The following is a 121,896-nucleotide window of genomic DNA, read 5'->3' as shown; positions in this document are numbered from 1 at the left end:
CAGCTCAATCCTGAAACGCACTAGCCGTCCATCTGGTGAGTGGACAAACAGCCCGTCCTCCCATCAACGCAGGATACTGCACCCAGATCGGATGAGGGAGTTAGCCTCTTATCCTTCTCTCCTCATCACCCAGTCTCTTCATCTGCCCCACTCTGATGTCACGACTCTCTCCTTCTCTCTCCCACTCTCTTTCTCTCGATCTCTCTTCCCTCCCTCAGCATCACGTTCATCCCTTGAGCCCTCTGGGCAGAACAAAAGTCACTGGCCGTGCAGCCATCCCTTCCTCCACTGGGCCAAGGATGGAGTGGGGCAGGGCCCACAGGCAGAAGCCCTCTCACTTTCTGAATTGCACAGACTAAAGCCTATCCAACACACACACACACACACACACACACACACACACACACACACACACAGTCTTGTCAGAAGCTGATGCAAAGCTAATTATTTATTCTTCAAGAAACAATTTAGAGTTCTTAACTCTTCTGCAAAGTCTTTCTGTTAAAAAAGAGACATTCTACTCAGTCATTTATATGCAACAAAGCAGCATCCTGCATTTTTGGACTCTCCTTGTGGGATGGAATAAATATGTTTGGAACGGTTCTCAAACGTTGGCGTCTAGCTCCCTTGGCCTTACTGGCTGCTGGCGGTCCGTGGCTCCCCAATGTGATCCTTTGGGTGCCTTTTTTCATCCGTTGATTGAATTCTTCTGAATCTAACTGCAGAGAGGAAAAACAAGAAAGTAAAATCACTTTCACTAGAAGTCTCAACATCAAATCAATGATCTTGGCATTAAAATTATAGTTAGCTGGTGCCACCCTAATTCAACTATATTTTGGTGCTTACTGGTTTTGTTCCTGGTTCTGTGAACTCGAGAAGAGCTAATTAAGGTCTGAAGGTCTGACCCAACCCACACCCAGGAGAGCCTGAGTGAGAGGGAAGGAAGAAGGACGATCCCGTCCCCTGCCCGGATGAGCGGAAGTTCTTCCTTGCTTCCCACCTCGTCCTGGCATTCTGAAAACATGGCCCCTGGACCCAAGGAATGGAGCTACAGGGCCGTGAGAATTGACCAGTCACCCGTGGTTAAATGAAACCACAGGTATTGGTCCAGCTGATCCGAGGGTCCTACTCTACCTGTCACTGAGAAGCAAGAAATCGCATGAAATAGATAGAAGCCGAGCAGTGTGTTCATCAGTGAGTCTATTGAGAACAAATAAACTACACAGTAGAACCTCTACTTACAAGCGTCCCTACCGATGAACAGTCCAACTTACGAACAGCTCCGTTTGCAAAATTTTGCTTCTACTTGCTAACGGAGCTTCAAGATAAGAACAAAAAAATGAGGTGGGGAAAGTGTGAAATTTGAACTTTCTGTTAACCGTTGGCCAGCGGAGAGGCTGTTTCTCTGCTACCTCGCTCGTCCCAGCAGTCAGAGAGTGGATAGGGAGAGAGTCTTCAGACTGCCTGATACTGTACTATACAGACTGTTGTTTTTTTTTTTGGCTTTTTTACAATCTTGATTTTTAGATTGTTGCCTTTTTTAAAACAGAGAGACTGCCTGTTCTGGGTGAATACAAACACTGTACATTATTTACTGTGCTGTACAGGGGTTTTTGCAGCTTGGTGGAGGGCTAGGGCTAGGTGGAAGGGTTATGTTTCTGTGCCCTGATGGGTCTTGCAGTGTGGATATAAAATGTGAAAAGTAGACTGCAATATTAAATTAAAATTAAATGTGAAAATTAGACTGTATAATTTTAAAATGTAAAGTTTATGTATTTATTTTTGCATTCTGTGGCCCCTAGGGTTTGTGTACTGTAACCTCTCGGTTGATTTAAAATGTGTGAGTGTAAAAAGTGGCTTCAACGTCTTTTTTTTCTTTGGGGATCTGTTTGCTGTAATAATGGTTGCTGGTCGTTGATGCAGGCAGGCAGGCAGGCTTTAAAATGGAGATTAAAATGGAGTTTTCTGTGGACTCGAGGTTCTCCCCCCCCCATCCATTGTCTTATCTCTCTCACCCTCTATGCTCTCTTTTTGTGATGAAGAGTTCTGTGCTGGAATAATGCTTGCTGGATTCTGTGTCTTTTTTTGAAGGTGTTCTGTTTAAAAGGTGTTCTCCTGCCCTTTTTTTAAACGAAAAGGTGCTTGGTTTTCTTTAAAAGGTGCTGGTTTTTAAGGATGTTCTGTTTAGATGGAGTTCCCTCCACCCTCCCTCCTTTCCTGCCCTTTTTTTGACTAAAGTCCATCTTAGGTCAAAAGAAGAAAAATTCTCCCCCTAGTGATAGAGGACCAATTAACCGGCTTTGCATTAATTCCTGTGGGCACTAATGCATCGACGTAAGAATGGTGCCTCTAGATAAGAACGAAAAACAGCCGGAACGGATTAAATGGTTTTCAGTGCATTCCTATGGGAAATTTTGCTTTGACTTACAGAAATTTCGAGTTGTGGCCACCATTCCAATATGGATTAATTTCATGGGCCAGATAGGCGGGGCATAAATAAATAAATAAATAAATAAATAGATAGATAGATAGATAGATAGATAGATAGATAGATAGATAGATAGATAGATAGATAGATAGATAGATAGATAGATAGATAGATAGATAGATAGATAGATAGATAGATAGATAGATAGATAGATAAATAAATAAATAAATAAATAAATAAATAAATAAATAAATAAATAAATAAATGGTAACTACAAGTCACTTCTGACTTGACGGTACATAACTTTAATTAGCTAGATCTCAGACGTCATGCTGACTTTGTTCCAGGGCTACCATCACTTACTGGAGACAAATGCAAAGGTTATTGTAAAATGCGCTACAAATCATTGGAACCAAATAACATGGGAATTAGAGCCGTGGAGTCTCCTGCAAAAGGACTGTTGTATCCGAAGAAGGGGCAGAGCTCAAGGAATGCCTTTAAGGGATAGCGCTCAAGGCAGGCAGTAGGCCGGTTGGTGGGGCAAGGGAGGTCCAGCTGGGAAAGAAATGGACCTGGGAACCGCCAGAAACAGAGGAGAGGGCATCGTGACCTTGTAGTTGTGTTTTGATGCTTCTCTGCATGAACCGCTGAGTGCCTCTTGCAGTAGCAGGTCAAATGTCCACTACTCGCGTATATCTCCATCACAGTTTCTCTGATATCTGACCACTGCCCCTGACCAATTCCCAGTCCCTGAGATTTTCTGGAAAGTGGCCACACGGTCTGACACATGCATTCGTTATATCCCATTTGCGTTCCTTTAAAACACTCTACACGGGGCTGCATTCAGTTCTTCACCGTAAAAGCTTCACTGGTCACATGTTCGTTTCTGGACATAAATCCGACTGCCCTTTGTATCCTATAAAGGCCTCCATGACCTTCCGAAGGGGGACAAAGGGTCCCTCCAGCCCTTCTGCTGGCAGAGAAACGTTTATTTTTACGCATGCCTTTGGCCAATGACTGATTGTAGAGGATAGTGAGTAGGTCCTTTTTTTCCCCCCAATGGTAGGTGTTATACTCCTTTTTGGCATTTTTTTTCAATAGCTCCTTTATTTCTTTAATCCTGTGTTTGTTCTGATATAATCATTTATTTAATCATCTTTTATTGAACTTTATTGTGGGTTTGAGCTTTATCTGATTTTTAAATCGTGTTGCAAGTCTTGTTAAGTCCTCCATGGGAGAAAGGTGGGATATAAATACTGTAAATAAATAGACAAACATATTTCTTTCGCATTAACGTAAAAAGACTTACTTTATCAAGATCTTCGTCTGTTATAGTTTTTTCAGCCAGTGCCCAGTTTGCATCAGCTAAGAATCTATCGAACTTCAACATTGCAAAGGCAGTGGCCAGCAATTGTTTGAAATGTTGAAAAACATTATGCCTTGCCATGCGCTTTGGAAAACTAACATTACAGAGTCCTATAAAAACAGAAAAATAATGAATTATTCACTGTAAGAAGTGTAAGGAAACAGCAAATACCTACAAGAACTACTCTGGGCATTTTTATTTGAAGGGTTAAATATAAACAGTCTTAAACTATGGGAGTCGTGCAGTTTCACCTTCCTAGGCAAAACAGTACTTATTCAAGAAACTAAATCAAACGGAAACTTCACCTGCCTCATATACTCTCTTTCTCTTCCTGTACAGAAGAGCATCACAACGACAGACATGTTTTCCCCTTTCTAGCAGATTTACGCAACTAGTATGTTTTTAAGGGAGAAATCAGAGCTATTTGAAGAGATTTATCCTAAAAAGTCCAAGCGCAGCTTACAAAATATCAGCACTCAAGTTAAGCCCAGCTTACTCCAGCAAGCCTGTTTTTGTTCTGTATCAAACAGAAGGCCGTTTTCTGCAGGCAACACATGTGGTTTTCTCTCACACATTTTCTCCTCTAGTCCTATAGATTTCTACGCATGCAAAATGTTTGTGGACTTCACCCACTTTCACAAGTGTAATGACTACATCTAAGGAAGTGGCCAGCAAAATACTCTCTGTGAATATTCATACAAATTCTATTTGCCATGGTTGACAGAACATCTCTCACAAAGCAGAAAATCTTCAAAAGTTGTCCCAGAGTAAGTGAGACAACCCCTTCACGGATTGCTGCCTTGTCGTGGTGAAGGGGCTTGGGTAACTCAGAGAAGCTATGGGCTATGCCGTTCAGGGACACCCAAGACGGGCAGGTCACAGTGGAGAGTTCTGACTAAACGGGATCCACCTGGAGTAGGAACTGGCAAGCCACTCCAGTATCTTTGCCAAGAAAACCCCATGAACAGAAACAAAAAAGCTAAAAGACATGACGCTGGAAGATGGGACCCTCAGGTCAAAAGGCGTCCAACATGCTACTGAGGAAGAGCGGAGGACAAGTTCAAGTAGCTCCAGAGCTAATGAAGTGGTTGTGCCAAAGCTGAAAGGATGCTCAGCTGTGGACGTGCCTGGAAGTGAAAGGAAAGTCTGATGCTGCAAAGAGAAATACTGCATAGGAACCTGGAATGTAAGATCTGTGAACCTTGGGAAGCTGGAGGTGGTCAAGCAGGAGATAGCAAGAATAAACATTGACATCCTGGGTGTTAGTGAACGAAAATGGACGGGAATGGGAGAATTCAATTCAGATGATTATCATATCTACTATTGTGGGCAAGAATCCCGTAGAAGGAATGGAGTAGCCCTTATAGTCAACAAAAGAGTGGGAAAAGCTGTCTTGGGATACAATCTCAAAAATGATAGAATGATTTCAATACGAATCCAAGGCAGAACTTTCAACATCACAATAATCCAAGTTTATGCACCAATGATCAATGCTGAAAAGGCTGAAATTGACCGATTCTATGAAGGCCTACAACACCTTATAGAACTGATACCAAAGAAAGATGTCCTTCTCATTCTAGGGGATTGGAATGCTAAAGTAGGGAGTCGAGAGATAAAAGGAACAACAGGGAAGTTTGGCCTTGGAGTTCAAAACGAAGCAGGGCAAAGGCTCATAGAGTTTTGTCAAGAGAACTAGCTGTTCATCACAGACACACTTTTCCAACAACACAAGAGGTGACTCTACAGATAGAAATCACCAGAGGGGCAATACCCAAATTAGACTGATTATATTCCCTGCAGCCAAAGATGGATCAGAACCAAATCCCTTACGAATACACAGTGGAAGTGAAGAACAGATTTAAGGAACTCAATTTGGTGGACAGAGTGCCTGAAGAACTATGGATGGAAGCTCGAAACACTGTACAGAAGGCAGCAATAAAAACCACCACAAAGAAAAGGAAATGCAAGGAAGCAAAATGGCTGTCCAACGAAGCCTTAAAAATAGCAGAGAATGGAAGGGAAACAAAATGCAAAGGAGATAGGGAAAGTTACAGAAAACAGGACACAGACTTAAAAAGAATAGCATGGAGAGACAAGAGGGCGTTCTTAAATGAACAGTGCAAAGAAATAGAGGAAAAGAATAGAAAGGGAAAAACCAGAGATCTGTTCAAGAAAACTGGATATATTAAAGGAACATTTTGTGCAAAGATGGACATGATAAAGGACAAGAATGGTAGGGACCTCACAGAAGCACAAGACATGAAGAAGAGGTGGGAAGAATACACAGAAGAATTATACCTGAAAGATTTGGATGTCCTGGACAACCCAGATAGGGTGGTTGCTGACCTTGAGCCAGACATCCTGGAGAGTGAAGTCAAGTGGGCCTTAGAAAGCATGGCCAACAAAAACATGCAAAATATATAATACGAAAGGCCTGACTGGAGGAATCCCAAACTGGAATTAAGATTGCCGGAAGAAATATCAACAACCCCAGATATGCAGATGATACCACTCTGATGCTAGAAAGTGAGGAGGAATTAAAGAACCTCTTAATGAGGGTGAAAAAGGAGAGCACAAAAAATGGTCTGAAAATCTAAGATCATGGCCACTCTTCCCACCACCTCCTAGCAAATAGAAGGGGAAGATATGGAGGCAGTGACAGATTTTACTTTCTTGGGCACCATGATCACTGCAAATGGTGATAGCAGCCACGAAATTAAACAACGATGACAAACCTTGACAGCATCTTAAAAAGCAGAGACATCACATTGCCAACAAAAGTCCAAATAGTCAAAGCTATGGTTTTTCCTGTTGTGATGTATGGAAGTGAGAGCTGGACCATAAAGAAGGCTGACCGCCAAAGAATTGATGCCTTTGAATTGTGGTGCTGGAGGAGGCTCTTGAGAGTCCCCTGGACTGCAAAGAGAACAAATCTATCAATTTTGAAGGAAATCAACCCTGAGCGCTCACTGGAAGGACAGATCCTGAAGCTGAGGCTCCAATACATTTGCCATCACATGAGGTGAGAAGACTCCCTGGAAAAGATCCTGATGTTGGGAAAGTGTGAAGGCAAGAGGAGAAGGGGGATGACAGAGGATGACAGAACATTGCCACTGGCAATGGTGCGGCTAAAAAATATTGTAAATAAATGGATGGACAGGGTCATCGAAGTGACCAACATGAATTTGACCCAACTCCGGGAGGCAGTGGAAGATAGGACGGCCCGGCGTGCTCTGGTCCGTGGGGTCATGAAGAGTTGGACACGACTAAACGACTAAACAAACGAAGTGAGACAGACGGAAAACAAGACTATTTGCTATATTTTCTTATGACTACTTTATTTCGGATGAACATAATAGCTTAGGCTCAGCAGAGTCACCCAGTGGGCAAGTTACAAATGTAATTTCAGATCTAACGGTCAGGTAGGTGAATTTTAAACAGGGGAATTAATATAGTTCTGTCAGTTTTATCTGAATTATATATTAATTGTATATTAATTCAGATAGATAATTATATCTGAATTAGACATTAAAATTATGAGAGATAGTTTTTATTATTCAAGCCAAATTTTATTTTAAATCTTCAAGAATGATTTTTAAAATAATAAAACCATAAAAACCTGAGCTGTAGTTTAATACATTTGTCTAGACTTGCCCTGTAGAACGGAATGGCTCTTGATAGCACAAGAGGTCTTCCTCCTCCTCCTCTTCCTCCTCCTCCTCCCTCTGGACTCCCTTCCGCCCTGCAGACACCTGGTGCAGAGAGATCAGCCATCCAGGGGAGGAGGTTTTGAGGACACACGGAGGGAAGTGCAAGGAGGCAGGGAGATGCGCCCCTTGAAGTTCTTTTCACACAGGCCGTTCTGTCCGTGAAACAGGCCTGTGTACTCTTAGGGCGCATCTACACAATTCATCTGCATCTCTGTATGCAGTGCTGCAAATGACAGGGATTGAAAACTCGCGGGACAGCTAAACGATTCTGAAAGGCTGTTTGTGTTTTGATGGGCAGGGTTGGCCCTCAGCTGATCGGGGAACTGGAGAAGCAGCAGAACTGAATCCCCCAGCTCGGAGGAGGCCCCCGCCCGCAATCACAGCCGGGGGATTTGGGTCCCTTGCTTCTGGCGGCTTCTGGGCGCAGCACCCATCAGCTGATGGCCAGCCCTCCGGCTGCTTGGGGGAAGCTACGCAGGGAATCCTCCAGGCGGAAGGAGGCTCCCGCCATCACTGCGCACATGGCCTGACAAAACAAAGTTAGTTATGGGTGATGAGCAATCAGATGGTGGTGGTGGTGGTGGGGGAATGGACAAGAGGGAGAAGGGGGAGAAGGGAAAGAGGAAACATGGATTAAGGGTTGGGGGGACAGGCGATTGAAGAGTGGGCAAGGAGTGAGACATGCAGGAGTGCTCTCGTTTTATTTCTTTGAATTCCTGCTCTCTGGTATAGCGCTATATCAGATAGAAGGGATTTTTAAAAAAGCAGCAGCAGTGTTTACACGGGTGGAAATGATTCCAAATCTCCCCATAACAAACTGACCTCTGGCAGGGGAGCAGAATAACTGCACGTACGTTGTGTGTATGGTTAGATTTGTGTAGTGGTTATTTTTCATCAGAACCTCATACAACATGGTTTTTATTGTCAGTGGAACCGAGGCCTTAGCCACCAACTCACACACACACACACTCAGAGAGAGAGAGAGAGAGAGAGAGAGAGAGAGAGTTAAAATATAGTTTTATAGTAACATTGCTTCTAAAATAAACAGTGGGCTCGACACCCCTGTTGTGGCACCCGATGTCCCTGCCAAGGAGAAAAACTACTGATAGAGATGATGGAGAGCGCTTTGGAGTGACCCCCCCCCCCTGCTGGTGAATTCTTTCATCCCACCCGAGTTAAAGGACAGTTATATAAAACAAAATGTGGTCCTACAGAGTTTACGGTTCACATTTCTCCAATGCTAGAAAATAAAAAGACTGTTTGTCAGAAAGATTCGTTGCCAGTTTTTTTTCAGGGGGGGGAAATGGAGGATGGAGATTGCCCGAACTTGAACCCACTCACAGTAGGCACACACAAAAAATCACACACGTTTCAATGTGTGAAATAAATGTTACAACCCATTTGGAAAAGGGACAGAAACAAACTAGAGAAAATGGAGGAGCTAAGAGATGCTGACAGATTTTCAGAACCAGAATCCACCCCATTATCACACCATCTCTGCACAGCATTTTACACAGCAATGAAAAAAAAACAGGTTTATTTTCCTACTAGAGTTAGAGCCTGAATTAACTTAATTAAATTACACACATTTAGCATGAAACAATAATTTACATCATCATCATCCTTATGGCAATAATATGGGACAACCAGGACAACCCCATCTGCTCACTCAAAAGTATGTCCCAGACAATCCAGGAATGAGTAAATGGGATATCTGTCTAAGTACTGAAGGTTAGACGGTGAAACAAGCACAAAAGACGGACAGAATAAAGCATATGAATAGGTGGCCTCTGACAAATAACGTATCTGAGATAAGAAAAGGGGTTGACAAATGTATATTCTGGGCAGAACAGGCAACTTTAATTGAAAAAGCACATTTCATCATTCAAGAACTAATTTTTAACTGACCATAACTATTTAATTGTTCTGTAAACAATATCAGAGGATCAACAAATATATTATTCTTCCAAAAGAAACAATGAATATATTAAACATTTTACCTAATGCGATAACCAGCTTTTTCACAGTGGTAGAATTAATTATCAAGGTTAGCAAAGATGATGATACAGAATAGAAAAATATCTGAAATATAAAAATGCGTGCAATTAGCAGAGAACAAATAAGACATAAGACATAAGAAATTTATTTGTCGTTGCGCCCACAAGTGGGTGCAACGAAATGAGGTGCTCTTCCCCAAGGTAAAACTGGACAACACTACAAAAAAAAGTGAAAATATACACAACTTTCACCATCCAAATATAGATACCCCGTTTTCTCTCAGCAATTAAAATTCCACCAAAAACCTATGGCCCTGCATTTAAACTCAATACTGCACTTGGGTAAAGACTGTTCTTGAATCTGCTTGTCCTTGCTTTCAATACTTTTTAAAAATGCTACAATATTTTGTTAATTCCCCTCCCCGTATCAGGCCATTTTCTGATCCAATGATCCTAAGCATATTGATTCAGTCCCAGTGTGCTCACTAGCACTTACTCCCCAGTAACTTCACTTACAAAAATTATCTAGTTACCTTTGAGAGATTAAAGCTATTTTCACCAAAACAGCAAGACAATTTCTAACTCCCTTTAACTTAAAATAATAATGTCAATGGCAGCAAAGTACCTATATAAAATGAAGATGATTTCTGTGTCACAGCAGTCAAGGGACATATTTGAATTTACATTGCCCTTAAGTGTGTATCAAAAAAGTAAAGGTCAGTAAAATTGAAGGCATACATTAAAAGGCTCAACGGTGAGCACTGAAGTTCTGCAATGCCCTTTCCCATCCTCCCAGAAGCTTCCCCAGGGCAAAAGCAGTCCTAGGGAGTCTCCAAAGCTGAAACAGGCAGACAGGAAGCTTGGAATTCCTTGAAATGGATGATTTCCAGCACCCTGAGATCCAGTAGAAGCAGAACAGCACCCGCAGGACCTGGCCCGTTATTGCAAGCTGTCCAAGTTCTAAAGCAAAGTATTTTTTTTAGTGTCTCGGCTTTCAAGAGGCTCTTGTGGTGGCTGAAAACCGGTTAAACTTCTCTGAGGACTGCAATTATGTTTTGATGCATTGTGAACCGCCTAGAAAGTGTCAGCACTGATAGGGTGATATAAAAGTTGAACTAATAGATAAATATAGATCAAAACGGGAAACTGCACATATGGAATCTCCTTACGAACATTCCCAAGGGGGAAGACATTAACTTCAATATTTACTATACCAATGGATCTGAGGCCTGGGCAGCAGACAATTAATCTCACCCTTAAATACCTCTTACACCATTTCTTGTGAAAAACCAGGGCCAACGTTCCCTCTAAGCTGGGAGGCCACGCGGGGCTGCATTGGGACCGCACAGCCGAGCCAGTGTTGCTACCCATTGGCTTCCGGTTGCGGCCAAAATTCCCTGCAAGTAGGGGAGGGGGCCTCACAGGGGAACAGCAGAAAATTAGAGGGAACCTTAACCAGGACCCACAGATTATCCAGCCCCAGAGATATTTCAACCTTGCATGCTGCCTTTCATTAAGTTTGCCTGGGAGGGACCTTCCTGGTCTAGGGCCACTGTCAATCCATCGAGCAGAGACCCGCCTCTGATTTCAAAGGGAGCCTCCCCTCTCCGCTTAGCAGCCTTTTTACTCTGCTGGTACTTCGTGCACCCTTAGTGCCCTGCGAATGTAGTCTGCAGATGTCTGCTGGAAGCCGGCTGTGAGTCTGTTGAGGCCTGTTGCTCTAAACGGTCCCTTTTTTGTACCGTCGGCTGGTGATTCTTCCTCTTGTCAGTGTCTCAGGGTGAGTTACTGAGACTGAAAGAGCCACTGGTGGAGACAATAAGGGGGGGGTCTCCTCTGAGGAGACTTCTGCACCGTGACTCCCTGCACTTCTGCTGTGCACCTAGAGGTTTTTAACCAAAGCTCAATGCTCTTCCAAAACTCATCCTTCTAGGGTCTTGGTGGAAGGACACAATTTTTCTCGTGAGGCCACTGATGAGCAGTAAATGAGGTGCTTTTGCGGGAACAAGATCTAAGTGGTGAGTTAACAGAACTGGCACTCTAGAAATAAGGACAAAATAAAGTGGACCAGATGTAAGGATTACCAGTGTGGACATTTTCTCATCAAGAACACAAAGCACAATTGTATTCTGCCAATGTCTATGCAAAGGTAAATCCTCTGCGCAACACTACTCTGCCCACAAAGAACAGCCCAGTTCTCGGTGGCAGATGCCTGCAGGATCTTACCATCCGTTGGTGAGAAAAGTACAGGTCACTTGGAGCTGAACTTTTGCAAGATGTCTCCAGGAGGGTCTACTTGTTTCCCATCTCCAGTAATCACTCCCTGCAATCCCTCCATCACAAGACATATAGAATGCACCATATAGACGTACGTATATAAAGTAATTTCCAAAGTATTTAAGTTTACCGTAGTCTTAATCTCAAGGTCTTCTGCCCTTACACTTGGGGTTCGACTAAATGCCAGAACTGTGTTAAAAGTGGGAGTGCCTCTGACGCCACTCCAGACAAGGACAGCTCCCCAGCGCCAGTTAAACCCATAGCCGAAATGGCTCAAGAAAGGAGTCAGTATGCACATAACTAATCCACTGAATAAAAAAAGAGAAAGAATAATAATTAATGAGGATGTATTTATATTGCATTTGTTAAAAAAAATTAAGCAAATGACTACCAAATGTATTCGTTAGACAAGAGATCCATATTATATCAGCTTTCATATAATAAGTCATGGCATTTATCAATCCTCTTTTTTCCCCTTGGCTTGTGGTGATACGTCTGAATATAGCAGAATGACCTGGAGAAAGGCCTCTAGAGATGGATTGCTGGAAGTCTCAGATTCCACTTCCTTGTATTTCAAGAAGAAACTTATTACTTTAATTAAGTGCATTAGCTGAGAGGTTTTGCTAATTTTAATGCTCTTCCATTTTATCCAAGATCACTTCGATTGATTTTTCAATATGCTGTCTTTTACAGTGCTTTACTAATTAGGAGGTTTGTGGTGACCCAGTCCAAATGAACAAAACAAGGTCCTTGCAATAGTCCACTAACCCTTCCCATGGTCCACAAGTCAAGGAAGCCACACTTCTACTTGCAATGGGAGGAAATACCTTCTTTCTAGAAATATGATAGCTGCTGAAGAACAATTCAGTGAAATATTTGTTTTTTTTAAATCTTTTATTCTCCTAAGAAGTTTGTAAGCTACTGAATGCTCTTAGTGGAAAGATGGAGTACCTATGTATCTATTTATGTATGTAAGTAAGTAAGTAAGTAAGTAAGTAAGTAAGTAAGTAAGTAAGTAAGTAAGTAAGTAAGTAAGTAAATAAATTAATAAATTAATAAATTAATAAATTAATAAATAAATAATAACACTTTCAGTAGGTCAGTTAAAAAAACTCCCCATTATTTCAATAGCAAGAAAGAATTTGCAGCTTAAAACTGTGCTTTCCCTTTTCTGCACTAGACTATTTAAAACTATTTAAAAATCATACATTTGAGGAGGTATAGTCCATTCAAGATATTTGATTCTTTAAATTCTTTAATCCAAAAGCCCACACCAAAACATATATGACATTTTACATTTGTACAAAAAAAATAGATAAAGGAACCTGTTACTAAATCATTATTGATGTATTCTGACAGGTTTGATATAAAAATGAAAGGAATTGTTAATTCAGTTTTGTATAAAGCAGTTGTAAAGAGCAAAAATGCTGTAAGTATTTGTCAGGATCCATGCTAAGAATGAATTTAAAGGTAACGATTTATACAGCTGGGATGATACAAGATACTTGTATCAGCTGTGAAGGGAAACCAAGAGTTGGCTGAGCCAAGAATAAAGCCAGCAGCCTCAGCACACATTATGGTGGTCGTGTGTTGATGTGACGTCGTGGAGAGAACTTGGAGAAGACTCTGACTGCTGGACTGATTTACAAGGACTCTGAACTGATTAATGCCTAAACTCTGTTGATATTGCTGTGAATGACCATTGGACTGAAGAAGGACAAAGCTGTATGTATATATTCTGCAACAAAGTTGATTTAATATAATTTCTGCTATCAATACTGTATCTTTGCTTGGTGACTTCTTCAATCTGGAAATTCTACTTGTTAGTGTCACCTGGCACCTGCTACAACTCTGTCACTGGTTATGGGCCCAGGAATACGCAGCCAAGGTAAATGCTGACCTGTGAGAATCCAGAGGGAGTGAGCCAAAATGAGCAGAAGCTGCAGCAGTAAGTAAAAACAGCTTTAAAATACAGTCTGTAAAATGCCCAGTGATATGATGATGTCAGGACTGACTATAAAGAAGCTGAATGGGGAGAATTACTCCACATGGCTGCAGAAAGTCCAGCTACTTCTCCAAAAAGAGTCATTATGGGACATAGTTGAAAATCCACCAGCTGTGTTAAATGAAAGAAAAAAGCTACAGAATAGCAAAGCACTTGCAATAATCGGCTTGACTCTAGAAGACTGTCTCCTAATCCATCTTAGAGGACTAACTTCAGCGAAGCAGGTGTGGGAGGATCTAAGGGGACTCTTTGTAAGAGTCAGCATTGGGAGTCAAATACAGCTAGCAAGGAAATTATTCTGTACCAGATTACAAACTGGTGAGAGCATGTTACAACATTTAGAGCAAATGGAAAACAATGCTCATGGATTTAAGAGAAAAGAATATAGTATTTACAGAGCTACAAGAAGCTTTCATAATTCTCTCTTCATTGGACCACACATATGACCAATTTGTGTCCAATTTAGAGGTTCTATCCTCAAGCGGAACTGACTATTTTGAATGTTACTAGTAGGCTTTTGGAGGAGGAACAGAAAAGGAAAGATAATATGCAACTCCGTGACACTAAACCCTCTAATCAGCATAAATTACAAAGAAACAATCCGAGTGAACTTGGGGGGGGGGGGAGGGGAGGTCACAGCTGCAATTAGGTGATGTTTTGCCTGTGGTTCCAGACAACACTATATAAGAAATTGCAAATCTAAAAAGGAGAAAGAAAACAGCCACGACAAGACAACGAATCACATCTAACAGAGACTATTTACAACTCTAAAGACCACAATGAGGAATGGATTATTGACTCGGGTGCCACAGCTAATATGTGCAAAAATAAGAAGCTGATCTACGATTTCCAAGCTGTATTTAACCAACAGGTATTTTTGGCCGATGCTGTGAGTGCCAAAATAATGGGTAAAGGTAAAGTGAAACTACCATGTCTAATACAACCAATTAATGTGATATGTGTACCTAAGCTAAAGCATAATTTAATATCAGTCAGCTCATTAGCAAAAGAAGATTTTACAAGCACATTTTATAAGAACAAATGTGTAATTAAAGGAGAAAATAATCAAATGCTAACTTGTTACATAAGAAACAATGTATACAGGTTAAGCAATGTGAATGTAAATAATGTTTATGAAAATGTATGTCCCCATAAGGATTGTATTCACTTATGGCATTTAAGGCTAAGTCATGGTTTAGATTATTGAAGCTAGAATGTAATTTCTGAATGGGATATGTAGTAGTGAACAATGTAAAATGGATTCCATATTGGTTCTCTGTATAAATGATTTCTGCATGCTGACAGCGTGTTTTTGCAGAGGGATGTGGGAATGTTCTCTTGTAGGCCTGAGGAGGACATTCCTAGATAAGAAGACTGGTCATTTGTTATGGCGGTGTGCAGACGGATCTAGGAAAGCAACACCTGTTTCCCATGAGAAGAGAAGAGAGAAGAGAAGGAGGGTCTGTTTACCTGACTTCATGCTGTGATTGGATGAAAGCGTGAGAGACGGAGAAGGAGGGGGGTGTTCCATACAGCTATGACCTCACCTGTCCGTCACTGCTAAAGCTGTGAGTCATCTACCAATGGTGTGACGGAGGGTGGGACATAAGGGGTGGAGCTGTTATATAAATGGGAGTGAAGGTGTGTGAGAGATTTTAGATAGGGACTGATAGGGCTTGGATAGGGCTTGGATAGGGTTTAGAGAGGAGTTAGGAGATCTGTGATATATTGTGAGAGTCTGTGTATGCTAGTGCCTTTATTATAGTGATTGAATTTATTATTTAATTATAAGTGATTTACCATTCCTTTTATTTGTACCCAATAAACTTGAGTTTTTAATTTGAATCCTATTTTGGCCTGAAGCTACTTATTTGAGGGAATAGTTGGTGGCAGTGGAAAAGAAGAGTGAAGTAGAGTGACGTAACAACCCCCCTTTGTGAGGTAGAAGGAGGCCGTTACAGGGGGTTTCCAGCTAAGCTTGAAAAAGGAACTCTTACTGTGGACAAAAGCCTTTTTCCTGATTTCTCATTTTTGGAGCTTGTTGGACTACAGTTTGCTAGGTCTTGTTGCCTGCTGTGCAGTGCAGGTAACAGACTGATAGAGATGTAGGGGATTAGGTAGAAAACGGGGGGCTTTAAGCCTTTTTGCCCACCCTAATAGAGCTTTTTAGTGATTTTTCTAGGATTTTTAGTGTTTTTGTATTTAAAGAGAATTATTGCTTCACTTATACTTTGTATCATTCCTTGAAAATGATAACATGCTGGCTTATGCATTAAACTGACTTTCTTTTGTGAATTTCTATATTTTTCTTAATAAATTATTAATTATAAAAATCAATTGGTCTCTTGAACAGTGGAGCTGCCTTAGCATTACCCTAAGGGAGAATTATAGGGCCACATTTTGCTACTGAGTCCCACCCAGACTGAGCTAAGTATGTCTACTGACTATAAAGCTTATGTGTCTTTCTTTTTTGGAGTTTTCTAAGGTTGCAGAAGTATATTTTTAGGGCAGACTTGTAGGCAGAAGTGTTGGGGCAGCCTTTGGCTGAAGTTACCAGGACTCGACTCAGCCTAATTACTCTAATTACTCTTCTAATTACTCTCTGTCCGACCGGTCAAGCATCCTCTAGGGGAGCTGATCGCTGACAATGTTAAGTACAAAACATTGTGTAAAACAATAGAAAATTCAATTGGTGTACATTTAAAACTAAGTGACAAGTATATAAATTGCCAAGCTTGTCAAATAGCCAAAAGTAAATGTACTCCAACTAATAAATACAGTAATATACAAGTAGAGAATATTTTAGATCTAGTATCTATGGATTTAATTGGTCCAAAACAAGCATCCTTATGAGGAGCAAAATACATTCTATCTATATAGGACCAGAAATCTAGGTTTGGTTTCTGTTATTTAACGAAATATATGAGGTCAACCCATATAGAATTTGAAAAATGGTTGAGATTTGTTGAAATAAAAACAGGAAAGTTAAACAAATTCAGACTGACAATAGAACAGAATTTACTCATGCAAAGTTCCAGTCAATTCTGAATAAACATGGTATTATACGCAGAAAGACAGCACCATATACCCCAAGCCAAAATGCCTTTATTGAAAGGAGAGGCCAAACTCTACAAATTATGCCTGAGGCAACGATAAAAGGTAGTAAATTATCTGATAAATTTTTGGAAAAAGCTGTTCTTTGCGCAAAATTTTATTTAAATATACTTTGACATACTGGAATAAACAACATTCTCTACACAATCTGGACTGGGAGAAAGCTAAATTTAAAATTCTTGCATGTATTTGGATCACCAGCATGGGTGCATATCCCTAAAGAAAATAGAAAGAAAGGTGACAGGAAGGCTAGACTAATGTATTTATTAGGATACCAACAGAATAAGAAAGCATTTAGATTTGGTTTACCTAATAAAAACAAAGTAATAATAAGTAGCAGTGCATCTTTTAATGAGCATGCTTACTGGGATAAGATTAGTTTGCCACCTGAACCTATCATCCACATGCCAGACATACAAGAGAATAAGGAAAATGCTGAAGATGAAAATTTCCAGCCAGAAAAAGAGATTAAGAACGAGAGAGAACCTGTTGAAATCCCTTCTGTTTCAGAGGAAAGGGAAACTCATGAGGAAGAGAGGGTAATACCAAGGAGATCTGCGAGAGAACATAGACCACCAGATAGATTTGAACCCAGTGCATATTATTATTATTATTGTTGTTGGTGTTGTTGTTGCTGTTGTTGTTGCTGTTGTTGTTGTTGTTGTTAATTTGATTTATATCCCGCTCATCTGATCAGATTGACCACTCTGAGCGGCTTCCATAAAAAATATACAATAAAGCATTAAAATTATTACAAGTAAACAACACCGCATATAATAAAACAAATCGATAGAAAGAGGAAAGGAAATTAAGTGTTGACAGGAGGGAAGGCCTGAACATATAACCATGTTTTTAGCTGGTTCTTAAATGTGCCCAGCGTAGGGGCTGCATGAATCGCTGGAGGAAAGTTGTTCCAGAGATGAGGAGCCACCGCCGAGAAGGCCCGATTTCGTGTTCGCTCCTTCCGGGCCTCCCTCGGCGTCAGGCTCCCCAGCCTCACCTCCTGGCTCATGCGGGTGATCCGGGTAGATCTAGGTGGGAGCAGGCGTTCCACCAAATATCGAGGTCCTAAACCGTTTAGGGCCTTGTATGTAAGCATTAACACTTTGAAGTCGGATGGGCAGCCAGTGCAGCTTGGCCAGAATAGGAGAGATGTGTTGGGATTTCCTCACTCCTGTAAGGAGCCTGGCTGCCGCATTCTGCACCATCTGAAGTTTCCGTGTCAGCCTCAAAGGCAGCGCCACGTAGAGCGCATTACAGTGATCTAATCTTGAGATTATGAGCGCATGCACCAAGGTAGTGAGCACCCCCGTGTCGAGATAGGGTTGCAGCCGGGCAATCCACCAAAGATGGAAAAATGCGGTGCAGACTACCGATGCCACCTGGGTCTCCATGGTGAGCGTCGGGTCCAAATATATGCCCAGGCTGCGGACTCCACTCTTCGCGGCCAGGGTGGCCCCCCCCAAACATGAGAGAGTCACCCAAGCCACCTACCACGGGGGCACCCACCCTCAGAACTTCCGTCTTGTCCGGGTTCAGCCTCAGCCCATTCTCCTGCATCCATTGCAGTACGGCCCCCAGGCAGCGCTGAAGGGAAAGGACAGCATCACCTGCAATTGGTGAAAAAGAGATGTACAGCTGGGTGTCATCGGCATATTGATGACACGAAGCCCCACATCCCCTAATGACCCCGCCCAGCGGCCTCATATAGATGTTAAACAGCATTGGGGAGATAATCGACCCCTGTGGAACCCCACAGTTGAGACTCCACGGGGCTGAGATGCTCTCCCCAAGCTGTACTCTCTGGGGATGGTCCCCCAAGAAGGAACGCAGCCAGGCCAGAGCCAGGCCGCCTATTCCCAACTTGGAGAGACTCCCCAGGAGGATACCGTGGTCGACGGTATCGAAGGCCGCTGAGATGTTGAGGAGGACCAGCAGAGAGATTTTGCCCCTGTCGGCCTCCCTCAACAGGTCATCATACAGGGCGACCAATGCCGTCTCAGTACCGTGGCGCGGCCTGAAGCCCGACTGAAATGGATCCAGGGCATCTGTTTCATCCAGGTGAGCCTGGAGCTGATCTCCCCCCAGGATGGAGGGAGCCAAATTATGTGAAGAGCAGTATTGAGATTTTGGAGAAAGCCAAAATGGCTCCCGAATCTTCTGAAGGTGCCCTGCTCTAATCTCTCTGGTTCTCAGCATGTGGATCACCCAAGAAAGCTTCACTCACATTAAAAGGAGTGACTGTTTCAAGGAGATTGAAAATCTAAAAAAAAAAAAATAAGTGTGATGCTAGATATACTGGACCTACTCAAATGTGAATCCTGTTGTGTTCAGTGGGGTTTAGTCCTAAGTAAACATGCATAGGACTGGAATCTAAGAGTGTTTAGCTAAGGAGTAGTGAATAGGTGGGCAATATGAAACAAGACAAAAAGAAAAACAATTCTTACCGTATAAGAATAAGTGAAAGGTAGACCGTTACTGTATAAAAGAAAGTGTGGACATCGATAGAAGGATAGGTCTTCTGTCCAATCACAATTCCCATTATTAAAAAAACCAAAAACTGTGCCACAAAGGTCAAGAATGACAATAATCTGTTTAAGAAAAAGCACATGTTAAATCATGACACTTGGGGAAGTGTTATACAGTAATTACTTATCACATGAAACATTAACATATCTAGAGCATCTTCCACCTCTTGCCCATCTGCTGCAAAGATTTCTATTAGTAAAGGTTGTTCAATGATGCAATTGGGATTATATTTTGAACAAATTGAAGAGGTAGACCATCCCCATTTAATAAAACAAACCCAACCCTGATATTCAGAGGCACATTGCCTTCAAAACTAGAGGTAACTAGTATTTATGGTCTCTAATCTGTACTTGAGTGGATTTCATCCAGGTTCTTCTTCATTTATGTTTTTTTTTCTTTTCCTTTTCCTTTTTCTTAATATAACAATATATAACAAAAACATAAATGACAAATAAAATCATAATTCAAATATACAGTGTAACTCATCACCTTCAGGAATATAAATTAATATTATATAAATTTATATTATATAAAATTCTCATCAGGAGGTTTCATCTGAGTTTATATCATGTGCCCCACCTCTTTCCAAAAATATAATGCTTTTAGTGTTGGGGTATAACCTCTATGTTTTGTACGTACTCTCCATTTATGTTTAGCTGCACATATCCAGTTATTTCAGTCAGGGCTGGACTCAATGAACTGTGAATGTTCGTTCTTACATTCCTGCCCCACTGGTTCAGTTGTGGATTCACTATTTGGTGAACATTCTACTGTCTTTTATAGCAACTGGGCATCTCAAGTGACAATTTGGCATTTGGAGATTAGGTAGGTAGGTAGGTAGGTAGGTAGGTAGGTAGGTAGGTAGGTAGGTAGGTAGGTAGGTAGGTAGGTAGGTAGGTAGGTAGGAAGGAAGGAAGGAAGGAAGGAAGGAAGGAAGGAAGGAAGGAAGGAAGGAAGGAAGGAAGGAAGGAAGGAAGGAAGGAAGGAAGGAAGGAAGGAACAACACATAGGGCAAAATCCTGTTAGCAGAAATTCATGCTCTGTTAGCAGAACTTTGTGCCACCCTAATCTGGATTCGGAACTGGAAGCCTCCTTATCTCACTCCTTTTGTATTAAGAGGCTCCCTGGGGCTCCCTTTTGTCCTCGGGAACCGTTTGAGACCCTCAGGCTGGGGAGGGGAAGCCTTTCAGAATAAAACCAATTCTGCCAGATCCCTGCCAGCTATCGTAGTCCTGCCAGTGGCAATCGAGAAGCATGTGGTTTGTTTAAATCTGAAAGGCTTCCCTGCAGTCTGGGGCGCCCAAAGGCACTGCAGAGCTAAAGCAGTCTCAGGCACTGACCACAGATCGCCCCCTTTCACGCCGCGAGATTGGCAAATTATCTGATAACATCTTTTTCTTCTGTGCCTCTAATAAACTATTCAATTACAACTATATCAAGTTGTAAGTGTCCTTCTTACTTTTACAAAATGGAACAATAGTATTCAGTGTTTCTAGTGACCGCTTAATGCTATTTAAAGGCTTTTAGTGCTTCAGTGGGACGTGGTGGCGCTGCGGGCTAAACCGCAGAAGCCTGTGCTGCAGGGCCAGAAGACCAAGCAGTCGTAAGATCGAATCCACGTGACGGAGTGAGCTCCCGTCGCTTGTCCCAGCTCCCGCCAACCTAGCGGTTCGAAAGCATGCAAATGCGAGTAGATAAATAGGGACCACTTCGGTGAGAAGGTAACAGCGTTCTGTGTCTAAGTCGCACTGGCCATGTGACCACGGAAAGATTGTCTTCGGACAAACGCTGGCTCTATGGCTTGGAAATGGGGATGAGCACCGCCCCCTAGAGTCGAACACGACTGGAGAAAAATTGTCCAGGGGAATCTTTATCTTTACCTTTAGTGCTTCAGTACTATGCATCTTTTACTTTATAAGAGTTTGATTTATAATTGAAATTCTATAAACTGATAATCTATATCACAATGTACTGAAAATAGCTTTCAGCCTCAGCAACCACTTCAAATTCTTTGCATTTAAGTTCCTTAAATGACATGTGCAAGGGCAAGTATTTACAAAACTATTCAAAACTATTCAAGTAGAAATATAGCAAATATACTACTTACTTATCAAGGAGCACATCCATTCCTGGACTAAAGTTTACCGCATCCAGGCAAAGACCTAATGCACAAACAGCAATAACGCCAGACATCCCAAAGCATTCAGCTGGAGACAGAAGAAAGGACCAAAGATTATTATCACTACTGCAGTTCGATTCATCCTCAGACACGTCTCTTTTAAAAGTTAAGCTTTAGTCATTGCATTTGGTAGGAATTAACATGGTCGGCTTACCCAAGATGAAACTTGTGTATGCCACTGACAGACTCAAAATTGCTCTAGGGATCTCATCATCGAAAACGGTGGTGAACAAGTAAGTTATTATTTTCGAACTTAAAAATCCCAATGCCGCACTTCCAAAAATATGTAAAATCAGTTGAAAAAAAATCGCTTGAACTGTGAAAGGAAACAAAATTCAGTCATTTGCTATTTGCATTACACTATTTTAATTTTCAAAGAATTATAAGTACTGTTTTATCGTTAATTGTACTTCAAGACTCTTATGCACCAAACAACTGGCCTGTGTTAACTCATGCTTTTTTATATCTTTTATAAGATGCTTTTAAATATCTATCTATCTATCTATCTATCTATCTATCTATCTATCTATCTATCTATCTATCTATCTATCTATCTATCTATCTATCTATCTATCTATCTATCTATCTATCTATCTATCAAGCATGATTTAAGATTTAAACAAACCAAATGCTTTATATAAAGCATGAGTTAACACAGGCCAATTATATATGTATTTAAAAGCACCTTTTAATCCCTTTTAAATTATTAGGACACACAAAGACCATTGGTTGAAGGGATTAGATTAAATATAAACCTTTTCAGCTAACCTCAGAAATCTCCTACCAGAATAAATCTGCCGGCAGAACTGCCCTGCTGGCTAAGATTTGCCCAGTGAAAGAGTCAGATCCAAATCTCTTGCAGCCCAGGAACGCAGTCCCCAGGCTGTCAAAAGTTAGGCTAAGGCAAGAATGGCCCGAAAGAAAGAAGGGGGTGGACTGCCGCATCACTTCATCTGCTCTAGGGATGCTTATCTGGCCCTTGACCATCTAGTCTCGGGCTCTTAGACTTCACTCCTTCTCCACTCAATTCAGTGAAATGTTTTGTGCTGACTTTAGTAGGAACACGAAAGCACCTTTTAAGCCCAGCCCAAAGCATGACTAATCATCTATTTTTATCTGGGAGTACAATAACACTCATTGGGAGTTACCTCTGAGTAGAGAAACACAGGATTTCATCATTAATTCTGATCCAAACCAGTATCTTTCACCAAGGGCAATATGCAGAAAACTAAAATTTAAACATCGTTGTTTGTATAGAACATGCACATGTATGATAGTTTACTTCTGGCACATTGCAGTCTTCTTTTGGGACTTAAAAAAATCAAGCCTAAAACTGAGGAACTTCTCAGTGTTAGGAAAAAAAAATTCATTACATTATTTCTTCTGCCTTCTCACCTCCCTCCTTAATCTCCTTTATAACATCCCTTCTAACATTTAACAATTAGAGTCGCGACACAGCACAAATTGTATCTTTCTGCAAGAAAAAAATGACAGGAAGCAATAGACTTACATCTTTCCAGATTATTTTGGAACATTAGGTCGGAATAAAATGGAAAAATAATTGTGCTGGCAGCATCGTTTAACAAAGATTCACCTCTAATTAGGTTAATAAGTATGTTTGAAATACCTAAGAAATGAAAAAAGAAACATGTCTAATTTGATGCTTGACAAGTGGTTAGACAGTTTAAAGAAGTGTGAATTCCCACAATTTGAATCCAGCTGTATTTTTATCATGTATAACATCATAAACCAGAAAAAAAAGAATAACATCCTGATTTAAAAATTCTTAAGTCTCCTTACACCTACTCTAAAGTTCCCACTGTCTAAAAATTAGATGATACAGTTAGAAGCAAGGCTGTTTTAACATGTAAAATGCATCTTTTTAACATGGAACAAACTTGTTTCAGATGCTTTCTACCGCCTTTGCTTGGTCAGAGGAAGAGAAGCACAGCCTTTGTTTGTAAGTCCGATGGTGGAGATGTGGAGCTTTGCGAGAACTGCATGTCTGGAAGAGGAAATCTGCAATATTAGGAAATGTACTCTTTTTTGAAAATAAATATGCAGTTTGGCTTTCATTATATCCTTCAGCTGATATAAACTCTGTGGGAAAATGTAGATATACTTTCCCTGCCGCACGCAAACATTACGTCATGTAGAACTAACCCATTTTTAATTCAAAGAGCCATTCAGTTTCACAGAACTGCGAAGCTCCGTCAAATGACAGGCAATTCTTCTCCCCAGTTATTTCCGAGGCAAAGAAGGTTTGATTCATTTCCTTCTCCTTGTTTACTTCACCGTCCTTCTCTTCCTCTCTCTCTCTTGTCAGCCTTCTGGCCTCCGTGGCCTTGGTTCTCCTCTTCTACGCCAAAGGCTTAAGCACCAGCGGTTCACCTGGGAGTCACCCCTCCACAGTCTCCGGCACCCCACCAGGACAGGAAAAGAATTCAGGGATGAAAAAACTTGCAGGTTTACTCTAATAAAGACACTGTCCACCTGCGGATACTGGATTTCATTTTGCTGTGCTTCAAAGTGTCTCCTTTCCTGCTGTGGGTGTGCTAAACCGATACCTCGAGGTTTGCTCTTTAAGTGGGGGTCGGAGCCAGAGACAACTGGAGCGCGCGAGGCATTCAAAACAGCTTTATTCCACCGGTGGAGATACAGCCGGTGCAAAGACCGGGATGCACACCAATAGGCTATTTCAGATGGTTTTTATACCCTTTTTAGACAGAAAGGCGGCAGATGGCAACTAACTCTACCAGTCCACACTTTACAGGTATTCCTCTCTTCCTCAATCAGCAGGCGACACTCGAATGGTCTCCTTGCAAGGCAGATCCGTCCTTTGTGGGCTTCAAGAAACAGAGGAAGTGTTTTCACAATAAATAGTGCAAGACCCTACCCTTGGGAAATGGCATTCTGAGTAAGACCTCCGGTGATAACAACTCTGTGGCAAGCTTGGCGAGGTTAGCCGGCCTCTAGATAGGTCTGGCTAAGTGAGAGATTATGCGGCAAGCCCAATGAAACACAGAGAAATACCCTTCATTAAAGGAGCATTAAATATTAAAATGTCCCCAACCTTTCCCTTTCGGAACTGCTCTCGAAAATGCCACATTTAGCTGTAAAGGCCACAAGCGAACTTTTGTGAAAGAAAACGTTCTACTACTGAAGAGGGGCTGTGCAAGAGATTCTGAAGTAAGTAAAAAAATAATCCATCCAGTTTTAACGGGTGATGTAGCCGTGCATCTAAAATGTAATCCTCAGCTTTGTTTACAAAAGTCTGGTTATTTCTTTGCCCTTCTGTTGAATGCCTCCAGAGAAACCGACTTGTTTCAACTAAAGCTACTTGCAGAAACCAATTGCTTTGCTCTTTTGGTTGTTGTGGGTTTTTTGGGCTCTTTGGCCGTGTTCTGAAAGTTGTTCTTCCTGACGTTTCGCCAGTCTCTGTTGGACAGAGTTCCTACTCCAGTCCTCTGAAGATGCCGGCCACAGAGACTGGCGAAACGTCAGGAAGAACAACTTTCAGAACACGGCCAAAGAGCCCGAAAAACCCACAACAACCATTAGATCCTGGCCGTGAAAGCCTTCGCGAACACATTGCTATGATCTTTGTTTCTCCAGAGGAGAACCAGCATCTTGTCTTCTTCTCAGTGGGCTTTGCAACAGTCGTGTGCTATCTGCATGACTGACTCATTCAAATCCATACTGTCTATCTTGAAACTGAGTTCAGTGAGAGACCTTAATGGCTTGAAACAGGTAAACTATTTTCCATCCTATTTTACTTTCTGTAATATTTTGCCACCTCTACTTTAAAAGAGTTCTGCAGAAAATTGTGGGCTTTCACATTTGTGAACTTCCAATTGTTAACAAACAAAAAAAATTGCTTACCTATAGATTTTGTCATTAATATTATCTTTTTTTCTTTGCCACCTATCAATAGCCCATCTCCACTTGTTAATAAAACCGACCTGAAGAATTAAAATAGTTTCCCCAAAGTTCACGACACCAGTGTTTTTAAAATTGCAATTAATTCTACAATTGTAAACATTTTGTAAATTTGGAGCTCATTTTCCAGATTTTCCCATAATATTAAATTAATAGTTCAGTTGCAGGCATTTTAGGGAATTCATCCAAGATCTCAAAATCATTTAAAAGAATGATCAGCTTGTTGCAGATTGAAGAACAAATTGTGACTTTTTTTGGTCATAGAATAAATTTGCTTAATCTTCTGCTTGTGTATTCATCTCCTTTGTTCTCTTCCTCTTTTGTGATGAATGACAGGCAAGAGAAATTCTAGCCCTGATTTACAACACACTGCAGCTTCCTGGTTTTCTCCAAATATAAAAAACTGATTTCGACAGACCTCTGATCTTAACTTGTACAAGCTGTCAAAGTTTATTTTCCCAGTTTCTGGAAAAACATGGATCCATTCTTTAATGCAATATCCCAAGTACTTGACGAGGACACCCAAATACAGCCCTAAAATTAGGCATATTTTGCTCCTCTGTATTTCGAGAAGAATGCTGGTTTCAGGGCCAATTACACTACATTTCCCACAGAATAAAATCAAGGTTAGAGCTAGACCTCGACATTTGAGCTGCACTGTTCCCAGCTGTCCTTTCTGTGTTCCCGAAGGGTTTTCCCCATAAAAATTTAGAGCCAGTTCAGAAATGAGCAGAGTCACACACCCTGCGTAGGTGCGCTGACAGTCTGCTTCCCCATACGGGGAAAATATGCCTGAAAGCTAAGTAAGTATGAAATCTGATTTGATGAGTGACATTGTATTCATTTGATTGTTCTTTATAAAACCATCAGTTAGTTATTTGGAAACACCCACAACAGTTACTCCACATGGCTGGTTACAACTAGAGATGGGGGTTTTTGTATACGAATAGGAATCCCCACACACACAGGTGGACATAATGAGGAGTGAACCCAATGGGGCTGGACGGTCCACCCACTGATCCGCAGCAGGCACTGGGGGGCCTTCCAATGGCTCCGGAGATTGCGTATGGCGAGCCACTCTCCGATCCAGCAGAGAGGCTTGTCATCCTGCCTCCTGCCAGGAGTGGCGAGCTGATTGCGATCTCCGGAGCCATGGGAAGGATCCACAGCACCCGCAGCAGGATCAGAACTGTTCGTGGACCAACCGGCCCCATGGGGCTGGACCCTCGTCATGTCCACCACCAGTGCGGGGGTATTCATGTTCGTATACAAATACCTCCATTTCTAGTTAAAACCAATATTGTACAGTTGGAGCAAATAGAAAATGAAGGCTCTTAATCTCTTGTGAAATCACTCCTGGCTGGTTCTGGGGGGAAAGGAATGGACCTCCGTGGCACCTGCAGTGCTGCTCTTCATACTTGTGTCCCCAGGGATGCACATCTCTTTAGAAAAGCAATTTCTCTTACTTACCAACATTTTTTACTGAAGCCACAGAGAGCAAAGGGTCTGTTGTGCTAAGAATAATGCCAAACAGCATGCTGTCGTCCCAGGACCAGCTATGTGCATTAATTTTATATGATAACAATCCTATGCAAGTAGAATTCATTAAAAATCCGAGAACAGCAAGAATAAACACCTGTAAATACAATACATATATATACAGTATTGGAATTAAAATGTACACAGATCATTTACAGTATCTCAGAATTATTTACTACATCCATTTATATTAAATGAAGGGAGGCAGGACTGAAGTTTTAATGTCATGGGAGTATGAATGTTAAGAAACTCAAAATGACTGAAAGTTTGGGAATGTAAGAATTACAGTGGGGTCTCTACTTAAGAACTTAATCCGTATTGGAAGGTGGTTCTCAAGTGGGAAAGTTCTTATGTAGAATCTGCATTTCCCATAGGAATGCATTGAAAACCATTTAATCTGTATCTGCTCTTTTCCGTCCATAGAAACTAATGGGAAGCTGCTATTCCGCCTTCTGCCACTAGAGGGGGATATTTTTTCTTTTTTTTTCCCCTTAGGTCAGGGAACAGTGTTCAAAGCACTTCTGACGAAGCTAATTTTGAAGCAATGGACGGAAAACCAATTAATCCGTTCTGGCTGTTTTTTTTTTATGTAGAGGTGCGTTCGTACATTGAAGCATTAGTTCCCATACGAACTAATGCAAAGCTGGTTAATATGTACTCTACCACTAGGGGGAGAACTTTTTTTAACCTAAGATGACCTACGGTTAAAAAAAGAGCAGGAAAGTTGTTTTTTCCTGTTCTTATCTGGATTTTTGTACTCAAGAAGAAGCAAAATTTAGCAAATGGAGCTGTTCTTAAGTGGAATTGTTCTTAAGTAGGGATGTTCTTAAGTAGAGACCCCACTGTATGTATTTATACCAATCAACCCGTTTACACACATTAGGGAGGTTTCCCCTTCACCCTTGTCTGACTGCAATTTCACAACAGTTCATGAACACATACAAGACAACTCACTCACCTCCCATAACCCCTTGAATGGTTCTACACCTGAGTAAAGCTCAGTTTGGGACAGTGCTATAGCCCGGTTAACGTCCTGACGGCACCCAACTCTATCCCCTCAGCATATGCTCCACTAGGCACAGCTCCTGCCTATTTGCTCAGTTCCCACACATCAGAGACAAAAAGCACAACCCACAGTAGAATCAGGGGTGAAAGAAGCACCTCCATCAGAACAGGAGGGTGGGCAAGGATGGCCCTATAGCTCAGGCACGGGGGACTCCCACCAAACGTTCATCCCGGATAATCAATACATTCTTGTCAAATATACAGCCTGCTCACAGGGGTCCCGAGCAAGTCCTCCGTTCTAGTGGCTGCACTTCCTTCTTCCTGAGCTGTAGAGGATGCTCGTCATGCTCTGAGCAAGAGTGGATGCTCAGGATGTTCCCTGAAGCCATCCAACAGTCTGGCAGCAGGCATTGAAAGCATGTGGACCTTCCACAACCCTTCGGCTTCAGGTTGCACATGGACATATTTGTCCCACAAGGCTGTGAAGGACTTCAGAAGCGTTTTAGTTTGTGAAATGAGAAGCCCACCGCCCAATTTCCTGGTTTCATTTTTAAAGATATTGGCTGAAATCCTGTTGCACACTTACACAAAAGGCATGACTTTTTAAAGTGAATTCCTGCACGCTAAGAAATCTCTGTGGACATTTATCTAGTGCATGTTGAGATACACGACTTTACTTAGCTCAAAATGCTTCAAAGAGATAAAAACAGTCAAAAGCATCCAATATATTACTCAAAAATATGATGATTTAAAGAGGAAGAAAAAGGTTAAACAGAGATTAAGTTAACTAAAGATGGTTCCCAAAACAAGACGTATGGCTCCTTGGCCAATCATTTTAAAATGGTGCATCCATTCAAGTCCTGCAATGGCTATTTATTTGACAATATTGTAAACAAATCTAATCTTCCAAAATATATAAAAGAAATACTTCCCTAATCAACCTATTATGCCCAAGGATCCGCATTAATCCAGTACAAAATTCAAAGCCTTTTCACAGCAGCTACACACTGGGTCAACATTTTCACTTTCTTTTGTGGAAAACAAAAACTTTGTAATAAATAGAAAGTAAGTGACCGAAAGGAATAATGAGGAGAAGACACTGCTGAAAGAACTGTATTATTATACAAAAGGCTTCTAGGCTAAGCTCTACAGTATGTATCGTTTGTAGATAGAGATTTAGGCATATGTGTGTATATATATGTCTGTGTATGGATATGTGTATATATATTTTAAAAATGAAAAAAAAAACATTTTCACTTTCTGATAGCTTTCTCAGTAATCCTTAGTAATTTATGTTACATATCACATATAATGGAAACTTTAACTGTTTGGAACTCCCCACCTATTAATCTCAGTTTACTTCTCAGCCACTTGTTGCATATTGATTTATTCCAACAGGATTCCTCAAATTTATTTATATAATTTTAACAATAATGCAGAACCAATGGGGGAATGACTTTGGAGGAGATTTTGGAGGAGAAACAGCTGGTACTTAAGCACATCTGCAGTCTGCACCCCTTCTCCTCCTCCTCGGATTATCCCCTCCTGAAGCCCCTGTTGTTCCTCAAAAGGACTGCTCTGACGACACACATTTCTGGACAATCCGGTCCTTATCCTCGTGTGTGAGGACAGTAAACTTCTAAATAAAAACCGGACATTATACAACTTACCTGACAAAATGATTTTTTGAATACATGAAAATCCATTTGAAATGCCGCTGTAAATATTATTACTGGTGTAAACAGATGGAAAAACAATTCTGTATCAATCTCAGAAAAGGTCTTCACCATAGGTAACTGACAATATAAATGAAAAGAAGATATCATTAGCTGAGAATGATTTATTTATAAAATATAGATAAGATATTACATACTTCCCTCCTTCTGCCCCACAGAATTGAGGCCTCTATTTATTTATATTCTATACCAGAGAGAAGGTAGATTGGTGTTGCTTTTCTAGAGTAGCTTACGGTGCTTTTTGATAGAGCAACAAACACATAAACATTTGAAGCAACGAAAGCATTAAAAATACTTAAAACCTGACACTTTTGATACAGTGGAAGAACTGATCTTAACTCTATTTGGATTTGTACTGGGGAAATCACACTATCTTTCTCTTTTTTTCTCTCCTTTCTTTTTTCTTCTCTTTCCCAGAAGAGAACCGACTTTCCCAAAACCAGTTCTGAAATCCAGATCACATCCTCCTCCCAATTGGATAAGCAGCGCCCTCGGATCCGGCTGTCGCCCCGCAAACACCCAGCCGTTTCCCTTCCAAGCCCTGGTAGGCGGCCTTCCCACCGCCTTCTCTTCCCACCTCTCTCTGGAGGATGGAGACGGCTCTGCTGGGGGCCAGAGGGGCTTCCTTCCCTGGGACCCCGAAACCCTCCACAGGCAGGTTAAGGGCACAAAGGACAGGAGACGGATCGTTTCTAAGGTGTATTTTAGATCTAAAATTTCCCAGCAGAGCTCTTCACTCTCGAGATGGTGTCCTCGGTACGTAGAATGGCTCCTGAATTCTGAGACATGCTTTTTGCAAGGCGCTTGTGATTCATACTCAAGATTTGGATCTTCCGGAAAATGATCTCTCACTAGATCCCTGGCTTTGGGGAAAGATACACTAAAGTGTTCAAGGTGCCAGAAAGTGAAGGATCAATTTGATCTAAACAATGATCCAGAACCTGGGCGGGGGGGGAACATATCAAGCCACATTCCTAAGAAGCAGAGGACAAGGAGGCATAGGTCCTCTAGCAAAGAAATCCAGGAATAAATGCTAACAAAGGACAACTTCTGTTTCCTGTTGAATACATTATTAGCTGATCCACCAGCTTATATCTACAAATGTACACAAAGTAATAAGGCACCTAGCAGGCCAGGTGCAACTGTATCTGTATTTTTCAACTGGAACAACAAAGGGTCAGATTCCAACTGGCACAAGCTTTTGAGGATTGATATGCTATCACGTTATGTACGGCACGAGGGTGGGGATATTCCAGTCCGTCAGTACTTATTGTGCTACGAAATGAAAAATATTTCCTGTTGCTGGAATTTATTTTTGATGCTGCAAGAACACCCTTCGCAAACTACAAACTTCCCAAATTGCAAACTACTATTTTCTATTCATGCGTACAAGAAAATATATATTCTGCTTTCTTTGTTTTCTCCCACTTCATTAAGTGCAGACACAGTACCTGCGACGTCAAACGGGATACTGTTCCAAGTGCGACTCCAATGAAAAATGTGATAATATATGCAGGAGTATTTTTTGGTACAAAAAGTATGTTCACCAGAGCTGAAAGAAAGAAAGGACTGCTAAATAGACATGCAGTAAGTGGAAATTAAGCAACAGGACTCAAAGAGGCAGAAATGGACAACATATCCAATGCAAGTAACCCAGCTGGGCTTTCATATGCCTGGCAAGGCAGGGGTGGGGGTGGGGAAGCGACCCAATCAGTAACACATGAACCCTCGTTCGATAAACAGTATATTATCATCTTCTCATCAGAGCATCCTGATAAGCGGATCAGAAGATGAATAAAAGGACATCTCAGATCATATTGAAGCCCATGTCTTATCATTCCAGAGAATCCTGTCTTGCCTGGGTTCAGTCAATGCTAAAAAGGGATTCTCAAAAATTTCACAGTGATGTGGGCAGAATAGAGATGGGTACTTAGCGCAGTTCGGTGGATCGGGCCCACAGGTGTTGCACAGCTGCTCCAGATCCTGCCCCCCACCTCCTCCTGCAGGCACCCTCTTGGAAGCAACGCTGCAGCCTTTCCTGCTCCGCCTCCTTCTCTGGGGGGGCGCCTGGGGGAGGAGACGGGGGGGCAGAATCCAGGGTGCTGGCACCACACCGGCGGGTGAGGACCTGCCAGGTGGCACCCAACTGCTGGGACAGCGGGAAGTGCCCGTCTCTAGGGCAGAGCATTGACTCTGGCGAGAAGAGACCCTCCGCACACTCACATCTTCTTCGGCGTCAATCATTAGGGCCGGGAAAGATCGGCAGTAAAACTGCCGTTGATCAAACATTGAAAGAGACTCTCGTGGAATACCAATCAAATAAATTTTGACAAATAGTTTGAGACCAGTTCCTTGAATATGAATGTGCAGGACTACAAAGGGTCAAAGGGGTACTAATTATGTGAAAACAATGCTACAACGAGTTAAAAGGGGTTTGCCAATCTTGATTCAAATCAAGATTTAATTTTTTAAAAAATTGGAGGGGGGGTTGGACAATTTAAATCAAATATCTTTTTTTTAGATTAATCATTATTTAATTTGAAGTTTTAAAAACATTGATTTTTAAAAGACTGTTAATTTTTCTCCACGCTGTTTTGTAAGACTGACCTAGAGAAAAGGCTGTGTAGCCCTTATGATTGCCCTAATGCAAAAGCAGGGTGATACCTTTTGAGCCATTTAAAAAAAAATCAAACAAATTGGAAGCTTTCATACAGAAAATGTGGCTTCATCTGGCTGGGCACCATCCCCTTCACGAACGGCACAGATAAGCCTTTGTTTGAAGTTTGGGGTGGAACCTTCTAACCCTGCAGCAAGGAATGGCGCTCAAGGCCGCGGACACCCCACCCCACCCCGGGCTGGTGTTTGCAACCCAGGCCTGAACTCACCTCAGGCCAGGACGGAGACTTGCCCTGGATTTTTAGGACTCTGAGCAACAGTTTTTCTGTGGTACCATGAAGCGGTGATGCCCAGCCTGACGAAGGGGAATTTCCCCCATGAACGCTGGCAATTCATTTGATATTTTTAGTGGTTCAATAAAGGGATCACACTACTCTTGCATTTTTATTTTATAAACATCCTGTAGCCGTGGCCTTCTCTTTAGTGACCAGCAAGGTGGACTGGATTTAAATCAGAATTTAAGTTTTTAAAATTGGATTTTTCTTTGACAATTATACTTTAAAAATATTTCTTAAAATTTAAAGCATGACCCTGCCAACCAGCTGCTTCACTTCACAGTGTAGAAAGACACACCTGAAGCTCTTCACAAAGCCCAGACCTGGTCAAAGAGCGGCCCGAGGGCCACATACGCCCCGCGAGCCGCTCCTGTCCGGCCCCTGGACCGCTTTGAACATCAAGACCGTTTATAGCTTTTTGTCTAAAGTTATTCAGTTGCTTACCTTTAACATACTACAAAAACCTCTTTAGTATTTCTGTAGATTAACGAGTTTAAAATAAAAGCAATCATAACATCACTGTTTCATTTTATTTTTAAGTAAAGTTGGTTCGGGCCCTGAACACCGTTCAGATTTTTAATGTAGCCCCCCCCCCTAGAAATAAATTGCCCACCTTTGACTAAGCCTAATATTAGCATTTCAACTGCAAAAGAAAGTTGGAATATAAGATCTGAATATTGGCTGAACTTATTTTATTTAGTTCTCTGTTTACAAAATCATAATGAAAAGAAATTCGGTTTCATCAGATTCAGCATCAGCACTTCCAGTGCACTCCAGTAAAATGGGATGTCATTTCAAATATAGAACTGATGCTCTTATTTTATGTCCTTGAGCAATAACTATTACACTTCTGGTAGACTACCCAGCACTACCTCTAGCAGTTCTAGAAATAATAAAACCATCAAAAACTCCAAAATATGGTGCCAGGCAAATCCAGAGAAGCCCCAACATGAATTTGCCGAAGACTCTCGGATTAAGAGTTTAGAAAGGCATTTTCCAAGCACAAATGGACAAACAGCAAGACAAATAGCCGCTTTGCCAAAGAGATTCTCATTGGTTAAACAAGCACAGTAGAAAGGATTCCCTTCCCTCCCAATACTGCTGTCTGAATAAATCATCCCATCTCATATCTTATTTTTTAAAAAAAGAAAGAAATCTAGTCACAGTGTTACTTCTAGCTTGGCCTCATGCCACATATTGATGATCCTCAGACAGAAAGCAGTGAAAGGAAAGGGACCCAATTAGCCTCCACGTCCCTTTGCATACAGGAGCTTTAGGAAAATGTGTAAACAGGGCCTTTCTCTCCTCCACTGAGCAGGGGGTTGGACTGGATGGCCTTAAGAGCCCCTTTCCAACTCCTCTTTGTCTTTGGTCGCTGCTCCCGTGCTGTGCTCTCTCTTCCTCCTGTTTCAAACAGATTTCTACGCAGGGGATTCTTCTGACTTACTTCCTAGGCCTGGGCTTCGGGGACAGAGACCAGTGCTGAAAATTAAAATGGGGAACCAAGAATACACCCAATGGCTAAATTCCATTTACATAAAAAATCAAAGATGAATAAATCCTACCTCCGACCAAGAAGATGACGGACACCACCAATAGGAGGGTGAGGCAGGGTTTCAGCTGGAAGAACCACGCCTGATCCTCACCCACAATTTCAGGAGTCGTGGGAATGGGGGAACCCAGGGGAATCAAATCGATTTTCCTCACGGCCCCCACAGTTAAGGCGGCCATCAGCAGAAACATGACCTTTAAAGGCCTCATGCTGCCTCCTTGCCAGCTCCCTTTTGCTCCAAAAAAGCCAGGAGGTAGAAAGACGGCGGCCTTCGCCTTCCAACGGTCCACCTTGACGTTCCAACGGTCCGGCCGTGGTCAGGAGGATGCATCTCCACGGCAACGGACCGGGCCCCCCGCATTCCGAAGGGAAGGTTCTCGCTGGCCTGGGAGGAAGGGGAAGGAGGCAAGGAGAGCAGGACGAGTCATGGGGGGGCAGATGAGGTGAGCCCCCCCCGGGAAGCCTCTTTGGGGGGATGATCGGAGCTGCTGCCGGCGGAGAAACCGGGAGCGCCCGCTTTTGCTTTGGATTGCATGGCTCCCTTCCTTTTCCTATCAACGGCCGTGAGGGGAGCGGGTTTCGAAGGGCAGGAGGGCCTCCGGCCTGTCCCCATCCACGGCCAGCCCACGCCCTCCCCTCCCCCGCCTCTGGGACGGGGCCAAAGGGGGGGACAGGGCTTTTGGGGAGTGGAAGGGCGGCCAAGAAGAGCCGTCGGCAACGAAGCCCCCCCCCCCGAGAGGCTTTGCAGAAGAGCACCAGGGAGAGCCCGCCGTCCATTTCTCTCCCAGCTTCTCTGAGGAATGCCACGGAAGCCCCAGGGAACCGGGCAGCCTCAGGGGGGGCGATGGATGCCACCGTCCCTGCGGAGGAGAGAGGCCTGGGATGTGGACTGCCAGCTCGGACGTCTCCACTGCAAGCAGGGCCTGCGTGGGTCTCCCCCCCTGCTCCCCCCCAATGCTTTGAGAGGGTGCCTTATATTGTTGTACCCTGTGAGGTCTTCTCCCTTCTGCTACACGGCTTGAATGGGTGGACTTTTCAGCAGGTTACATAAAACAGGCGCAAACATTTAAAGCCTGGACCTACTGCTGAATGGGAAGATTCTTTTAGATTGAGAGGCTGACTGATAAAGAAATATTAAGGCGAATGAACAAAATGGATGTGTCTTATGTAACTTTCCAGCTATGCTGTCCTGATACGCAAGGCGCACCTCTTCCTCAGGAAGGTTTTGTGGATGAGGAACTCGAGATAGGAAGAAACTCTTTGTTCTGAGCAGGTGGAGTGGACCTTTCCATGCGGTGATGTTCACAGATTATTCACAAGGTGGCACTGACTGTCGTATTTTTGTGCCTTTTTTTGCATTGTTCTTGCTTCAGCTGCCTCAAAGTCTTTGGAAGGGCAAATGATTGGGAAAGTGGGCGAAGGAAAACAGGAGCGATTGTCCCCAAGATTCAGCAGACAGGCTGGAAAGGAGAGTACATGAAACAGGTCAATTTAAGGCAAGGGCCAGCATAGTCAAGGCAGTCGGGTGTATGTGTGTGTGTTCCTATCTTGTATATTGGAATGTATATTTCTCCACCTAACTGGCACAGTTGGATGCTATTATTTAGCACAGTCTACATGTTTTATAAAAGGTTCTTGACGTAAAAGAAAAATAAATTACCCAGATTCTCTCAGGGAATAATTTTGGACTTAACCCTGCAAGCTGTTTGGAGCAGGGAACCCTTTTTCTGTGCAGAATGTGTTGATGACACCATAGCTCTATAGGAAATGCCATGCGTTGTTGAACTGTTCTAATCTGGGTTCTAATAACTTCAAGAGTGACACGAATCTGAGGTTGCCAGCCTTCGGAACGGGCCTCATGGCCTGTGCTGCTCAACCCCAATTTGAGCTACAAGCCCAGGCTAGGTGACAGAAAGGGCTAAACGCTGCGACGATGTTTAACCTGCCAGGCCTTGCAGATTAATTTCTTTGTACACATGAAGGGGACATTTCCTTCTCATCCTGTTGGCGACCGTTCATTACTCAGAGCCCAGCTGCGCCCATATCTTGATGTTGGGGCGCTCACCACTTTGCTCCATGCGCTTGTAATCTTGAGATTAGACTACTGTAATGCGCTCTACATGGGGCTACCTTTGAGATTGATGCGGAAATGGCGCAGAATGCGGCGACCAGTCTTCTCAGTGGGACGCGAAAATATCAGCATATTTCCCCCACTCTGGCTGCCTTGCATTGGCTGCCCGTTCATTTGTGCATTGATTTCAAAGTGTTAAGGATGACAAATAAAGCCCTAAATGGTTTAGGACCTCGGTATCTAGCGAAACGCCTCCTCCCACTTAGATCTACCCAAACCACTTGTTCTAACCAGGAAGGGCACCTGAGGGGCCTTACGCCGAGGGAGGCCTGGAGAGAAAGAACAAGAAACCAGGCCTTCTCAGCAGTGGCCCCTCGCTTTTGGAACAGTCTGCCCTCAGAGATCTGTCTGGCTCCCTTGCTGGGTGTTTTTAAGAGCCAACTTAAGACCTGGCTTTTTAGGCAGGCTTTCCTTCCTGTCATCACTTGATTATTTATATTTTTTCCCCATACTGAACTATATTACTATTGTTTTAAATTTTATTATACTGTTTTTATTACATGTTTATTGTTAGCCGCCCAGAGTAGTCATGTGTCTAGATGGGCGGGGTATAAATTTAATAAAATAAATAAAAAATAAAATCTGTCATGTCAAGTAGGTGAGCAGTTCCCTTGTCAAGTGGACCTGAGCGCGTCAACGCAGCAGCTGAGAAGCTCGCGTCCCGGCTCAGACGCTAATCTGCTCAGGTGATGAGCAGAAGGCGAGGGGAACCTGGATCCCTGCTCATTAATGGCCTCCAAGCTGCCAATAATCCAGATAATCGCAGCTCTGGGCAAAGATCAACAAAGTCCTTGACATTCAGCTCCTCTCCTGCCAGCTTTGCTCCACCTCCTCCCCATTTCTCAGCCTTAGGGGGTGTCTATTACTCTGAGGTATGCTAATCAGCTGTAGCTGGGGAATGGGACACCTTGTACCTAAACCCCCCCTCCCAATTACTCACAGCCACTAATTGGGGGGGGGACTTCCCATTCTGCTCCAGAGTCAGGACATCCTGGAACACAAATAGCAAGTTAAATCATGCATTTGAAGAGATGGCAGAAGGTGTGTGCATTTGGGGGCTTAGGGGATGTTCATGCCCTGCTCTTAAAAGGAATTGTGACGGAAGGGATTTTTCAAGAAATTTTGAAGGACCGTAGCAGCCCACTCCACTTGGCACTTCATAGACACACGAAGGAAAGCTTCTTTCTCTTACAACAAATATTATTTTGGCTAGTGTGGCTTCCCTTGAACACCTGATTTGTATTGTTGAGCAATGGCAAGTTAAGGAAAATTAAATGTAGGGTACTTCAGTCCAGTTCAATGAATTCTGAAGTGAACCAGGACTATGTGTTAACTTTAGAGAAGGCATATAGATACTATGATCTCATTGTGAACTGCAGGATGGAGAGCCATGAATGCCGTCCGTGGATAAATTTCTGCTAATTAATCTGTCGGGGATTGTATGCCAATGACGGGCAGGCCTGGAGCCAGAAGTCCAAACTGTTTGCTTATAAAAGGTTTCCGAAATTAAGCTGAATAGCACTTTATCCACCTTGTCACGCGGAGAGTTTCTTTCTGTTTAGATGGATTGTGTTCTAGTCAAAACCCCTTATTTTGGTGGGTAGCAGCTACATGGAGCATGTGGGTCAGGGAAGGTCATGACAGCTCTATAGCAAAACAATAAAAAGATCAAAAATCCTCACGAAATTACAAATCTTGGGAGCCCTTTTCACATAGCTCTACCAGTTAAACTGGTATCAAACTGCTGTAGCTACTTTCTAGCTATGCTGCAAGGTCAAAAGGTGAGGATCCACGCCATGAATATATTCCTAAATCTATGCCAACCAGGTGTACTCTGTTCCTGGGGTTGGCAGGCGGGAACTCTTGCCCCTTCTTTTGAATGGAGAGAGAAAAGTTAAATCAGGAATTCCAGGAACGAGCTGTTTACAAACGTCAGAGTAAACCAAGCCAAACTCAGAAGTTAATTGGGAGTGCGTTTGCTGACGCCTGCCTCGTCTCTGTTCTGCAGAGAAACTGGCCGTGAAGCTGGCTGGGAGCAGGGAGAAGACGCGGCTCCGCCTGGGCAGGGGCCCGGTGACCCAAACAGCCCCACAGGGTCCCACGTCGTCCTGTGAAACCTCCAGTTCTGTCTAACTCAGGCGCTTTGACCCAAGCAACTTTCTGGAGGGAGGCCGTCCCTACATTTGCTTGGCATCCTGGCAAGTTTCAGGTGTACCTCTCTTCTGATAAAGATGATGCTGGTGGATTCGTGAGCTTCAGGACCTCCAATAGTATAGAAGTGCTTTGCTTGTTCAGAGGTCAGGCTGCAGACATCAGGTTGAGACAGAATCAATCTGAAATATTTATTTTTTTTATTTACTTTCATTGCTATTTTTACCATTTAGAACCTGAAGAATACATCACACTAGTAGGGTTCATTCGGTGGATCGAATAAAGGGAAGCTGGGATCATAACCTGACAAGCAGCAAATCAGAATAGAGGGGAAAATAGTGGACAGATTGTGGAGAGAAGGCTTTGGTGTGTTGGACGTAGATCCTCACAATGGCTGGACAGAGTCTGTCTGTCTGTCTGTCTGTCCCGAGTCGGCTTATGCGAGGTGGGAAAGGTTGGCCAGGTGTAAATGGACCACTTCCTCCCTCTGGTGCTAAAGCATCTCTGTGTGCGCGTGATCCTTTTCCTTGCTTTAGGATCTGAGTTACCTGCTGAGCTGGGCTCAGGAGAAGCCACGGCTTTTTCTGGCAGAAAGAGGGCCTTGTTCTCTCTTTTAAATAGGGAGGAATGGAGAGAAAACCTGGAAACCTTGCAAAGGCTCCTCAGCCCCATTCTTTCAGGGAATAAGTTCCTAGTCCTCAGCAAACCGAACAAAATGGCAGATTTATGATGGAACATTAGAATCTTTCTTCTGACAAGTTTGGAGGCTGTGTTTTTTGGACAGAGGTGCCAGGATTGGAACCCACAGCCTCCTGGGATGAAGACATTCCACCAAGCTGCCTCCCCCACCCTTCAAACTACCCCCCTCCCCGGGGGCTTCTGTTTGTTTCTTGTGTTCACCCCTCCCTCCCCAGCACCCCATGGCTGCACGGGGTTGTCTTCCTTGGCCTCACGGCTGATGGCCCAGTGAGGACATGGTGCGAGGGGCTTGGCGTTCGGCTAGCGCGCCTCTTCTTTCTTCCCACCCTGCCCTTTCCCGTAAAACTCTGCCAAGCCGAGTTCGGGTGCATGGAGGGATTCCGCCGACAACCGCAGCGTTTCCGTGGAATTCGGCTGCAGCCCCAATGGTCCGTCCGCGTCCTGTCTCTTTGTGCCAGGGCAGCGTGGGTCGCTCACCCCCTTTCTTCTCTCCCCCGCCTCCCTGCCCGGCTCAGTCGGCACTGGCAGAGGGGGTGGTCACGACTCGACTCTGTTTTGCAGAAGTGGGGGAAACAGAGGCAGAGGGAGAGGGAGCCGGAGGCCGAGGGCGATACGGCAGAGAAAGCTGCTTCTGGGGCCATCCGATCCCCTTTTGTGGATCCGTTCATTCTGCTTGAGCGTTCGTGCACCTTTATTACATTTTTTTTTCTTTGAAAGTGGTGTGGGAAGTGCTTTTTTCCCCAGGAGGTATAATTTTGGAAAAAGTCCTTCTGGCTTCATCTGGGAGGGAGAGAAGAAGGTTTGTTTGAACCTGCCATCTGCAGTTTTATGGAAGAATTTAAATGAAATATCAAAGAATTCTGAAGACTTGACTTCGTGCCCTGCCAGGGACGTTGGAGGCCACAAAGTGCTAATTAGTCCTTGAGTCGTCAAAGTGTCACACGATTCTTGTTTTGCTGTGACAAACTAACAGGCACTTCTCTTTGAAAATTATGTGAACATTGCATTGAGTGTGCATGTTGTCTGTTTCCCAACTCTCCAGCGGTGCTCTCTTCCTCAACTAAAATGGTTTAAATGTCCCCCCCCCCAATTTTTTCAACCTAACATCCTCTGAATATCTCTAACCACAGTTCTCATCCTCCTCAGTTCCATTGGGAATTGAAGTCCCCCAGGCTGGGTCCTTGCTTTGGTTGTGAAGTTCCTTTTCCCCACAAAAGTCATCTGGGGGGGGGTAGATCCGAAGTTCATCCCCAGACCTTCCTTGCTTGGCTGGGCCGGGAACGTCTCCTGTGCCTGACCTTGCAGGGTTGTCGTAAGCAGTCGGTCTAGAGCCATGATTCCTAAGCAGCAGGGCAGGATGCTTCAAGGAGAGAGCATGACTTCCAGGAAGATACGTATATTTGGGGTGGAGAGAGCCGCTTTCAAACTTTTCTTCCGATCTTAGAAATAATGTGTTCCTTTAAAGCCCACTGGAGACTAAAAGATTTGAGATGTTTTTATGTTCCTTTCAAACCATTACTTCCCTAAAGTTAGACGTTTCCCTCCCTGTTTGATGCAAAGGGGAATTTCCATCTTAACACACACATTTTAGCCAACATCTGATTTTATTGGGAAAATAGGAAAAACAAAACCCAGAGTATACCTCCTGATGATGGTGTTATTCTGTGCTGCCCAGTTGCCTCCAACTCATGGTGACCCCATGGATGAGCGATCTCCAAAAGGTCCCGTCCTCCAAAAGCCCTGCTCATTTCTCCAGCCCCAAAGTCGTGGCTTCCTTAGGGAGTCCGTCCATCTCCTCCTGGGGTCTTCCTCTTTTCCTGCTGCCTTCCGCCTCTCCCAGCAGGACGGTCTTTTCCCCAGAGATAATCCTGCCTTCTCAGGAGGTGCCCAAAGGAGGACAGCCTGAAGTGTTGTCATTTGTGCCTCCAGAGAGAGTTCAGGCTTGACTTGACCCGGGACCCCCTCGTTGGTCTCTCTGCCTGCCCAGGGTATCTGCAAAGCTCTCCTCCGGCCCCACCTTTCAAGTGAATTGCACCGGGTTCTCTCTCTCTCTCTCTCTCTCTCTCTCTCTTCCCACCACCCTTTGGGCGGGTGCTTTATTCCATTAACGGTTTCCACCTCTTTTGTTGACGGGTCCTCGTGATCTCACTAGCTGGAAGCAGCGCTGGCCTCCTGATAAGTCAGAGTTACATACATAGTAAAAGTAGAAGGGGAAGTAGCTGATCTTCAAATGATTGATGAAGCCTTTCAGAAAGCCACTAGTTCTTCTGTCACATCAGGTTTTACATTTTGCACTGGCTTGATGCGGCTCCTTGGGCATAATCGGTTGATTAGGGAAGTATTTCTTTTACAGTGGGGCCGTGACTTACAGGCGCCCCGACCTGCGCACAATTTGACTGACAAACAGCTCCGGCCGCGAAATTTTGCTTTGACTTACGGCCGGAGCTTTGACAAACGAACAAAAACAGGCAGTCCAATTAGCAAGACAGACAGACCTCTCACGCTGTAATTTAACAGAATATTTGGCCCAGAACCACGAGAATGCTCTTAAACATTTCCCTAAGGTGGCCCTCAAGCCTGGCCTGGCTGTCTGAAATGAATATCCAGGTTTCTCCTGCAGGGTGGAGAGAATCTGGTCCAGCGTGGATCTGATTTAAATCAAAGTACTTTCAATCATTATTTAAACTTTACACCAGATTTTTAAATGATTTATATTTTACCTTATTTCCCCGAAAATATGATAAAATATGGGCAACTTTGACCAAGCTGTTGGTGGTTTTCGAAGGAGTCGCCTTGTTAAGTTTGTCTGAGCGTGCTGGCAAAGTGAAAAGGCGAAAAGAAAGGGGGGGGGAGGAAAGGACAAAAAATATATATATACTGTGGCACTTGAACACGTTGGTTGCCATGCCAGTTTTGATGGGCAAAAGTCCATTTCTTCAAACACCAATCCAAATATGGCTGGTGTGTATAATAATAATAATAATAATAATAATAATAATAATAATAATAATAATAATAATAATAATAATAAGAGTAAGAGTAAGAGTAAGAGTAAGAGTAAGAGTAAGAGTAATAATAATGTTACTACACCTATATAATATATATTATATTGTATGTATTATATATAATATAATATATATAATAATAATTATAATAATTTTACTACACCTGACATCAAGGGAAGGAGGGAAAATGAAAAGAGGAAAACACACACACACTTAAACTATCGAAGAGCAGAGTTTATTTATCAACTATAAGTCATTAAAATACGTTAAAATAAAATAAAAGCAGCAGGTGAGATAATTAATTAAAAAGCAAATACAATGAGACGTAAATAGGAATCAAAAAGACAAAGGTACAGGAAACAAGCGAGCTCGGATGTTAATTGCAGCCAAGGCAAAGTTTGCCACGTTTAAGGTGGTATTGGCGTTGATGTCAGCCAGGAGCCAACAGACCTGGGCGAGATTAGGTCTGTCTTGGATGGAAGTCAGAGAACTTGCCAAAAACCTTGATCGAGGGGAGTGGTAATGTGGACATCTCAAAAGGTAGTGAGTGATGTCTTCGACTTCTCCCAGGTGGCAAGGACAAATTCTTAGATGATAGGGCAGATTCTCGTGTCTGCCCTCTAACACTCTTGAAGGCATACATTGAAAACGTAGAGCGGTGAAGGCCTTGCGAAGGGCGAATGTAGTTATCCAGGTCAAATAATTTTCCATGACAAAGGTTGACTTATAGAGTGGGAGTGAAGAGGAATAAGGCGAGCTAGAGATGGTGCAGAGGTCACTTCTGATATGAAAAAGGCGAATTGTGTCCTTGAGACTAGCTTTCACACATTTGAGCGGAAGAGCGGTTAAAGAATCTAAGTCGATGCCGTAGGAGTCAGTTATTTGTTTCACAGCACTCACCCAGGATTTAAGAGAGGGGTTGGCCAGTTGTTCTCTGAAGCAGATCTTAGGTAAACTGGTATCATTCATTTGGGACAGTTTATGCCAGTACCGGACTAGTGCTAAATGGCAGGTGGCAGCTACAGAGATAAGGCCTACTTCTGCCCTAAGTAAGGAGGCTGGAGTACTCCGCGGGACACACAAGATGGAACGAATGAAGGTGTTCTGTGCGGCGTCTAGGGTCGAAATGTTTGTGTATCCCCAGATTTCGGCCCCAAAGGTCATTTGGGGAATCAGTTTTTTGGCAAAAATTTCAGTAGCGGGGGGAACCAAGTTGCCTCCTTTAGACCTAGTAAAGTGTAGGAGGGCTTGGATGGCATGGGCGGCTTTGAGCCTTGCTGAGTCCAGGTGTTTTGACCAGGAAAGATGAGGGCCAAAAATAATACCCAAGTAACGAAAAGCTGACACTTGCTCGATTGGGAAGTCCCCAAGCCTCCAGGTATGTTTTCTGCGATGGTTCCCAAAGGTCATCACTTTGGTTTTTGCGTGATTTATTGTTAGTTTTTCATGGCTGCAGTAGGTACTTAATTTGGCCAGTAGTCTGCGTAGCCCAACCGGGGTGAGTGAAAAAAGAGCAATGTCATCGGCATATAATAATATTGGAAGTTTTATGTCCCCAATTGTCGGCGGAAAGAAATCGAGACCTTGGAGCTCAGGTACAATGTTGTTTATGTAAAAGTTGAAAAGAAACGGAGCCAGTAAGCAACCTTGGCGGACCCCCTTTTCGGTAGTAATTTCCTCTGAAAGCATACCATGTGGGCCGAGTCTAACTCTGAGATTGGTGTTTGTGTGAAGCTTTATAAGAAGAAGGAGGAGTCTTTTGTCAATATTGGTTTCTGCAAGTTTCCGCCATAGACGGGATCTATTTATTGTATCAAAGGCCGAGGATAGGTCGACAAAGGCAGCGTACAATTTTTTCCTCCCCGCCTGGGTGTATTTACGGACCAAATGGTGGATAACAAAGGAATGATCCAGCGTTGATTTCCCTTTTTGAAAGCCAGCCTGTTCTTTAGCGATAATAGAATTCTCTGATGCCCATTTCTCCAGCTTAAGGAGCAGGAACTTCGTGTATAGTTTGGAAACCACACAAAGAAGACTTATGGGACGGTAGTTTTTTGGGTCCAATTTGAATCCTTTTTTGTGAATGGGAGAGACAATACTGTCTAACCACACCGGGGGAAATTCACCTGAGTGGTTAATGAAGGAGAACACTTTGGATAAAACATCAGACCACCAGTCTGGGTTACATTTGAAGAGTTCACCTGGCAGCATGTCAGGTCCAGGGGCTTTGTTGTTAGCAATGGCGGTAATAAGTTCATTTAGTTCTTCCTTAGAAACTGGGTCCCATTCAGGTAGCAGGTGAAGTGAGGGGACATTCAGCTCGAGTAAGTGAGTGAGCGAGTTGGTATCATCCTTTTCCCGGTAAATGGCGGAAAAGTGCTGGTGCCATTGGGAAGAAGAAATCTGATGGTCCAAGGGCTCAAATGAAGACTTCATACCTCTGTTGACCAAGGCCCAGAATTTGGCAGGTTCCTTGTGTAAGGCGGCCGAGGATAAGGCCTGCCATGACTTTTTAGTGTGTTCGTCTTTCTTCCTTCTGAGCAGGATTTTGTAGTCCCTCCTCAATCGAGTGAAGGCATAATAGTTAGCAGTAGAACCCCACTTGCGGAGTCTTCTGAGGGCTGTTAAAAGTACGCGCTTCTGGATTAGACAGTCCTTGTCAAACCAGCCGCCTGCTGAAGAAGAGTCATATTTTGGGGGTTTAGAGGAGACAAGGAGAGGCTTAATTGCTGCTGTAATTTCATTAAAGGTATCCAAGGGGTTTGAAGTATCGGAAACAGAATCTCTTAAGGCGAGCATATTAGGAGAATCAAGTAGAAGTAGAACCTGGTTTTGAATTTTCTCATTCCATGGAAGCCTTCTTAGGCAGTAGGGTGGGGTGGGAACACGTTGTTTATTAGTTATTGGGTCGTGGCCTGGAGGTAAGCAAAGAGTCAAAGAAATTGGCATGTGGTCGCTTTCGGGTCTGCATAGGACTTTTAAAAGATCGAAAATAGGTCGAGAGGGGGAAAGAAAGAAGCATGAAATCTATCACACTGTTGCCCCTTGGACCGTGAAATGTAAACGAGGAGGCATCCAAGTCAGTGGTTGATCCATTACAAATAAATAAATGAAATTTAAAAATCAGGCTGAAAAGGGCTTTACCCGCAGGATTCACAACCAGATCAGGAGATACTCTATTAGGGAGAAATAGAAGATCTTCAGATGACAGGCCCAGAGAGTTTCCGATATTGGTGTTGTTTGGTCCCAATCTGGCATTCATATCGCCGGCAATCAGTATTCTAGTGTCCGGATATTTCTCATACAAAATTAACAGGGCTTGATTTAATTCCAGGAACATTGGCGATCCTAGACGAAGAGGATCCGAAGGAGGACAGTATATATTAAGCAGGAGAAATTTAAAAGAAGATGTGTGTGTTACACATGAAACCATGAGATTTGAACTGTTGGAGATATCTAAGACCTCGTATTTGTGGAATTTATTGTTTGAGATCAAAGTAGCCAGACCCCCCCTGGCACGTCCGTTAGCTGAAACTTTAGTAGCTGGGTTAGTGAGAGAGGTGTAGCCAGGGAGAGAAGGGAGTGTGGGTTTGATTGACCATGTCTCTTGGAAGAGGATGACATCAAAACTAGAGCAAAATTTGATGAAGTCAGAATCCAAAGGTTTTGAGGTCCATCCTGCTATATTCCAGGAGACGATAGAGATCACCTCTCGAGAGGCTTGAGAGGAAGAGAGAGTAAGTTTAGAAACAGGTGGTTCAATGTCAATAGTCAAAGATTTATTAAGAGTTTGTAGAGCCGGGGTGAGGGTTAAATTGGTCTTGATGTGAGAAGAGTCCGAAGTGGAGAGCTCATACGGGAAGCTAGTAAAGTCTGACAGATTAGGCTTGGTGCAGGAAACGGGGATGGTTAATATTTCTTCTAGGCTAGGGGGAAAAGTTGGGTTGTTAAGGAATGTGTTTAATACTTCCATAGGGGGTCATAAAGGGACCGATACTGTTGGAGGTAGGGTGGAGATAGATTCTGTTGGGGATAGGGGGGAAAGGACTGTTTCTGGGTTTAAGTTACACACCTGATCACACACACACACACACACATATATAAACTGCCTAAAATCATCTCTCTTCAACATCATCCCTCTTGTGCTTCCATGAGAAGGACTGGACTGGATAAATTATAGAGAGTCCCTTGCAGTTCTAAGGATGATGAAGGTGATTCCAGGTCTAATTCCTACTATCTATAATGTCTTCGCTTCACAGTATTTCAAGCAGTAATCTCTACCTTTTCCTCTCCGTGCAAATTCATTCCCCATTCCCGAGTTTACTACCACCCCAAAATAAAAATAAAAAAATACTGTGTGTACACTACAAGAGAGCCTCGGAACCAGTTAAAAACTACAGCTCCCAGAAGTCATTGCGCCACCCTCCCTCCCTCCCTCCCGCCCGAGAGGTCCTGCTTCCTGATTGGTCCGGGTGGACGGCTCGCGCCATCGCTGTCCGTGGCGGGGGAGAAGAAGGCAAGATGGCGGCGGAGGGGCACTCCGAGCCCCCCAAGGCGGGGGAGATGCCGTTGCCGGGATACGCGGCCTGGTCTCCCCATGAGCTGCAGGCCAAGCTGGCCGAGATCGGGGCGCCCACGCAAGGTGAGGGGGGGTGTCTGCGGGCCGAGGGGAGGCCTTGGGGCCCGGCCGAGGGGTGGGGGGCTTCTGAGGGGGCCGGGAAGGATCCCGAGGGGCCCCATCCGAGGCAGCCTGGCCAGTGGTGTGGGGATGATGGGAGTTGTAGTTGGCGAGTCCCAGGTTCTGTGGACACAGAGAGCGTGGAAGGGTTGGGTTCCACCCAAGGTGGGCCTCGGGAGCCCTTCGGGTGCTTTTGGGACTGGGGGAGTTCAGGGGGGGCTTTTGGGGGGGGTCTCTGGAGGTGGAGCCTGACGTTGGGGGGGGGGTTCGAGTCCACACACACCCCACATCTGTGCCCATCGGGAAGTCAAGGCGGCTCCCATCATCGAAACAACCTCCCCGGTGCTTTTAAAATACCATATTTTTTTTTAAAAAAAGAAAGAAAAGCATTTAAAACAGACCTCAAGATTAAAACCAGGGTTTAAAATTAGCATTGAAGCCTAGTGGGAGTTTATTATGTGTAGATGGGTGGTTGAGGTCCTCTGGTTATGGAGCCCGAGGTTGTGGGTTCGAGTCCTCCCCTCCTACCCCCCCCCCCCGGGTCTCCTGGAAGAGAAGAGCCGGCCTGGGGGTGGCCTTGGGCGGGGGAAACGGCTTCCGAGTCGGGTCTCCCTGGAAAACCCTGAAAAGGGTCGCCCTAAATCAGAGCTGACTTTGGCAGCACACGATAATCCCACAACAGCTACAGTGTATTGGGGCTCAATTGCTGCAGCCAAGTGCATGGAAGTGCATAGCATTCCTTACAGACAAGTGCACAGGCTTGGGAAGAACAGGGGAACCTCTGTGTTTCCTCCGTGCTCAGCATAGCTAGGATTTAGGCTACCAAAGGAGGAAGCCTTCTTCAGCAAACATGGAAATGCAGCAGGTTATTAAAGGTGAAGTGGAATGCTTAATCCTTCCTCAGCCAACCACAAATTTTGTAAGTCCCAGTCTAGTTTTGTTTTTCTGCTCACTTTTAGGAACATCTTAACATGGATGAGAGTCACTATGGTACCATACCATATTAAAGAAGGAATTTTTGCGTCCAGTTTCTAGTCCTCATTGAGACATGAAGGTCACTGGGTGGCCCTGGGCCAGTCACTGCCCCCCCCCAGACCAATCTACGTCACAGATTGTGATGTGGGTAAAGTGGGCAAGTGGGAGGAAAGCCATGTGTGCTACCTTAAATTCACTGGAGAAAAAGCAGAATATTGAAGAAATCAACAGATACAAGTGATATAGAGCAACTGATGAATGACATCTTTTTTTCCCCTTCCAGGTAGCCGTGAGGAGCTGGTGGAACGTTTGCAAACGTACACGCTTCAGGTGAGCCTTTATGTCTGATGCTTGTAGAAGGTGATGTGTTCTGTTGCCAGGTGTGCATGTGTGTGAACTCTGATCTTGGCCACCTACTTGAGGATTAAGGTGTGTGTGAAGCTGTCTGGGGATCAGCCTCACATGGGGGTAGGTATTGTGAGCCTGATGTTGCTCAACGGGTCCATCTCCACAAGACCAGGGGAACTTCAGGAGTAAAGACGACATCTGGGTTATGAAAGACAGGCTGTCTGGAGGGCTGCAGGTCTCTGTTCAACAGAAAGTGCCTTTTGGGTGGTGAAATCCATGCAGGAGGGTTTAATGAATTGCTGGCCTCTTGTGCATCTCCACGCATTATTGTTGATTTGTAGTCTGAGATACCATTCATTTTGTCCCCATCCACACAAGTGGCACCAAATGTTAAAAGTTTAACTATGGAAGGTTTGAAGTCTATGAGCAGTGAGTCGGCCGTTATAAACAGTAAGAGCCCCGTTCTACGTCCACCATGCACAGGCTCTCCTTTAACCGTTTCCTTCGTAGACCCACCAGAAGGTCAAGGTCTTCTGCTCCCCTCTGCTTCAAATAATTAAGAGTGCACCCTTCTGTTTGAACAAGCGTATAATTCTGAGTTAATTTTTTGTTTTCTAGACGGGGATAGTGCTGAACAGACCTGCTCTGTGGGGAGATGATGGAGACAAGCCCGCCCCACCTCCGATGCCAGGACAGGTGAGTCACTTGTCCGCTAAGACCACCTTGGCTGCATTCATAAGATGAGAGGGCTTTGGGGACAGCAATAGTTCAGTGGTAGAACCTACGCGGGCTTGCAAAATCGTCCCAGTCCATTTCCTGGTGGACGTGAACCAGCTGCATTGGTGTTCTGCTTAGATTGCAGTTTGTAGCTCAACGCCCCTATCTTTCTTTTTGGGGATTTCAGTCTCACGGCACAGTGTGTCTCCGACCCTCTTTTCAGCGTTTGCCACCTCTCTGTTTCTCACAGCTCCCTGGAATGCCTCTGCCCCCACCCCCGATGGGCATGCCCCCGATGCAGCCACCTCCACCCCCGCCTCCCCCTGGCATGGGCCTCAACTTCCCGATGGGCGTAGGACCCCCTCCGCCACCACCCGGCATGGGCCCGCCCCTCCGTGTACAGTCGGTGGATCCTTCCGCGTTGCCCGAGGAAGAGCGGTTGAAGCTGGCCCAGCAGCAGGCCACCATGTTGATCCAGCAGGAGGAACGAGTCAAGCAGGTAATTATGATGTATAGATTTCCTCTTTTTGCTGGAGGGAAGGAGAGCGAAGAGGGGTCTGGTGACCGTGGAAATGAACAAGACCAGGTCCAGCCTTGCTGAAGCATTTAAGCCGGGACTAGACTTGCTGTGGTCCCTCAGTTGCCTCTTGAACTGGGCCAGGGGTTGTGATCGATGGTCTGTAAGGTCGCTGAAACATTGCGTGAAGTCCCAGCGCCATGTGGTGTAAGGGTTCCAAAAGTGTGCTTTGGAGGGAAGTGTTTCCCGACACCTCTGGATGGCACCGGGTCAGGGGAGGCCGTTGTGGTTGCCTTTGCTCTCTCGTGGCTTTAAAATGTTGCCCTGCCCTTCGGCTTCTCGGACAGCGGTGAATCATGCCGACCCTGCCGGCTGAGCTCCTTCCCATATTGCTGATGCTGATGCTGTTGGTTTTTTGCTGGTCTCTCTGCAGGTTTGTTGTCGTGGCTGTTGTTGCCGCCTGCCTAGTGTCTGTTGATCACAAGGCTTTTTCCTGGCTAGTCTCCGTTGGTCTTCCTGCAGCCAAACTGTATGGCCCTTTCAGAGTACAGTGGTGCCCCACATAGCGACGGTAATCCGTTCTGGAAAAATCGTCGCTATCTGGATTTGTCGCTATGCGGAACTGAAAAGCCCATAGGAATGCATTAAGCCCCGTTTAATGCATTCCTATGGGCTTAAAAGTCACAGTTATGCGAAAATCCTCCATACGACCGCCATTTTGGCTGCCCGGTAAGCGAGGAAAGGGCGCGAAAACTGTGGGCGGCCATTTTGGAACCGCCGATCAGCTGTTTTTAAAACATCGCTATGAGAAAATCGGTAAGTAAAACAGCTTGCCGATCATCGCAAAGCGATTTTTTGCCATTAAAAAGATCGCAATGCGATCGCTTTTGCGATCACAAAAAACAAATCGCTATGCGGATTCTTCGTTAAACGGGGTGCTCGTTAAGCGAGGCACCACTGTAATCGTTCCTTTGGAGTATAGTTTTAAAAGGCAAATCCCCTGAGGCAGGCAGAAGCCGATCAACCCCTGGCCCCGGGAGCTGGTGTGAGAATGGCCTGGATTAGATCAAGGAGCCAAACAGGTAGTTGAAGAGAGAGAGAGCGAGAGAGAGGCCAAGCTTTATTTATTTCAGAACCTGGCAGGAGGCTTGGTGTGTATATGTCACAAGTTTGACTCAGTGGTCGAATTGAATGTGGCATGGAAGACCCGGGGCTGAATCTCAGCGGTCGGAAGCCTGTTTGGCACGTGGGAGATTCCCCAGCATTTCAGATGGGGCTAGGAAGGAGATCTGGACGCTTGGCAGTCAGAAATTTATAGCCTGATGCCTTTTTAGATTTTGGACTCTGGCTCCCCCTCAACGCCAGTGGGGCAGGCTGAGTGGGGCTTTTGTTGCCGAAAAGATCTGGAAGAGGTCCCAGGTTGCTTCTCCTCCTTTTAGCCAGGATTGAACTCCGTAGACTCCTGGACTAACTCTGCATGAGGCCTTCGGATTGGCTTCTTAATCAGAATCACGAGGACTGGGATCTTTAGCTTTCGGGAGAGGATCATAACTGAAAGCAGAGTGCATGTTTTACCTTCAGAAAAGTCTTCCGGTGTGATCCTTTGAGGAAGGGCAGGGAGTCACCCTGGCTAGGGAGAGGCAGCCCGGCCGTTCCGTAAGAAGGATTTCACTCCCTCTAAGAATGCTTCCTGCCTCTTTGTACTGGGCTCAGTCTGGCTTCTTCTCCCACCTCCTCAGGCTGCTGCTCTAATGGAACAAGAGCGTCAGCAAGATATGTCCAAGCTGACCCCTCCTGTAGCCAGAGCTTCCCCGGATGTGGGGTCAAGACCTCCAGGGTTGCCAAGAGGTAAGTTCCCTGGGTTGAGAAAAGGAAGCAGTCAGTTGTGATGGGGAGTGCTCGTTAATTCACGGAAGACAAGTAGCATCCGAACGTGCTACAGACGTCTTCTGTCTGTGTAGTGGATTAAATGTCAGCGATGGGTTCCCTTTTGAACAAAGAGCATATTTCGGGGAAGGCGATCCCAGACTCGGCCCTCTCTTCTATTTTTTAGAAAATAAACTTCCCTGGAGGAAGAGGTTACCCACTGTATTCCATCTTTTTTTTTCAATGCAAACTAGATACAAGAGATGCAGTGGCTGATTTTTAAATCTTTTTGTCCCTTTCAGTCCAAAGAGGTCCCGGAGTATCGTACCGTGTAATCTGTAGAAATCCACTCCTGCCTGTGAGCTTACAGTCTTTAAAAGAAACCCCCCCCCCTTTTTTTTAAAGACATGGTGGACTTCTATTCCTGTTAAACCCTAGGTGGTACGGCCAGGGGGTGCTAAACTCCAGAATGCCTGTGGAGGACCTAAAGTTGAAAACTAACGCAGATGGGAAGGGAGAAGCTCACAGATGGATCAGTGGTTTTTTTTATCAGGGTTAATGGAATGACCCTTTCCCCCAGCTTCTCAAGCGTTGCAACCTCAGAACCTCTCGTTTGGGGGATTGTTGAACGGAAGGGGCCTTCAGCCTTGGAGGCTGTTTGCCAAAATAGGGCAGGAATCTGAGGGAATCAGAAAAGCAAAGTTTCTTGTCACTCAAAGTGTGATCCCTCGAACTCTGTACCAAGGGAAGTCAAAAAGCCTCTTTGGCTTTTGAGAAGCAGTGGAGAATTTTTCCCATTGTGGGACTGTCAGCATAGTTTCACTTACAGTGGACCCTCTACTTAAGGAATTAATCCATATTGGAATGGTGGCTGCAAGTCGAAAAGTCTGTAAGTCGAATCTCCATTGACCTACAATGCACTGAAAACCAATTAATCCCATAACCAGTGGTTTTTATTCTATTTTTATTCCATTTTGGTTTTTTTCTGGTCTGTAAGTCGATTCTCAGGCTGCAAGTCGGATCTAAATTTTGCAGCCAGAGAAGTCTGTAACTCAAAAAGTCTGTAAGTCGAGCCGTCTGTAAGTCGAGGGTCCACTGTATAGGCAAAATTGAGCTTTAAAAGCCACCTGTTCCCCCCCCCCCGGCCTGGCATTGTTGTTGTTTAGTCATTAAGTCATGTCCAAGTCTTCGTGACCCCATGGACCAGAGCACGCCAGGCCCTCCTGTCTTCCACTGCCTCCCGCAGTTGGGTCAAAGTCATGTTGGCCGTTTCGATGATCCTGTCCAACCATCTCATCATCCTCTGTCATCCCCTTCTCCTCCTTAAAACTCCCAGGTTGGGGGCGGTGAGAAAACCTGACAACAGTGGCCAGCTCGAGGACGGAGTGTCTTGCTTGTTTGTTCTGGAAAAACTGTTTTTTCCCCTCCTTTTTCTAGGGAATCCCTCTGTGGGTTCATTTAACAGTATCCCGGGTCCAAGGCCCCGTGGCCCCCCTCCTCCGCCTGGAGAAGACAGTCGAGAGGTGGGTGTTTATCATGGGGGTGTGTGTGCAAGAGAGTGGCTGGAAGAGAGACATGATCTAATGAAGGAAGGACTTGCGATGGGGGAGGAAAGGCCTTCACTGGATTCTACACCTGGTTTAGGCCAGTTCCAACAACTTGACAGGGCGATGCTGCTGCAAAGACCCTCTTGGAGGCTGTTTGGGTTTCGGAGAGATTCCGTTGGTGTTTTACGGAGAATCGATTGGGTGGGATGAGAAAAAAAGATATTTGGATCGATCAGCATGACGGGGTCTTATAGTGTAGAGTTTATTAATTGATCTAGCTTGTATAGCGCCTCCGTAGCGCACGTTTACCATGGAGCATTCGATCCGAGAAAACACAGTGTATGCTGTAGTTTTGGAAGAGGTGGCCATGATCTGATAAAACAGAATCCCGGAGCACAATAATTTTGCACGGATTAGATTTGCACATCTAATATGGATGGGTTTGCTTCCCCCCCCCCCTCCTTGGAACTGGCCAGCGTATTTCTCATTACACCTTGGCGTACTTGGTGAGAGCTGAAATGAGACCTGTTTTGTTATTTTCAGGTGGATGATTCTGGGGTGGGCCCCAAAATCCCTCAAGCCCTGGAGAAGATCCTTCAGCTCAAGGTGGCGTGTGTCGCTCTCCATCTTGCCGTTGCACCCTCACTTCCCTCCTGGCTAATCTCGGAGGCTGCCCAATGGGCCTTGAGGATTTCTGGAGACTTTCCCGGGTGATGCTCAAAGGAAGCATTATAGATCACCCGTTATTAGAGGAGGCCCGCTTTTAGGGGCACACGGAGTGTGACTGTCACAATGGGAAATTTTCTCACCTGCCCCCTGATTTGCCGTTTAAGCTTCCGTGATTTGCCTTCAGGGCACGAGATTCTGTCCACGTCGGGTCCCTCAAATGCCACATTCAGCAGAAAACGACATTTCTCCAGCCTCAAACGCAAGGCCCTCCATGACTGGTTGCCCACACTTCTGATTGAGCGGGGATTCGAACCGAGATCTCCTGCGTTCCCATCGCACTGTCTCACCCCACCCCCTATGCCACGCTGCCGCCTTCTGATGACGTCACAAAGGGGAGGCCAACCCTTCTGTCTTTGGAAGGCTGGCAACGTTCCGTGCTCCAAGAGAGCCCCAGGCTTCGCGTTCTCCCCTGTGAGGAGGCAGGAAAGCGCTGGGAAGCGCTGGGCAGGCGGTATAGAGGGGGGGGGGGACGCTACCCAAGTCTTTAAGGGCGGTGAGCAGAAGGCTCCATCCACTCTGCCACCATGAATTATCTCACCGTCCCGACAATGCCTTCACTGCCTCAGATGGAAAAAATCCTGACCAAAGAGGATCAGGCCCCCACTGGGGCTCCCGGGACCTCCGCGACGCCCGTCGGCCAGGTGTCGGTGGTCTCTCTGTCCCTCCCACCCACTCAAGAACCGTCCACCCTCATGGCGGCCACCTCCATGATCTCCCACCCCACCAGCAGGTCCAGAGATTTGAGGAAACACAGCAAGACCCATAAGAGCAGAAGAGGGAGCAAGGGGACGTATTCCACGCACCAGACGAAAGGTAGGATCGGGACCTCGCCCGCTTCGGGGGTCCCGTCAAGATCACTCCTCCAGGGCCCGGTTTTCCAGAGGGGAAAGGCCGCTGGAAACCAGGTTTTCCCCCCAAAATCACTGAATCATAGAAAAGTGAAGTTGGAAGGGGGGCCTACAAGGCCATCCAGTCCAACCCCCTGCTCAAGGCAGGAACATAGTCCAAGCAGATCTGCCAGGGGGTGATCCAGGTTTTTCTTGAAGGCCTCCAGGGCTGGAGCGCTCCCCAGCTCCCGAAGTCATGGGCTTCGTTGTTGTACAGCTCTAACAGTTAGGAGGTTTTTCCTGATCTACCGAAATCTGGCTTCCTTTAACTGGAGCCCGTTGTTGCCTGTCCTGCACTCTGGGGTGATCGAAATAGATGTCTTGGCCACTTTTGTGGGGCCGCTCTCATGGGACAGAGCCCACGTCACCCTATCCATCCCATAAGGAATTCATTAATCTTTAGGATCCTATTACAGTGGTGCCTCTTTAGACAGTTACCCCCGCATGACAGTTTTTTCGCTAGACATTGGCTTTTTGCGATCACTGTAGCGATTCACAAAACAGTGATTCCTATGGGGGAATTTCGCTGGACAATGTTTGGTCCCTGCTTCGCAAACCGATTTTCGCTGGACGACGATTTTGACAGCTCCCTCCCCCGCTCGCAAAACGGGTGTTTTCGGGACCTGAGCTTCGCAAGACAGCGATTTAAACAGCTGATCGGCGGTTCGCAAGGAGGCTTTCCTATGGCCGATCTTTACTAGACAATGACGATTCTTCCCCATTGGAACGCATTAAACAGGTTTCAATGCATTCCAATGGGGAAATGCTTTTCGCTAGACGATGATTTCGCTAAACAGCGATTTTAGTGGAACGGATTATTATCGTCTAGCAAGGCACCACTTTTTTTTAATTTTTTATTTATTTAACTATAACAAAAACAAATCATATACATAAAACATATACACTTACAACACAATAACAGTGTTCCCCACCACCATATACGGGACCTCTTGCCATATTCTTTTTTTTCTTCTTCTCATTCTTCTTCTTCTATTGTCTTCCTCTCCAGAACTGCTTAGATTCTTGATTTGGAGCTGAGCAGCCGGTCAATGATTAAAATGATTAAAGAATTGATAACTAATCTAATAACAGCAGCTAGATTGATTATTGCTGGACAGTGGAAATTAAAGACTGAATTACAAATTGAAGAATGGTATAAAGAAATATGGAATATAGCATTAAGTGATAAATTAACTTGTAATTTAAAGATGAAGAAAGGAGAGTTGAAAAAGAACAATTTTTATGTAATATGGGGCAAATTTTTGGAATATGTGTTAATAAGGGGAAAAGCGAGGCACCACTTTTGTAGTTTTTCCTTGCAACGGGCTCATGTGGCTTCCCTTCTGGAAGGAGCCCAAGTCGGTGAGTTGTGATCCTGGTCTTGGAGGTCTCCCACCTCGGTTGCGGCATGCAGCAGGACCAAGCCCTGGGCGTTATCACCCATCCTGGATCAGAGAAAGGTCCCTTCCTGTTGGAGCGTGGGCCGGAGAACAGCTCATGCGCTGAACAAGGGGCCAGATTGGGAGACTCTGGGGGGGGCAGAGTGCCTCGCAGAAGGGGAGCGGATCCCGAGCAAACCTCCCGTGGCCGGAGACCTGCAGAATAGTGTGAAGGAAACAATGGCTTCCAGGCCCTTCCTAAAATATCTCCGTTGCTCTCGCAGGCGGGGGCAAAGGCCAGCACCACCACAAGCGGAAGCACCGACGCATGACTTTACGGGAGCTGGTGAGCCGCGCTTGGCGAAAGACCGTCCCGTACCTTGTCGCCTTGCGGAGTATCATCTACAACCTCACGCAGTCCATGTTCTTTGACATCTTCATCGGCACGGTGGTGGCCATCAATACCATCTTGCTGGTCGCTCAGACGTTTGCGGTGGTGGAGATTCGGGGAGGTAAGCCAGTCATCAGCGTCGCCATCGATCGTCCGGGGAGGGACAGGTTCCCCGATCCGCATTTATTTCTTTATTTACACCCCGCTTTTCTCCTGAGAGGGACCCGAGGCATTGACGTCCGACAACGAAAAGGCAATCTTTCAAAGCTAAAACCAGGAAGGGGGACAAATATTTCAAAGGACGTTAATGAGTATTGTATCAAAAACAGTAAATGAAATCCATATTAAGAAGAACTTTTGAAAAGCAGCAGAGCACAACAAACCCCCTTCATTCTGATTCTCGATTTCCCTTCTTCCATTTCCACACATGGTGCTGTGTTTCCCCCCCTCTAATAAACCTTTCTTGGCGTGGTTTGGAATAGAAAAGATCTCTTTGGCTATTCGGTGCCCCTTGCTTGCTGGTATAGAAACCTAGCATGGACCTTTTTGGTGTCGCTTGTTGTTGTTTTCACCCGTGTTTATAGCGTCTGGCGTGAGTTTCTGTATCTGTTTTTTAAAATTGGTTTTGTCATTTTGAAAACAAGATATCGAAAGGCTGTTTTTGTTGTTGGGCCGTCAAGTCACCTCCGGCTTCCGGCAAGCCTGTGAATCGCAGGTTTCCGGATCTCTTCCCCCCCCCTCAGCTTTTGAACCCTTTTCGGCCACTCTAAAAAGGAGCGGAGGGTTTTTTGGGGGGTAAGAAATATCTCTTTAGCTGCATGGGTGCCTCGGCCAGTCTCTCCTGCAGAGGGGACCCCCACCAGAGGACCCCTGGATCCAGAGGAGGAGGACCCCCCCCCAGTCGAGAGACCCCACGTCCGGGCCCGGCATAGCTGGCCAAGCAAAAGAAGGAGGAAGGATCTGGTCCCTGGAAGGATTTGTTCCCTTCTGCGCTTGCGCCGTTGCTGGTCTGAAAGATGCTCGTGAACTCACTCTCTACGTTGTCACCGACTGTCCTTTTTAACCGTCCTTTTTCGGTGCACCCACAGTCTTTGTCTCCCTGAAGGGACGTTGAAATGCCCTCTGACTCCGAACATTTTGGTGGGTGTCCCAGAAGAGAGAACTCGGGGGCTTTTCTCGTGGGCTGCCCACCTCGGTCTCCTCGTGGGCTGTCAAGTCACCTCCAACTCATGGCGACCCCATGGAGGAGCCGTCTCCAAAATGCCCCCCTCCTCCACTGCCCAGCTCTTGCAAATTCAAGCCTGTGGCTTCCTGGAGGGAGTCGGTCCACCTCGTATTGGGGTCTCCCTAAAACCTAGCCAGGTAGAATCGCATTTTTTCCCCACAGGGGCCAAGCCTTGCTGGGGACTCGAGGAGGAGGCGTCGTCATGCAAGAAAGGAACTTTTCCAAGCCGTCCTTAAGTCTCGGCTTCATTTGCGGCTTTTCTCTGGGCTTTCGTGAAGGCTGAGCCTCCTTCGCATCACGCAGAACGAAAGCCTGCAGATTTTTAACAGTTGCAAGAGGGCAGGAAATGGTGGACTTCTTAATTTGCTATGATCCTGTGTCTACAGCAGTGGAGAGAGAGAAGGGAGGTCCGTGCGGGTTTTGTAAAAAATCCATTTGTCGCCACAGGTCCTTGACTCAGGCAGCAAAATATCTTGGACTGCCGTGGCTTTCCTCGTAGAGAAAGACGGCGTCTCCTTCTCTCCTTGTTAACGGTTCTCTTCTTCTTCTGACTTTCTAGAGTGGTTCTTCTCAGCTATGGATCCTGTCTTCCTTTCCGTCTACGTGGTGGAAGCGATCCTCAAGATAGTGGCCTTAGGCGTGGACTATTTCCGTGACCCGTGGAACGATACCGGTGGGTCTCGGGTGGCCGGAGGTCGGAGGGTGGATTTCTGAACAGGGGTCGTTCAATCTCAGATGGCATGGAAACACTGGGAGTGGACCTTTACAAGTAGACCCCAACCAAATAAATAAATAAAAAAATAGAAATCAGGTCTCAAAGTGAAAAATCAATTTGATTTGGTTTCCCTTGAATGCCTAAACTGTTGTACTGCATGTGGAATTCCATGTAATTCCCAAAGTTGGTTCTGGTGACAGGGCAGGGGGAAATCAAGAGGCTACTGTGAAATCAGTGTTTTGGTGTTTTCTTGCTTGTTTTCAGAAGCAAAATGCTCTAACACAATTTGTCTTGTGCAGAAAGGCAGTTCCTTAGGGTTTCTGTAAGGGGAACTGTCCCTTTAAATTACAGGCTTTCTGCTTCCACTTTGGACAACTAAGAGCCACTAGTTTTGCAAAATACCTGCTCTTCGCTTGTTAATTTGAACCAATTCGGCTGTCTGCTTCGTGGGCTTTCCTTTTTTGGTTTGGGGATGGTCATGATGTGCTCTTCGGCTTCATAGCCTCATGGCTTGTACCTAACCATTAGCTTCTACAACCAGCACATCTTTGAATTAGGATTGCACTCTATATCAAGGGAGAACAAATGGTATAAATAAGCCCTTATACCAAAATTTAAAACCTACGTATGTGTCCAAGGAAAGAGACAGGATTCCCTTTGACTCATACAGTTCGTGGTTGGGATGTATTAAAACCTTTTTTCTTTTTTTTGCTTGGAAAAGCCATTTGTTTGTTTGCGTTAGGTGATAAGAGATATTTTTTTCTGAACTGAGGAATTATGCTCCAATGCACTCTGCCCATGCTCAGGAGAGGTTTCCTGCTTCTGTCAGCTTAACCGTGAGCAAGGCTAGTAGCTGCACTGTCTAATCTCACAGGCTGCGAGCGTTCACTTGTGTTTTTTTTTTCCTCCTCCTCCTCCTCCTTTCCTCCCGGCCAGATTTCTTCATCATAATCATGACGGTGCTGGATTTTCTGCTGCCGTTGTTCATCTCCTCCAGGCAAGGGAATCGGGGCAACACTGTGACCCTTTTCCGTGTCCTCAAAATCTGCAAAGGGATCCGCGCCATCCGCGCCATCCGCTTCCTACTCACGCTCCGGTCAGCGCCTAGTCTGTAGATCCACCAGTGCTTTAATGAGTTGAAAGAAATGTGTCCGGGACATCCTTTGATGGAGGAACTGTCTAGCATTATATGCGATCACGGTTTCTAGTGCCATGACATTCTGCTTCCTGTGATAGACCTAGAGCCTCTGGAATTATTATTATTATTATTATTATTATTATTATTATTATTATTATTATTATTATTATTATTATTATTATTATTATTATTATTATTATTATTATTATTATTATCATTATCATTATCATTATCATTATTATTATTATTATTATCATTATCATTATCATTATCATTATCATCATCATCATCATCATCATCATCATCATCATCAGTCACTACTACTACTACTACTACTAGCCATGTTAGTTTTAGGCATCTAAAGGATGTACTGTACTGTACATAGCATGGTCTCTGGCGCCTTCTAGTGGCCAGTTCTGGTAACTTCACCATTAGAAATATATTTCGGGGGGGGGGGGATTTTTTGCATCATATTTAAAATATTCTCCAACCATGGGCAAGCAAAGCAGCAGAGACCAATGAGGCGGGTAAGGGGATCCGACTGTAGTGATTTCCAAACGCTGGCCTCCGACACCCTTCCCAGCCTTGTCCATATGACTGCCAAGCCCTCTTTATCATGGGATGGTTTCCCCTGAAGTTTGGAAAGTTCCTTTTTTTGGAGGGGGGGGACTACCTTTCCCAATCCCTGCTGGCTAGTGGACTGTCAGGGCTATCCTACGAATCGTTTGTTTCCCTGAATTTCTGGACAAATTGCCCTCCTTGCTTGGCCAGAAAGATAAGGTAGACCTTCTCCTACCCCTCAACTAACCATCTGCCGGTTCGTTTGTTCGCCTCTGCAGGGTGATGGAAAACGTTCAAGAAGTCACGAGTACGTTTATGCTGTCGTGCCAGTCCATTGGGGCCATCATCATCGTCATGTTTACTTTACTCTGTATCCTTCCCAGGAGGAGTGGATGGGTGGTCAGGAGGGAGAGAGAAGCATCAAAACATGATGAACAAAAAGGAATGAAATACAGTGGTGCCTCGCTAGACGATGATAATCCGTTCCACTAAAATCGCTGTTTAGCAAAATCATCGTCTAGCGAAGAGCACTTCTCCATTGGAATGCATTGAAACCTGTTTAATACCTTACAATGGGGAAGAATCGTTGTCTAGCGAAGATCAGCCATAGGAAAGCCGCTTTGCGAACTGCCGATCAGCTGTTTAAATCGCTGTCTTGCGAAGCTTAGGTCCCGAAAACACCGGTTCTGCGAGCGCGGAGGGAGCTGTCAAAATCGTCGTCTAGCGAAAATCGGTTTGCGAAGCAGGGACCAAACATTGTCCAGCGAAATTCCCCCACAGGAGTCACTGTTTTGCGAATTACTATAGCGATTGCAAAAAGTCAATGTCTAGTGAAAAAACTGTCATGTGGGGTAACTGTCTAGCGAGGCGCCACTGTATATGGTGAATCTTATTGAAGACAGCCTAGGATGGGGTGCCTCTGTCTTTTGGGGGGGGGCTGCGTCAGTGTAGCGCTACTTATTAAATCCAAGGAATTTCAACCTTCTTTCTTTTTCATACTGCAATTTTAAGAGAAGAAAAGAAAAAGCCCAAATCCGGCTTCGCTTTTCGACCCAAAACAAAAGATCATTTTGTTCCCAGTGACCCCCATTCTCCCAGGTAATGTTCCCAAGCAGAAGGCATTTTTGAGACAAAACCGCGGGGGACGTAACGATGGACCTCAAAACTTTTCGACAAGGAAAACACGGATGTGTCCCTGTATAAGGGGTGGATCCCTCGGTTACTCTCCCTTTCAATAAGCTGGAAAACCTTCCCTTTCGCTGCCTGTCCTACCTCGTAGGGTTATTGTGCTGTTCAAGCAGGAGAGGAGGAGAACCGTGGTTCCCCCCCCCCTTGGGAACATTGGAGGGGGAAAAGGCAGGTGAGGAGGAGGTGGGAAAAAAACCCCACCAATCTTTTTATTCCTTAACGCTCCCCGTCCGCCCCTCAGTCATGTCCTCAGTCGTGATGCGCGACATGTTCTGTGACGCCGACCCGGCACATTTCGGAGATATTTTCAAGACCATCTTCACCCTGTTCCAGTTATTCACGCTGGACGACTGGTCCCTGATTTACCTGACCTGCTACGATGCAGGTGGGAGAAGCCGAGAGGCTGCCGGCGTTTCTCGGTTCGAGAAGTCCTTTGGCGTCAGGACAAGGGCCCAGATCCCAAACCCGTGTCGGGCCGCTTTCTTGGTGCCTTGCCGTGGGCTGGTGGGCCACACCGTGGCTTGTTTCAAAGGCCACGGCGGCGTGGATGGTCCTGCCCTCACCGTGTTCCTTTTCTCGCTTCCAGGGGCCTGGTACGTCATCATCTTCCTCATCGTCTACATCCTCGTGCAGTACTTTCTGCTTCTCAAGTAAGCGCATGACAGGATTCTCCCCATAGGCTAAAGATGTCTGTGTGTGTGTCTCTGTGTGTGTGTATTTGGTAGTCCAAAACCCCCAGTTGGCTTCCCTCTGCGTCAGACGACGGCTCCCAGCTTATGTCAACCTTTGCCTCAGGCCCATGGGTGTTGTAGTCCAAAAGATCTGGGGTGGGCTGGGGGCTGCCCCCTCGGGGACATCCAAGCGATGTGACTTCCCCCAAAGTGTGTGTGTGGGGGAAATAACTTGGAACGATCACGCTCACAATCCACTAGCCAGCACTGGATGGGATCCGGAGTCCAGAAAATTCTCTCCCCCCGCCCCACCCGTGGGCTGTCCAGAGACGTCCGAGGATCGAGAAAAGACTCTTGATGAAATGGCAAGAGAACATTCATTTACGTCTTGCCTATCGCGGCTTCCCGCTAAGGAGAGTCTACCAAAGCTGCCTACATTGCCTTCTCCCCCACCCACCCCAACAGACTGTCCGGGGAAGTGACATCCAAAACATCTGGAGGGCCAAAAATCCACATCTGCCAGCTGTGTCCCTTTCTCTCTTGCAGCCTGGTGATTGCAGTCCTGGTCGATAATTTCCAGGTGGCGCTGCTTAAGCGCCAAGAACTCCAGAAGCAGAAGGTTAGTGGGACTGTGTGACCCCCCCCCTTGCAACCAAAATGTGCATGTCTCCCCAGGGTTGTTCCTGCGGTGCTGCGTGTATAGAGTTAACGTCGTGGGTGGGTAGGCTGATCAACGGGGGGGGGGGGTAATTAATCCTCATTGATTCAATGCATGGGCTGTATTTATGGGGGTTGTCTAACAGCAATGCCTAAACAAATCTCGGTTGCAATTCAATACAGTAGGACTCCTCTATCCATGGGATCGGTAGCCGTGGCTTCACTCATCCGCAATTTGGCAATATTAAAAATAATTTTTAAAAAACCCCAAACCTAGAAATATGTATTTTCATGATGCATTTACAGAGCTCATCACTAGAGGGAGCCAGAGAACATGCTATGTATTCAGCATCATCTCTGGCTGCCTCTACTGGCTAGTTCTGGTAATAAAAGTCAAAATCCTTTTTTTCTGGATTTTTTATTTTAGCTTGCTAAAAATCCTCTGTCCGTCCCCTTCTCCTCTTGCCTTCGCATTTCCCCAACATCAGGGTCTACAAGATGGGTTTGCTATCTTTTGCTGCCGTCTAGTGGAATAAAAAATAATTGGAGCCTTTTTAAATTTCCAAAACGTCAACTTTTTAACACTTGGGAAGTCGTTGTGCTTTGCCACCCGAAGGGCACAGAAACACCGGCCGTGGTAATCAGAGGATTGCCACAACCATCATCTTCAAGAGCAGGGGTGGGATAGTGAGATGGCTTAGCCTTTTCTCTTCGTAGCTTTTCTTTAGCTCTTTCGGTTGGGCTCAAAAACGTCAGAAAATATCAAAAACCAAATCAAAGTAAAAACCTAGAAGTCCAGATCCCCACTTCTAACAGGGATTTTTCAACTGGGTACCTAATTTTGGAGTTAGGTGCAAACGGTTGGTCTTGGAGGTCTCCGGGATCAAAAGGGCACATTTTTTAAAAAAATTCTGACCGTATATTTTTTCTCCCCCTTCCGGCTGTCATGGGGTCAGACCAGGGAAGGGGTTAGGGTCGGGCTACCTGCGCTCCGCAGGCCAGGCTTCGCCGTCATCCGTTTTAAGATCAGATGAGAAGGGCAGGTGACCAAGTTGCTGACTTATGTGTTTGTGGTTTCTCTCCCCCGAAATCGACAGAAGCTGATCCAGCCGGAGAACAGCACAACCGAGGACGGTCCTTCTATCAAGCCAGCAGGTGACCCTGCCATGGGGTTTATCTCGGGGCGGGGATATTCGATGCTCAATGGATTGCCTTTGCGGCACGTAATGAGCAAATTCTCAAAGACGCCCTGTAATTGAGAAAAGCAAGACAGCTGGTCTGCGGACCCAGAGCGACTTTCTCCTACGATTGCCTAAAAGACCCTGAAATTTTGGGGCACGGGGCTTGGAGATCAGAATTTTCCAGGAGAAAAATTAGAATTTCTCCAAAAAAAATTTCTGATGGCAAGCTGGCAAAGGTCAGATCAGACATGCAAGGAATTTCGTTTTTTGGATTTTTTTAAAACAACATTCCCCATCGGAAGGACAGGTCCTCTCGACAGCTCAGACAAATCGATTCTTGAAATCAAGGATGCGGGAAAAGGAAGTGAACCCACAACGCTTGTTGTTGTTGTTGTTTTAAACCTGCTTGCTGGTCTGTTTGTGTCCTCCCCATCACAGAGAAGGGGAAAAAGAGAGAGGAACGCGAGGAAGAATTCTTTAGGCGGATGGTCATGGAAAAATACGGGAACCTCGAGTTGGCCGAGAGGTGAGCGGGATCCGTGCCGGCCCAACCAACAGCAAGGATTGGTTGCAAAGAAAAGCTTCCTTGTGTGTGTGTGTGTGTCTGTGTGTGTGTGTGTGTGTGAGAGAGAGAGAGAGAAAGAAAGAGAGAATATTTAGTTATCAGGGAATTGCGACAATTCAGATGTCATCATCCTCCTAGAACGGCAGAGCCGGAAGGGACCCTCTGGATTATCAAGGAGGCCCAGCGGGGGGAATCGAACTCCCAACCTCAAAACCACGGAGCTCTAGGCGCTTGATTCCAGCCGGTGATGAGGGGCTGATGGGCCTCGGAGTCCGACACCATAATAAATTCTAGGAGAACGCATATTGCATTCTTCTGGGGCTTAAGCCTGGCCGTGGACAGCTCACAACAAGGAAAACGAGCCACACAATGCAATTCGCATCCAAATCAAACATAATAAAAAAACAAGGATTGTCAGAGCCAACAATACAGAAGCACCACATTTAAAAACCCTCCTTATCTCACCATCCGAGGCCTGCGATTTGAGAGTATTTGAAATACAAATTTAAAAAACTACACCCACCAAAACCTAGTGGAGGAAGTTTCTCTCCCAGCCCTAGATAAGATTAGTTTTCTATGTCAAGTAGAACATATTGAACATCCCATAAGTTCTTGTTTTCTTTCCCTTTTATTGAGTAAGCACAAGCAAGAGAATATACGGATGTCTGTCCAACGACCTGTTTTTAAAAACCAATAAAAAGCTTATGATCCTAAACTTTAAAAAAAACCCTAAGAATGGATGTATGAATATATCAATGTTCTAATATAACTTTTTTAAAAATTTAAGTTCTATCAAACTTGAGTTATTAGAAGGCTAGAACAAAGGATGTGAACCACCCGGAATAGTGCTATATGCACCAATGGGGTGGTATATATATAAACTGAATGAATGAATGGAGGGAGGGAGGGAGGGAGGGAGGGATTGGGGAGGCTCTGATGTCCTCCAGGGAAAGTGGAGAAGAATCTTAGCAAACAGGAGCTAGAAAGCCAGGGATTTTCCTTAAAACCTCTCACCGTTTCCTTGGTTCAGGGAATGGCAGCTTCTCTACAAGTACTTCCAGCTGATGACCGCAATCGAGACCCATCAGCAGCAGTTCCATTCTCAGTCGTCCACCACGGACAAGATCCTGGATACTTTCTTTGAGGTGAGGGGCCCTCTTGAGGTCATGAAGATGTTCCCCCCCAGGCCCGCTTCTGGGGGATATGGTCTGGATAACTGCCTTTTTCCTTCAAACGTCCTGCGGGTCATCTTATACCCTTCGCCCGTCAGGATCTCTGGAGAGGAGGAGAAATAGGTAGAACGAGGGATGAAGTCTCAGCCTGCATGTCTATGATGGGAGTTGTAGTCCACACAGGCTGGGGAGGATGGGACTTCATCCAGCAAGCTTGCAGTTGCAAAAGGCTGAGTCTTGTAGGCCTCGATTCCTTCCGGCAAAGCGACCGGTTGCTGAGTGGGTGAACTACTGATGATTTGAAAAAGGGAACGGGCCCTCGGTTGTTTCTGCAATTTAATTCAGGGAAAAACCCCAGAATCTAGTGATAGAATCCATGCATGCTGTGTGTCAGCAGCTGTTATGGAGACCCAAGAATGGCCGTCTGCAGCAAAGGTCAACGGTGGAGGAGTAGGAAGGGTGTAAAGCCTCAGAATAGCAACCTCCGTGTCAACCAAGCAGTTGCTTAGCAAGAGGGAGGAAATCCTCAGATATAGCTGGCTGTTAATCTCTTGAGAAACTTTCTTGTTGCTTTTTACATTCATTACCGCGCTAGATGAAGGATACAGAGGGCAGTCGTCCAAAATCATTTGCAGCCACTGGATTAAAAAAAATGAAATAAATCACTTTGTTCCGTGTTTATCCCCCCCCCGCCTCCTCTTTTCAGACAGCTCAACTGGATTACCTCCCGAAGTAATGGACAGAAAGACATTTCCGTGCTGCTGGCAAGAGGCAATTTCTGCCTGCTCTTCGTGGTTTACTATTTTCATTCATTGCTTCCTTTTGGGGAATAGTATTGGTATCTATTTAGGGTATATGTTAAATGTTTTGTGTATGAAATAGATTTTTCAATAAGGTCCAACACAGCCATCTGCTTTAGGGATTTCCCCCCCCTATTCAATTAAATTAATTGAAATAAGGCAAAACGGTCCAGAGCATAAGAGGACATACATGTAAAGTAAAGGCATTTGTTGGTTAATAAATGAGGTCTTGGCGCAAAGGACGTAGAGTCTTCTCTGGCTTGCATGGAGCAGTTCCGTCAGTGTTCTTTGGCCCCTATACTCCGAGGCAGAATGGAGTCCGGTCCCGTCCTACATAGGGCAGGGAATAGGTGTCTATCCCGCCCCCCCAGCGCCCCACAGTCTTAGCTAGCTCCAGGGGCGTCCATTTGGGGCAGCCACCCGCCAGAGGGTCACGCTGGCCTTGTCCGCATCTCTGGGTTGCCCCCCCGGCACACGCGCTTTGGGTGGGAGGCCGTTCCGTCGCTTGCCCCTTTCGGGTCTGGGCCGGGCCAGCCTGGGTCGCTCTCCTCCGCTGACTTAGGAGGGCGAGCGGGGATGGTGAGCAGTCGTTGGCCCCACCCCTCTGGGGTTAGGGGCCACCGGTGGTTTGGGGGTCCCCCTTTCCTGGGTATTGGGTTGGGGGTCCCGCTCTCTTGGGTGGCGGGTTGGGGGTCCCCCCCTCTTGGGTGGTGGGTTGGGGGTCCCCCTCTCTGGGGTGGTGGGTTGGGGGTTCTCTTCTCTTGGGTGGTGGGTTGGGGGTCCCCCTCTCTGGGCCGCCAGAGGTCCCCCCTTGCTTCGCTTTTGGTGGAGGGGATTCCCTCGTTCCCCCAGGATGCAAAAAAACCGAGGGCTCGGGTCACAAAGGGGCAAGTGCCCCCCCCCCGGCCGATGCTTTAACAAAATTGTATATATTGACAGGATTTGCCCCCAAACCCTTGACGAGTCTAAACGCTTGCAGCATCTTCATAGAGGAAGGGCAGAGCAGAAACCGCTCCAGATGTTCACAGATGTTGGAACGGCCCCTCCTCACGTTCTCTAGTAGGCCTTGCGTGTCTTCCAGTGGATTCTGCCCTCGGGCGACTCTTTCCTGGGTTTTCCAGGCAGGCCGAGGCGCACGTGCAGCTAAAGAGATATTTCCTACCCCCAAAAAAACCCTCCAGTCCTTTTTAGAGTGGCCGAAAAGGGTTCAAAAGCTGACGGGGGGGGGGGGAAGAGATCCGGAAACATGCGATTCACAGGCTTGCTGGAAGCCGGAGGTGACTTGACGGCCCAACAACAAAAACAGCCTTCAATACGTTGTTCCCAAAATGACAAAACCAATTTTAAAGAAAGATACAGAAACTCACACCAGACACTATAAACACGGGTGAAAACAACAATAAGCGACACCGAAAAGGTCCATGCTAGGTTTCTATACCAGCAAGCGAGGGGCACCGAATAGCCAAAGAGATCTTTTCTGTTCCAAACAACGCCACGAAAGGTTTATACATTGTGGGAAAAGACTGTTTTAAACCAATGTCTTAACAGAAGCAGGGGGTCAAAGAAGCAGACGGGCAGAGTCAAGAAAGGAAGGACCCAGAAGGCTTCCCTTAGGGTTCGAGTTACTCTCTGCTCATCCCTCCCCTCCTTATCTCGGCTGCTGAACCCACCTGCCCCAGGAGTGGACAAATGGCCCGGTTCCCCCCTTTCTTCCTTCCTCCCTGCCTGTCCTCCCAAGTCTCCTCCCACCCTGGTCCAAAACAAAGGGCAGAACAGGACCCATCATTCCCTTGATGGCCCATTTCTTGTCTGGTGGTAAGAAAACCCCATCCACAGAATAAAAAGACCTCTTTGGCAGAGGTGGTGGTGAAGGCTTCTGGGAGTTGTAGTCCAAGAACATCTGGAGGCCCAAGGTTGGGGACCACTGCCCCAAACAAAAGGACAACTGACTTACAATGGGTCCAAAGAAACCACACCATACTCAGCAACAGAGACCTTAAATGAAAAACCAAGCTCCTTCAGAGAGTTTGGTGGACCTCGGGTGGAAAAATACTTATTAAGGGTCGAGTCTACAGATTACAGAACTGATATGAGATCTGCAGGAATAGAGGAGTCCAATTAGCAAGACAGACAGACCTCTCACGCTGTAATTTAACAGAATATTTGGCCCAGAACCACGAGAATGCCCTTAAAACATTTCCCTAAGGTGGCCCTCCAGCCTGGTCTGGCTGTCTGAAATGAATATCCAGGTTTCTCCTGCAGGGTGGAGAGAATCTGGTCCAGCGTGGATCTGATTTAAATCAAAGTACTTTCAATCCTTATTTAAACTTTACGTCAGTTTTTTTAAATGATTTACATTTTACCCTGTTTCCCTGAAAATAAGACCTAACCTGAAAATAAGCCCTAGTAGGATTTTTCGGGATGCTCGTCATATAAGCTGTACCCCAAAAATAAGCCCCAGTTGAGTGAAACCCTGTCTTCCATCCGTGTGCAGCCACCAGAAGAAGAGGATTGTATTTGAATAAACGTAGATTGTACATGGGAAAAAAATAAAGCATCCCCTGAAAATAAGCCCCAATGCGTTTTTGGAGCAAAAATTAATATAAGATCCTGGCTTATTTTCGGGGAAAGAGGGCAAAAATCAATTTTCAGAAAGAACCTGATCAAAATAAGGGAGTTTTGTGGGCTCATACATATTACCTCTCTTTATGCTGTCCTTCCCTCCCAGCGGTTAGCAGCATGAAGTATAGCAAACAGTTCCAGCAGAGAAATCAACAACACATCTTCCGACGAAAGGACAGCAAGGCAGATACTTTCTTTGCAATGTGGAATGTCTTAATTAAATTTTTTTATTTATTTATTTTATTTATAACAATAAATACACGGCAGAATCCACAGAGAAATTCATATCGAAAGGGAACAGCCTGAAATTCTGGTCATTGTAAACTCAAAATGGCATGATACTCCGTAAACCATAAGATTTACCGCAGAAAGCTTTGCACCTCAATCCAGATGTTGCTACATGAACTCTTGCGCTCATGTTACAAAATGGCTGGATCTTACACGTTGATTTTGAAAGGTCAATAATCATAAAAAGAAAGAAAGACATGCAAAACAACATACTTCACTTTAGCTTGGAAATGGCAGAGAAAAATTATAATTTTCAGCACACAAACTTCCCTAACCTTGCAGTACCGTTCGAAGTCAATGAATACAGAAGCCAAACGTTCAAAAGCCACAGCATCCTCCAACCTCAGTTTAAGCTTTGGTTTCTTCCTGGGATGACTAACGGTATCCTGAATGATTCGCCTCGTGCACAATTAAGCGACGGTACTTCCCACACATACTAGACTCGATTCCAAAGATGCAGTATTTGACTTTCTTAGCTGTCCGCATCCCTTCAGACAAAAGGGCCCTTTAGAATATTTAACGTTTTTGCTCTAAGATGAATAAAGAATGTCCATCTCGGTTCTTACCTTCCCTCCAAGGTTTCCCTCCGGACCAAAACATGGATCGCCATCCGAGCCATCACAGGAAATGTCTCCAAAATTTTCCCCCCAAGTTTCGAGCCGCCATCCTGGAAGGGGGGCTGCCGGGGAGACCCGGGGGTGGGGGCTACTTGGTGAGCCTCAGCAGTGCACGTGGGCCGGATCCAGGCCCTGTCGGGTCAGGACCACCTCGTCCTGCAGGCGAGCCGGTTGAGCAAGCCAGCAATGGGCTGAGCAGGCCTGGTGAGAAAAAGGGACATTTTATGAGGAGGATGAGATGGATGATGGGGTGGGGGGGTGAGAAGGAGAGAGAAAACCCTCCCCAGCCCGTTAAGACTCTGGCTATGGAGAAGGGCTATGGAAGAGGCCACCCGGTACGGCTCACACTTCCACAGAACAACAGCCTTCTGCTGTGTTTCCTCAACAGCCTATATTTGTTTTTTAAATTGTGGGACACAGCCGGTCGGAAAGCCCCTGGGGGGGGAGGGTGTGCCCCCATTGCCCCCTTTCCATAGGACCACCTAGAGTGGCCCATTGGTCCAGATAGGCGGGGTACAAATCAAATAAATAAATAAATAAATAAATAAAATAAATAAATAAATAAAAATATGGGCAACTCTGACCAAGCTGTTGGTGGTTTTCAAAGGAGTCGCCTTGTTAAGTTTGTGTGAGCCTGCTGGCAAAGTGAAAAGGCGAAAAGAAAGGGGGGGGGGGAGGAAAGGACAAAAAATATATATATACTGTGGCACTTGAACACGTTGGTTGCCATGCCAGTTTTGATGGGCAAAAGTCCATTTCTTCAAACACCAAACCAAATATGGCTGGTGTGTATAATAATAATAATAATAATAATAATAATAATAATAATAATAATAATAATAATAATAATAATAATAATAATAATAATAATAATCGTAATCGTAATAGTAATAGTAATCGTAATAGTAATAGTAATAGTAATTTTACTACACCTATATAATATATATTATATTGTATATAATTTAATATATATAAGAATAATTATAATAATTTTACTACACCTGACATCAAGGGAAGGAGGGAAAATGAAAAGAGGAAAACACACACACACACACACATATATAAACTGCCTAAAATCATCTCTCCTCAACATCATCCCTCTTGTGCTTCCATGAGAAGGACTGGACTGGATAAATTATAGAGAGTCCCTTGCAGTTCTAAGGATGATGAAGGTGATTCCAGGTCTAATTCCTACTATCTATAATGTCTTCGCTTCACAGTATTTCAAGCAGTAATCTCTACCTTTTCCTCTCCGTGCAAATCCATTCCCCATTCCCGAGTTTACTACCACCCCAAAATAAAAAATAAAAAAATACTGTGTGTACACTACAAGAGAGCCTCGGAACCAGTTAAAAACTACAGCTCCCAGAAATCATTGCGCCACCCTGCCTCCCTCCCTCTCTCCCGCCCGCCCGCGCGGTCCTGCTTCCTGATTGGTCCGGGTGGACGGCTCGCGCCATCGCTTCCCCTTTGCGACGATTGGTCCCCTGCCCAGAGCGCCCTTCCGGCTTGTTGGGCGTCGCGCGCCTGTGTCGTTGCACGGCCGCGATTGGTCGAGAGCCGGTCGCTTCCTCTTGACGCCACCCCGCGCGCTGTCCGTGGCGGGGGAGAAGAAGGCAAGATGGCGGCGGAGGGGCACTCCGAGCCCCCCAAGTCGGGGGAGATGCCGTTGCCGGGATACGCGGCCTGGTCTCCCCATGAGCTGCAGGCCAAGCTGGCCGAGATCGGGGCGCCCACGCAAGGTGAGGGGGGGGTGTCTGCGGGCCGAGGGGAGGCCTTGGGGCCCGGCCGAGGGGTGGGGGGCTTCTGAGGGGGCCGGGAAGGATCCCGAGGGGCCCCATCCGAGGCAGCCTGGCCAGTGGTGTGGGGATGATGGGAGTTGGAGTTGGCGAGTCCCAGGTTCTGTGGACACAGAGAGCGTGGAAGGGTTGGGTTCCAGCCGAGGTGGGCCTCGGGAGCCCGTCGGGTGCTTTTGGGACTGGGGGAGTGCAGGGTTTTTTTTGGGGGGGGGGGTCTCTGGAAGTGGAGCCTGAGGTTGGGGGGGTTAGAGGCCACACACACCCCACATCTGTGCCCATCGGGGAGCCACGGCCGCTCCCATCATCGAGACAACCTCCCCGGTGCTTTTAAAATACCATATTTTTTTTAAAAAAGAAAGAAAAGCAGTTAAAACAGACCTCAAGATTAAAACCAGGGTTTAAAATTAGCATTGAAACCTAGTGGGAGCTTATTATGGGTAGATGGCTGGTTGAGGTCCTCTGGTTATGGAGCCCGAGGCTGTGGGTTCGAGTCCTGCCCGCCTCCCCCCCCCCCACTGGGTCTCCTGGAAGAGAAGAGCCGGCCTGGGGGGTGGCCTTGGGCCGGCGGCCCCGTCGTCTCAGGGCTCCCCCCGAAAGAAGAAGAGAAGGGGAAACGGCTTCCGAGTCGGGTCTCCCTGGAAAACCCTGAAAAGGGTCACCCTAAATCAGAGCTGACTTTGACAACACATGATAATCCCACAACGCCTCCCCCCATCATGAGGTATCCCGACTTAGGGGAATTCTGGGACGAGAACATCCTTAAAATTGTGTTTGCTCACCTCTTCAGTGAAGAGAGTTCTTCCACCAAGAGGTGTTGGAATCTCTGCCTGTGTAGCTCAGTTTGTGGATGCTGTTTACAGTTTTCTCTTGTGCTGCGGAGACTGGGTAGCCTTAAAGAGGACTCTGTATTCTTCTTTGATCCTTTTTTGCATTGATCGACTCGTCCTGGCTAGCTTTGAATACTAAATAAGTGATGTGAGCTGCCTTGGGTCATTTTTAAGGAGAAAAGCGGGATAGAAATATTTTAAATAAATTATGTTGTCTTTTAACTGTCTGATGAAATGGTAGGATAGAAATATTAGCAGTAAAGGAATGCACTTGGTGCTCACAATGGGGTGCATTTATAGTATCCATTACAAGAGACAGCCTATCTTCTGCTCAAATAAATGATAGGCTTCAGTCCAGCAGTCTAACAGCTACAGTGTATTGGGGCTCAGTTGCTGCAGCCAAGTGCATGGAAGTGCATAGCATTCCTTACAGACAAGTGCACAGGCTTGGGAAGAACAGGGGAGCCTCTGTGTTTCCTCCGTGTTCAGCATAGCTAGGATTTAGGCTACCAAAGGAGAAAGCCTTCTTCAGCAAACATGGAAATGCAGCAGGTTATTAAAGGTGAAGTGGAATGCTTAATCCTTCCTCAGCCAACCACAAATTTTGTAAGTCCCCAGTGTAGTTGTGTCTTTCTGCTCACTTTTAGGAACATCTTAACATGGATGAGAGTCACTATGGTACCATACCATATTAAAGAAGGAATTTTTGCGTCCAGTTTCTAGTCCTCATTGAGACATGAAGGTCACTGGGTGGCCCTGCGCCAGTCACTGCCCCCCCCAGACCAATCTACGTCACAGATTGTGATGTGGGTAAAGTGGGCAAGTGGGAGGAAAGCCATGTGTGCTACCTTAAATTCACTGGAGAAAAAGCCGAATATTGAAGAAATCAACAGATACAAGTGATATAGAGCAACTGATGAGTGACATCTTTTTTTCCCCTTCCAGGTAGCCGTGAGGAGCTGGTGGAACGTCTGCAAACGTACACGCTTCAGGTGAGCCTTTATGTCTGATGCTTGTAGAAGGTGATGTGTTCTGTTGCCAGGTGTGCATGTGTGTGAACTCTGATCTTGGCCACCTACTTGAGGATTAAGGTGTGTGTGAAGCTGTCTGGGGATCAGCCTCACGTGGGGGTAGGTATTGTGAGCCTGATGTTGCTCAACGGGTCCATCTCCACAAGACCAGGGGAACTTCAGGAGTAAAGACGACATCTGGGTTATGAAAGACAGGCTGTCTGGAGGGCTGCAGGTCTCTGATCGACAGAAAGGGCCTTTCGGGTGGTGAAATCCATGCAGGAGGGTTTAATGAATTGCTGGCCTCTTGTGCATCTCCACGCATTACTGTATTGTTGATTTGTAGTTTGAGATACCATTTGTTTTGTCCCCATAGACGCAAGTGGCACCAAATGTTAAAAGTTTAACTATGGAAGGTTTGAAGTCTATGAGCAGCGAGTCGGCCGTTATAAACAGTAAGAGCCCCGTTCTACGTCCACCATGCACAGGCTCTCCTTTAACCATTTCCTTTGTAGACCCACCAGAAGGTCAAGATCTTCTGCTCCCCTCTGCTTCAAATAATTAAGAGTGCACTCTTCTGTTTGAACAAGCGTATAATTCTGAGTTATTTTTTTTTGTTTTCTAGACGGGGATAGTGCTGAACAGACCAGCTCTGCGGGGAGATGATGGAGACAAGGCCGCCCCACCTCCGATGCCAGGACAGGTGAGTCACATGTCCGCTAAGACCACCTTGGCCGCATTCATAAGATGAGAGGGCTTTGGGGACAGCAATAGTTCAGTGGTAGAACCTACGCGGGCTTGCAGAATTGTCCCAGTCCATTTCCTGGCGGACGTGAACCAGCTGCATTGGTGTTCTGCCTGGATTGCAATTTGTAGCTAGCGCCGCTATATTTATTTTTGGGATTTCAGTCTCACGGCACAGTGTGTCTCCGACCCTCTTTTCAACGTTTGCCACCTCTCTGTTTCTCACAGCTCCCTGGAATGCCTCTGCCCCCGCCTCCGATGGGCATGCCCCCGATGCAGCCACCTCCACCCCCGCCTCCCCCTGGCATGGGCCTCAACTTCCCGATGGGCGTAGGACCCCCTCCACCGCCACCTGGCATGGGCCCGCCCCTCCGCATGCAGTCGGTGGATCCTTCCGCGTTGCCCGAGGAAGAGCGGTTGAAGCTGGCCCAGCAGCAGGCCGCCATGTTGATCCAGCAGGAGGAACGAGTCAAACAGGTAATGATGATGTATAGATTTCCTTTTTTTGCTGGAGGGAAGGAGAGCGAAGAGGGGTCTGGTGACCGTGGAAATGAACAAGACCAGGCCCAGCCTTGCTGAAGCATTTAAGCCGGGACTAGACTTGCTGTGGTCCCTCAGTTGCCTCTTGAACTGGGCCAGGGGTTGTGATCGATGGTCTGTAAGGTCGCTGAAACATTGCGTGAAGTCCCAGCGCCATGTGGTGTAAGGGTTCCAAACGTGTGCTTTGGAGGGAAGTGTTTCCCGACACCTCTGGATGGCACCGGGTCAGGGGAGGCCGTTGTGGTTGCCTTTGCTCTCTCGTGGCTTTAAAATGTTGCCCTGCCTTTCGGCTTCTCGGACAGCGGTGAATCATGCCGACCCTGCCGGCTGAGCTCCTTCCCATATTGCTGATGCTGCTGCTGTTGGTTTTTTGCTGGTCTCCCTGTAGGTTTGTTGTCGTGGCTGTTTTTGCCGCCTGTCTAGTGTTTTTTGATCACAAGGCTTTTTCCTGGCTAGTCTCCGTTGCTCTTCCTGCACCAAACTGTATGGCCCTTTCAGAGTACAGTGGTGCCCTGCATAGCGACGGTAATCCATTCCGGAAAAATCGTCGCTATCCGGATTTGTCGCTATGCGGAACTGAAAAGCCCATAGGAATGCATTAAACCCCGTTTAAAGCGTTCCTATGGGCTTAAAACTCACATTTATGCAAAAATCCTCCATACGACCGCCATTTTCGCTGCCCGGTAAGCGAGGAAAGGGCGCGAAAACTCTGCGGGCGGCCATTTTGGAACCGCCGATCAGCTGTTTTTAAAACATCGCTATGAGAAAATCGGTAAGTGAAACAGCTTGCCGATCATCGCAAAGCGATTTTTTGCCATTAAAAAGATCGCAGTGCGATCGCTTTTGCGACCACAAAAAACAAATTGCTATGCGGATTCTTCGTTAAACGGGGTGCTCGTTAAGCGAGGCACCACTGTAATCGTTCCTTTGGAGTATAGTTTTAAAAGGCAAATCCCCTGAGGCAGGCAGAAGCCGATCAACCCCTGGCCCCGGGAGCTGGTGTGAGAATGGCCTGGATTAGATCAAGGAGCCAAACAGGTAGTTGAAGAGAGAGAGAGAGAGAGAGGCCAAGCTTTATTTATTTCAGAACCTGGCAGGAAGCTTGGTGTGTATATGTCACAAGTTTGACTCAGTGGTCGAATTGAATGTGGCATGGAAGAGCCGGGGCTGAATCTCAGCGGTCGGAAGCCTGTTTGGCACGTGGGAGATTCCCCAGCATTTCAGATGGGGCTAGGAAGGAGATCTGGACGCTTGGCAGTCAGAAATTTATAGCCTGATGCCTTTTTAGATTTTGGACTCTGGCTCCCCCTCAACGCCAGTGGGGCAGGCTGAGTGGGGCTTTTGTTGCTGAAAAGATCTGGAAGAGGTCCCAGGTTGCTTCTCCTCCTTTTAGCCAGGATTGAACTCCGTAGACTCCTGGACTAACTCTGCATGAGGCCTTCGGATTGGCTTCTTAATCACAATCATGAGGACTGGGATCTTTAGCTTTCGGGAGAGGATCATAACTGAAAGCAGAGTGCATGTTTTACCTTCAGAAAAGTCTTCCGGTTTCGTCCTTTGAGGAAGGGCAGGGAGTCACCCTGGCTAGGGAGAGGCAGCCCGGCCGTTCCGTAACAAGGATTTCACTCCCTGTAAGAGTGCTTCCTGCCTCTTTGTACTGGGCTCAGTCCGGCTTCTTCTCCCACCTCTGCAGGCTGCTGCTCTAATGGAACAAGAGCGTCAGCAAGATGTGTCCAAGCTGACCCCTCCTGTAGCCAGAGCTTCCCCGGATGTGGGGTCAAGACCTCCGGGGTTGCCAAGAGGTAAGTTCCCTGGGTTGAGAGAAGGAAGCAGTCAGTCGTGATGGGAGATTCTCGTTAATTCACGGAAGACAAGTAGCATCCGAACGTGCTACAGACGTCTTCTGTCTGTGTAGTGGATGAAATGTCAGCGATGGATTCCCTTTTGAACAAAGAGCATATTTCAGGCAAGGCGATCCCAGACTCGGCCCTCTCTTCTATTTTTTAGAAAATAAACTTCCCTGGAGGAAGAGGTGACCCACTGTATTCCATCTTTTTTTTTTAGTGCAAGCTAGATACAAGAGATGCAGTGGCTGATTTTTAAACCTTTTTGTCCCTTTCAGTCCAAAGAGGTCCCGGAGTATCGTACCGTGTAATCTGTAGAAATCCACTCCTGCCTGTGAGCTTACAGTCTTTAAAAGAAATCTCCCCCCCTTTTTTTAAAGACATGGTGGACTTCTATTCCTGTTAAACCCTAGGTGGTACGGCCAGGGGGTGCTAAACTCCAGAATGCCTGTGGAGGACCTAAAGTTGAAAACTAACGCAGATGGGAAGGGAGAAGCTCACAGATGGATCGGTGTTTTTTTTATCAGGGTTGATGGAATGACCCTTTCCCCCAGCTTCTCAAGCGTTGCAACCTCAGAATCTCTTGTTTGGGGGATTGTTGAACAGAAGGGGCCTTCAGCCTTGGAGGCTGTTTGCCAAAATAGGGCAGGAATCTGAGGGAATCAGAAAAGCAAAGTTTCTTGTCACTCAAAGTGTGATCCCTCAAACTCTGTACCAAGGGAAGTCAAATAGCGTCTGTGGCTTTTGAGAAGCAGTGGAGAATTTTTCCCATTGTGGGACTGTCAGCATAGTTTCACTTACAGTGGACCCTCTACTTAAGGAATTAATCCATATTGGAATGGTGGCTGCAAGTCGAAAAGTCTGTAAGTCGAATCTCCATTGACCTACAATGCACTGAAAACCAATTAATCCCATAACCAGTGGTTTTTATTCTATTTTTATTCCATTTTGGTTTTTTTCTGGTCTGTAAGTCGATTCTCAGGCTGCAAGTCGGATCTAAATTTTGCAGCCAGAGAAGTCTGTAACTCAAAAAGTCTGTAAGTCGAGCCGTCTGTAAGTCGAGGGTCCACTCTATAGGCAAAATTGAGCTTTAAAAGCCACCTGTTCCCCCCCCCCCCCCCGGCCTGGCATTGTTGTTGTTTAGTCATTAAGTCATGTCCAAGTCTTCGTGACCCCGTGGACCAGAGCACGCCAGGCCCTCCTGTCTTCCACTGCCTCCCGCAGTTGGGTCAAAGTCATGTTGGCCGTTTCGATGATCCTGTCCAACCATCTCATCATCCTCTGTCATCCCCTTCTCCTCCTTAAAACTCCCAGGTTGGGGGCGGTGAGAAAACCTGACAACAGTGGCCAGCTCGAGGACGGAGTGTCTTGCTTGCTTGTTCTGGAAAAACTGTTTTTTTCCCCTCCTTTTTCTAGGGAATCCCTCTGTGGGTTCATCTGACAGCATCCCGGGTCCAAGGCCCCGTGGCCCCCCTCCTCCGCCTGGAGAAGACAGTCGAGAGGTGGGTGTTTATCACGGGGGTGTGTGTGTGTGTTTGTGTGCAAGAGAGTGGCTGGAAGAGAGACATGATCTAATGAAGGAAGGACTTGCGATGGGGGAGGAAAGGCCTTCACTGGATTCTACACCTGGTTTAGGCCAGTTCCAACAACTTGACAGGGCGATGCTGCTGCAAAGACCCTCTTGGAGGCTGTTTGGGTTTCGGAGAGATTCCGTTGGTGTTTTACGGAGAATCGAGTGGGTGGGATGAGAAAAAAAGATATTTGGATCGATCAGCATGACGGGGTCTTATAGTGTAGAGTTTATTAATTGATCTAGCTTGTATAGCGCCTCCGTAGCGCACGTTTACCATGGAGCATTCGATCCGAGAAAACACAGTGTATGCTGTAGTTTTGGAAGAGGTGGCCGTGATCTGATAAAACAGAATCCCGGAGCACAATAATTTTGCACGGATTAGATTTGCACATCTAATATGAATGGGTTTGCTTCCCCCCCCCTCCTTGGAACTGGCCAGCGTATTTCTCATTACACCTTGGCGTACTTGGTGAGAGCTGAAATGAGACCTGTTTTGTTATTTTCAGGTGGATGATTCTGGGGTGGGCCCCAAAATCCCTCAAGCCCTGGAGAAGATCCTTCAGCTCAAGGTGGCGTGTGTCGCTCTCCATCTTGCTGTTGCACCCTCACTTCCCTCCTGGCTAATCTCGGAGGCTGCCCAATGGGCCTTGAGGATTCCTGGAGACTTTCCCGGGTGATGCTCAAAGGAAGCATTATAGATCACCCGTTATTAGAGGAGGCCCGCTTTTAGGGGCACACGGAGTGTGACTGTCACAATGGGAAATTTTCTCACCTGCCCCCTGATTTGCCGTTTAAGCTTCCGTGATTTGCCTTCAGGGCACGAGATTCTGTCCACGTCGGGTCCCTCAAATGCCACATTCAGCAGAAAACGACATTTCTCCAGCCTCAAACGCAAGGCCCTCCATGACTGGTTGCCCACACTTCTGTTTGAGCGGGGATTCGAACCGAGATCTCCTGCGTTCCCATCGCGCTGTCTCACCCCACCCCCTATGCCACGCTGCCGCCTTCTGATGACGTCACAAAGGGGAGGCCAACCCTTCTGTCTTTGGAAGGCTGGCAACCTTCCGTGCTCCAAGAGAGCCCCAGGCTTCGCGTTCTCCCCTGTGAGGAGGCAGGAAAGCGCTGGGAAGCGCTGGGCAGGCGGTATAGAGGGGGGGGACGCTACGCAAGTCTTTAAGGGCGGTGAGCAGAAGGCTCCATCCACTCTGCCACCATGAATTATCTCACCGTCCCGACAATGCCTTCACTGCCTCAGATGGAAAAAATCCTGACCAAAGAGGATCAGGCCCCCACTGGGGCTCCCGGGACCTCCGCGACGCCCGTCGGCCAGGTGTCGGTGGTCTCTCTGTCCCCCCCACCCACTCAAGAACCGTCCACCCTCATGGCGGCCACCTCCATGATCTCCCACCCCACCAGCAGGTCCAGAGATTCGAGGACACACAGCAAGACCCATAAGAGCAGAAGAGGGAGCAAGGGGACGTATCCCACGCACCAGACGAAAGGTAGGATCAGGACCTCGCCCGCTTCGGGGGTCCCGTCAAGATCACTCCTCCAGGGCCCGGTTTTCCAGAGGGGAAAGGCCGCTGGAAACCAGGTTTTCCCCCCAAAATCACTGAATCATAGAAAAGTGAAGTTGGAATGGGGGCCTCCAAGGCCATCCAGTCCAACCCCCTGCTCAAGGCAGGAACATAGTCCAAGCAGATCTGCCAGGAGGTGATCCAGGTTTTTCTTGAATGCCTCCACAGTGCTGTAGCGCTCAACACCTCCCAAGGTCATGGGCTCTGTCGTCATACGGCTCTAACAGTTAGGAAGTTTTTCCTGATCTTCTACTGAAATCTGGCTTCCTTTAACTGGAGCCCGTTGTTGCATGTCCTGCACTCTGGGGTGATCGAAATAGAGGTGTTGGCAACTTTTGTGGGGACGCTCTCGTGGGACAGAGCCCACGTCACCCTATCCATCCCATAAGGAATTCATTAATCTTTAGGATCCTATTACAGTGGTGCCTCTTTAGACAGTTACCCCCGCATGATAGTTTTTTCGCTAGACATTGACTTTTTGCAATCGCTATAGCGATTCACAAAACAGTGATTCCTATGGGGGAATTTCGCTGGACAATGTTTGGCCCCTGCTTCGCAAAACGATTTTTGCTAGACGACGATTTTGACAGCTCCCTCCGCGCTCATAAAACGGGTGTTCGCAAGACAGCGATTTAAACAGCTGATCGGCGGTTCACAAAGCGGCTTTCCTATGGCCGATCTTTGCTAGACAACGACGATTCTTCCCCATTGGAACGCATTAAACAGGTTTCAATGCATTCCAATGGGAAAATGCTTTTCGCTAGACGATGATTTCGCTAAACAGCAATTTCAGTGGAACGGATTATCATCGTCTAGCGAGGCACCACTTTTGTAGTTTTTCCTTGCAACGGGCTCATGTAGCTTCCCTTCTGGAAGGAGCCCAAGTCGGTGAGTTGTGATCCTGGTCTTGGAGGTCTCCCCACCTCGGTTGCGGCATGCAGCAGGAGCAAGCCCTGGGCGTTATCACCCATCCTGGATCAGAGAAAGGTCCCTTCCTATTGGAGCGTGGGCCGGAGAACAGCTCATGCACTGAACAAGGGGCCAGATTGGGAGACTCTGGGGGGGGCAGAGTGCCTCGCAGAAGGGGAGCGGATCCCGAGCAAACCTCCCGTGGCCGGAGACCTGCAGAATAGGGTGAAGGAAAAGATGGCTTCCAGGCCCTTCCTAAAATATCTCCGTTGCTCTCGCAGGCGGGGGCAAAGGCCAGCACCACCACAAGCGGAAGCACCGACGCATGACTTTACGGGAGCTGGTGATCCGTGCTTGGCGAGAGACCGTCCCGTACCTTGTCGCCTTGCGGAGTATCATCTACAACCTCACGCAGTCCATGTTCTTTGACATCTTCATCGGCACGGTGGTGGCCATCAATAACATCTTGCTGGTCGCTCAGACGTTTGCAGTGGTGGAGATTCGGGGAGGTAAGCCAGTCATCAGCGTCGCCATCGATCGTCCGGGGAGGGACAGCTTCCCTGATCTGCATTTATTTCTTTATTTACACCCCGCTTTTCTCCTGAGAGGGACCCGAGGCATTGACGTCCGACAACGAAAAGGCAATCGTTCATAGCTAAAACCAGGAAGGGGGACAAATATTTCAAAGGACGTTAACGAGTATTGTATCAAAAACAGTAAATGAAATCCATATTAAGAAGAACTTTTGAAAAGCAGCAGAGCACAACAAACCCCCTTCATTCTGATGCTCGAATTTCCTTATTCCATTTCCACACACGGTGCTGTGTTTCCCCCCTCTCTAATCAACCTTTCTTTGCGTGGTTTGGAATAGAAAAGATCTCTTTGGCTATTCGGTGCCCCTTGCTTGCTGGTATAGAAACCTAGCATGGACCTTTTTGGTGTCGCTTGTTGTTGTTTTCACCCGTGTTTATAGCGTCTGGCGTGAGTTTCTGTATCTGTTTTTTAAAATTGGTTTTGTCATTTTGAAAACAAGATATCGAAAGGATGTTTTTGTTGTTGGGCCGTCAAGTCACCTCCGGCTTCCGGCAAGCCTGTGAATCGCAGGTTTCCGGATCTCTTCCCCCCCCCTCAGCTTTTGAACCCTTTTCGGCCACTCTAAAAAGGAGCGGAGGGTTTTTTTGGGGGTAAGAAATATCTCTTTAGCTGCATGGGTGCCTCGGCCAGTCTCTCCTGCAGAGGGGACCCCCACCAGAGGACCCCTGGATCCAGAGGAGGAGGACGAACCCCCCCCCCAGTCGAGAGACCCCACGTCCGGGCCCGGCATAGCTGGCCAAGCAAAAGAAGGAGGAAGGATTTGTTCCCTGGAAGGATTTGTTCCCTTCTGCGCTTGCGCCATTGCTGGTCTGAAAGATGCTCGTGAACTCACTCTCTACGTTGTCACCGACTGTCCTTTTTAACCGTCCTTTTTCGGTGCACCCACAGTCTTTGTCTCCCTGAATGCCCTCTGACTCCGAACATTTTGGTGGCTGTCCCAAAAGAGAGAACTCAGGGGCTTTTCTCGTGGGCTGCCCACCTCGGTCTCCTTGTGGGCTGTCAAGTCACCTCCAACTCATGGCGACCCCATGGAGGAGCCGTCTCCAAAATGCCCCCCTCCTCCACTGCCCAGCTCTTGCAAATTCAAGCCTGTGGCTTCCTGGAGGGAGTCGGTCCACCTCGTATTGGGGTCTCCCTAAAACCTAGCCAGGTAGAATCGCATTTTTCCCCCACAGGGGCCCAGCCTTGCTGGGGACTCGAGGAGGAGGCGTCGTCATGCAAGAAAGGAACTTTTCCAAGCCGTCCTTAAGTCTCGGCTTCATTTGCGGCTTTTCTCTGGGCTTTCGCGAAGGCTGAGCCTCCTTCGCATCACGCAGAACGAAAGCCTGCAGATTTTTAACAGTTGCAAGAGGGCAGGAAATGGTGGACTTCTTAATTTGCTATGATCCTGTGTCTACAGCAGTGGAGAGAGAGAAGGGAGGTCCGTGCGGGTTTTGTAAAAAATCCATTTGTCGCCACAGGTCCTTGACTCAGGCAGCAAAATATCTTGGACTGCCGTGGCTTTCCTCGTAGAGAAAGACGGCGTCTCCTTCTCTCCTTGTTAACGGTTCTCTTCTTCTTCTTCTGACTTTCTAGAGTGGTTCTTCTCAGCTATGGATCCTGTCTTCCTTTCCGTCTACGTGGTGGAAGCGATCCTCAAGATAGTGGCCTTAGGCGTGGACTATTTCCGTGACCCGTGGAACGATACCGGTGGGTCTCGGTGGTCGGAGGGTGGATTTCTGAACAGGGGTCGTTCATTCTCAGATGGCATGGAAACACTGGGAGTGGACCTTTACAAGTAGACCCCAACCAAATAAATAAATAAAAAAAATAGAAATCAGGTCTCAAAGTGAAAAATCAATTTGATTTGGTTTCCCTTGAATGCCTAAACTGTTGTACTGCATGTGGAATTCCATGTAATTCCCAAAGTTGGTTCTGGTGACAGGGCAGGGGGAAATCAAGAGGCTACTGTGAAATCAGTGTTTTGGTGTTTTCTTGCTTGTTTTCAGAAGCAAAATGCTCTAACACAATTTGTCTTGTGCAGAAAGGCAGTTCCTTAGGGTTTCTGTAAGGGGAACTGTCCCTTTAAATTACAGGCTTTCTGCTTCCACTTTGGACAACTAAGAGCCACTAGCTTTGCAAAATACCTGCTCTTCGCTTGTTAATTTGAACCAATTCGGCTGTCTGCTTCATGGGCTTTCCTTTTTTGGTTTGGGGATGGTCATGATGTGCTCTTCGGCTTCATAGCCTCATGGCTTGTACCTAACCATTAGCTTCTACAACCAGCACATCTTTGAATTAGGATTGCACTCTATATCAAGGGAGAACAAATGGTATAAATAAGCCCTTATACCAAAATTTAAAACCTACGTATGTGTCCAAGGAAAGAGACAGGATTCCCTTTGACTCATACAGTTCGTGGTTGGGATGTATTAAAACCTTTTTTCTTTTTTTTGCTTGGAAAAGCCATTTGTTTGTTTGCGTTAGGTGATAAGAGATATTTTTTTTCTGAACTGAGGAATTATGCTCCAATGCACTCTGCCCATGCTCAGGAGAGATTTCCTGCTTCTGTCAGCTTAACTGTGAGCAAGGCTAGCAGCTGCACTGTCTAATCTCACAGGCTGCGAGCGTTCACTTGTGTTTTTTTTTCCCTCCTCCTCCTCCTTTCCTCCCGGCCAGATTTCTTCATCATGATCATGACGGTGCTGGATTTTCTGCTGCCGTTGTTCATCTCCTCCAGGCAAGGGAATCGGGGCAACACTGTGACCCTTTTCCGCGTCCTCAAAATCTGCAAAGGGATCCGCGCCATCCGCGCCATCCGCTTCCTACTCACGCTCCGGTCAGCGCCTAGTCTGTAGATCCACCAGTGCTTTAATGAGTTGAAAGAAATGTGTCCGGGACATCCTTTGATGGAGGAACTGTCTAGCATTATATGCGATCACGGTTTCTAGTGCCATGACATTCTGCTTCCTGTGATAGACCTAGAGCCTCTGGAATTATTATTATTATTATTATTATTATTATTATTATTATTATTATTATTATTATTATTATTATTATTATTATTATTATTATTATTATTATCATCATCATCGTCATCATCATCATCATCATCATCAGTCACTACTACTACTACTACTACTAGCCATGTTAGTTTTAGGCATCTAAAGGATGTACTGTACTGTACATAGCATGGTCTCTGGCGCCTTCTAGTGGCCAGTTCTGGTAACTTCACCATTAGAAATATATTTCGGGGTTATTTTTCGCATCATATTTAAAATATTCTCCAACCATGGGCAAGCAAAGCAGCAGAGACCAATGAGGCGGGTAAGGGGATCCGACTGTAGTGATTTCCAAACGCTGGCCTCCGACACCCTTCCCAGCCTTGTCCATATGACTGCCAAGCCCTCTTTATCATGGGATGGTTTCCCCTGAAGTTTGGAAAGTTCCTTTTTTGGGGGGGGGGGGACTACCTTTCCCAGTCCCTGCTGGCTAGTGGACTGTCGGGGCTATCCTACGAATCGTTTGTTTCCCTGAATTTCTGGACAAATTGCCCTCCTTGCTTGGCCAGAAAGATAAGGTAGACCTTCTCCTACCCCTCAACTAACCATCTGCTGGTTCGTTTGTTCGCCTCTGCAGGGTGATGGAAAACGTTCGAGAAGTCACCAGTACGTTTATGCTGTCGTGCCAGTCCATTGGGGCCATCATCATCGTCATGTTTACTTTACTCTGTATCCTTCCCAGGAGGAGTGGATGGGTGGGCAGGAGGGAGAGAGAAGCATCAAAACATGATGAACAAAAAGGAATAAAATACAGTGGTGCCTCGCTAGATGATGATAATCCGTTCCACTGAAATTGCTGTTTAGCGAAATCATCGTCTAGCGAAAAGCACTTCCCCCTCGGAATGCATTGAAACCTGTCGTCGTTGTCTAGTGAAGATCGGCCATAGGAAAGCCGCTTTGCGAACCACCGATCAGCTGTTTAAATAGCTGTCTAGCGAAGCTTAGGTCCCGAAAACACCTGTTGTGCGAGCGCGGAGGGAGCTGTCAAAATCGTTGTCTAGCGAAAATCGGTTTGCAAAGCAGGGACCAAACATTGTCCAGCGAAATTCCCCCACAGGAATCACTATTTTGCGAATTACTATAGCGATTGCAAAAAGTCAATGTCTAGTGAAAAAACTGTCATGCGGGGTAACTGTCTAGCGAGGCGCCACTGTATATGGTGAATCTTATTGAAGACAGCCTAGGATGGGGTGCCTCTGTCTTTTAGGGGGGGGGCTGCGTCAGTGTAGCGCTACTTATTAAATCCAAGGAAGTTCAACCTTCTTTCTTTTTCATACTGCAATTTTAAGCGAAGAAAAGAAAAAGCCCAAATCCGGCTTCGCTTTTCGACCCAAAACAAAAGATCATTTTGTTCCCAGTGACCCCCATTCTCCCGGGTAATGTTCCCAAACAGAAGGCATTTTTGAGACAAAACCGCGGGGGACGTAACGATGGACCTCAAAACTTTTCGACAAGGAAAACACGGACGTGTCCCTGTATAAGGGGTGGATCCCTCGGTTACTCTCCCTTTCAATAAGCTGGAAAACCTTCCCTTTCGCTGCCTGTCCTACCTCGTAGGGTTATTGTGCTGTTCAAGCAGGAGAGGAGGAGAACCGTGGTCCCCCCCCCTTGGGAACATTGGAGGGGGAAAAGGCAGGTGAGGAGGAGGTGGGAAAAAAACCCCACCAATCTTTTTATTCCTTAACGCTCCCCGTCCGCCCCTCAGTCATGTCCTCAGTCGTGATGCGCGACATGTTCTGTGACGCCGACCCGGCACATTTCGGAGATATTTTCAAGACCATCTTCACCCTGTTCCAGTTATTCACGCTGGACGACTGGTCCCTGATTTACCTGACCTGCTACGATGCAGGTGGGAGAAGCCGAGAGGCTGCCGGCGTTTCTCGGTTCGAGAAGTCCTTTGGCGTCAGGAAAAGGGCCCAGATCCCAAACCCGTGTCGGGCCGCTTTCTCGGTGCCTGCCGTGGGCTGGTGGGCCACCCCGTGGCTTGTTTCGAAGGCCACGGCGGCGTGGATGGTCCTGCCCTCACCGTGTTCCTTTTCTCGCTTCCAGGGGCCTGGTACGTCATCATCTTCCTCATCGTCTACATCCTCGTGCAGTACTTTCTGCTTCTCAAGTAAGCGCATGACAGGATTCTCCCCATAGGCTAAAGAGTGTGTGTGTGTGTGTGTGTGTGTGTGTGTGTGTGTGTGTGTGTGTGTGTGTGTGTGTGTGTGTGTGTGTGTGTGTATTTGGTAGTCCAAAACCCCCAGTTGACTTCCCTCTGCGTCAGACGACGGCTCCCAGCTTATGTCAACCTTTGCCTCAGGCCCATGGGTGTTGTAGTCCAAAAGATCTGGGGTGGGCTGGGGGCTGCCCCCTTGGGGTACATCCAACCGATGTGACTTCCCCCAAAGTGGGGGGGGGAAATAACTTTTGGAACGATCACGCTCACAATCCACTAGCCAGCACTGGATGGGATCCGGAGTCCAGAAAATTCTCTCCCCCCGCCCCACCCGTGGGCTGTCCAGAGACGTCCGAGGATCGAGAAAAGACTCTTGATGATATGGCAAGAGAACATTCATTTACGTCTCGCCTATCGCGGCTTCCCGCTAAGGAGAGTCTACCAAAGATGCCTACATTGCCTTCTCCCCCACCCACCCCAACAGACTGTCCTGGGAGGTGACATCCAAAACATCTGGAGGGCCAAAAATCCACATCTGCCAGCTGTGTCCCTTTCTCTCTTGCAGCCTGGTGATTGCAGTCCTGGTCGATAATTTCCAGGTGGCGCTGCTTAAGCGCCAAGAACTGCAGAAACAGAAGGTTAGTGGGACTGTGTGACACGCCCCCCCCCCGCAACCAAAATGTGCATGTCTCCCCAGGATTGTTCCTGTGGTGCTGTGTGTATAGAGTTAACGTCGTGGGTGGGTAGGCTGATCAACGGGGGGGGGGGAGGAATTAATCCTCATTGATTCAATGCATGGGCTGTATTTATGGGGGTTGTCTAACAGCAATGCCTAAACAAATCTCGGTTGCAATTCAATACAGTCGGACTCCTCTTTCCATGGGATCAGTAGCCGTGGCTTCACTTATCCGCAATCTGGCAATATTAAATATAATTTTTAAAAAACCCCAAACCTAGAAATATGTATTTTCATGATGTATTTACAGAGCTCATCACTAGAGGGAGCCAGAGAACATACTATGTATTCAGCATCATCTCTGGCTCCCTCTACTGGCTAGTTCTGGTAATAAAAGTCAAAATCCTTTTTTTCTGGATTTTTTATTTTAGCTTGCTAAAAATCCTCTGCCGTCCCCTTCTCCTCTTGCCTTCGCATTTTCCCAACATCAGGGTCTACAAGATGGGTTTGCTATCTTTTGCTGCCGTCTAGTGGAATAAAGAATATTTGGAGCCTTTTTAAATTTCCAAAACGTCAACTTTTTAACACTTGGGAAGTCGTTGTGCTTTGCCACCCGAAGGGCACAGAAACACCGGCCGTGGTAATCAGAGGATTGCCACAACCATCATCTTCAAGAGCAGGGGTGGGATAGTGAGATAGCCTTTTCTCTTTGTAGCTTTTCTTTAGCTCTTTCGGTTGGGCTCAAAAACGTCAGAAAATATCAAAAACCAAATCAGAGTAAAAACCCAGAAGTCCAGATCCCCACTTCTAACAGGGATTTTTCACCTGGGTACCTAATTTTGGAGTTAGGTGCAAACGGTTGGTCTTGGAGGTCTCCGGGATCAAAACGACATTTTTTAAAAAAATTCTGACCGTATATTTTTTCTCCCCCTTCCAGCTGTCATGGGGTCAGACCAGGGAAGGGGTTAGGGTCGGGCTACCTGCGCTCCGCAGGCCAGGCTTCGCCGTCATCCGTTTTAAGATCAGATGAGAAGGACAGGTGACCAAGTTGCTGACTTATGTGTTTGTGGTTTCTCTCCCCCGAAATCGACAGAAGCTGATCCAGCCGGAGAACAGCACAAAGGAGGACGGTCCTTCTATCAAGCCAGCAGGTGACCCTGCCATGGGGTTTATCTCGGGGCGGGGATATTGGATGCTCAATGGATTGCCTTTGTGGCACGTAATGAGCAAATTCTCAAAGACGCCCTGTAATTGAGAAAAGCAAGACGGCTGGTCTGCGGACCCAGAGCGACTTTCTCCTACGATTGCCTAAAAGACCCTGAAATTTTGGGGCACGGGGCTTGGAGATCAGAATTTTCCAGGAGAAAAATTAGAATTTCTCCAAAAAAAATTTCTGATGGCAAGCTGGCAAAGGTCAGATCAGACATGCAAGGAATTTCGTTTTTTGGATTTTTTTAAAACAACATTCCCCATCGGAAGGACAGGTCCTCTCGACAGCTCAGACAAATCGATTCTTGAAATCAAGGATGCGGGAAAAGGAAGTGAACCCACAACGCTTGTTGTTGTTGTTGTTTTAAACCTGCTCGCTGGTCTGTTTGTGTCCTCCCCATCACAGAGAAGGGGAAAAAGAGAGAGGAACGCGAGGAAGAATTCTTTAGGCGGATGGTCATGGAAAAATACGGGAACCTCGAGTTGGCCGAGAGGTGAGCGGGATCCGTGCCGGCCCAACCAACAGCAAGGATTGGTTGCAAAGAAAAGCTTCCTTGTGTGTGTGTGTGTGTCTGTGTGTGTGTGTGTGTGTGAGAGAGAGAGAGAGAAAGAAAGAGAGAATATTTAGTTATCAGGGAATTGCGACAATTCAGATGTCATCATCCTCCTAGAACGGCAGAGCCGGAAGGGACCCTCTGGATTATCAAGGAGGCCCAGCGGGGGGAATCGAACTCCCAACCTCAAAACCACGGAGCTCTAGGCGCTTGATTCCAGCCGGTGATGAGGGGCTGATGGGCCTCGGAGTCCGACACCATAATAAATTCTAGGAGAACGCATATTGCATTCTTCTGGGGCTTAAGCCTGGCCGTGGACAGCTCACAACAAGGAAAACGAGCCACACAATGCAATTCGCATCCAAATCAAACATAATAAAAAAACAAGGATTGTGAGAGCCAACAATACAGAAGCACCGCATTTAAAAACCCTACTTATCTCACCATCCGAGGCCTGCGATTTGAGAGTATTTGAAATACAAATTTAAAAAACTACACCCACCAAAACCTAGTGGAGGAAGTTTCTCTCCCAGCCCTAGATAAGATTAGTTTTCTATGTCAAGTAGAACATATTGAACATCCCATAAGTTCTTGTTTTCTTTCCCTTTTATTGAGTAAGCACAAGCAAGAGAATATACGGATGTCTGTCCAACGACCTGTTTTTAAAAACCAATAAAAAGCTTATGATCCTAAACTTTAAAAAAAACCCTAAGAATGGATGTATGAATATATCAATGTTCTAATATAACTTTTTTAAAAATTTAAGTTCTATCAAACTTGAGTTATTAGAAGGCTAGAACAAAGGATGTGAACCACCCGGAATAGTGCTATATGCACCAATGGGGTGGTATATATATAAACTGAATGAATGAATGGAGGGAGGGAGGGAGGGAGGGAGGGAGGGATTGGGGAGGCTCTGATGTCCTCCAGGGAAAGTGGAGAAGAATCTTAGCAAACAGGAGCTAGAAAGCCAGGGATTTTCCTTAAAACCTCTCACCGTTTCCTTGGTTCAGGGAATGGCAGCTTCTCTACAAGTACTTCCAGCTGATGACCGCAATCGAGACCCATCAGCAGCAGTTCCATTCTCAGTCGTCCACCACGGACAAGATCCTGGATACTTTCTTTGAGGTGAGGGGCCCTCTTGAGGTCATGAAGATGTTCCCCCCCAGGCCCGCTTCTGGGGGATATGGTCTGGATAACTGCCTTTTTCCTTCAAACGTCCTGCGGGTCATCTTATACCCTTCGCCCGTCAGGATCTCTGGAGAGGAAGAGAAATAGGTAGAACGAGGGATGAAGTCTCAGCCTGCATGTCTATGATGGGAGTTGTAGTCCACACAGGCTGGGGAGGATGGGACTTCATCCAGCAAGCTTGCAGTTGCAAAAGGCTGAGTCTTGTAGGCCTCGATTCCTTCCGGCAAAGCGACCGGTTGCTGAGTGGGTGAACTACTGATGATTTGAAAAAGGGAAGGGGCCCTCGGTTGTTTCTGCAATTTAATTCAGGGAAAAACCCCAGAATCTAGTGATAGAATCCATGCATGCTGTGTGTCAGCAGCTGTTATGGAGACCCAAGAATGGCCGTCTGCAGCAAAGGTCAACGGTGGAGGAGTAGGAAGGGTGTAAAGCCTCAGAATAGCAACCTCCGTGTCAACCAAGCAGTTGCTTAGCAAGAGGGAGGAAATCCTCAGATATAGCTGGCTGTTAATCTCTTGAGAAACTTTCTCGTTGCTTTTTACATTCATTACCACGCTAGATGAAGGATACAGAGGGCAGTCGTCCAAAATCATTTCTAGCCACTGGATTAAAAAATGAAATAAATCACTTTGTTCCGTGTTTATCCCCCCCCCGCCTCCTCTTTTCAGACAGCTCAAGTGGATTACCTCCCGAAGTAATGGACAGAAAGACATTTCCGTGGTGCCGGCAAGAGACAATTTCTGCCTGCTCTTCGTGGTTTACTATTTTCATTCATTGCTTCCTTTTGGGGAATAGTATTGGTATCTATTTAGGGTATATGTTAAATGTTTTGTGTATGAAATAGATTTTTCAATAAGGTCCAACACAGCCATCTGCTTTAGGGATTTTCCCCCCCTATTCAATTAAATTAATTGAATTAAGGCAAAACGGTCCAGAGCATAAGAGGACATACATGTAAAGTAAAGGCATTTGTTGGTTAATAAATGAGGTCTTGGCGCAAAGGACGTAGAGTCTTCTCTGGCTTGCATGGAGCAGTTCCGTCAGTGTTCTTTGGCCCCTATACTCCGAGGCAGAATGGAGTCCGGTCCCGTCCTACATAGGGCAGGGAATAGGTGTCTATCCCGCCCCCCCAGCGCCCCACAGTCTTAGCTAGCTCCAGGGGCGTCCAGTTGGGGCAGCCACCCGCCAGAGGGTCACGCTGGCCTTGTCCGCATCTCTGGGTTGCCCCCCCGGCACACGCGCTTTGGGTGGGAGGCCGTTCCGTCGCTTGCCCCTTTCGGGTCTGGGCCGGGCCAGCCTGGGTCGCTCTCCTCCGCTGACTTAGGAGGGCGAGCGGGGATGGTGAGCAGTCGTTGGCCCCACCCCTCTGGGGTTAGGGGCCACCGGTGGGTTGGGGGTCCCCCTTTCCTGGGTATTGGGTTGGGGGTCCCGCTCTCTTGGGTGGCGGGTTGGGGGTCCCCCTCTCTTGGGTGGTGGGTTGGGGGTCCCCCTCTCTGGGGTGGTGGGTTGGGGGTTCTCTTCTCTTGGGTGGTGGGTCGGGGGTCCCCCTCTCTGGGGTGGTGGGTTGGGGGTCCCCCTCTCTTGGGTGGTGGGTCGGGGGTCCCCCTCTCTTGGGTGGTGGGTTGGGGTCCCCCTCTCTGGGGTGGTGGGTTGGGGGTCCTCTTCTCTGGTGTGGTGGGTCGGGGGTCCCCCTCTCTTGGGTGGTGGGTTGGGGGTCCCCCTCTCTGGGCCGCCAGAGGTCCCCCCTCGCTTCGCTTTTGGTGGAGGGGATTCCCTCGTTCCCCCAGGATGCAAAAAAACCGAGGGCTCGGGTCACAAAGGGGCAAGTGCACCCCCCCCGGCCGATGCTTTAACAAAATTGTATATATTGACAGGATTTGCCCCAAAACCCTTGACGAGTCTAAACGCTTGCAGCATCTTCATAGAGGAAGGGCAGAGCAGAAACCGCTCCAGATGTTCACAGATGTTGGAACGGCCCCTCCTCACATTCTCTAGTAGGCCTTGCGTGCCTTCCAGTGGATTCTGCCCTCGGGCGACTCTTTCCTGGGTTTTCCAGGCAGGCCGAGGCGCACGTGCAACGAAAGAGATATTTCCTACCCCCAAAAAAACCCTCCACTCCTTTTTAGAGTGGCCGAAAAGGGTTCAAAAGCTGACGGGGGGGGGGGAAGAGATCCGGAAACATGCGATTCACAGGCTTGCCGGAAGCCGGAGGTGACTTGACGGCCCAACAACAAAAACAGCCTTTCGATACGTTGTTCCCAAAATGACAAAACCAATTTTAAAGAAAGATACAGAAACTCACACCAGACGCTATAAACACGGGTGAAAACAACAACAAGCGACACCGAAAAGGTCCATGCTAGGTTTCTATACCAGCAAGCGAGGGGCAGGAAAGGTTTATACCTCGTGGGAAAAGACTGTTTTAAACCAATGTCTTAACAGAAGCAGGGGGTCAAAGAAGCAGACGGGCAGAGTCAAGAAAGGAAGGACCCAGAAGGCTTCCCTTAGGGTTCGAGTTACTCTCTGCTCATCCCTCCCCTCCTTATCTCGGCTGCTGAACCCACCTGCCCCAGGAGTGGACAAATGGCCCGGTTCCCCCCTTTCTTCCTTCCTCCCTGCCTGTCCTCCCAAGTCTCCTCCCACCCTGGTCCAAAACAAAGGGCAGAACAGGACCCATCATTCCCTTGATGGCCCATTTCTTGTCAGGTGGCAAGAAAGCCCGATCCACAGAATAAAAAGACCTCTTTGGCAGAGGTGGTGGTGAAGGCTTCTGGGAGTTGTAGTCCAAGAACATCTGGAGGCCCAAGGTTGGGGACCACTGCCCCAAACAAAAGGACAACTGACTTACAATGGGTCCAAAGAAACCACACCATACTCAGCAACAGAGACCTTAAATGAAAAACCAAGCTCCTTCACAGAGTTTGGTGGACCTCGGGTGGAAAAATGCTTATTAAGGGTCGAATCTCCAGATTACAGAACTGATATGAGATCTGCCGCGGCTGATTGCCACTTTTAGGCTTTCCCAGGGGGTAGACTGCGCCTACGAAGGGAAGCCCTCCCCTGGTAGGCCCGATCCACCAGGCTTTCCCAGGGGGTAGACTGCGTCTAAGAAGGGAAGCCCTCCCCTGGTAGGCCCGATCCACCAGGCTTTCCCAGGGGGTAGACTGCGCCTGCGAAGGGAAGCCCTCCCCTGGTAGGCCCGATCCACCAGGCTTTCCCAGGGTGTAAACTGCGCCTACAAAGGGAAGCCCTCCCCTGGTAGGCCCCATCCACCACACTTTCCCAGGGGGTAGACTGCGCCTGCGAAGGGAAGCCCTCCCCTGGTAGGCCCGATCCACCAGGCTTTCCCAGGGTGTAAACTGCGCCTACAAAGGGAAGCCCTCCCCTGGTAGGCCCCATCCACCACACTTTCCCAGGGGATAGACTACGCCTACGAAGGGAAGCCCTCCCCTGGTAGGCCTGATCCACCAGGCTTTCCCAGGGGATAGACTGCACCTACGAAGGGAAGCCCTACCCTGGTAGGCCCAATCCACCACGCTTTCCTAGAGGGTAGACTGCCCCTACGAAGGGAAGCCCTCCCGATCCACCAGGCTTTCCCAGGGGGTAGACTGCGCCTACGAAGGGAAGCCCTCCCCTGGTAGGCCCGATCCACCACGCTTTCCTAGAGGGTAGACTGCCCCTACGAAGGGAAGCCCTCCCGATCCACCAGGCTTTCCCAGGGGGTAGACTGCGCCTACGAAGGGAAGCCCTCCCCTGGTAGGCCCGATCCACCACGCTTTCCTAGAGGGTAGACTGCCCCTACGAAGGGAAGCCCTCCCCTGGTAGGCCCGATCCACCACGCTTTCCTAGAGGGTAGACTGCCCCTACGAAGGGAAGCCCTCCCGATCCACCAGGCTTTCCCAGGGGGTAGACTGCGCCTACGAAGGGAAGCCCTCCCCTGGTAGGCCCGATCCACCACGCTTTCCTAGAGGGTAGACTGCCCCTACGAAGGGAAGCCCTCCCGATCCACCAGGCTTTCCCAGGGGGTAGACTGCGCCTACGAAGGGAAGCCCTCCCCTGGTAGGCCCGATCCACCACGCTTTCCTAGAGGGTAGACTGCCCCTACGAAGGGAAGCCCTCCCGATCCACCAGGCTTTCCCAGGGGGTAGACTGCGCCTACGAAGGGAAGCCCTCCCCTGGTAGGCCCGATCCACCACGCTTTCCTAGAGGGTAGACTGCCCCTACGAAGGGAAGCCCTCCCGATCCACCAGGCTTTCCCAGGGGGTAGACTGCGCCTACGAAGGGAAGCCCTCCCCTGGTAGGCCCGATCCACCAGGCTTTCCCAGGGGGTAGACTGCGCCTACGAAGGGAAGCCCTCCCCTGGTAGGCCCGATCCACCACGCTTTCCTAGAGGGTAGACTGCCCCTACGAAGGGAAGCCCTCCCGATCCACCAGGCTTTCCCAGGGGGTAGACTGCGCCTACGAAGGGAAGCCCTCCCCTGGTAGGCCCGATCCACCACGCTTTCCCAGGGGGTAGACTGCGCCTAAGAAGGGAAGCCCTCCCCTGGTAGGCCCGATCCACCAGGCTTTCCTAGAGGGTAGACTGCGCCTACGAAGGGAAGCCCTCCCGATCCACCAGGCTTTCCTAGAGGGTAGACTGCGCCTACAAAGGGAAGCCCTCCCCTGGTAGGCCCGATCCACCAGGCTTTCCCAGAGGGTAGACTGCGCCTACGAAGGGAAGCCCTCCCCTGGTAGGCCCGATCCACCAGGCTTTCCCAGGGGGTAGACTGCGCCTATGAAGGGCCCAATCTACCATGGGAGGCCTGCCTCTAGTCTGGTAGGCCCAGTCTACCCCCCAGGAAATCCTAAAGGTGGCATTTGGTGGCGGTGGCTTCTGTGGCAGCGTGGCCTGGGCAGCTGCGGGAAAGGCGAGGTGAGATCCCCGATGGATCCCTGCCAATGGTGGTTTTGGTGGCGGTCGTGCCCGGGCGGCTGACCAAGTCCAGAAGTCAAGGCACCACTGTGTTAATTTTAGAAGGTTAGATTCATTTACGAAATTGTCAAATAAATAGCCATTGCAGGATGCGAATGGAGCCACAGCTTTAAAATGATTGGCTAAGGAGTCATGTGCCCTATTTTGGGAAACATCTTTAATTGATTAAATCTCTTTTTAACCTTTTTCTTCCTCTTTAATTCATCATCTTTCTGAGTAATGTATTGGATGCTTTTGGCTGTTTTTACCTCTTTGAAGCATTTTGAGTAAAGTTGTGCAGCTCAGCATGCAACAGATAAGTGTCTACAGAGATTTCTTAGCGAGCAGGAATTCACTTTAAAAAGTCATGCCTTTTGTATTAGTGTGCAACAGGATTTCAGCCAATATCTTTAAAAATAAAACCAGGAAATTGGCCGGTGGGCTTTTCATTTCACAAAGTAAAACGCTTCTGAAGTCTTTCACAGCCTTGTGGGACAAATATGTCCATGTGCAGCCCTGAAGCAGAAGGGTTGTGGAAGGTCCACATGCTTTCAGTGCCTGCTGCCAGACTGTTGGATGGCTTCAGGGAACATCCTGAGCATCCACTCTTGATCAGAGCATTACGAGCATCCTCTACAGCTCAGGAAGAAGGAAGTGCAGCCACTAGAACGGAGGACTTGCTCGGGATCCCTGTGAGCAGGCTGTATATTTGACAAGAATGTATTGATTATCTGCAATGAATGTTTGGTGGGAGTCCCCTGTGCCTGAGCTATAGGGCCATCCTTGCCCGCCCTCCTGATGGAAGTGCTTCTTTCACCCCTGATTCTACTGTGGGTTGTGCTTTTTGTCTCTGATGTGTGGGAACTGAGCAAATAGGCAGGAGCTGTGCCTAGTGGAGCATATGCTGAGGGGATAGAGTTGGGTGCCGTCAGGACGTTAACCGGGCTATAGCACTGTCCCAAACTGAGCTTTACTCAGGTGTAGAACCATTCAAGGCGTTATGGGAGGTAAGTGAGTTGTTTTGTATGTGTTCATGAACTGTTGTGAAATTGCAGTCAGACAAGTGTGAAGGGGAAACCTCCCTAATGTGTGTAAACGGGTTGATTGGTATAAATACATAATTCTTACATTCCCAAACTTTCAGTCAGTTTGAGTTTCTTAACATTCATACTCCTATGACATTAAAACTTCAATCCTGCCTCCCTTCATTTAATATAAATGGATGTAGTAAATAATTCTGAGATACTGTAAATGATCTGTGTACATTTTAATTCCAATACTGTATATATATGTATTGTATTTACAGGTGTTTATTCTTGCTGTTCTCGAATTTTTAATGAATTCTGCTTGCATAGGATTGTTATCGTATAAAATTAATGCACATAACTGGTCCTGGGACGACAGCATGTTGGTTTGGCATTCTTCTTAGCACAACAGACCCTTTGCTCTCTGTGGCTTCAGTAAAAAATGTTGGTAAGTAAGAGAAATTGCTTTTCTAAAGAGAGGTGCATCCCTGGGGACACAAGTATGAAGAGCAGCACTGCAGGTGCCACGGAGGTCCATTCCTTTCCCCCAGAACCAGCCGGGAGTGATTTCACAAGAGATTAAGAGCCTTCATTTTCGATTTGCTCCAACTATATAATATTGGTTTTAACTAGAAATGGAGGTACTCGTATACGAATATGAATACCCCCTCACTGCTCATTCTTTTAAATGATTTTGAGATATTGGAGGAATTCCCTAAAATGCTTGCAACTGAACTATTAATTCAATATTGTGGAAAAAATTGGAAAATGAGCTCCTTACAATTGTACAATTAATTGCAATTTTGAAAACAATGGTGTTGTGAACTTTGGGAAAACTATTTTAATTCTTCAGGCCAGTTTTATTTATAAGTGGAGATGGGCTCTTAATAGGTGGCAAAGAAAAAAAGATAATTTTAGCAAAAAAATCTGTAGGTAAGCAATGTTTCTCTTTTGTTAACAATTGGAAGTTCACAAAATGTGAAAGCCTGCAAGTTTCTGCAGAACTCTCTTTAAGTAGATATGGCAAAATATTACAGAAACTAAAATAGGATGGAAAATAGTTTACCTGTTTCAAGCCATTAAGGTCTCTCACTGAACTCAGTTTCAAGATAGACCGTATGGATTTGATGGAGTCAGTCATGCAGATAACACACAGCTGTTGCAAAGCCCACTGAGAAGAAGACAAGATGCTGGTTCTCCTCTGGATCATAGCAACCGATTTCTGCAAGTATACAGTGGTGCCTTGCTAAACAATTACCCCGCATGACAGTTTTTTTGCTAGACATTGACTTTTTACGATCGCTATAGCGATACACAAAAGAGTGATTCCTATGGGGGAATTTCATGGGACAATGTTTGGTCCCTGCTTCACAAACAGATTTTCGCTAGACAAAAATCAAGGTGTCGGTATAACATACCCACAGCAGGAAAGGAGACACTTTGAACCACAGCAAAATAAAATCCAGTATCCGCAGGTGGACTGTATCTGGTCAACTAAACATCAGAAAACTTGCAAGTTGTTTCATTCCTGAATTCTTTTCCTGTCCTGGTGGGGTGCCGGAGAATGTGGAGGGGTGACTCCCAGGTGAACTGCTGGTGTTTAAGCCTTTGGCATAGAAGAGGAGAACTGAGGCCACGGAGGCCAGAAGGCTGAGAAGAGAGAGAGAGGAAGAGAAGGACGGTGAAGTAAACAAGGAGAAGGAAATGAATCAAACCTTCTTTGCCTCGGAAATAACTGGGGAGAAGAGTTGTCTTCATTTGACGGAGCTTCGCAGTTTTGTGACACTGAAAGTCTCTTTGACTTAAAAATGGGTTAGTTCTACATAACGTAATGTTTGTCTGTGGCAGGGAAAGTACATCTTCATTTTCCTACAGAGTTTATCAGCTGAAGGATATAATGAGAGCCAAATTGCATATTTTTTTAAAAAGAGTACATTTCCTAATATTGCAGATTTCCTCTTCCAGACATGCAGTTCTCGCAAAGTTCCACGTCTGCACCATCGGACTTGCAAATAAAGGTTGTGCTTCTCTTCCTCTGAACAAGCAAGACAGTAGAAAGCATGTGAAACAAGTTTGTTCAATGTTCAAAAAATGCATTTTACATGTTAAAACACCCTTGCTCTATTGATATACTAACTATATCATCTAATTTTTAGTTTGTGGGAGCCTTAAAATAGGTGTACGGAGACTTAAGAATCTTTAAATCAGGATTTCATCCTTCATTTTTTCTGGTTGATGATGTTATACATGATAAAAATATAGCTGTATTCAAATTTTGGGAATTCACGCTTCTTTAAACTATCTATCCACTCGTCAAGCATCAAATCAGGCATTTTTTTGTTATTTTCTTTTGTTTCTTAGGCATTTCAAACACACTTTTAAACCTAATTAGAGGTGAATCTTTTTTGATCAATACCATCAGCACCATAGTATATCATGTATGTAGAAATCTGGACTACCAAAATCTTCCAGGAATAGGTAAATCTATTGCTTCCTGTTATTTATTCTTGCATAAAGATACAATTTGTGCTGTGTCGTGACTCTAATTGTTAAATGTTAGAAGGGAGGATATAAAGGAGATTAAGGAGGGAGGTTAGAAGGCAGAAGAAATAATGTAATGAAATATTTTTTTCCTAACATTGAGAAGTTCCTATGTATCTTTGATTTGTCAACGTGCATGCCACAATCTGGACATCCCCAGTGTTTGCAGAGTAGAAGCGTTCCAAATCTGGAGATGTTGTGGAAGTTTATGCTTTAATCAGAAACCCAGTAGAGTGGGTGTCCTTCGTTTCCACTTAAAATAGTTCAGCCTGGTGATTGGGTATCATAAGTATCTCCAGAACAAATCAATGTGACTCTGTGGTCTGCGAACAAGTGAAAAAAAAAACCCATACTGTGCATATCCTCATAGAAGTATGGTAGGCTCCATTGAGTTCAACAGAACTCTAGTTTTAGGCTTGATTTTTTTAGGCCCAAAAGAAGACTGCAATCTGCTACCAGTAGACTATATTACACGTGCATGTTCTATACTAACAACGATGTTTAAATTTTAGTTTTCTGCATATTGCCCTCTGTGAAAGATACTGGTTTGGATCAGAATTAATGATAAAATCCTGTGTTTCTCTACTCAGAGGTAACTCCTAATGAGTGTCATTGTACTCCCAGATAAAAATAGACGATTAGTCGTGCTTTGGGCTGGGCTTAAAAGGTGCTTTCGTGTTCCTACTAAAGTCAGCACAAAACATTTCACTGAATTGAGTGGAGAAGGACTGAAGTCTAAGAGCCCAAGACTAGATGGTCAAGGGCCAGATAAGCATCCCTAGAGCAGATGAAGTGATGCAGCAGTCCAACCCCTTCTTTCTTTCGGGCCATTCTTGCCTTAGCCTAACTTTTGACAGCCTGGGGGCTGCGTTCCTGGGCTGCAAGAGATTTGGATCAGACTCTTTCACTGGGCAAATCTTAGCCAGCAGGGCAGTTCTGCCGGCAGATTTATTCTGGTAGGAGATTTCTGAGGTTAGCTGAAAAGGTTTATATTTAATCTAATCCCTTCAGTTAACAATCTTTAAATTAGAAGTGTCCTGTAATTTGTCCTAATGATTTTAAAGGGATTAAAAGATCCTTTTAAAAATACATATATAAAGCATGAGTTAACACAGGCCAGTTGTTTGGTGCATAAGATAAGAGTCTTGAAGTACAATTAATTATACAACAGTAGTTATAATTCTTTGAAAATTAAAATAGCGTAATGGAAATGGCAAATGACTGAATTTTGTTTACTTTCGCAGTTCAAGTGGAAGGCTGTCTTTCAGAAGGTGGCCACCAGGGCATATGCGATTTCAGAAGATGGCCACCAGGGCATATGCGATTTCAGAAGATGGCCACCAGGGCATATGCGATTTAAGAAGATGGCCACCAGGGCATATGCGATTTCAGAAGATGGCCACCAGGGCATATGCGATTTCAGAAGATGGCCACCAGGGCATATGCGATTTCAGAAGATGGCCACCAGGGCATATGCAGAGTTCCATTCTGAAGCAAAGCACCAAGGGGGTCACAGAAGAAGGGAGCTCCCACCAATTCCCAACCGCAGGACAAGGTAGCGACGGGTAGAGAGGGGGGGAGGCGGGGGAGGGAGCGCCTAACAGCTGATGGTCGGGGCTGCAGGCGCGGCCCGCTCCCCGCGCCGCCTCCCGATCTCCCTGCGGCACACGAGCAAGCTCCCTCCTGCCGCGCCAGAGAAGGGAAGGACCCAACTCCCAAGCTCCAAACCGTCCAAAATACAGCCTGGCCACTGTCCCAAGCACCGCAAGAGCACTCCTCCGTCTCCGTCTGCCAGCAGCAAAGGGGCCCGTGTGATGAACTGGCGCTTCCTTAAATAGCGCCGGTTCGCGCCAATAGTCCCACGTGGCCCCTCGTCATCTGCGCTTCCGGAACCGGGGCAGCAAAACACGCTGCGGCTTACGGAGGCGTCTCCGCGCCCCTCTCCGCGCGTACGTTTCTTGCCGGCACGCTTGAAGACCACAAAGTACATATCTGCCTTGCATGGAGACTGCTCGATTGTTGCATGCTGAGTGATCTTCTTAGAAGGAACGGTGGCATTGCCACAGTAATGGCTGTGGGCTCACAGGCTGTACCTCAGATGGCAGAAGAACTCCAAGGGTCGCTCTCCATCGTTGACCTCAGGGGTAGCCCTTGCTGATTGTGACTGGCGGTGTGGAAGGCACAACAGCCGACCATGGATGGAGAAAAGGAAAGCTGGGCCAAGAATGGATATACATATGCACCCATAGACACAGTGACAGCCCTTGTTAGTATAGTGGGCATAGGGTCAGGATAGGACACAAGGATTTGAACACCTGTCAAGCGATGTAAACAAATGGGGAGTGGTAATATAAACGATCTCGTGAACTATTCATCTCCTTTGAAAACACTATCTTCTTCCTCCTCCTCCCTCAGTTTCCCTTTCACACATCCTCACCTCAAGTGAGGCCAGGAAGTTCAGCAGGAAGGGAATACAAGCAAAGCCCTCAGCGGGCGTTCTGTGGTGAACATGTCCAAGTAAGGAGAGGGGGAGAAATGGGCGCGCTGGAGGCAGCCTGAGGTGGGGTGGTGCCTCACCCGCCTTGAAAGACAAACCTCCATTTCTTGACCTTCACATTGAGGCAGGCTGAATAAAAATAAAATAAAATTTGAAAGCAGCTTTGTTTGGGGTCAGTTCTCTCCCAGGACCTGGGCTGGTCTAAGACATGGCGATGACTGGGGCAATGGAGAAGATGGAGTCTTCTCCCTTCTGTACGAGAAAGCCAACTACAACAGCAGCTGAATTTCCTTCAGTGGGGAATGTGTGATCCTCCAGATGTGGGGTCATGAGAAAAAGAAAGCACACCATCTTTGAATTCGATGGTTTTATGTATCAGGACATAATAAAAATCATCTGGTCCTTAGCAGGTCTGAAAATTAGGTAAATACAACCTCAGGTGAACAATAACACATGGCATATTACACTTTGTCACGATTTCTTTCACAAAAATACAGCCAAAATGGAGAAGCCACATGTGAAAAAATAAGTAGATCTTATGGTTCAGTAGCTTGTACAACCACCTTTAGTAGCAACAACTTGAAGTAATCATTCTCAGTATGACTTTATCAGCCTCTCACGTAGTTATGGAGGAATGTTGGCCCATGCCTCTTCACAATGTTGCTTCAGTTCCTTGAGGTTTGCAGATATTTGTTGATGGACAGCTCTCTGTAGGTTCCACCATTGCATTCTAATCGGGTTGAGGTCTGGACTTTGATGGGCCCATTGCAACACCTCGATTCTTTTAATTGTCAACTGTTCTGTTAGAGATTTCGTGGTGTGCCTGGGATCATTGTGCCATTGTATGACTCAATTTCGGCCAAGCTTTAGCTTTCAGACAGATGGGCTTCTATTTGACTCTAGAATACTTTGGGACACAGGCCAAGTTTTACAAGAGCTATACAAGATGCTGGCTTGGTTCCCTCAAGGAGCATCACCAGTTACCACCGTCATGAACAGAAAGCAAAGACTGGGCGGTCTGTGTTGGTGAATTACCATATTTTCCCGTGTATAAGACATCCCCATGTATAAGACGCCCCCCACTTTTCTAATCCAAAATTAAGTAATCTAAGTGGGGTTTAGCAAGTGTAGGGGGAAAGGGGTAAAAGCTTTGATCCCTGCTTTCCCCTCTCCTTTGTTCTCTCTGCAACTTACTTCCGTGTATAACACGACCCTCAATTTTTTGTCTAAAGATTTAAGACAAAAGCATAGTCTTATACAAAGAAAAATACGGTATATGTTGAAAGTGAGACTTTCCTTGAGGAGGGACTGTTGACTGTTCCTATGCCGATGTAGGTATGATTCCAGATTAGTGTTGTAGGCCCTTAAACTCTTCTGACATCTTGAAAACCCAACACAAAAGTAGTCATGTATGCAATTGTCCAATTTAGTCAAAAGCTCAGAATCAAGGACTTTTTTATTCTGTTTTCTTTACAATTTTATTTACAAATGCATTAAAATTCTTTGTACAAGGCCTCATTAAAATGAGGCTCAGTAACTGATGCCCACACATGCAGTTTGCAATTTGACAGCCATGAGTTCGTTTGGCAAGGTTTTTCTTTTCCTTCTGTTGCACTGAAGTGCAATTTTAACAACCAAGAAAGATACAACCTAAAGAGATTTGTTGGTTTGTTTTTTTAGAGGGGGAAAAAAGGAGAAAAACATAAAAATAGAGATTCTGAAATGGCTACTGCTGAACTTCCATAGCTTTAAGGTAGGAGCAGGATTTTTTTAAGCAGTTGACATTTTTTTAAATTAACATGCACATTTTAAAAACTAACACCCCATTTACCAAACCTTTCACTGACGTGAAGCCTTCACTCTGAAAAATTATTTTCATTTGATAAACATACATTTCTCTTTGTACAGCTTCTAAGAAAACACCTCCCCCCCCCAATTTTTTGAAAAGTTAAATACAACATATTTTGCACAGCTTTGCATTTCCTTCTGTTGGAATATTATAGCATTCAGGAATTTAAAATCGCAGTTTCAGGAAAAATCACAGAGTTAGGTAACAAGCTGTTCTAGAAATATGGGCTATAGCATTCTGAGGCATAATATTCTTAAGGACAGCTTAATATTTTAACAATGGAAAGGGAGAACTTGAAAATCTTATGTTCCTTTTTCAAAAGAATTGTGCCCATAGACTGTGCAGTGGTATCAAAGAATGACTTCTTTATTTTTATTTATTGTATTTATTTTATATCCCGCCTTGCGACCACAATAGGCGGCTGGAATGAACAAAATCCACATAGGAACAAAGAACTTTCCATCAGAGGCTGGTCCTGCTATTTGCGAGAGAGATTTATTTGCTCAGCGACATGTATGTAGCTGGAACGAGAACATGCAGCTACTGACTGCAGAGTTAATTAATGGGATTTCACCCTAGTTATGCTATGGATCTAAGCCTTCAGAAATTTACAAATGCTCAGGAGGAAACCCTGAGAAACGCCCAATCCCAGTTAGAAAGATAACCAAATATAAAATCTCAACATTGCTAAAGAATGATCGCCTTTAAATGACCAAGAGGAGGAGATTCTCTCTCCCCCCTTGAAATATTATGTAGGTTCAGAGGGTGGAAAACCAGCAAAAAGGCTGGTAAGCGATGCTACTTACCCCAATCAGAATAAAAATATAAAGCTGGATCCAGACTAAGTTGACTGATCTTAAACTTCACTGAAATCCTTGGAAATGAAACTGAATTAGATTCCAGTGACGTCTGTACATGCCTACTCAAAAATAAGCCCCCATACAGTCAACAGGACTTACTCCCAGTTAAGTGTGGACAAGGCTACAGGATTGGTCTGCCTCTACCTGTGATCCTTCGTATTTAGGTGGCAGAGGGTCATGGGGGAAAAAGCTTCAAATTGAGAACTTAAAAGGAATCAGATTCTATTGGGCTCATAGGTCTACATCAAACTTCTTTCTAAGTTAACATTTACGTATGTTGCACTGATCTAATGAATCTACTCTATTTAAAAGAAACCAATGGATTTGGCACTGGAAGGAACAGAGTTCTGGATCACACCTTCTGCTTTGAATTTCCACCAACTACTTATTTTTCTCATCTTTGTTTCTTTCATTTTTAAACTTTTCAAAGTGGTAGCCATGTTAGCCTGTGCAAACACATCAGACAAGAAACAACCAAATAAAATAAAATAAAATAAAATGTGGCGCCTTAAAGACTAACTTCCTATATTTTAGTGTGAGCTTTTGTGAACCGAGGCCACTTCCTCAGACGTAAGAGCGAGGCTACATGGTAAATATTCATACTTTTATACATTCTCCTAAAATAAAGAGACAGTCATTGGTTAGGAGATACATGTTGCAAACCGAGTGAGCAAATGAGAGATTTCACACCAAGTAATGACTGAGGGCTCCTGTTTAATATTCAGTTCTTTTCCTTAAAAGTTACCAATACTGTAATGATTAGTAGCTAAAGGAACCCCAGGTTCTAGAACATATATGGTAGTGAGTTAGGAATTCCTGACTTTACCTTTCAAGCTTGTTCTGTAAAGATGGCTGTGGCTAGTTGGCAAGGAACCTGGGCTACGGAAAATATCAGCAGACAGCAACATAATAGATGTGGTGAATTACACTGGTGGTGGTTGAAGAACTCCTGGCTCATATTTAATCTGCTGAGATGGGTATCAAGCCTATATACTGTATATATATTTTATCTCAGCTCTCTCCAAGTGGATACTTGTGCTGTAATTTTCCTTCTGCAGAATGCCTGGGTTGCTTTGCCCACTAACTATTGCCACTGTTAACAGAGCAGAGCTTCAAAGGAAAAGAAATGACTATCAAACAGGGGTCTTAAATCTTACTATGGATGAAATGCCACACGGATCCACATAACTGGCGTTGACTAGTCAACTACTATCTCTTCGTTTTGGGCCAATGTCAAAATGTATGAATATTTACCATATAGTCTCATGCCTGTATCTGAGGAAGTAGACTTGGTCCATGAAAGCCCACATTAAAATATAATGTTAGTTTTTAAGGTACCACAATGTCTCCTTCTCCTCCTCCTTCCTCTTGCTTTTGTTTTGTTTCTTGTCTGATATTCCTGTTTAAAGTATATTTTCTGCAGCTTATTGTCTGCAGATGTCTCTGTCCGACCTACAAAAGATCAAATTCTTTATTTGTTGATGTGGTCTGTTCCAGTTACCTGCATTTTTGGGCTCACCTTATTTGAGGGCTAGCTATGGGGAATGTCATGATGAGTGTTTCTGGTTCCATATTCAGCCACACGCCACTGCCCTTCTCAGCAGCAATTGCCTCCCTCTGTTCAATATGAGGGCTGGCCCTGTTGGATCTCTTTCTCCAATTAGAGGCAAAGAGAGGAAGAACAGGAATTTAGGACGTTGCCTTATATCGAGTCAGACCAGTTTTGTCAACTCTGACTGGCATCAGCTCTCCATGGTATCAAGAAGGCTCGTTCCTAATTCTACCAAAAAATTCCTGGTATTCCATCTTGGTCTCCCATCCAAATACTATCCAGATCTGACTCTGCTAATCTTCTGAATTTGGATGACATTTCGTGTGTTCAGGGTGGTGTGGATGGGAGTAAATAAACCCAAGACTGAGTAAAGACTGTTTGATTGTATAAAGTTAGCACATCTAATTAATAGATTGGAATGAAGCTGAAGACAAAGAGGGCTTCACAATTTGCCTTTACACACACACACACACACACACAGAGAGAGAGAGAGAGAGAGAGAGAGAGAATAGACAATCTATGAATTATGGACAGAGAGATCTGGCCAGATGAATAAACCTTAACTAGATGTAATGGGATGGCACATAAGGGAGATCGTTGCACAGTAAGAAGAGATCAGTCCACCCAGTTACAATTTGTTCTTTTTGCCAGGCTTACCAAGATTATTTTTTCTCTGATTCTGAAGAAAACTAGATTACCTGAACCTATCACTTCCACTAAATGATACTTAGAGGACAGCTATGACCTTTCATATCCAGTTGGGGCACCAGCTTAAAACATAAGTTGCTTGTTAGAAAGCAATGCGTCAAGTTTGCTCCTCAAATAGGTTGGGATTTTGTCTTTTCTTTTACAGCAAACTCTCTTTCTCCTTATCATCTCTACATTCTCGGTCTGTCTGTCTGTCTGTCTGTCCCAGAGGGTGTTTTTTTTTTTTTTTTGGCTTAAATAAATTGCATCGTCATATCATAGAAATTTGTCCTGCCCATCCCACCTTGGGAAAAGCACTTACCTGAGTTAAACACAGCTGCCTTTAATAAATGAAAGGCGGGGGGGGCAATTGTTAACAATCTCCATTTCTGTGTGTAAGGCTGATGTGTCGATATCTAGGGCAAAGCCTGAAATACTTCAGATTAAACGTATCAGGGCCAGTCCTACCAAGAGAGAAAGGGAGGTGGCTGCCTTAGGAAGCAGATCATGGGGTCCCTGCCAAGGGCCAACAAATGCAACCTTCTGTCACTAATTATTGTGACATTATTATTATTATTTTCAATAAACACCTTGTTGCTTATAATAATGCCACTGTCTGCAACAAGTAACAGAGCAGGAGATTTATAAAATGAATGCCTACCATATTAAAGTATTTGAAAGCAAATTGATGTTTGGGTCGCATTATATCAAATCACAGCTTTGCAACTTGAAGAGCTTTCTTGAGCACTAAAGGATGTTTGTTTATTCTTCCACGAGGCTTCCTCAAGTTGCAAATAAGCTTGCATATTTTGTTTGCTAGTGTGTCATCCAGAGGCAGCAGAGGCTGGTTTTGCAGAGGCGTGGAATCCAAAGTAGACTTTCATCTGGACTTTTAAGGAGCTGTCCAAGACGTTGGTGCTAGTGGTCATTTATTTATTTATTTATTTATTTTATTTTATTTATACCCCGCCTATCTGATCAGTGAGGACCACTCTAGGTGGCTAACAACAGTAAAATGAAACATTAAAAATATAAATAAACAATTCTAATTAATAAAAACACTACAATACATTACATGAAACACAAAACAAAACAGTAAAGAGGAAAGAGGGAGGTCAAAAGGAATGTCATCTTGGGTCGTTCCCTTGAAGCCTGAACTGAAACACAGAGTGAATTCCTTGCCCCACTGAAATGAGAGAGCGAGCCGCCCCTCTCAGGAGGTAAACAAGCTTCATCTGTGAGGCTGGCACTTTGGTATATATCTGCCTTGCATGGAGACTGTTCGATTGTTGCAAGTTAAACTTTTCACACATTCGAATCTTTATTCTTCTTGGCCCTTTGGGCAAACCAATCGTCCTGTTTAAGGGAGAAAAAAATGATTTGAACATGGTTAAGCACAAGCTGTAGGTGGCAAGAAGAACCATCCATCACAACTTCACCCAGAATGAAAATTGAAGGATTAGCCTCAGTTTTATAAAAGGTGGCTAAAGCCAATGAAGTCTGCCAATGAATGCAGTGGTCCCCAACCTTGGGCCTCCAGATGTTCTTGGACTTCGACTCCCAGAAATTCTGGCCAGCAGAGGTGGTGGTGAAGGCTTCTGGAACTTGTAGTCCAAGAACATCTGGAGGCCCAAGGTTGGGGACCAGGAAGCAGACAGCAGTGACAACAGTGGTGGGGATGTTCTAGGAGGCCAATGACATTTTTGGAGCAGCGAGCTTACAAACAACAAGCGTGTTTGAGGTGCTGGGAAGCTTGGGAAGCCACTAGAAATGGAGGACGCGGATGGTCCCTTTCACTCCCTGGTAAACTGATTGAGCTGAGTTTCTGCAAGAAAGAGCCCTCTGTTTAAAGAAAGCAAAGCAGGGAGTTCCACTTCTAAAGAAGCGCTATTCTTTGGTCAGAAAGAGGCTGAAAGTGAACATGATTCTCCCCCACCACCCAGTTGCACTTGCCATTCCATCGATGGATACGAAGGGTATCGAGAGAATGGAACTAGTTAGCTAACTATGTGCTGTCAAGCTGGAAGTGATCTGCAGCTGCCCTAATAGGGCTTTCAAAGTAGGTGAGATGTTTAAGGAGCCCTTTCACCAAGTCCACACACCCCCAGGGAGGTCCCATAGCTAGGCCGCGTTTCAGACCCAGGCCTCCAGAGTCCTAAGGCGTCGTTCTATCCCCTACACCATACCGGGAGCCACCGGGAAATGACAGGCTATTTATTAATTAGCTGGAAAACGAGGTTCCAGCTTGAGATGGGCACAAACCCCATTTCAGAGGTTCGTGCTGGTTCATAGGCATTCCTCCCCCCATGATCTCCCGTTCACCGACCGGCTCCTGTCCTTCTCCTCAGCTGTTTGACCCTTCAGACAAGGAGGCAGGACAGGCAAATCTCTGCTCCTGCCAGGGACCGGTTGAACAGCCAGAGGAGCAGAGCATGCGGCAGCTGGCGCGTGGGGGATCCGGCCGGGAGGTGGGCAAAGGCAACGTGTGGCACCTGGAGTGCCATGCATACAAGCCTCCGAACTGAGATTCGTGCCCATCTCTAGCTACCACTGAACTGATGCTTGGTTCTTGCGATTATCTCTGCTCCTTGATTGAGCCTGGCAAAGAATTTGTCCTATAAAGTGTCCCTTTGTGGTCTAGCAAGGAGATGGGGAGAGGCTGCCAGCTGCCAAAGTTGAGAAAGGGTCAGGAGGTGTCATCGGAAACCAAGACCAAGGGCATCCACACCCTTGTATTTTCAATCCCCCTGTGTGGGTGTGAAAGCTGGACAGTTTAAACAAACAAAAAAACAAAAAAACTGATCCATTTGAAATGTGCTGCCAAAGAGCTTTGCAGACTTTACCAGAAATACAAACAAGTGGGTCGTTGAGCAAAACAAGCTTGAACTTAGCCGCCTAGAGTGGTCATATCGACCAGATAGGGAGGATATAAATAGAATAAATAAATAAACTATCTCTGGAGGCTAAAATGCTGAAGCGGAGGCTGTCCTTGGTTGTTGGAAGTTTTTGGGGCTGTTTGGCCACGTTCCGGAGGTTTTTCTTCCTAATGTTTCGCCAGTCTCTGTGGCCGGCATCTTCAGAGGACAAGAGCTAGAACTCTGATAGAACGAGAACACGGACAGAGTTCTAGCTCCTCTCCTCCAGAGATGCCGGCCACAAAGACTGGAGAAACATTAGGAAGAAAAACCTCCGGAACGTGGCCAAACAGCCCGAAAAACCTCCAACAACCATCGGATCCCGGCCATGAAAACCTTCGGCAATACATTGAGGCTGTCCTTCTTTGGGCACATCATGAGAAGGCAGAGTTCTCTGGAAAAGATCACAGTGCTAGGAAAGGTGGAAGGCAGGAAAAGAGGATGTCCCAAACTGAGATGGTCTAACTCTCTAAAAGAAGCCACAGGCTTGAGTGTGCTGGAGCTGAGCGGTTGAGGACAGGGCATTTGGGAGACTGCTCATTTATAGAGTCGCCCAAAGTCAGAAGCAAATTGATGGCACATGACAGCAACAACGTAGCTTTACATTTCTTTTTGATTTCTTGGATCTTAGCAGTGTTGCAAAGCAGGGATATGAATGAATTGGCAATAGACTGGCCTGGGGGATCAAGCAGAAAGTAATAGATAGTTAGTTAGTTAATTAATTAATTACGAATTTATCTATGTCCTATATTTTCTGCTACCTTTTTCCTAAATAGGATCCAAGGAGGCTTACAGTACGAAAAGAAACTATTAAAAGCACAAAAAATCTAAATATTGCAATATTTAAAAAGAATTCAACCAATATATTAAAAACGTGTACTTCAAGCCAAGCCACCTGAGAAGAGAATCACTTGTGAAGAAAGTTAAAGGAGTCGGTCCTGCACGTGCTCAGTTAAGTGGAAATGTGGTGCAGGCAACAAGACATACCGGATAGAGGAGAAAATCCTGGGATAGAGTTCAAGAGCTTTGGTGTCATCAGCCGACAAGTGGTACTGAAAGCTGAGGAGGAACGCCTTAGGGACAGAGGAGCAGACAGACAAGAAAGTCCCTGCGAAAGGAGAGATTCACCTCACAGAAGAACGGAGAGAAAAGCTCGGAAGAGAACGACACCCAGTCCAAAGGAATTAAAGAGCAAGGGGCACCTGCTAAAGAGGACAGAAAATTAAAGGTGAGAAGCAACTGAATAGAAAAATCTTTACGGTCACTGAGAACTTTTGAGGGTCGTAGATCAATTTGGAGCAGAGGGGTCAAAAGATGACAAAAGGGAATTATGACACTGGCAGGTTAGATGAGGGCACAAGAGTAGCCAACTTATCAAGTGAGACCAGAAAAAGCCGAAAGGTGGGAGATGGTGGAGTGGAGAAACGGGGAAGCGGAAATGAAGAGGCCTCAGAGCAGATGGCTTCAATGTATTCGCGAAGGCTTTCACGGCCGGGATCTAATGGTTGTTGTGGGTTTTTCGGGCTCTTTGGCCGTGTTCTGAATGTTGTTCTTCCTAACGTTTTGCCAGTCTCTGTGGCCATGGGCCTCTTCAGAACATGTCTCTCTCTCTCTCTCTTGCACACACTTCAAGATGTAACATTTCCACAGTTGGCTCTCTGAGCCTAGATACCTTGACGTTTCTTCTTTCTGTATGAAGCTGAAAACCTTTAAGAATGCTTACCCATGTGAGTACAATAGAGAGTTCTTTATTTAATACAAAACACAGCCTCCTGAATATTATTTCTATGTGCTAGTGTTTGGTGAGGGGCAGTTGCTAAAAAGGGGAACTTCCAGCTAATTCTGCCCAACCGGCTGGCACTTCTTGCTGCGCATTTCTGAGGAATTCAAACGAGTTCCCATAACTCTCAACAGGTAATACAACCTTAACATTTGTTGTATTTTTGTGGTGGGCTTGGATACTGTTTGTAGGCATTGTCCAATATGTGGATGACACCTTTGCAATTTGGAGTCACAGTGAAGAAAAATTGGAAGAATTTCTCATCCATCTCAACAGCATCCACAGAAATATACAATTCACCATGGAAAAAGAAATAGAGGGTCAACTCCCGTTCCTAGATGTCATGGTCCTACGCAAAACGGACCTCCGACTGGGAAGTGTTACATACAGCACTGATGTTACCTGTCTGTCATGTGTTTGGAGGGAAAGTTCCATCCTATGGGGAGTGGAAGGCGGGACATCAGGAGGAGGGGCTGTACTGTATATATATGTGGAGCGTGTGTGGAGAAGCTGGAGGAGAGCTGGGAAGAAGAAGCTGGTGTGGGAGTCTGTGTGTCAGACAGGGTACTACTGTGTGTCAGTCAGTACCAACCTGATAGGTTCAGGTGTCTGTATGGGAAGCCAGAACTGATAGGTTCAGGGTCTGTGCTTTATTTAAAGGTGTTCTGTGTGAACCAAACTGGTGTATGTATGATTGAGACTAAGCCACGTTACTGTATCTTATTCACTTGATCATTTTATTTTCCCTGTGGGTTGTTTAAATAAACCTTATTCCTTTGTTTGGTTAAAAATCCATTCCTGGTCTGTGTGACTCCTTACAGGGAATGGTTGGTGGCAGCTTAGTGAAACTGTGGCATATCCCAGTAGGTCTGGGTTTGTCACATTGATTGGTGTCCAGCGTGTGGGATACGACTGGTCCAGTTGTCCAGTGGTCCAGCAAAGCCTTGGCAAGAGTGCCCAGAGCAAGGGGGGTCTAGTCAGGGACAATCTGAGGGTGCGTAGGTAATCTTCTAGGCGTACCTCACGGGGAGGTGCGCTAGTGGAAGAACGTGCCAACTGGGGACTAGATTAGGGAGCTCTGAGGCAACCTGTTTTGGCGGGAAAAAAGCTGAGGCAAAACTGTGTGAAGTAGCAGTGATCTAGCCTGCCTGCTGAGAGGCCTAGCAGAGGGGGGTTGGACTCTGGCTGGCAACAGTTGCAAGTTAGTGCTGAAGAACAGCAGCAATCTATAGAAGGCTGGTTCTGAGGCAAAAGAAAAAAAAGTGGTCGCTTTATTTTGAGGCTTGACTTTTGAAAGCAGCCTGTTCTGGGGGGGGGGGTTATGCCCTTGACTCGAAGCCAAATGGCAGAAATGGGTGAAGCGAGGGAACCCCAGGTAGACCAAGGTTCTGAGGATGAATTTGGCTCAGTGCAGGATGACAGCACGGGAGAACAGAACCCAGAACTCAGGAAAATGCTCATAGCCCAACAGCATGAACTGAGGATGAGGCAATTTGAAATGGAGGAAAGATTAGAGAGAGAAAAAATGGCGTTTGAAAGGGAAAAGGAAGAGAAAAGGGAAAGGGAGAAACAAAGACAATTTGAATTGGAATTGGAGAGAGAGAAAATGGCGTTTGAGTTAAGAAAATTGGAACTGATGAATCAGAATAATAATAACAATAGAGATTCTGAGGGGGGCCAATTGTCTAAGACTGACCTGAAGAAATTCCCTGTATACCACAAGGGAGATTGCCCTGAGGTGTTCTTTTCCCTAGTGGAAAGAGCGTTTGTGGACTTCTCAGTAAGGGAAACTGAGAAGATGACCATTATGCGATCTTTAATCAGTGGCAGCCTGGCAGAAGTCTATGCAGAGATGCCAGAGGAACTGATGAAAGATTTTGCAGAGTTTAAAAAACTGGTGTTTGCCAGACATGGGATAAATGCGGAACAGCTGAGGCAAAGATTCAGGTCACTCACCAAGAAACCAGATCAGACTTTTACCCAAGTGGGGGCCCAACTGGTGAGGCTGCTAGAGAAATGGCTATCTCAGGAGGGAACAGAGACCTTCCAGCAGCTCAAAGACTTGATAGCGCTGGAACAGTTCTATTCAGTCCTGCATGGGGAACTGAAGTTCCAGGTGAGGGAAAGGAAACCGAAATCTGTGGCAGAAGCAGCAGAGATCGCAGATTTTATTTATCAAATCAGAAAGCCCTTAGGTGATGAGGGGAAATCGATAGGGAAACCTAAAGAAACCTACAGCAAGTACTCTCAGGGACCAGGGAGAAACCAGCAAGTGGGAGAGGCCCATGTTGAAGGGAAGCCCTCAGACATGAAACCAAGACCTCAGATTTTGGAGGGAAAACCAAAACAAGATGAGAAAGACTCAAAATACAGCAGGAAATGTTATTTCTGTCAAGGAAAGGGCCATCTAATCTCAGAGTGTGAGAAATTAAAGCAGCTAAAAGGAAATGTGCCTCATGATTCGAGTGGAACCAAGCCAAAAGCTGTGTTCTGTGTCCAGAAAGAGCAAAGCTCCTTGTCACTGAGGGAGCCTGTTGCCATGGCTACTCAATCTGGAACAGTTACATCTGCTGATCAGGCTGAGGAAAATGGTCCTCTTGTGGAGGTCAAGCGCTGCTTACTTGTGAGGACAGATTCTCAGTTGTTTGAAACAGCAGGGGTGGACGTAGGAATACTTGACCATCAGTATTGGGGGTTAAGGGATACTTGTTCCCAGGTGACCCTGTGCCATCCAGATATTATTCCTAGGGAGTATATAATCCCGAATGAGAGCATAAAGGTGGCAGGGATTGAGGGAAAGGTGATCTCGCTGCCAGTAGCTGAGGTACCTATGAACTTTCAAGGCTGGAGGGGAGTTTGGCGGCTAGTGATTTCATCGACTCTGCCAGCAGCCGTGCTCGTGGGAAATGACCTGGCTGAACATGTGAAACGGGTGCTAGTGATTACACGTTCACAAGCTACCACGGGGACAGTTCCGGGGGGTAATGATGAGCCCGAGACGGAGGCAGGTGGGGGGAGTTCCGAAGCTGTGGTGGAAACCTTAACCACAGACAGCCGATTTGGCCAAGAGCAAAAGGCAGACGCCACTCTCCAAAAGTGTTTTGAACAGGTGACAGACGCCCAGCTAACACCTGAGACCCCAGTGAGATTTTGTGAGAGAAAGGGAATTTTATATAGAGAGACCCTGAGGAATATCTCAACAGGGGGAGATGGGATCAGAAGTCAGCAAGTGGTACCTGAAAAGTATCGCCCCATGATCTTAAAAAGGGGGCACTCTGACATGTTTGCTGCGCACTTAGGGGTGAACAAAACACAGCAGAGAATCATACAGAATTTTTACTGGCCTGAAATAGGGAAGCAGATCAAAGAATTCTGTAAACAATGTGATGTGTGTCAAAGGCAGGGGAATAGCCGCGACAGGACCAAAGCAAAGTTGTGCCCTTTGCCTGTGATTGACACTCCATTCAAATGCATAGGGGTGGATATTGTGGGACCTTTGCCCAAGGCCACAAAGAGGGGGAACAGGTTCATTCTCACCATTGTGGACCATGCCACAAGGTACCCTGAAGCCATACCCTTGACTAACATTGAAACTAACACAGTGGCAGATGCCTTGGTGGGGTATATGTCCAGGATGGGATTTGCCTCAGAAATAATCACAGATTTGGGCGCATCGTTCACATCGAAGCTCATGAAACGCTTATGGCAAATCTGTGGAATTAAGCACAAGGAAACCATTGCCTATCACCCTGAAAGTAATGGGTTAACTGAGAAGTTCAATGGGACTCTAATGCGCATGATTAGGGCTTACTTGGCAGAGAATCCAAACAATTGGGACCAGAAGCTGCAATCCCTTTTGTTTGCTTATCGATCAGTGCCACAAGCCAGTACCAGGTTCAGTCCGTTTGAACTTTTGTTTGGGAGAAGGGTGAAAGGGCCCCTTGATTTGATCAAACAAAATTGGGAGCAGATCACCCAGGATGACCCACAAGACGTTGTGACATATGTAGACACCTTAATGTATGACCTAAAGAAAAACCTAGAGCTAGCAGCAGAAAACCTGCAAGCTCAGAAGGTCAGACAGAAAACATGGTATGACCACAAAGCTAGAGAGAGGCACTTTAACCCAGGGGAGGAAGTGCTTTGGCCTAGGCCCTGCTAAGAGAACAAACTGCAGCTGGGTAGCCCAGAAATAAAATACTTGGGTCACATAGTAGGGGGAGGAGTGATAAAACCCCTAGAGGCTAAAATAGAAGCCGTTCGTGATTGGCCTAGACCCAACACCAAGAAAAAAGTCAAATCATTTCTTGGGTTGGTGGGCTACTACAGAAAGTTCATCCCGAGGTTTAGCGAGATAGCGACTCCGCTGACTGATCTGACGAGGAAGAAGACTGATGACCGCATCCCGTGGACCAGCGACTGTGAGGAGGCGTTCCGGAGGTTGAAGGAGGCCCTCATCAACTATCCAGTGCTGCGTGCTCCAGACTTCGACCAGGAGTTCATCATCTACACTGATGTGTCTAACAGCGGGGTAGGAGCAGTTCTTTGCCAGGAGGATGAAAATGGTGACCAGCATCCAGTGTCCTACCTGAGTAGGAAACTCCAGAAAGGTGAGAGACATTTGGCAACCGTGGAAAAGGAGTGCCTGGCCATAGTCTACGCGATCCAGAAGGCCAAGCCTTACATCTGGGGAAGACATTTTACTCTGTGCACTGACCATTCACCACTGCAATGGTTAAAGACAATGAAAACCCACAATAGTAAACTTATGAGGTGGGCTTTAAATCTGCAAGACTATGACTTTGAAGTGAAGGTGGTCAGAGGGTCAGTGAACTGTGTTGCTGACGCCTTGTCAAGAAGACCCGAAGAATGAAGACGGCGAAAGAAACATGGACTATGTATATATTTTGGTGACCAAAGGTTAAATGTGCTTGTTTATTAAACATGGTGGTTTGTATGAATAAAGGTAACTTGATGTATTGTAAATGGTAAATGTTTAACTTAGAGTGTAAGTATAAGTAAGTATGATATTGTATGTATAACTGGTTTTGTGTGTTTTAACCAGGTTGTTTTTTGGTGAAAAGCAACTTAGCTTTCCCCCTACAAAACAACTTATAAAGAGGGGAGGTGTTACATACAGCACTGATGTTACCTGTCTGTCATGGGTTTGGAGGGAAAGTTCCATCCTATGGGGAGTGGAAGGCGGGACATCAGGAGGAGGGGCTGTACTGTATATATATATGTGGAGCTTGTGTGGAGAAGCTGGAGGAGAGCTGGGAAGAAGAAGCTGGTGTGAGAATCTGTGTGTCAGTCAGTACCAACCTGATAGGTTCAGGTGTCTGTATGGGAAGCCAGAACTGATAGGTTCAGGGTCTGTGCTTTATTTAAAGGTGTTCTGTGTGAACCAAACTGGTGTATGTATGATTGAGACTAAGCCACGTTACTGTATCTTATTCACTTGATCATTTTATTTTCCCTGTGTGTTGTTTAAATAAACCTTATTCCTTTGTTTGGTTAAAAATCCATTCCTGGTCTGTGTGACTCCTTAGAGGGAATGGTTGGTGGCAGCTTAGTGAAACTGTGGCATATCCCAGTAGGTCTGGGTTTCTCACAACAAGGTCTACAGAAAACCCACCCACACAGACCGGTACCTACACAAAAACTCCAATCACCACCCACAGCAAAAAAGAGGCAGAATCAAAACACTGGTAGACCATGCAAATCGGAACTGTGAAGCTCAGTTTCTCAGCACTGAACTCAACTATCTGAATTGGGCCCAACAGGCAAATGGCTACTCCAAAAATGAAATCACAAGAGCCGTCAAACCAAGAAAACAACACTGAACTGAAGAAGAAAAACAGCCAACCAAAAATAAAGTATTTCTGCCATACATCAAAGGGGTCACGGAACGTATGGGGAAACTTTTGAAAAAAACACAACCTACAAACAGTATTCAAGCCCACCACAAAAATACAAGAAATGTTACAGTCAGCAAAGGACAGAAGGGACCCCCTCACCACTGCAGGTGTGTACCGGATACCTTGCAGTTGTGGCCAGGTATATATTGGAACCACAAAACGAAGCATCCACACCAGAATCAATTAAAATGAGAGAGACTGCAGACTAAAACAACCAGAAAAATCTGCAGTAGCCGAACATGCCCTAAAAGAAACTGGACATGAGATTCTATTTCAAAATACTGAAATACTGGACAACACCAGCAATCATTACATCAGACTGCACAGGGAAGCCATTGAAATCCACAAGCACCAGCAGAACTTCAACACAAAAGAGGAAAGTTTGAAACTCAACAAAACTTGGCTCCCAGCTCTGAAAAATACGGCGTGCAAAAGGTGAACAAACTCTACCCAGCCACAAGGACCGGAGATCACTATGCACAAAACACCATCTAATGACACACATCAATCACAGTGACAAATAATCTCTCCTCCTTATCACAACAATACACCCACAACAAGACACACTAATCACCCATCTACGGGGGGGGAGACAAAAGCCTATCTGACAGCCATAAATACTGCACTCCCAAGCCAACCACACCAGAGCACAGAGTGCTGTCTTCTGAAGATGCCGGCCACAGACCCTGGCGAAACGTTAGGAAGAACAACCTTCAGAATACGGCCAAAGAGCCCGAAAAACCCACAACAACCATCAGATGGTTCCAGTTTCGGGATTGATGGAGACCAGGCCGTGAGAAGAGGCGGAGGAGCAGGGAGGCCTCTGGCCAGCCCTTAAGGCCTTCAAAGGCAGAAAAGAGACACAGAGAACGTCTAGAGCATATGTCGACCGGAACGCTATCGTCCTGTTAATTGCTCCAGGTGCATGGCAGGTGAATGGAATGTGATACACAAAGTCTGCTTGGTTTCTCTTCCTTCTCCTTCAAAGGCACAATGAGCTAAAGAAGACCATGAGGAAAGATAATGGGCGAGGGAGCGACAAGGAGGGAAAGGAGGAGAAAATAGCTCCCTGCAAGAGCAGGCCAGGTGTGTCCAGAGTGGCAGAAAGAGATGAACTGAAAGGGATTAAGGCAGATTCTACGGAACAATACTTTGCAGAAGAAAATGTGTGAAAGGCGCAACAGAACCAAGCAACCATTGGTATGTGTGAAGTCCTCACTATTTCTGGCATTGTGTTCGAGTCTATTTTCCTCCATCTCATAGTTAATCAGGCCCAACCACATTGGGTGCTTAGTAGCTACAGTCTTAGGACACAATCTGGAGATCCATTTGTTTACTCCATGGGTAAAAAGGTGTGTGTCAACTTCACATAGGTGATGCTTTCCATGTGCTGGCAGAGCGCTTCTAACAGGCAAGGGAAGGGATCCCATGGGCAGAGTATCACATAGAGGGAAATTCAAGTAGACACTGAAGACGTGGATCCTCTTTTAAAACATACCCTCCTTGTTTTCACTGTTCTTAGGGCAGAATACTGTAAAATTCTTACACAACTCCTAACATTCTTCTGAAGACATAAGACCCGAATTGGGCGGACATACTTACTAGATCAACAGTGACTGAATCAGGAGAGGGTGAATGTGAGGAAACAACACTTCCCAAGGTCCCTGTAGATTCAAGAGGAAAATGTTTTAATATTTTATTTGTTTTTTGCCCCCAAAGTATCCCCCACTTGAAAAGAATATGAAAAAACTGATTTATTCTATCCAATCTGTTTAACTATCATTGAGAAATTTGGGAAGGAACTGTTTAAGGAAGATGGAAACTTCTGTAAGGAATGGAGAAGAAAACCTCCAAGCCTGACCCCATAACCACCACGGTCTGTCCTCTGAGGAGTCCAAGGGCCCTTCCTTCTCCTCCTCCTCCTCCTCCTCCTCAGACTTCCACTCCTTGGATATGGGAAGGTTCCAGAAACACATCTCCCCTTTCACGAGAGACAGCAAGCGACAGGCAGAGAAATCCTGCTGCTCTTTCTGATTGGAGATCTAATTCTCCTACTACTCAGATCAGGGCTATTGGCGAGACTTCTTATTTCCACTTCCCTCCCCCTTGGGGACACGCAGGATGGATCCACGACCACGACTGATCTCAGATACCACGAGAATTCCTCATCCCATCTCACTCCTTTTCCAAGAGAGAAGGTAAGCAAGGCAGGAGAGATCCCACAACCATCCCTGATTCAAGACAGCAATGGGATTGCAACTAGAGATGGGGGCATGCCGGTATCCATATAAAAATAAGACTTCCCCCACACAGGTGAACGTCTTGAGGGTCCGGCCCCCGGGGGCCAGACCGTCGACTCACCTGTCCGCTGCTTCTGCGGGCTCCATGCCCCCTTCCAATTGCTCCAGAGCAGGTGAGTGGATGGGCAGGCACAAGGGGGGGCGGACCCTCGTTATGTCTACCTGTGCGTATACGAACACGAATACCCCCATCTCTAATTACAAATTTGTGAATTCATTTGTAATTCAATTTGTAATTCATTTGTGAAGTGAGGTTTGTCACGGTATAGATTATTAAGGTTAAAACTGTGAATTATGAATGGGATTTGTAGTCATGGAATATTGTAGAAGGATCCATACTGGTTCTGTGTTAGCATGACTGGATGCTCCGAGGAAGTTTTCTCCTCGAGCCGGATGGAAAATTCCAAGTAGCAGCCTTGGCCTGAGACGATAAGGAACCAAGACACAACACCAAGACGAGGGACAACAACCCCTGTGCTGGTTGTTGTGGGTTTTGGGGGCTCTTTGGCCGTGTTCTGAAAATTGAAGCACCTTCAGAACACGGCCAAAGAAACCGGAAAACCCACAACAACCATTAGAGTAGACATGGTCTAGAGGGGCAGGGTAAACATCAAATCAAATAAAATAAATAAATAAATAAATAGATCCGGGCCGTGAAAGCCTTCGCGAATACAATCCCTGTACTTCTCGTGGGAATTGGAGGTGTGGTGAGAAGAGACAGCCCTTTACGCTGATTGATTAGCGTCTCAGAAGAGTGAAGAAGAAGAAGGGAGGTCCCAGTAAGGAAGACAATGGAGAATGGAGACAGAGAGAAAGGCTGATTTTGCTACTGATTTTAGGACTGAGAAATAGAATGGAGTTTTGAGTTCCAGATGCTAGTTTTTAGTGTTATGCTAAGATGTGGTCCAGAGAAGGCATAGAAGAAGGGGGGGCTATGCCTGGCCTACCTTCTAAGCAGTTTTTTAAAGAGCTTTTTCATTTTATTTTTGCTAGCTGGAATTTGTTAAGATTCTAATTGCTATACTTTATGGAAATGTACTTTATGCTATGCTTTCGCAACAAATGGAATATCTCTAAAATACTTAATTTTTCTAATAAAACAATAACTCTTAAAATCCTAAGTTTGGTCTCTTGAACAACAAATCTGCAGAGCCAGATGGTAAAGGGCCACAGAGTGTGCTACCAAAGTCCTTTTTTTGCCTGAGTTTTGTTTGTCTTGGCAGACTCCACAACTGATGATTTTTATTTTTTGTTTTTTCTCTTTTAATTGGTTATTAGAACAGACTTGCGGAAAGGGTAAGTGTAGCTGCCTTGCTGGGTTACCGGGACTCGACTCAGCTTAATTAGGACTGCGCTTATGCCCGGACCCTATCTGTTCAGCCGTAAAGTATCTTTTAGGAGATCTTGGGGATGACAAGGCCTGCCTTCCACACAGCCATGCATTCATATAACCTCTCTAGAATGAGGGTTTACATATAATTTCTCACCATGCCTCTGGCTTGAATGATCCTGCCCCAGAGGACTGAATACGCCAGTGCTCGGCCCAGCAACAGGATTGGGAGATGGTCTCACTGCACTTGTGCTCGTTCCCACATTGCTTTGTTCCTGAAATATTACCGTTTTAAGAGTTAGTCCATATAGATCTGGAAAGATGGTGCTATTTTTTTTGGCCCACAGCTCCCAACCCCACACAGCCATTGGCCATCCTGATCAGGGCATTTGGGGAGTGATGGGCCAAAAAACGAACTTGCCCAAACTATACTCATGAATAATATCCAGTATAGCTAGTGATGCACATCCAGAAGCCTAATTTGCTGCCCCTGTGAAGGATCAGACCAAAGCTATTCTTGGTGGGGAAAGGCCCTTTTCTTTCCTCCCGCCAGAAGGAGGGCTGAGGGCAGTGCTTGCTTATTTGCTGGTCACCGAGAGCACTTTCTGGTTGGATTAGGCTAAAGATGTTTAGAGGCAGATTTTGGAGAATACAGATAACTCTCAGAAATTCCCTATCCAAGCCATTTTGTGAGTGTCTGAGAAATTAATCGCATGCTGGTCTGTTAGCCTTGTTTGGTCAAAAGTTCCACTAATGGAAGCGCAGACTGAAAAAAATTCAAAAGCCGAAATGGGGAATGGAGGAATCTGGAGGGGTCAGGGTTGAAAAATTGTCTTAGGAGGGGTACGTAGGGCCTTAGGCCCACACTAGAGATGGGGGTTTTCACATTCGTATACAAATACCCCCCCCCCCGCAAAGGTAGAGACAATGGATCATACTCAGGTATAGTAAGTTGAAAGACAGATGTGTGTCTTTTTCCTTCATTTCCTTCATTTGAAATGAAACATACCCAAAAAATTGAGTAGGACTGAAATTTTCCTCAATTCTTTTGTGTAATTCGTAATGTTTAGAGATACGCTAAGATAGTATAGAAACCAGGAGAGCCGTTAGCAACCATTCAGAATTGACAAAAATTGGGGGGGTGGGATTTCCAATCTATCGAAGGGGCTGCAACCCAGAGAGCAGGGTTATTTTGACACTAAGTTTGAAATTCCTGTGGCCGCTCCATCCCACTTCCCTTACTGCCTCTACCTTTCCGTCACCCCCCCCCATTTCCCTTTCATACACCATTTCCTTAGATTTCTTTTTTCGTATGTTGGGGGGGGGGTTCAAAGTCAGCCAGGCTGTGATAGCAAGGGATTCTCTGGCATTGTTTTTTTTTTAAGAGAATACCATCCCTCCTCCAGTTTTTTTTTACTAACTTTAATAAAGAAACATCTCACCTAAATAACATAAATCTAACACCACAATAAAATACAATTACATAATACACCTCTGCCACCCTCATCCTCAGGGTGAGCAGTAATAAAGTATTAAATTTCATTCAGACCATTCAGCATTTTGTTCTAGTCTATTTTCCTCCATCTCGTAGTTAATCAGATCCAACCCCATTCGGTGCTGAGTAGCTACAGTCGTAGGACACAATCTGGAAATCCATTTGTATACTCCATGGGTAAAAAGGTGTGTGTTAACCTC

At 45.9% G+C, this 121,896-nt stretch overlaps 4 protein-coding genes and 2 long non-coding RNA genes across 14 annotated transcripts in view; 3 read left to right on the top strand and 3 right to left on the bottom strand.

Moving 5' to 3' along the window:
- Positions 1-435: 435 nt before the first annotated feature.
- LOC144584842 (solute carrier family 9 member C1-like) lies at positions 436-34,855 on the bottom strand. Of its 3 annotated transcripts, XM_078381978.1 has the most exons (12): positions 34,341-34,579; positions 31,276-31,376; positions 29,759-29,884; positions 27,015-27,180; positions 23,116-23,232; positions 21,760-21,921; positions 21,534-21,633; positions 19,345-19,488; positions 11,909-12,086; positions 9,505-9,586; positions 3,738-3,904; positions 436-719 (listed from the first exon to the last, which is right to left on the bottom strand). In XM_078381978.1, exons 1-12 carry the CDS (start codon positions 34,534-34,536, stop codon positions 522-524), a joined length of 1,737 nt encoding a protein of 578 aa, XP_078238104.1. In that variant the 5' UTR covers positions 34,537-34,579; the 3' UTR covers positions 436-521. The 3 variants fall into 3 exon arrangements, 2 of the variants coding, with proteins under 2 accessions (XP_078238104.1, XP_078238105.1); XM_078381979.1 differs by lacking the exon at positions 3,738-3,904 and having other exon boundaries at positions 34,341-34,855; XR_013539319.1 differs by lacking the exons at positions 9,505-9,586; positions 11,909-12,086; positions 19,345-19,488; ... (5 more) ...; positions 31,276-31,376; positions 34,341-34,579 and adding an exon at positions 8,327-8,580.
- Positions 34,856-46,797: 11,942 nt separating this feature from the next.
- Positions 46,798-66,459, top strand: LOC140702825 (cation channel sperm-associated protein 1). Of its 3 annotated transcripts, XM_078381973.1 has the most exons (16): positions 46,798-46,955; positions 48,250-48,296; positions 48,933-49,010; positions 49,282-49,530; positions 51,288-51,396; positions 56,241-56,468; positions 58,132-58,245; positions 59,224-59,383; positions 60,265-60,356; positions 61,416-61,559; positions 61,761-61,824; positions 62,392-62,464; positions 63,600-63,657; positions 64,122-64,209; positions 65,279-65,393; positions 66,127-66,459. In XM_078381973.1, exons 1-16 carry the CDS (start codon positions 46,835-46,837, stop codon positions 66,154-66,156), a joined length of 1,770 nt encoding a protein of 589 aa, XP_078238099.1. In that variant the 5' UTR covers positions 46,798-46,834; the 3' UTR covers positions 66,157-66,459. The 3 variants fall into 3 exon arrangements, with proteins under 3 accessions (XP_078238099.1, XP_078238101.1, XP_078238100.1); XM_078381975.1 differs by lacking the exons at positions 46,798-46,955; positions 48,250-48,296; positions 48,933-49,010; positions 49,282-49,530; positions 51,288-51,396 and adding an exon at positions 53,671-54,503; XM_078381974.1 differs by lacking the exons at positions 46,798-46,955; positions 48,250-48,296; positions 48,933-49,010; positions 49,282-49,530; positions 51,288-51,396 and adding an exon at positions 54,514-55,939.
- LOC144584841 (uncharacterized) lies at positions 56,332-71,200 on the bottom strand. Its single transcript, XR_013539317.1, has 3 exons — positions 70,990-71,200; positions 69,697-69,948; positions 56,332-56,614 (listed from the first exon to the last, which is right to left on the bottom strand). It is a non-coding gene; the product is annotated as an uncharacterized LOC144584841 (long non-coding RNA).
- A 121-nt stretch (positions 71,201-71,321) lies between these two features.
- LOC144584839 (cation channel sperm-associated protein 1-like) lies at positions 71,322-90,997 on the top strand. Of its 2 annotated transcripts, XM_078381976.1 has the most exons (16): positions 71,322-71,489; positions 73,319-73,365; positions 74,009-74,086; positions 74,356-74,604; positions 76,361-76,469; positions 80,852-81,079; positions 82,740-82,853; positions 83,823-83,982; positions 84,783-84,874; positions 85,911-86,054; positions 86,255-86,318; positions 86,932-87,004; positions 88,136-88,193; positions 88,658-88,745; positions 89,819-89,933; positions 90,665-90,997. In XM_078381976.1, the coding sequence occupies exons 1-16, from the start codon at positions 71,369-71,371 to the stop codon at positions 90,692-90,694; spliced, it is 1,770 nt and encodes a 589-aa protein (XP_078238102.1). In that variant the 5' UTR covers positions 71,322-71,368; the 3' UTR covers positions 90,695-90,997. The 2 variants fall into 2 exon arrangements, with proteins under 2 accessions (XP_078238102.1, XP_078238103.1); XM_078381977.1 differs by lacking the exons at positions 71,322-71,489; positions 73,319-73,365; positions 74,009-74,086; positions 74,356-74,604; positions 76,361-76,469 and adding an exon at positions 78,660-79,586.
- Positions 90,998-96,432: 5,435 nt separating this feature from the next.
- LOC140702804 (uncharacterized) lies at positions 96,433-101,170 on the top strand. The gene is made up of 2 exons (XR_013539315.1): positions 96,433-98,450; positions 99,758-101,170. It is a non-coding gene; the product is annotated as an uncharacterized LOC140702804 (long non-coding RNA).
- Positions 101,171-106,874: 5,704 nt separating this feature from the next.
- LOC140702812 (solute carrier family 9 member C1) overlaps positions 106,875-121,896 on the bottom strand; it is a 127,306-nt gene continuing 112,284 nt past the window's right edge. For 3 of the 4 annotated variants that reach the window (XM_078381969.1, XM_078381971.1, XM_078381972.1), the window contains 3 exons: positions 120,359-120,476; positions 118,174-118,235; positions 106,875-107,314 (listed from right to left, as the gene is read on the bottom strand). In XM_078381969.1, the coding sequence (XP_078238095.1) occupies positions 107,264-107,314; positions 118,174-118,235; positions 120,359-120,476 (231 nt within the window). In that variant the 3' untranslated portion in view covers positions 106,875-107,263. Of the gene's footprint in view, positions 107,315-118,173; positions 118,236-120,358; positions 120,477-120,928; positions 121,279-121,896 lie in introns of those variants that run through there. The other variant, XM_078381970.1, reaches the window with a different exon arrangement.

The sequence above is a fragment of the Pogona vitticeps genome, chromosome 15 (genome assembly GCF_051106095.1).
Source record: "Pogona vitticeps strain Pit_001003342236 chromosome 15, PviZW2.1, whole genome shotgun sequence".
Lineage (NCBI taxonomy): Eukaryota > Metazoa > Chordata > Lepidosauria > Squamata > Agamidae > Pogona > Pogona vitticeps.
Note: the sequence above shows the minus strand (reverse complement) of the source record. Positions and strands in the feature narration are given on the sequence as shown.

Excerpts from the sequence above, each read along its gene's own strand:
- LOC144584842 (XM_078381978.1), bottom strand. The coding sequence starts at position 34,536 with ATGAGGCCTTTAAAGGTCATGTTTCTGCTGATGGCCGCCTTAACTGTG. Across the intron at positions 27,181-29,758 it reads TCAAAAAATCATTTTGTCAG|GTGTTTATTCTTGCTGTTCT; the intron begins GTAAGTTGTATA and ends TTGTATTTACAG. Across the intron at positions 21,634-21,759 it reads ATACACAAGTTTCATCTTGG|CTGAATGCTTTGGGATGTCT; the intron begins GTAAGCCGACCA and ends TTCTGTCTCCAG.
- LOC140702825 (XM_078381973.1), top strand. The coding sequence starts at position 46,835 with ATGGCGGCGGAGGGGCACTCCGAGCCCCCCAAGGCGGGGGAGATGCCG. Across the intron at positions 56,469-58,131 it reads GGTGGTGGAGATTCGGGGAG|AGTGGTTCTTCTCAGCTATG; the intron begins GTAAGCCAGTCA and ends CTGACTTTCTAG. Across the intron at positions 61,825-62,391 it reads CAGTACTTTCTGCTTCTCAA|CCTGGTGATTGCAGTCCTGG; the intron begins GTAAGCGCATGA and ends TCTCTCTTGCAG.
- LOC144584839 (XM_078381976.1), top strand. The coding sequence starts at position 71,369 with ATGGCGGCGGAGGGGCACTCCGAGCCCCCCAAGTCGGGGGAGATGCCG. Across the intron at positions 76,470-80,851 it reads ACCTCCGGGGTTGCCAAGAG|GCGGGGGCAAAGGCCAGCAC; the intron begins GTAAGTTCCCTG and ends TTGCTCTCGCAG. Across the intron at positions 88,746-89,818 it reads AACCTCGAGTTGGCCGAGAG|GGAATGGCAGCTTCTCTACA; the intron begins GTGAGCGGGATC and ends TCCTTGGTTCAG.